Source organism: Dendropsophus ebraccatus, chromosome 12 (assembly GCF_027789765.1).
Source record: "Dendropsophus ebraccatus isolate aDenEbr1 chromosome 12, aDenEbr1.pat, whole genome shotgun sequence".
In the NCBI taxonomy this organism is placed as follows: Eukaryota; Metazoa; Chordata; class Amphibia; order Anura; family Hylidae; genus Dendropsophus; species Dendropsophus ebraccatus.
This window is the reverse complement of record NC_091465.1, coordinates 82,746,905-82,891,083: the sequence shown is the minus strand read 5'-3', so window position 1 is coordinate 82,891,083 and position 144,179 is coordinate 82,746,905. Positions and strand designations below refer to the sequence as shown.

General features: G+C 43.8%; 8 protein-coding genes across 12 annotated transcripts; 6 read left to right on the top strand and 2 right to left on the bottom strand.

Moving 5' to 3' along the window:
- Positions 1-7,569: 7,569 nt before the first annotated feature.
- Positions 7,570-16,767, top strand: CTU1 (cytosolic thiouridylase subunit 1). Of its 5 annotated transcripts, none has more exons than XM_069947120.1 (3): positions 7,584-7,680; positions 13,829-14,336; positions 15,449-16,767. In XM_069947120.1, the coding sequence occupies exons 2-3, from the start codon at positions 13,841-13,843 to the stop codon at positions 15,976-15,978; spliced, it is 1,026 nt and encodes a 341-aa protein (XP_069803221.1). In that variant the 5' UTR covers positions 7,584-7,680; positions 13,829-13,840; the 3' UTR covers positions 15,979-16,767. The 5 variants fall into 5 exon arrangements, with proteins under 5 accessions (XP_069803224.1, XP_069803221.1, XP_069803223.1 ...); XM_069947122.1 differs by lacking the exon at positions 7,584-7,680 and adding an exon at positions 7,756-7,774; XM_069947121.1 differs by lacking the exon at positions 7,584-7,680 and adding an exon at positions 7,856-7,976.
- A 1,887-nt stretch (positions 16,768-18,654) lies between these two features.
- On the top strand, positions 18,655-21,041 carry LOC138769532 (lamina-associated polypeptide 2, isoforms alpha/zeta-like). Its single transcript, XM_069948078.1, has 3 exons — positions 18,655-19,122; positions 19,212-19,655; positions 19,751-21,041. Exons 1-3 carry the CDS (start codon positions 19,048-19,050, stop codon positions 20,447-20,449), a joined length of 1,218 nt encoding a protein of 405 aa, XP_069804179.1. The 5' UTR covers positions 18,655-19,047; the 3' UTR covers positions 20,450-21,041.
- A 10,497-nt stretch (positions 21,042-31,538) lies between these two features.
- Positions 31,539-44,519, top strand: LOC138769176 (alpha-tectorin-like). The gene is made up of 8 exons (XM_069947449.1): positions 31,539-31,609; positions 36,334-36,387; positions 37,388-37,441; positions 39,818-39,948; positions 40,349-40,627; positions 42,630-42,767; positions 43,051-43,210; positions 43,876-44,519. Exons 2-8 carry the CDS (start codon positions 36,351-36,353, stop codon positions 44,046-44,048), a joined length of 972 nt encoding a protein of 323 aa, XP_069803550.1. The 5' UTR covers positions 31,539-31,609; positions 36,334-36,350; the 3' UTR covers positions 44,049-44,519.
- Positions 44,520-55,050: 10,531 nt separating this feature from the next.
- Positions 55,051-69,252, top strand: LOC138768828 (uncharacterized). Its single transcript, XM_069946786.1, has 6 exons — positions 55,051-55,247; positions 56,860-56,987; positions 59,776-59,826; positions 59,980-60,258; positions 61,746-61,902; positions 68,820-69,252. The coding sequence occupies exons 1-6, from the start codon at positions 55,051-55,053 to the stop codon at positions 68,950-68,952; spliced, it is 945 nt and encodes a 314-aa protein (XP_069802887.1). The 3' UTR covers positions 68,953-69,252.
- A 9,206-nt stretch (positions 69,253-78,458) lies between these two features.
- On the top strand, positions 78,459-85,035 carry LOC138768827 (sushi, nidogen and EGF-like domain-containing protein 1). The gene is made up of 7 exons (XM_069946784.1): positions 78,459-78,517; positions 81,865-81,939; positions 82,156-82,194; positions 82,278-82,402; positions 83,155-83,442; positions 84,388-84,522; positions 84,859-85,035. The coding sequence occupies exons 2-7, from the start codon at positions 81,903-81,905 to the stop codon at positions 85,033-85,035; spliced, it is 801 nt and encodes a 266-aa protein (XP_069802885.1). The 5' UTR covers positions 78,459-78,517; positions 81,865-81,902.
- Positions 85,036-86,910: 1,875 nt separating this feature from the next.
- Positions 86,911-90,750, bottom strand: LOC138770110 (trypsin-like). Its single transcript, XM_069949048.1, has 5 exons — positions 90,646-90,750; positions 90,292-90,448; positions 89,512-89,765; positions 87,662-87,798; positions 86,911-87,478 (listed from the first exon to the last, which is right to left on the bottom strand). The coding sequence occupies exons 1-5, from the start codon at positions 90,683-90,685 to the stop codon at positions 87,311-87,313; spliced, it is 756 nt and encodes a 251-aa protein (XP_069805149.1). The 5' UTR covers positions 90,686-90,750; the 3' UTR covers positions 86,911-87,310.
- A 4,709-nt stretch (positions 90,751-95,459) lies between these two features.
- Positions 95,460-101,923, bottom strand: LOC138770109 (trypsin-like). The gene is made up of 5 exons (XM_069949047.1): positions 101,842-101,923; positions 100,713-100,869; positions 100,310-100,563; positions 96,061-96,200; positions 95,460-95,909 (listed from the first exon to the last, which is right to left on the bottom strand). Exons 1-5 carry the CDS (start codon positions 101,903-101,905, stop codon positions 95,733-95,735), a joined length of 792 nt encoding a protein of 263 aa, XP_069805148.1. The 5' UTR covers positions 101,906-101,923; the 3' UTR covers positions 95,460-95,732.
- Positions 101,924-111,855: 9,932 nt separating this feature from the next.
- On the top strand, positions 111,856-116,933 carry LOC138769556 (alpha-tectorin-like). Its single transcript, XM_069948118.1, has 9 exons — positions 111,856-111,876; positions 112,014-112,077; positions 112,171-112,209; positions 113,492-113,524; positions 113,601-113,731; positions 114,471-114,752; positions 114,853-114,990; positions 115,335-115,494; positions 116,384-116,933. Exons 2-9 carry the CDS (start codon positions 112,047-112,049, stop codon positions 116,557-116,559), a joined length of 990 nt encoding a protein of 329 aa, XP_069804219.1. The 5' UTR covers positions 111,856-111,876; positions 112,014-112,046; the 3' UTR covers positions 116,560-116,933.
- The last annotated feature ends 27,246 nt before the right edge of the window (positions 116,934-144,179 follow it).

Sequence of the window (144,179 nt, the reverse complement as noted above, 5' to 3'; positions counted from 1 at the left end):
GACACAAAGGAGCTGCTGGATATAAAATTCTATGTATAGGCACTAATACACCAAAACCTTAAAATATGGAGCAGGATAGAGGACACAAAGGAGCTGCTGGATATAAAATACTATGTATAGGCACCAATACACCAAAACCTTAAAATATGGAGCAGGATAGAGGACACAAAGGAGCTGCTGGATATTAGATTCTATGTATAGGCACTAATACACCAAAACCTTAAAATATAGAGCAGGATAGAGGACACAAAGGAGCTGCTGGATATAAGATACTATGTATAGGCACCAATACACCAAAACCTTAAAATATGGAGCAGGATAGAGGACACAAAGGAGCTGCTGGATATAAGATTCTATGTATAGGCACTAATACACCAAAACCTTAAAATATGGAGCAGGAAAGAGGACACAAAGGAGCTGCTGGATATAACATCCTATGTATAGGTACTAATACACCAAAACCTTAAAATATGGAGCAGGAAAGAGGACACAAAGGAGCTGCTGGATATAACATTCTATGTATAGGCACTAATACACCAAAACCTTAAACTATGGAGCAGGATAGAGGACACAAAGGAGCTGCTGGATATAAAATACTATGTATAGGCACTAATACACCAAAACCTTAAAATATGGAGGATAGAGGACACAAAGGAGCTGCTGGATATAAGATTCTATGTATAGGCACTAATACACCAAAACCTTAAAATATAGAGCAGGATAGAGGACACAAAGGAGCTGCTGGATATAACATTCTATGTATAGGCACTAATACACCAAAACCTTAAAATATGGAGCAGGAAAGAGGACACAAAGGAGCTGCTGGATATAAAATACTATGTATAGGCACTAATACACCAAGACCTTTAAAATATGGAGGATAGAGGACACAAAGGAGCTGCTGCATATAAGATTCTATGTATAGGCACTAATACACCAAAACCTTAAAATATGGAGCAGGATAGAGGACACAAAGGAGCTGCTGGATATAAGATACTATGTATAGGCACTAATACACCAAAACCTTAAAATATGGAGCAGGATAGAGGACACAAAGGAGCTGCTGGATATAAGATACTATGTATAGGCACCAATTACCAAAACCTTAAACTATGGAGCAGGATAGAGGACACAAAGGAGCTGCTGGATATAAGATTCTATGTATAGGCACTAATACACCAAAACTTTAAAATATGGAGTAGGATAGAGGACACAAAGGAGCTGCTGGATATAAGATACTATGTATAGGCACCAATACACCAAAACCTTAAAATATGGAGCAGGATAGAGGACACAAAGGAGCTGCTTGATATCACATCCAGATCACTATGTGTAGGCACTAATACAACAAAACCTCAAAATATGGAGCAAAAAATTGTGCCTTTAGAAGGAAATGCTGCTGCAAACTGATCCAGACCGACCCCCCCCCCCCCCATTTTCTCTCCTCCCCCTGCACTGTGGATGTTTACACAATTTGCTAAATAGCTGATCAGTACAGATCTATGTCAGATACTGGGTTAGATAAATTGTGTCTATAATTATACATTGTACATTCTGTCAGTGATTAATGCAGAGATCCAGGTCACTCTTTATATACACAGTCACACACATTGGGCTCCGCCGCATGGTAGACATTTTTATGCTTCTATAAATCCTATGTAAATAATGTTGAGAAGTGAATCTGCACGTCGTTCTTCCTGTAATATTATTTGGCTAATACCAGGGAACAGGCCTAACCAGTACGTAGCAGGGTAGGGTCTGGTATCTGGCTTCCACTGGATAGGCACTCGCTTTGTTTGTTTTTCCCTTCTCATGTGATGAATAGGGGAGAGGATGATAAAGAAACAATCAGATGGGGTGTACGGAGCTAGCCCTGCACTGGTATGCCAGGAACGCTCCGCTGGAAATATCTTCATATTTTACTGATTCTTCTATTATGATAAATGTACATCTATATTAAAGAGTCTGTTGACCGTTATGGAGCAACACCATCACAACCAGTATAAGGGTCCACCCCCAGCTGTTCCAGATTCTGAATGTCAAATCAAATAACAGAAGATCCATCTATGTAGATACAATCTATCTATGTAAATCTATCCATCTACATAGATGCATTAGAAAGAGAGAGAGAGATAAACAACTGTGTCTCCTTTCCCCTATACTGCTCAGGAGGCTGTCACTGTTCTGTTGTTTCCCCTCTCCTTGGCCAGGTGCTCACTGATTGGTGGGATGTCAGCGGTGTAAGGGGTTACAGAGAGGTGTTACAGTTTGCCTGGCAACAGAAGAGACAGAGATCATGTGACTTTGGTCTCAGAAGGGAGGGGGAGGACAGAGGATTGGAGACAGAGTGAACCAGGAAGTGAGGATTTTCTGCTGCTTCAGGATGTGTTGCTTAACAATGGCCCAATTCATTACAAGATTAGATTATGGGTGGGGATTCAGTAGGGTTAGGGTGCGTTTACACAGACAGATTTATCTGACAGATTTTGGAAGCCAAAGCCAGGAATGGATTTGAAAAGAGGAGAAATCCCAGTCGTTCCTTTATGAACTGTTCTCTGTTTTTAGTCTGTTCCTGGCTTTGGCTTCATAAATCTGTCAGATAAATCTGTCTGTCTGTGTAAACGAACCATTAAATCTTAACAAAGAACACCTGGGCACCTGGGCAATTTTGCTGGACTTCTCCTTTCATAAAACTGGGTATGGACTGATCCATTATGTGAAATTTAACGTGTTTCAAATGTTCAGGGATTTCTGAAATCATACTGTATTAGATATAGATATTCACCCATCCCCCATGTGCCTGCATTGTAGTGATAACCTGTTGCCCTTGGTTACGACCCACTGGGGTGGGTCAGGCATGCTCAGCTCAACTACAACATCCAGGAAGTACTGGCAGTTGGTCTCCACTGAGCCTGCAAGCAAAGGGCATTGTGGGAAAGTGTGCTCACTGTTGCATGGCAACAACAGAGTCACAGTTCTGAGAGAAAACCAGGAAATGATGAGAATTGTAGTTTTGCAGCAGCCGGAGGGTCGAAGGTTCCCCATCCCAGTGTCAGAGGATCTATATAACAATCCATGAAAAGGAACCTATTATAGGATTAGTTACAAAGACCGGACATGTATCTGATCCCAGGATCAACACGAATGATCTGGTTAGGGGAGCGGTTCCAAACTTCTGTATGTTATGGGATTTATGAGATTGTCACCTGACCGATTCCCCTCGTAGTTAGAAGATAAGAAGGAGCTCCATGTGTCACATGATATAATGGCCGCCCCACGTGATGGAGTCATAAGCACTTCTCCTGTATTCATCACTGGAGGACGTCTTTCTTATCTTGGGTTATGACTTTAGGACGGGGTTCAGGGGTTTTGGGCCTATTAAGAGCTTTGCAACGGCAGAGCAGAGGCTGAGGTGTCAGGGATTGTTACACACTACTGGTGTGATGATGTGGGGAGGATACACTGCCCCCTGCTGGTGTGATAATGTGGAGGACACACTGCCCCCTGCTGGTGTGATAATGTGGAGGACACACTGCCTCCTGCTGGTGTGATGATGTGGAGGACACACTGCCCCCTGCTGGTGTGATAATGTGGAGGACACACTGCCTCCTGCTGGTGTGATGATGTGGAGGACACACTGCCTCCTGCTGGTGTGATGATGTGGAGGACACACTGCTGCGATGCCCTGGCCCCTAGGGGCCACCCCGCAGTATAGATGGTGCTAACAGGCAGGAACCGGGGCAGCTGTAGGATATAATGTGGTCACGGTGTAGGCACGAGGGTGATACAGCTGGAAACCGGGCTCCTGACCATGCGGGAATACTGGGCATGCGATTCTTCGTTGTCCTTAGTCAGGGCACCAATGATCACACCAATGCCAAGGTTCAGAAACAACAAGTTGTATATTTATTGTAACGGTGGTAACTAGTAGTAACAGTCTCTCCGGATGCAACCGGGAATAAAGCAATCTTGAATAAAGAAGAGTAATGGGTGATGCTGCAATAGGCTGTGAGAGTAGCGTGCTGAATGATGGGAGTAGTAGTGAAACTGAAGTTGAGATGCTGGGCGGAATGAGACTTGCTGTTGATGATTAGAGAAGATGATGATGAGAGGAATGACTGAAGAATGACTGAAGAATCGACACCCAGATGAGAATCTTGAGACTTGAGACAGGAACACAGCCAGTGGACTGGAGCAGCAGAGCACACAGAGGTCTCTCTCTTAGCAGGGAGAGAGGACAAACACACAACCTATCCCCTATGTGGTAGGGAATAGACACACAACTTGTCTCCTGAAGGTGGAGAACAAGACTACACTGCACAGGAACAGCAGAGCAATACACCCTATCCCCTCTGGGGCAGGAGATAGACTGAGGTAGAACAGGAAGTCACATGGTAACCCCCAGCCAAAAGCTCGATGACCATTGGTGTTACCATGGAAGCAGGGCACAGTCACGTGTCATCCAGCCATTGCATTATCACACCATTAGGCATATACAGATAAATATACATGAGAAGTACCATACTTGAACACTGGGAGGCGACATAATCCTATTAGCCACTGATACCTGAATATACATGCAATAAATGAATGAAATAGCAGACCTGAATACTGCAGGGGTGACACAATACACGCAGTTTGCAGTGGACCATAGCTTTCCAGAACAGAACTGGTTATAATAAAAGTGTGAGCATAAGAAGGGCTGTTCTGGGACACTGCACTGCCTCCTGCTGGTGTGATGATGTGGAGGACACACTGCCTCCTGCTGGTGTGATGATGTGGAGGACACACTGCCTCCTGCTGGTGTGATGATGTGGAGGACACACTGCCTCCTGCTGGTGTGATGATGTGGAGGACACACTGCCTCCTGCTTGTGTAAGGATGCGGGAATGACACACTAACCCCTGCTGGTGTGATGATGTGGAAATGACACACTGCTCCCTGCTGGTGTGATGATGTGGAGGACACACTGCCTCCTGCTTGTGTAAGGATGTGGGAATGACACACTGCCCCCTGCTGGTGTGATAATATGGAGGACACACTTACCCCTGGTTGTGTGAGGATGTGGGAATGACACACTGCCCCCTACTGGTGTGATAATATGGAGGACACACTGCCTCCAGCTTGTGTAAATAGAATTAGAGAAAGAAAGAAATAAGGTGATGGTATATATGTAATTCTCATCTTAGTGAGTTGTGTAAAGATGTGGAGGGGACACACTGCCCCCTGCTGGTGTGATGATGTGGGGAGGACACACTGCCCTCTGCTGGTGTGATAATATGTGGAGGATACACTGCCCTCTGCTGGTGTGATAATATGTGGAGGATACACTGCCCTCTGCTGGTGTGATTAAGTGGGAAGGACACACTGCCCTCTGCTGGTGTGATTAAGTGGGAAGGACACACTGCCCTCTGCTGGTGTGATAATATGGGGAGGATACACTGCCCTCTGCTGGTGTGATAATATGGGGAGGATACACTGCCCTCTGCTGGTGTTTTATTTCAAACTTTTACCATTAGGGCTAATATCGGGGGAGTTCTACCTTCCCATTAAATCTCCCCCGTTTCCTAAACCATAATTGGTAATCTGTGTCCACTAATCCAGATGACCAGGCTGCCCGTCTGTCCCATCTGATCTCTGCACCTCCAGCCCCTGCAATGCTGCCATTGGGAGGCTAAAAAGTATATAGAAGTGTTTGGGAGAGCCAGGCCGTCCGTCTCAGGAACGTCCCAGGCTTAATCCGTGGTGTCTCTTTGCGCCAAACTAAATCCTGAAATATACCCTATATCTTGTAAAAGATGGGTAAGCGTATCCATACAAGAGTTGTGTATACTATAAAGCAGTTGGAGCATTAAAACAATTTTCAGTAGATTACCACGGCCTATAACGGACAGCGGCTAACCACATCAGGAGTCCACCTGAGCTATATAAAATTATAAAATCTCTAACATGTGGGGTAATTATAATCCCTGAGTATTTTAAACTCATTAACTATTTGTGAATTAGTGGAGGCCAGGGACGCGCCGTCTGGGGCGTAAGGGGCGTGACGACAGACTTTGCCCAATTAATGGACAACCCAGAGCCTGTTCCAAATTCTTCTATAATGGTCATAATACTTGGAAAAGAGGTGAGCACATTGCCGAAATCTAAAAGCATGTCAACAGCGAAAGGTGATACACACTCCTCCAAAGGGCCCTCTGCTGGTGTGATGACATGGAGGACACACTGCCTCAGCTGATATGATGATTTGGAGAACACACCGCCTCTGGCTTGTGTAAGGATGTGAGGAAGACACACTGCCCCCTGCTGGTGTGATAATGTGTAAGGTACACTGCCTCCTGCTGGTGTGATGATGTGTAAGGTACACTGCCCCCTGCTGGTGTGATAATGTGTAAGGTACACTGCCCCCTGCTGGTATGATGATGTGGGAAGGGCACACTGCCCTCTGTTGATGTGATGATTTGGAGGATAACCTACCCCCAGCTGGTGTAATAGTGTGGTAAGGACACACTGTGATCTGATGGTTTGATAATGTGGATAACATACTGCCCCCTGCTGGTGTTATGATTTGGAGGATAAACTGCCCCTGCTTGTGCAATGGTGTTGTAAGGACACACTGCCCCCTGCTGATGTGATCATGTGGAGGACACACTGTCCCCTGCTGGTGTGATCATGTGGAGTACACCCTGCCCCCTACTGGTATGATTATGAAGGAATGAAACACTGCCCCCTGCTGGTTTGATCATGTGGAGGACACATTCCCCCTGCTGGTGTGATCATGTGGAGGACACCCTGCCCCCTGCTGGTGTGATCATGTGGAGGACACATTGCCCCCTGCTGGTATGATGATGTGGGAAGGGCACACTGCCCCCTGCTGGTGTGATGATGTAGGAGCCATCACATAGGATAGTAGTCACTTAATACAAAGACAACAACAGCTCAGCAATACATAAAGAATATCAAATGAGATACAGTGGAGCATGGAGGATACAGGATAAGATGCGTTGGGCAATATATATTGTACTAGTCATCACATGTTCAAGTTTCTTAAGGGGGAAGTAAAAACTAAACAAATAAAAATTATAAATGACCCTAAAATTAACAAATAAAAACTACAGATTAGCCCAGATGCCCTAAGAGAGCTCTATAGACGGAACTGTGTAATAGGGGTCAGAATATGGCCAAAAACTAGTAATTAAAAATGGCAGATCATGGAAAAAGTTCGATTAAAAAAAGCAAAAACATATTACTTTGACCTGATCCTATACTCCCCTCTAGTGTCCAAAACCTGAATTACATCCATATATACGGTACAACGTTTGACGAAATAAATAGCTATATCACTAGGGGTAAAACAGTATTTCCCTAACCTGTCCTCACACTAGCGGCCATGTTTCCTGCGTCGGTCACTGAGGTTGATCTCCGAGAAGATGTCCGCCACTGGGGCACGTGTTCACGCGCGTGCGTCATCACGAGGTCACCGAGCGCCGCGTCCGGCCTGTGAAGCGCAGTACAAGAACTACATTTCCCGGCAGCCCTCACACGCGCCGCTGAATAGTGATGGCTGTGCGGTGCTTGCTGGGAATTGTAGTTTATCTGGGGATTAGGGGCTGAACCGGGGAATAAACGTGTCTGGGATGAGCTGTCTGGGTAGAAGCGGCTGGAGAGAAGACCAGGAAGGTGAGGGCGGAGTGTGGAGGGTGCAGGGGGTCATTGCCCCGGGATTCTGTGTAGGGGGGAGCTGTCACTGCTTAAAGGGATACAATGCAGTAATGTAAGGAATATCCACACTGGTATATATATATGTCTGACTGCTTATTAGTGTTTTATGGCTGCACACCCCAGGTGGTCAGGGCTTGGACCCCTATGATGCCAGGATGAGGCACCTGCTCCATAGGATCCCAAGCTAAAGTTTCTCTCACAGTTATGAGAACTACTGAGGTATCTGAGGGGCATTAGTGGGGTCCATCATTCCGGTAAGTGATGCCAGTCCGCGTATTAACTGTGTCTGCTTGTGGAGAGCGCCAGCTGGTGGGCAGACTGTGAAATGCATCCTGGGAACAATATATGTAGATTAGATTTCCTATATGGAGTGAGGAGCCAGCTCTCTAGTGCCACCTACTGGAGGGAGCGCCCAACTAGTGTTACATAATAGACCCTAGTGGAGAACTACAAAGGAAGAGCGCCCCCCACCTGGCTCCTCTGTGTAGTGACTGGTGTGTAACGCTACATCATGATCTGGTTGTATTGAGAGAGAGGGAGAGTCACAGCCAAACAGCCCCTTAAAGTGACTGTACCATCAGGCCCGGGCAGAAGCACTGGAGGCGGGCCGACCCACCCCCAGTGGCAGGAAACCCCCACCCCTCTATGATACGGCTCCATTGATTCTAATGGAGCTGCGGCCCGCCTCCAGTGCTTCAGCCCGGGCCTGATAGTACAGTCACTTTAAAGTAGTTACTAGAGGCCTGCCTGATCGGACGCAATAGGACGTCTGCCAACGGAGAGAACAGCAGTATCCACCATCCACATCACTAACTACATCATGCCTGGCCTATTGCTGTGTGTGGACATTGATGTAGATTTGTAGCCACACATTGTCTTCATAACAACAGAGCACATAGAAATCAGAAAGAGGCAGCAGTCATTAGTGTCGTAGTGATGCAGCCCGTGGCCTTGTCTCAGTGGTGCAGCCCGTGGCCTTGTCTTGTATAGGATGCTGGAGTAAGACCAGAAGTGTAGTGATATGGTAGATGAGTCTATACACTGACTAGCTCCAGTTATACATTGCTTGTATGTGCTGTATTCAGGTGTGTAATGTGAGATGCAGCCTGACAGTGTATGTAAGAGCTGACATGAAAACTAATCAAAGTGAGCTGCAGCTGCATCTCATAGGAACACCCTAAGACTCTACAGAGTGGGTTAGGGCAAAGATCTATGGCACTGATCTATCACTTTTTGTGCTTGAGACCCAGTCCCCCTCCCTCTGCAAAGCCAGAGGCACTGTGGGAAATGTAGATGGCATTAGAAGATCATCAGTGGGAAATAGGAATCAAGTTGGCAGAAAACATCTGCCCACCACTGCAACTTGGTCAGATGGGCTGAGTATCTAACGTGCGTGGGGCCTTTGCACTCTCACATGTCAGGAGACAGAATGATCAGGCATGTTGAATTTTAACATTTCCGATTCCTTGTTTCCAAGGAAAATCAGCTGCTGCCATTGGGGTCTTTTTGCTCTTGGGAACACTTGCACGATTGGCTGGACCTAGTGGACACGGGCATGGAGGGACCCAAAAGGACAGTTGTCTCTATTTACCAACAATATCATGTTTGGGGCAACGCAAAAAGTTCTGTCCAGGTGATTTCTGTAATGCTGCATCCCATAAGGATTTGTGTAGGTCGGTCATGTCCAGCATAGGTTTGCTCTTGGTAGGGTTGTGGGCATCGATAGAACTCATGGGACACCCATTAATTTCAGGGACCTCCATCTGTCAGTTGCCTCTTCAGTATGATTATTGGGGCAGTAGGATCTGGGCCCTTAGCTACTTTCTTAAAGCCACTGTTTTTAGGCTCTTCTTCGGAGTACCTGCATTTAGACGAAGGCACTGAAGACCTTGTTGCTTTTCTTACAGGGTGAACACCTCCTGACGGAGGGCAGAGGGCCAGTGCTGTCAGGAGATCCAATAAAGTGACTTCTTTGCAGCTGTGAAAGTGGTTGGGACAGATATTTTGGAGATCTTACGAACCTCTTCTCAGTGCCAGAGGTCTTGCCAATAGCAGCCACATTTCATTCTCCGAGTGCCACCACCACTGCAGTTTTTGGCTTCCACTATGTCACTGGCGGAGGGATATGCTGACACCACCGCTTGCCTTTCACAAACTAGTAGCAACTCTGTTGCAGAAATCACATTAGAAATCAGTCCTTCCGATGAGGGCCAGTCTCTCTCCACCGTTCCTACTGCCGACAGCGAGCGACTGACTACTGGTTCCTGTGCCTTTGGGTCACCGGCCTGGTGCTTCTTTGGGGTCCCTGGTGGATCCTCCAACATACAACGTGAGCTTGTTGTCACCTGCACGCTCTGTCGAGCCCAAGTCAGGAGGGGGATTAATCCAGGCAAGGTTGGCACCACCTGTCTCTTTACGCACCTTGAGCGTCGCCATGGCATGTCTAGACAAGAGGTCTATGAGAAAGCTGTGGCTTCAGGGTACTGTGCTCTGTCTTCAGATGGTGGTGGAAGCCTTTACTCCCGTGTACCTATGAAACGACCAGGAGTTTTCCTCTCTTCTTCAGACAGTGATGAAGAAAAACCCAAACGTCAAGCGACAACAGCTCCGGCCACATCATCTGGGCCACCGACCACTTCCAGTTACCAGTCAGATAGGCAGAACCAAAGTGTCTCTGGGTCTTCTACATACCGACAGGCTTTACGGGACCGTCTTCTTGGCAGCGTGCACATGTTCTGTGAAGTCTGCCACACCCTAGTGTTGTCCGGAGAACGGAGCCAGAGTGTGCGGGACCTGGCGCTGGAGACTCATTTCTCCACCAATCATCCTCAGATGTTCAAGCTCCTAAAATGTGGAGCTGCCAGAGACGTGCGACTCGGAGGGTTGGGGCCTTTCTCTGCTCTTCCATCTGGTTCTTTACCACCTTCTGTCCAGCGTTGATCCCTCCACCATACAATAGTGTTATATAGTTACTATTCTACCTCCAATCTCCATCATCTGTAGACTTGATGATCACTTGACCCTCACTTGCTGCAAGACTCGATTTTCTCCATTTGCTTCCACAAATGAAAAATGTTGTTCTTTTTCATGCCCTTTTTCTCCTCCTTTTTTGCTTAGATTAGTTCGGAAGGATGAATATCCAGCCCTGGAAAATTAAGGATAAAGTAGTGACTGTTGGGGTGGGGGTTCTTTTGACTCTCATTGAAGAAGAGGAGTTGTCCTTCGAGACTTCAATCCAGGCTGAACTACTTGGCTCCAGTTGTTGCCTTGCCTCATATGTGAAATTGTTTGTGTATAATGATAAAAGTTTCTGCTAATGGAACAAACTTTTATTAGTTGGAGTTGATAGTTGTAGAGTTTGTTTTGCATTGTTATATAGTTGCGTTACGGTATCAAGGTCTCTGCTCGCTGTCACGTAATGGGAACGTTTAGTATTTACTGGACGACCACCTTGGTCATACCCTACTGAGATGGATGCAGTGTATAGGTTGTCGGCCTCTGATAACCACATAACTATAATGTTTCTATCCCCTGACAGCAAACAAATTAAAGGGAACCTGTCACCCCCCATGCCGGGGTGATAGGCTCCCGACCCCCCCGCTACAGCCCCCTATACTCACCTGATCCCGCCGGGTCCCGCTTCTGGATCCGGTCGGGTCACGGAGATCTCAGCCGCTGCAGCCCAAATACAAAGAACAGTATACAAAGAATACAAAGAACAGTATATCAGGAATCTTTATTCGCTGCTTGTAATGCTTCTTCAAGAATTTATTGTATAAGGCGCCACACGCGTTCCGACCTACATGGTCTTTTTCAAAATGTTGTTGAGAAAGACCATGTAGGTCGGAACGCGTGCAGTGTCTTTTATACAATAAATTCTTGAAGAAGCATTACAAGAAGCGAGTGCCGGGATTTTCATTACATTGTTTGTTCATCACCGCAAAACGGTTCAGTTACTGGAGTGCCGGTTATATCACATCCAAGTCAGAAAGCATCGTGCACTGGGTCTATCCTGCATTTATGCAGCTTTTAACAAACTACAGAAAACTTTATAATATATCTTAACTATTGATGAGCGAGCATGCTCGTCCGAGCTTGGTACTCGTTCGAGTATTCGGGTACTCAATGGTGCTAGTTACTCGGATGAGCATCGGGACAATGGCATCTTCCTCTTCCTGCATGTTTGGCGGCTTTTTTTTTCAGCCAATCATCATGCAGGAGAGGCTTTGGGAGCTCGTAGCATCACGTGGGAATCCTACATGTCGATAGCAGCGATTGGCTGGCCAGATCAGATGACCTGGGCATATAAGAATCAGGTCCCACGATGCTCGCTTCAGACGCAGCCTGGATGAGCATAGGGAGAGAGCTGCTGTCTGTCAGGGAGAGTGTTAGGCAGGGAATTAGTGCGCAGATCTTTTACATGGTTTCTATGTGAACCACACCATTGTAGAATGTGTCTGACCACATAACACACACAATGACAGCGGTGCGTGCTGTTTAATTTCTGCCTCGCCTATGCCCTCTGTAGTTGTTATAGGCAACGTGATTTAAAGGGGTGCATGAATGTTTCTTTTGAGTGGTTCAGCTGCTACCTCAGTCTAACTTGGTCACTCTTGTCACTGCCATGCTTCGTTGCACCTAGTTAGGTGCTTTCCTAACATGTGCCAGCACATCTGCCTTGCCCATCTTACTCTGGGTCAGCAAAATTGTATTGAGGGCCACCACCCGGCTGTTGCCCAGAATTTGGCGTAATGTAGTGATTAGGCAGCCCCAGAGGCGTCCATGCATGCTGCCCCTGCTGTTTCCTGTCCATTTCCAGGTTGTTTCCATAATTTTCGGAGGTTTTCAGGCAATTTTCCCTGTGCAGAGCTTTGGTCCCCCATTGGTTTCCCATTGACTTCAATGGGGTTCGTTACTGGAAACGAGCATCGGGAAATATTCATCTCAAGTATCGAGCACCCGAGCATTTTAGTACTTGCTCATGTCTAATCTTAACAGAAAAAAAATATATATGAATATATATAAAAACTATATAAATGAATAAAAAGAAACTTTATAATGTATCTTAACAGTAAAAAAAAATCTTTCTCCACTTATTAGGCTCCTTTGAAATGTATTCACTCAGTTTATATTGTATAGGAGACACCATAGCAGCTAGTCTACACCCACCAGCTAAAACGAAAAATTAAAGGTGAATCCTGCCATATACTTGTTATATATCGGCCAGAAATAGTGCTGTTCACACAGGACCACTTATCGTTTAACGTTTCCTGAAATTGCTGCCTTAGTAGTCATGGCTGTAGGAGTGCATCTCACATGAGCCGCCTTAGCTCTGCTAAATAGACTAAGAAGGCAAAGCAAGATGGCAGGATATTCTCTGGGATGGGTGCCACGTTACCCACTGGCTCCTCTACTATATGCCTGACCTTCTCTCCCCAACATCTGCCAAGGGAAAGTCCGGAGTATAGATGAGCGAAACTACAGTATGTTTGGGAAACCCTGAATGCTCTGCGTTTAACTCTTTGGTGACTGGAGAAGATGGCTATAGGCTGTATTTATGTTTTCCATGCAGCCCTAAGGCGGCTTCCATCTTCTCCAACCTCTAGGAGTCAAATGCTGAGTGTCTGAGATTTCACAGCCTTGAACTTACTGTAGTTTTACCCTCCTGAAATCTAATGTGTATGACCTTCTTTAGTAGGCTGGGTTCACACTGCGTTTTTAGCATACGTTTAACAGATCCTTTTTTTTTTTTAACGGACAAAAAAAAAAATAGTGTCAGCAATCTTTTTGTATCCGTGAAAAAAACGGATCCGTTTTTCTTTTTATAATGGAAGTCAATGGAAAAACGGATCAAAACGGATGCACACAAATGCATCCGTTTTTGCAATCCATTTTTCATCCGTTTTTTTTTTTTTTTTTTTAAACGGATTAAAAAAAAAAAAGATTGCAAAAATGCAGTGTGAACCCAGCTGTAGATGGCCACTCTAGAGTCATGGATGCATCTTGTTCTGATGGCACAGCCATTTCATGGTGGAGCCCTTCATGCTTATGATATCACAGTGTTTAGTAGATATCTGATTTCTTGACCTGCTTCCTTTTCTATTAGAGAACCGCCAGGATGCCTGTGAACTGTAGTAGTTGTGAGGCCAAGCGGGCTGTCCTGCGGAGACCCAAGACCGGTCACTCACTGTGTAAGGAATGCTTCTTCCATGCTTTCGAGGAGGAGATCCACCACACCATAGTATCTGCCAAGCTCTTCCAGCCTGGGGAGAAGGTCGGCATTGGAGCTTCGGGTGGGAAGGACTCCACGGTCCTCGCCCACGTCATGAAGGTCCTGAATGAACGCTATACCTATGGCTTAGAGCTCATCCTGATCTCTGTGGATGAGGGCATCTCGGGATATAGAGACGACTCCTTGGAGACGGTGAAAAGGAACCAACAGCAGTACGAGCTCCCCTTAAAGATTGTGTCCTACCAGGAGCTGTACGGCTGGACCATGGATCAGATTGTCAAGCAAGTGGGACTAAAGAACAACTGTACCTTCTGTGGGGTGTTCAGGAGACAGGCGCTTGACCGGGGGGCCATGATGCTGGGCGTCAACAAGATTTGCACAGGTTAGTAGCCTTGGCCGCCTCAGACTCATTGGTTTTATAGAGAGACCCCTTTATAGCCTTTTTAAAGGGGATGTATTGATGTCCTGGAGGATGCCGCAGCAATTGTCCAGATGGTGGCGGGTTCTTTGTATTTGGTACACAGTAACAAGGGGAACATCATTAGAGCTGTCAATCATCGGAGAGAGGAGTGGCATCTACTATAAGAGCCCGCCTCTTGGACACTTGCTGCAGTCATATCCAGGACATCAAATAGTGTTTTTCTTAGCTTTGTAAACACGCCATTAGTGTGGTGGTGGTGGTAGTTTGTTTTACTTATTGTAACCTTTATAGTAGTAGTAGAAAACAATGAAACCTTGATGTAGCAAAATATGCTCATAGTATAAACATGGCCTCCTAAAACTCTTTCATGGTAGAGTGCCCTAAAACCTAAGAAAAATTATGTATTATGGTTGTACAGGCCTGTTATAATGGAAATAAAGCTCTGGTTGCCCCAGGCAGTATTCACACTTTTTCCTTAAAGGGATACTCGGGCAAAGAAAAAAAATATTTTTAAATCAACTGGTGTCAGACAGTTGAAGAGCTTTATAATTTAATTCTGTATAAAAACCTCCAGTCTTCCAGTACTTATCAGCTGCTGAATGTCATGCAGGAAGTGGAGTATTCTCCCCAGTCTGACACAGTGCTCTCTGCTGCCACCTCTGTCCATGTCAGGAACTGTCCAAAGCAGCAGTAAATCTCCATAGAAAACCTCTCCTGTTCTGGACAGTTCCTGACACATACAGAGGTGGCAGCAGAGAGCACTGTGTTAGACTGGAAAGAATACACCACTTCCTGCAGGACATACAGCAGCTGTAAGTACTGGAAGTGTTAAGATTTTTAAATAGAAGTAAATTACAAATCTGTGTAACTTTCTTAAACCAGCTGATTTAAACACTTTTTTCCCCTCAGAATACCCCTTTAACCTGTCATTGTCATTTCACAAAACCTTTCATATTTTTTAGAGAGCTGTCATAGGTTTTTGCTGGTCTAAGTTCTAGCTCTCTGTGGGGTCCTCTATTATGGTCCTACATGGCAGACGTCTCTCACCTCGCCACCTTGCTCTTTGCTCACAGGTCACAATGCAGATGACATCGCAGAGACCGTCCTGATGAATTTCCTTCGAGGAGACATTGCGCGGTTACGGCGCTGCACGGCAATAACCACCGGCAGCGAGGGCGCCATCCCGCGATGCAAGCCTCTGAAATACGCCTACGAGAAGGAGATCGTGCTTTACGCCTACTTCAAGAAGCTGGACTATTTTTCCACCGAATGCATCTACTCCCCCAACGCCTATCGGGGGCACGCCCGCGCTTTCCTGAAAGATCTGGAGGCGCTGCGGCCGAGCGCCATCATGGACATCATCCACTCAGGGGAGAACCTGTCGGTGAAGGAAGACGTCCGCATGCCCGTGCAGGGTACCTGTACGCGGTGCGGCTACATCTCCAGCCAGGGACTCTGTAAGGCCTGCGTATTGTTAGAGGGTTTGAACCGCGGTCTCCCCAAGCTGGGGATCGGCAAGCACCATAAACTCCACCATAAGCTGCTGGCGCAGGAGCCGCTGAGCGAAGCGGAAACCCGGAAGTTGAAGGTGGTGGACTTCTGATGGACGGATGTCACCCGCCACCCCAGAATCTAAATCCAGGAGGCGTCTTTGTGTTCAGGATTTTAACGTTGCTTTTATTACTTTTATCTGTTCCTGGGGAAGCTGGGTGGCCACCAATATGGCTCCTACCAAGTGTATCCTCCCTCTTTTCTAGAGTACTAAATGTCAGCAGCATAGGGAATAACTCCATGCGGAACTAAACAGATTTGCCATTTAGAACCCTGGGAAAGATTTGGGACTACTGTGAGGTCGGCCATACTGAAATCCAAGAAACTAATAGTTTTTATTCCCCCCCCCATCTTTAGAAATCGCAGACACTAAAAAGGTCATCTTCTAAGCTGTCACCAAAGATGTACAGAGCGTATTTTAGTTAGAATTTTCTAGTTCATGCACAGATACTAATATATAATTTTAATTGGTTTTATTTATGTGACCACACCCCCCCTTTAAGTTCACATGATTGGTTCTATAGGTCTTGTTTAATTGTGGGGAAAGCTGGTCGGGGTGCTTCTTCTCTGCGGTGCTGGGAACCACCTGAGATTTTAGCTCTTATTATCCAGATAAAATCCTTTAATAACTGTGTGACCGGAGAAGCCTGGCTCCTAACCTGAGAATATCAAGTCACCCTTGTGCACTCAGAGTACAAAGTATAATAAGTTAAAGGGGTACTCCGGAGACTAAAAATCTATTTTAAATGCATTGCTTTAAAGGAGAAGTCCGGCAAAAAATGTTATTACGGTATTGTATTGCCCCCCCCCAAAGCTATACAAATCACCTATATACACTTATTACGGGAAATGCTTATAAAGTGCTTTTTTTTTCCCTGCACTTACTACTGCATCAAGGCTTCACTTCCTGGATAACATGGTGATGTCACTTCCTGGATAAAACGATGATGTCACTTCCTGGATAACATGGTGATGTCACGACCCAACTCCCAGAGCTGTGCGGGCTGTGGCTGTTTGAGAGGATGATGGTAGGGGGATACTGAGCATCCCTCTGTCATCATCCTCTCCAGCAGCCACAGCCCGCACAGCTCTGGGAGTTGGGTCGTGACATCACCATGTTATCCAGGAAGTGACATCACCATGTTATCCAGGAAGTGACATCACCATGTTATCCAGGAAGTGAAGCCTTGATGCAGTAGTAAGTGCAGGGAAAAAAGCACTTTGTCTATTTCCAGTAATTAGTGTATATTGGTGATTTGTATAACTTGTGGGGGTCAATACAATACTTAAATAAAAATTTTCGCTGGACTTCTCCTTTAATAAAGTTATACTACTTTGAAGTATGTAATTACTGCAACCACTGCTCAATGTGCTAAGGATGCTGGACACAGGGAATGTGTTGGGCAGGCTCCCTCTATATTCTGCATATAAGAATATACAGCACATAGGGGGAGGGACCCTGCTCCGTATATAGGTGTTCGGCAGCACTAGAACAGAGCTGGCGATTGGGAAATGCAGGGCTTAGATAGCCCTGCAGTTCCTGACATAGAACTGTAGGTGGCAGCAGAGAGGCTGTGATACCTCTAGCTGCTGCCAGTCAACAGCTGTCTGTTGTACATTTAATTTCTTTTTATAATACAAAGCCATATAACTTTTCTAAAGCATTTTATGAGCAAAGAAAAGTTTTAAAGGGGTTATCCATGGCCAGTTTCTTCCAGAACCAGCACCACTCTCGTCTCCAGTGATTGGAGCTTAATTGCTAACTACACCTGAACTGGAGACGACAGTCATGTTTTCTAATGCTGGGTAACCCCTTTAAGTCTCCGGAGTATCCCTTTAACTGAAACCTAGCTGGAGTTTACATTTCTAAAACTATAGAGCCAATGTGAATCATAGCAGATCTGTCATGTGCAAGTGCTTCCCTATGTAAGGAGCAGTGATGTCTTCATGGGCCCTTAGATGTGTCCCCGTACTATGCTGACAGCAGATCTGCTCTACAAGTGTACTGTCCCTTTAAGGTAAGATGTTATTTCTTGTAATGCGATGGAATCAGCTTCATGCAGTAGTCACACAGGGAAGGTCTCTGTGTATAGAGAGAAGTGACCCAGATAGAAATGAGGTGAAATGTTCATTTGTTTTACATTCTGTGAAAGTCATTATTATGCATTACAATAAAATTTATATGTTCTTAACCCTGTTTTCTCTCATCGCCCTATGACGGCACCCCTGGATAGGACCACCTCCTACTCCTATTGGACAGGAAACAGGACCACTGGACCATAAAAGAAGCAAAACGCCCCACCAGCACCAGTTACTGTTTCCTGTCCCATAGGGCAGGATTACTCAGGATTCACTCCTGGACCTAAGAAGACGAGACTGGGGATCCCCGGTGTAGACTCCCACTCACCGGCTTCCCGGGCTGCGTAAGGCATCTTGAGCTGCAGTCCAGTCTGGTGGTCGCCCCGACACCTCCTGAAGAGGATCCCCGCTGCTCCCTTGGCCCCTCTGGACGCCGGCTGCTGCTATGTCTGCTCGTTCCTCCCGGCCGTAGCGTGCGCGCTGGCGGGGGAGGGGCGCGGACTGATGACGCGGCCGGGGGAAGTCCGGAGGCGGGACTATCTGCAGGCCGTGTTCGGCAGCGTCCGGGCTACGGCCTGTCAAGGGGGGATTACGTCCAGCAGTGGGAGGGTGTGCCGCATCAGCGCCGCGGCGGGGGGGCGGAGCCAGCCGATCTCCGGCGTTTTTGGGCGCCAAATTTAAAAAAGCTGCAGAGCACCAGGAAGTGTGCTCTGCACTAAGCAGCTGATATCCCTTCTGCTTCGGTTGCTGCCGCTACCGGCTGCTACACTTCTGAACTTCCAATTGAGAAAGATGGAAGCTCAGGGCGCTGATCCTAAAGGAACCACTCAGACAGAATCCACTTCGGTATGTGGGGTAAGAGGGGTTTCCCCTGGAGATGTTTTTTGTGTAGATCTCTTTGCTAAAAGTGTGTTATATATTTCCATAATGTCAGCAGGAAGAAAGTGCTAGAAAGGAAAAGGAGAAACAGAGGAGTAGAGATTGCCCTATCTGTAAAAAACACCTAAGCTCATCATATAATAAAGCGTTATGTGGTGGATGTATGAACCGTGTTCTTGAAGATCAGGGTCCTTCTTTCATGAGAAACATAAGGGACATGATCAGACATGAGATTAGGGTATGTGCTTTGGATGTTGTTCTCGTTCCTACCAAGAATTATTTTTCCTTTTTTCATAAAATAATTTTCTATATATACCTTGTTTTCAGGCCTCATTACCCTCTAACCCTACAACCTCTGAGACTGTGGCTCCTCCAGCTCCGATAGCTATACCTTCAACAGCTCCTACTGAGTCCTCGCTGGTTGAATTACCTGGTCCTAGTAGACCAGCTCCCCTCCCTCCACCTATTGAGGAGGATCAGGAGCAGAGTTCGGTGCTTGATGAGCCTGGAGAGATAGCCTCTGAGGGTGAAAACGAAGGAGAGGAGTCATCTTCCCCTCTTCTGACTGTTGAATACATAGACTCCTTGGTTAAAGCTGTACGCTGCACAATGGAGATAGAAGAGACCCCTCAACTCAGATCGGTGCAGGACCGGATGTTTGAAGGCCTAGCTCCTAAGAAACGACCCGTGTTTCCAGTGCACCAAAGCATTAAACATCTCATATCAAATGAGTGGTCCAAACCAGATCGAAAATTTTTCATACCTCAAGCCGTAAGTGGGGGTTGTTTTCTTCACTCCTGGTGTTTTTTTCTTACTTAGAAATTGATTGACTATACACATATATGTTCATATTCTTTTCACTACAGTATAAAAGAAAGTATCCTTTCAGTCATGAAGACGCAGAATACTGGGAGAATGCCCCTATGATCGATCCTCCAGTGGCTAAGATCTCTAAGAAAAATGCCCTTCCATTCGAGGACTCGGCTACTATGAAGGACCCGATGGACAAGAGGGCTGAGGTTTACCTTAGAAAAAATTGGGAAGCTTCTACCGCGACCTTTAAACCTCTCATAGCCACTACCTCGGTGGCCAGATCTCTACAGATCTGGATGTCTGAACTGAAAGACAAAGTCTATGAGGGTAACCCTGAACAAGACTTTGCTACTGCTTTTAGTACCATTGAAAATGCAGTGTCTTTCATTTCGGAAGCCTCAGCAGATGCTTTAAAACTTTCAGCCCGTTCTGCAGCATTGTCCAATTCTGCCCGAAGAACTTTATGGCTCAAAGAATGGAAAGGAGACACAACATCTAAGACAAGACTATGTGGAGTACCTTGCGAAGGAAAATTCCTCTTCGGCTCCGCTCTAGACGTGGTCTTGGAAAAAGCATCGGACCGAAAGAAAGGATTTCCCCTCATTCAACAGCAACAGCAGAATAGATCTTTCAGGGGCCGAGGTAGGAAGCCCAGAGGGGGATCCTCTACTTCTAGAAGGGATTGGAGGCCTACGAAGAAGGGGAAGGGGTTCCTCTTTCCTAGTACCGAGACCAAGAAACCCTCACAATGACGCGAGGTCCCTGTGGGGGGGCGATTGTCTTTTCACTTCTCTAGTTGGTGTAGCATTTCTGGTAGCACCTTTGTTTTGGAGACAATAAAATCTGGTTTAAAGATCTCTTTTTCGTCCTCCCCAGGGAATAGATTTGTGTGTACTGACTTATCCTCTGATCCTGAGAAACAGGTTGCCTTAGTCTCAGAAGTCCACTCATTAATAAGTAAAAGAGTTTTGGTTCCGGTCCCTTCAGACCAGATAGCAGCAGGATTCTATTCTACCTTATTTTTGGTGAGGAAACCAAATGGCTCTTTCAGAACTATAATCAACCTAAAACCCCTTAATAGAGTTCTTACTTACGAGAGGTTCAGAATGGAATCAATACCCTCTACTATTCTGAACCTCTCGGAGAACTGTTACATGGCCACACTGGATCTTAGGGATGCTTACTACCATGTCCCAATACATCCAGATCACCAGCAATTCCTAAGAGTGGCTGTTAAGATGGGTAAGGATATTCAGCATTTTCAATATTCTGCCATGCCCTTTGGCATATCTCAGGCCCCTAGGGTATTTACTAAGATTATGGCGGAAGTCATGGCCCATGTCAGAGAGAGAGATATTATTATCATCCCCTACTTGGATGATTTTCTCCTAGTGAATAATTCTCCAACCATTCTAGAAGATAACATCCGCTGTGTAGAATCTATCTTCAGATCTTTGGGGTGGGAAGTAAATGATGAAAAGTCCAATAAAATACCATCGCAGAAATGTAAATTCCTAGGCATCTGCCTGGACTCTATCTCCCAACGATCCTTTCTTCCAGACAATAAGATCTCCCAGATTATGGCCAGAACTAGGGATTTGATTTCCCAACCTCTCACTACCTTCAGATCAGCTATGTCCCTTTTAGGGTTATTCACCTCATCCATCCAGGCTGTACCTTGGGCTCAATACCATTCTAGACGTTTTCAGGCCCAGATATTATCCGAATGGGATGGACTTATGGATTCCCTAGACTCCCCCTTTTCTCTTTCTCCACAGAGTCTGAGATCCCTTTTATGGTGGACGGTGGAGGAACACCTCAACAAGGGTCTCCCATGGAAACTACACGACGTAATTACAGTCACAACAGATGCCAGTCCTCAGGGATGGGGAGCTCACCTAGACTCCCTCTTGCTACAAGGACTATGGACTCCAGAAGAGGCAAAGGACTCTCAGAATATACGAGAATTAAGAGCCATTTTTCTATCTTTAGCTCAGGCCCTTCCCCAGCTACAAGGCAGAAATGTAAGGGTAATGACAGACAATGCCTCAGCAGTTGCCTATATCAACCATCAAGGAGGCTCAAGATCCCCAGAACTGATGAGGATATCTCACCACATATTCCGACTGGCAGAACCTCATTTCTTGTCCCTCACAGCACTCCATCTAAAAGGGATAGACAATTACAAAGCAGACTACCTGAGCCGCAATCAACTTCACCAGGGAGAATGGGAACTGTCACAAGAAGTTTTCCTTCAGATTTGCAGACTTTGGGGTTACCCCAAGACAGACCTTTTTGCAACCCGGGCCAACAGGAAGGTTCGGGAGTTCTTTTCACTATGCCCAGAGGACAAACCTACAGCCTTGGATGCCCTAGCCCAGAAATGGGAAGGGGGTCTCCTTTATGCCTTTCCCCCCATCAGAATGTTACCTCGAGTCATCCAGAAGATCAGGGAAGACAGAGCTCATCTTATTCTGATTGCACCCTTCTGGCCAAGGAGGGTGTGGTTTTCCTGGTTGAGAAGGATGTCAATCTCAGAACCATGGATTCTTCCAGAGAGGGGGGATCTTCTCAGCCAGGGACCAGTCTTCCATCCTACAGCCGGGAGACTCCATCTGACAGCCTGGCATGTGAAAGGCAGCTGCTAATAGATAGGGGCATTTCCACAAGTGTTATTTCTACCCTCCTGGCAAGCCGAAAGAGAGTTACTTCGGCCATATATCTCAGAACATGGAAAGCCTTCGTTAGATTTGTTAACCAGCCCATTAATGTGCTTAGCCCTCCTAATATTCCATTAGTGTTAGACTTCCTACAGGAGGGCCTCAAGAAGGGACTCAGACCCAGCACAATTAAAGTTCAGATCTCTGCTCTAAGTGCCTTGTTTGATTTTAAGCTGGCAGACCACCCCTGGATCAGTAGGTTTACCAGGGCTGCAAGTAGGCTATGTCCAACCATCAAATCTAGACTTCCCCCTTGGGATCTCAACATAGTACTCTCTGGCCTCACCATGTCTCCATTTGAACCTATGGATAGTTGTAGCATAAAGTTTCTTTCCTTAAAATTAGCATTTCTATTAGCCATAACATCTGCCAGGAGAGTAAGCGAAATTCGGGCCTTCTCTATCAACTCACCCTATCTGTCGGTTAGGGACGATAGAGTCATCCTCTCTCCTGACCCTGCATTTCTACCAAAAGTAGTGTCCGACTTTCATAGATCACAAGAAGTGATTCTTCCCTCTTTCTGTGATAATCCTTCCAATGACAGAGAGGCTTCTTTTCATACACTAGATGTTAGACGCATCCTCCTTTACTATCTAGAAACCACAAGGGAGTGGAGACGTAGTGACAATCTTCTTATATCCTTTCAGGGGAAGAATAGAGGGAAGGCTGCCACTTCCCAGACTATCGCCAGATGGGTAAAGCTTACTATAGGTGAATGCTACAAGATCAGTGGGAGGGATATTCCAACGGGGTTTGGGGCTCACTCCTCCAGGGCCGTAGCTACTTCTTGGGCTGAGAGAGCTTCTGTCCCTATAGACCAGATTTGCAGGACTGCCACATGGAGTACTCCCCATACTTTCTTTAAGCACTACAGATTGCAGTTATCTTCTACAGAGGACTTAACCTTCGGTCGTAGAGTTTTGCAGGCAGTAGTCCCTCCCTAGGCGGGTTATTCCTAGTCCAATCTCCAGGGGTGCCGTCATAGGGCGATGAGAGAAAATATAAATTACTAACCGGTAATTGCTTTTCTTTGAGCCCATGACGGCACCCCGCCTAATACCCACCCGGAAAAAAAAAAAAAAAAAAAAAAAAAAAAATAATAAATAAATATATATAATAAATAAATAATGTATAGATGTATATATGTATATACATATTATGAAATAGATAATTTATAGTATATGGAGAGAATATACTAGAGGACAAATACAGATATGTATATTTTGCTGTTTGTTGTCTTCATAAACTTTGCTCCTAGGTACCTTGCTGAGAACTGGTGCTGGTGGGGCGTTTTGCTTCTTTTATGGTCCAGTGGTCCTGTTTCCTGTCCAATAGGAGTAGGAGGTGGTCCTATCCAGGGGTGCCGTCATGGGCTCAAAGAAAAGCAATTACCGGTTAGTAATTTATATTTTTTGGGTAGGAAAGTGGAACGAATATGGCGGCTCGTGATGTTTGTGCGGACCTTAATCAGCTTATCTCTTATCACTCGGGGAGATGAGCAGCCCATGGCGGACAGGCAGGTGTGTGCCCACTCCTCTCCTGATCACTGGCCATATTACCCAGGCTCATACCTGCCCGGCAGATACCCATACGCCGTACAATAAACCTACATACATGGATCCACTTGCTGAGGTCCTCGAGCTGCTGGCTGCTCCTCTCCTGACATCTAAGGGGCCTATTTATCAATCTGCATCCCTTGCGTACCCCATTGATAAGGGGCAGATTTTTGCCTTCTCTTGCCTGATTTGGGGGGGTACCACAAGGTAGGAGGTGTGGCCACCTCCCGCGACTAATTTATCATGGTTTACTTTTGGCGTAAACCACAGCAGAAATTCTCTGGACAGCGGCTGTTATGTGTCTTTCATTGAGGAGCAGCTTCTTTCTAGGCCCCTTGTCATGAAGCCCAGAGGCGGAGGCTGCAGTGATGGCTGATCTGGACGTTTCTCCAATCTACACATGGGAGCACGGCCACAGCGATCATTGGGTTCTTGACCATCTCTCCTACCAAGGTCCTTCTTCCCCAATCACTTAGATAGGTTGGGCGGCAGCTCTAGGAACAGTCCTGGTTGTTCCATTTTCTTCTATGTAAGAGTTATGAAGGACATTGAGCAATTGGGAATTTTATGATGCATTTGTCCCTTTCTCCAGGTCTGTTCCTCTACATAATCCTGTCTCTGAGCTCTACAGGCAGCTCTTTCCTCTCCTCCTCCTCCTCCACATAATCCTGTCTCTGAGCTCTACAGGCAGCTCTTTCCTCCTCCTCCTCCTCCACATAATCCTGTCTCTGAGCTCTACAGGCAGCTCTTTCCTCCTCCTTCACATAATCCTGTCTCTGATCTCTACAGGCAGCTCTTTCCTCCTCCTCCTCCACATAATCCTGTCTCTGAGCTCTACAGGCAGCTCTTTCCTCCTCCTCCACATAATCCTGTCTCTGAACTCTACAGGGGTAGTTACTCTCCTTAAGGAGAGCTTGTCATAAAGGTGTGTGGAGACTTACAGACCATTGCTGCTCCACTGAGAATTCTGGGAAGAAAGGATATGCAAAATAGCTCACACCTCTTGCGCTAACTGGACCTGGATACAGTAAATATAGCTGTTATATTGCTGCCTTCAGCAGACTGGACCTGGATACAGTAATTATATAGCTGTTATATAGCAGCCTTTAGGAGACTGGACCTGGATACAGTAAGTATAGCTGTTATATAGCTGCCTTCAGGGACTGGACCTGGATATAGTAAGTATAGCTGTTATATAGTATCCTTCAGTAGACTGGACCTGGATATAGTAAATATAGCTGGTATATAGCAGCCTTCAGGAGACTGGACCTGGATACACTAAGTATAGCTGTTATATAGCAGCCTTCAGGAGACTGGACCTGGATACAGTAGGTATAGCTGTTATATAGCAGCCTTCAGGAGACTGGACCTGGATACAATAAGTATAGCTGTTATATAGCTGCCTTCAGGAGACGACCTGGATACAGTAAATATAGCTGTTATATAGCTGCCTTCAGGAGACTGGACCTGGATACACTAAGTATAGCTGTTATATAGCAGCCTTCAGCAGACTGGACCTGGATACAGTAAGTATAGCTGTTATATAGCAGCCTTCAGCAGACTGGACCTGGATACAGTAATTATATAGCTGTTATATAGCAGCCTTCAGGAGACTGGACCTGGATACAGTAAGTATAGCTGTTATATAGCTGCCTTCAGGGACTGGACCTGGATATAGTAAGTATAGCTGTTATATAGCCGCCTTCAGGAGACTGGACCTGGATACAGTTAGTATAGCTGTTATATAGCAGCCTTCAGCAGACTGGACCTGGATACAGTAAGTATAGCTGTTATACATAGCTGCCTTCAGGAGACTGGACCTGGATACAGTAAGTATAGCTGTTATACATAGCTTCCTTCAGGAGACTGATCCTGGATACAGTAAGTATAGCTGTTATATAGCATCCTTCAGTAGACTGGACCTGGATATAGTAAATATAGCTGGTATATAGCTGCCTTCAGGAGACTGGACCTGGATACAGTAAGTATAGCTGTTATATAGCAGCCTTCAGGAGACTGGACCTAGATACAGTAAGTATAGCTGTTATATAGCAGCCTTCAGGAGACTGGACCTGTATACAGTAAGTATAGCTGTTATATAGCCACCTTCAGGAGACTGGACCTGGATACAGTAAGTATAGCTGTTATATAGCTGCCTTCAGGAGACTGGACCTGGATACAATAAGTATAGCTGTTATATAGCTGCCTTCGGGAGACTGGACCTGGATACAATAAGTATAGCTGTTATATAGCGGCCTTCAGGAGACTGGACCTGGATACAGTAAGTATATAGCTGTTATATACCTGCCTTCTGGAGACTGGACCTGGATACAGTAAGTATAGCTGTTATATAGCTGCCTTCAGGAGACTGGGCCTGGATACAGTAAGTATAGCTGTTATATAGCAGCCTTCAGGAGACTGGAACTGGATAGAGTAAGTACAGCTGTTATACATAGCAGCCTTCAGGAGACTGGACCTAGATATAGTAAGTATAGCTGTTATATAGCTGCCTTCAGGTTTTTGCCTTCTCTTGCCTGATTTGGGGGGGTACCACAAGGTAGGAGGTGTGGCCACCTCCCGCGACTAATTTATCATGGTTTACTTTTGGCGTAAACCACAGCAGAAATTCTCTGGACAGCGGCTGTTATGTGTCTTTCATTGAGGAGCAGCTTCTTTCTAGGCCCCTTGTCATGAAGCCCAGAGGCGGAGGCTGCAGTGATGGCTGATCTGAACGTTTCTCCAATCTACACATGGGAGCACGGCCACAGCGATCATTGGGTTCTTGACCATCTCTCCTACCAAGGTCCTTCTTCCCCAATCACTTAGATAGGTTGGGCGGCAGCTCTAGGAACAGTCCTGGTTGTTCCATTTTCTTCTATGTAAGAGTTATGAAGGACATTGAGCAATTGGGAATTTTATGATGCATTTGTCCCTTTCTCCAGGTCTGTTCCTCTACATAATCCTGTCTCTGAGCTCTACAGGCAGCTCTTTCCTCCTCCTCCTCCTCCTCCTCCACATAATCCTGTCTCTGAGCTCTACAGGCAGCTCTTTCCTCCTCCTCCTCCTCCACATAATCCTGTCTCTGAGCTCTACAGGCAGCTCTTTCCTCCTCCTCCTCCTCCACATAATCCTGTCTCTGAGCTCTACAGGCAGCTCTTTCCTCCTCCTTCACATAATCCTGTCTCTGATCTCTACAGGCAGCTCTTTCCTCCTCCACATAATCCTGTCTCTGAGCTCTACAGGCAGCTCTTTCCTCCTCCTCCACATAATCCTGTCTCTGAACTCTACAGGGGTAGTTACTCTCCTTAAGGAGAGCTTGTCATAAAGGTGTGTGGAGACTTACAGACCATTGCTGCTCCACTGAGAATTCTGGGAAGAAAGGATATGCAAAATAGCTCACACCTCTTGCGCTAACTGGACCTGGATACAGTAAATATAGCTGTTATATTGCTGCCTTCAGCAGACTGGACCTGGATACAGTAATTATATAGCTGTTATATAGCAGCCTTTAGGAGACTGGACCTGGATACAGTAAGTATAGCTGTTATATAGCTGCCTTCAGGGACTGGACCTGGATATAGTAAGTATAGCTGTTATATAGTATCCTTCAGTAGACTGGACCTGGATATAGTAAATATAGCTGGTATATAGCAGCCTTCAGGAGACTGGACCTGGATACAGTAAGTATAGCTGTTATATAGCAGCCTTCAGGAGACTGGACCTGGATACAGTAGGTATAGCTGTTATATAGCAGCCTTCAGGAGACTGGACCTGGATACAATAAGTATAGCTGTTATATAGCTGCCTTCAGGAGACGACCTGGATACAGTAAATATAGCTGTTATATAGCTGCCTTCAGGAGACTGGACCTGGATACACTAAGTATAGCTGTTATATAGCAGCCTTCAGCAGACTGGACCTGGATACAGTAAGTATAGCTGTTATATAGCAGCCTTCAGCAGACTGGACCTGGATACAGTAATTATATAGCTGTTATATAGCAGCCTTCAGGAGACTGGACCTGGATACAGTAAGTATAGCTGTTATATAGCTGCCTTCAGGGACTGGACCTGGATATAGTAAGTATAGCTGTTATATAGCCGCCTTCAGGAGACTGGACCTGGATACAGTTAGTATAGCTGTTATATAGCAGCCTTCAGCAGACTGGACCTGGATACAGTAAGTATAGCTGTTATACATAGCTGCCTTCAGGAGACTGGACCTGGATACAGTAAGTATAGCTGTTATACATAGCTTCCTTCAGGAGACTGATCCTGGATACAGTAAGTATAGCTGTTATATAGCATCCTTCAGTAGACTGGACCTGGATATAGTAAATATAGCTGGTATATAGCTGCCTTCAGGAGACTGGACCTGGATACAGTAAGTATAGCTGTTATATAGCAGCCTTCAGGAGAGTGGACCTAGATACAGTAAGTATAGCTGTTATATAGCAGCCTTCAGGAGACTGGACCTGTATACAGTAAGTATAGCTGTTATATAGCCACCTTCAGGAGACTGGACCTGGATACAGTAAGTATAGCTGTTATATAGCTGCCTTCAGGAGACTGGACCTGGATACAATAAGTATAGCTGTTATATAGCTGCCTTCGGGAGACTGGACCTGGATACAATAAGTATAGCTGTTATATAGCGGCCTTCAGGAGACTGGACCTGGATACAGTAAGTATGGCTGTTATATACCTGCCTTCTGGAGACTGGACCTGGATACAGTAAGTATAGCTGTTATATAGCTGCCTTCAGGAGACTGGGCCTGGATACAGTAAGTATAGCTGTTATATAGCAGCCTTCAGGAGACTGGAACTGGATAGAGTAAGTACAGCTGTTATACATAGCAGCCTTCAGGAGACTGGACCTAGATATAGTAAGTATAGCTGTTATATAGCTGCCTTCAGGAGACTGGACCTAGATACAGTAAGTATAGTTGTTATATAGCTGCCTTCAGGAGACTGGATCTGTATACAGTAAGTATAGCTGTTATACATAGCCACCTTCAGGAGACTGGACCAGGATACAGTAAGTATAGCTGTTATATAGCTGCCTTCAGGAGACTGGACCAGGATACAGTAAGTATAGCTGTTATATAGCTGCCTTCAGGAGACACAAAAAACACATGACCATCAAGTTCAACCAGGGGATGGATGTTCTAGACAGTATGAGTAAACCTGCCCCAACCGGATTGGTCTCAGCAGTGATCTGATTGGACAACACCCCAAACTTTACACCAGTTTTTTTTTTTAATTATTATTTATAAAGCCTCTCTAAACTTTCACAACCCAATGTCAAATAAGTTCCCCGTCCCATATAAGGCGTCGGGTGACTTTGCAGTAATGGCCGGGTGACTCGTTGAGGCTTATGGTGGTGTTATTTTGTTGTTCCTTAGTTGTAATCCCTGTATTAGTCAGCTGTGCATGGTGGACGACTGGTCAAACACATCCGTTAGCCATTGTCGCTGGTGGGTGAAAGCATGAAGTCTGCTAGGATGGAAGCGACCAATGACAAGGCTTTGAGAGTCACACCACCACACCCATAATGGCTTTAACCTTTGTAAATCCCTTCTGCACACAGTGTACGGATTAGTAGCCGCCATGACCCGCGACGCAGATGAGTGATCGCTGTTCCTTGTTACATTTATGTGTCCTCCCATGTATAGCCCGAGGCACGGGGACATCTGACTCCACATAATGGCTACTTCATAGGGAAGGTTTCTACTACAGCTCAGATAGTAATTCTTAACGTCTTCTTCAGGGGACTTGGAATTTACCTAAGATCTCAAGACATTCTAGTATTTAAAGGGGTATAATAAACCTATAAATGTCCGAGGTGGAGGTCCTAGTTCTAGGCATTTCTTTGGTTACATAATTCAATACTAATTGTTTATGTGGGTTCTGTAGGCTTCATCATGTGATCAGCATTACCAGGCTTCATCATGTGATCAGCATTACCAGGCTTCATCATGTGATCAGCATTACCAGGCTTCATCATGTGATCAGCATTACCAGGCTTCGTCATGGGATCAGCATTACCGGGCTTCATCATGTGATCAGCATTACCGGGCTTCATCATGTGATCAGCATTACCAGGCTTCATCATGTGATCAGCATTACCAGGCTTCATCATGTGATCAGCATTAGCGGGCTTCATCATGTGATCAGCATTAGCGGGCTTCATCATGTGATCAGCATTACCAGGCTTCATTTCAGGATTTTTTCTTGTTATAAACAACCTGATTAAGCCTGGTAATGCTGATCACATGATGAAGCCTGGTAATGCTGATCACATGATGAAGCCTGGTAATGCTGATCCCATGACGAAGCCTGGTAATGCTGATCCCATGACGAAGCCTGGTAATGCTGATCACATGACGAAGCCTGGTAATGCTGATCACATGATGAAGCCTGGTAATGCTGATCACATGATGAAGCCTGGTAATGCTGATCACATGATGAAGCCTGGTAATGCTTATCCCAAGATGAAGCCTGGTAATGCCGATGACATGATGAAGCCTGGTAATGCTGATCACATGATGACACCCGTTATTGCCGATCACATGATGACGCCCGTTATTGCCGATCACATGATGGAGCCTGGTAATGCCGATCACATGATGAAGCCTGGTAATGCTGGTCACATGATGAGCCCCAGTAACGCCGATCACTAGACAAAACTACATAATACATACATAATCATAATCAGTCGGACTCTAATTATTGATAACCAAAGAATCAATAAAATACTTTTTAGGGAAGAAAAGCTTCTAAAATACACAGATTTTACATGTCTCACCTCTGAGGCACGTACATACAGGTCAATGGTAGTGGAATAAATACTGTAGCACTGCTCACTGGCGGTATTATTTAGGCGCTCTATAACATTGTTATTTGGTTAGTGTAAAGCAGTCTATGCTATATATTTATATATATAGTAGTGATTTAATTTGGGGTCTACACAGGGCTGTTACTGACCTTGATATAGTCTTGTGCTGGATACTATGTGGCAGTATTATTTAAGCATGCTATAGCGCTGGAATCTGTCAAATTAACACTACATCCTTATAATAGGAACACTGTATAGTGGTGTTATCTCTGTCTTTCTCATCTATCACATATATATATATATATATATATATATATATATATATATATATATATATATGTCACTTCTATTTAGGGGTCAGACTTCTAGGAATATTTCTTTATACTTTTTTAAAGGAAAACAAAATGTACTTTTGGGTGAAGTTTTTAGAAATTCCAATTTCTACTTCAAAACTTTCTTGTTTGCACAGATGCAGTGTAAGGTGTTCTAGAAGCAGCTGCTGAGGAGACAGTGTGCTGACCTGTAAGCTACTCCCCCAGCTCCGCAGTTATAAGGTGTGTGCCATCTCTAGGCGCTGCCCTTCACTGTACAGCACAGAGGCACAGGAGGAGGTAAGAGCAGCTACGTGTAGGGGGCAGCACTGTTAGGGTATCAGTAATGCAGATACATATGTTATCATACAGGTTACACCGGGGAATATTTCAGATCATCCTAATATTTACAGATGAAGCAGAGCTGAGTTTGTCTATTTGCACATTTTCTGTTAACCTACAACATCTGTTGTATCTGACCCAGGGTTGTAAGTATGCTCATAGTGGGCCATTGGCTCTTCTACTTTGGTCTATACTGTTGTGAGTATTTGGTACTGTGACTACTACTCTATAAGGATAGATAGGGACCAAAGATGCACCCTTGAAGAGTAGCATTATGATTTCAGCTCTGCTACATCTGCAACTTTACAAACACATTGGGGAAGATTCATCAAACTGGTGTAAAGTAGACTTGTCTTAGTCGCCCCTAGCAACCAATCAGATTCCACTTTTCATTCCTCAAAGATTCTTTGAAAAATGAAAGGTGGAATCTGATTGGTTGCTAGGGGCGACAAAGACAAGTCTACTTTACACCAGTTTGATAAATCTCCCCCATTAACACGCTGGTGTGTGCTGAGATATTTGATGCTTGCAACTAATCTGAGCTCTCATGGTGCACTGCCCTATGGAAACCAGCAGAGTCTTGCTGCAGCTTTGGATGTGACTGGAGAAGCAGATATAATGTCACTCATGAAGTGGAGGGTTTCCCCAGACATGGCCGGCAGATGGCAGCTGTACAATGTGCTGGATGTTAGGTTTCTATGTTATATGTGAGATGTAATAATATTATTATTATTCTTGTTTACAAACAGAAGAGACATTGTTACATTGTTTATTCCTAATGTTTATTGTTTTTTTTTCCTATTGTTTATTATGCCTCATCATCCTTGACCCTTTGGCTTCTGTTTCTATCACTTATGGAGATTTTTAGATCATCTTTGCACCGAGATGTTGCAGAGCATTTATGGTGGATATAGATAGACTGTTTTATGGATTCCCGGCCGTCTTTTATCTATGAAGGAAATTATTACATAGAAACGTGAAACATAGAAGATAGTCAGCAGAGAAGCCCTTCTGCTCCAACTAGTCCGCCCTTATATTATGTCCTTTCTTATTATCTTAGGATAGATATATGTATATCCCAGGCAGGTTTACGTTCTGTTCTTGTGGATTTACCAACCACATCTGCTGGAAGTTTGTTCCAAGCATCTACTACTTTTTTAGTAAAGTAATATTTTCTTGTGCCTGACCTTTCCCGCAGCTAACCTCTCACCATGTCTCTTGTGCTTATGTGTTTTTTTGTTTTTGTTTTTAATTCTAAATACTTTCCTCTTGAACCTCCCCCCTTTGTCTTCTTTCCTCCAGACTATACGGATTCAAATCCTTATATCTTTCCTGATATGTTTTATGCCTGACACCCTCCACCATTTTGTAGCCGTTCTATGTTATCAGTATCTTTCTGTAGGTGATTTCTCCAGAACTGGACACAGTATTCCAGATGTGATGTCACTAGAGCTATATACAGCGGGATCACAATCTACCTCTTCCTGCTGGTTATATCTCTAGCTATACAGCCCAGCATATCATTATATATATATATACATTCCAGCATATCATTATATATATACAGCCCAGCATACCATTATATATACAGCCCAGCATACCATTATATATATACAGCCCAGCATACCATTATATATACAGCCCAGCATACCATTATATATATACAGCCCAGCATACCATTATATATATATATATATATATACAGCCCAGCATACCATTATATATATACAGCCCAGCATACCATTATATATATACAGCCCAGCATACCATTATGTATATACAGCCCAGCATACCATTATATATATATACAGCCCAGCATACCATTATATATATATATATACAGCCCAGCATACCATTATATATATAAAGCCCAGCATACCATTATATATATATACAGCCCAGCATACCATTATATATATACAGCCCAGCATACCATTATATATACAGCCCAGCATACCATTATATATACAGCCCAGCATACCATTATATATATACAGCCCAGCATACCATTATATATATACAGCCCAGCATACCATTATATATACACAGCCCAGCATACCAATATATATATATATATATATATATATATATATATATATATATATATATACAGCCTAGCATACTATTATATACACAGCCCAGCATACCATTATATATACACAGCCCAGCATACTATTATATATATATATATATATATATATATACAGCCCAGCATACCATGATATATATATATATATATATATATATATATATGTATATATATATAGCCCAGCATATCATTATATATATATATACAGCCCAGCATACCATTATATATATACAGACTAATATATATACAGTGGTACCTTGGTTTAAGAGTAACTTGGTTTAAGAGCGTTTTGGTTTAGGAGCTCACAGTTTTTCAAAATTGTGACTTGGTTTTAGAGCATTGTTTTGGTTTAAGAGCTCCCTGTACTAGGTGGGAGCGTGAGTTGGGGAGGGACATGGTCTATATAGTGGGGTCTACAGCCCTGTACTCTGACCCAGGAAGTCTCCCTTGCCTTCCAAATTATAGCAGATCCACTTCAGGCTGGGGCTTACATCAGTGGACAGAACTGTGGAGGTAATCTCTTCATAGATGTAACCTCTCTCTCCCCGGACAGAGTGCTGCATGTATGTGCCCACATCTGTACTGCTCGGTCCTTCATGCTCCCTGCAGTCTCTGTCAGTAACCTATAAAATCACATATTCAGCTGTTTATAAATGTTTGTTTCATTTGTCTTACATGTTATTCAAAATATAAAATCATTATTTTTGGGGAGTGGAACCAATTGTCTGCATATCAGTGATTTCTTATGGGAAAATTTGCTTTGGTTTAAGAGTGGATTTGGATTACAAGCAAAGTCCCAGAACGAATTATGCTCGTAATCCAAGGCACCACTGTATATATATATATATATATATATATATATATATATATATATATACCAACAAAACACAACAATCACTGAGCTCAGGGAGAACAGTGAAAAATTCCAATGGAGTACTCATTTACGAGTCTCCATTGATTGTCCCATACAAAATTTAAATATGCAAAAAAGGGGTCCGTGGAGCCTCAGTTACAAGTCTCAAAACACGGGAATAGCCAGATATCCCTCTCTCCAGAGAAGGAAGCCCATTGTCGTTATGCTCGCCACAGAGTTAGACTTTGACTCACAGGGGCCACCCTGGTTTTTCCCTATTTAGGTCCTAAAGCTCGCAACAGAGTGAGGACCTGAGGGACTACGTATCAGGGTTTGGTGCTCTCCCCACTAGGAGGCACCCCTTGGCAATTGGCTTCCTTCTCTGGAGAGAGGGATATCTGGCTATTCCCGTGTTTTGAGACTCGTAACTGAGGCTCCACGGACCCCTTTTTTGCATATTTAAATTTTGTATGGGACAATCAATGGAGACTCATAAATGAGTACTCCATTGGAATTTTTCACTGTTCTCCCTGAGCTCAGTGATTGTTGTGTTTTGTTGGTCTATTTATCATTGCCCCAGTAGCCAGAATCCTGCTCCACACTGACGAGGGGCAAATACCCCGAAACTGCAGTCTGTGGATGGATGCCTAGCCTTGGTAACCCTTGTCTTATGTCGTTATACTCGCCACAGAGTTAGACTTTGACTCACAGGGGCCACCCTGGTGTTTCCCTATTTAGGTCCTAAAGCTCGCAACAGAGTGAGGACCTGAGGGACTACGTATCAGGGTTGTTTGGTGCTCTCCCCACTAGGAGGCACCCCTTGGCAATGGGCTTCCTTCTCTGGAGGGAGGGATATCTGGCTATTCCCGTGTTTTGAGACTCGTAACTGAGGCTCCACGGACCCCTTTTTTGCATATATATATATATATATATATATATACACAAACACACGTATATATATATATATATATATGCCCCCTAAGATGTTTTTAATGGGTGTTTTGTAATGTCATTTGGATAATATGTCAATAAAGTATGAATATTGAAATGCATCTTACATATCATTATATATATATATATATATATATATATATATATATATATATATATATACAGCCTAGCTTACGATTAGCTTTCCCCACTGCCTGGTTGCACTGGTGACTCATTTTAAGGCTGTCAGATATCAGATATCACTACCCCTACATCCTTCTCCTCTGAAGTCTTTGCCAACACAGAACTGCCGATATGATACTTTGATTCCCCCCCCCCCAAATGCATTATTTTACATTTGAAAACATTGAACTGCAGTTTTCATTGTTTGGATCACTAAGGCCCCGTTCACACTACGGAAACGACGCTAAGACTCAGTGCGGAAACAACCTGCTCAGACTCTGCGCGAATCCTGCCTTCAATGAGTTTGAATGGGAGGGCTCGCGAGCCTCTCCGCTTAGTGAATTGACATGCGGAGAGTAGACTGTATCACACATGAGCGGCTTAGATACAGCAGCTCATTAGACATTATCAAGTAAGATAGGCCTATGAACAACTCAGAGAAAGACAGCATCATACATTATAGGAATAGATACAGCAGCTCAGCAGACAGTATCCCACATAATAAGCTTAGATACAGCAGGTATACAGACACAGAGAAACTCAGCAGACACTAAAACATAGGAGACACAGCACAGTAGACAGTATCACCTAGGCTTGGATACACTAGCTCAGCAGGCAGTATCACCCTTCATTGGCTTAGATAAATGTTCTTCATGTGGAATCAATGTAATATTATGTGTCTGGGATGGTCTTACTGTATATTATAGGATTATAATACAACGCTCCAGTGTTCTAGAACCAATTTCTGCACCATAATAATTATACCTGTTCTGATCATTGTGCAACAACCCCCATCATCCTCTTATGTTTCATAGGGGAAACAGATACTAACATGGAGACCTGGAAATGTGTAATGGTCCTGCTCCTGGGTAAGTGAATGGACAGTAACAGTATCTCATGTATCTGGTATATAATATCACTGGATCTAACTTAAAATCACATATGATGTCATCTCTGGAGGTTATATGAGTCACATATGATGTCATCTCTGGAGGTTATATCAGTCACATATGATGTAATGTCCCTATAGGTTATATCAGTACTGGAGGATATATCAGTACAGTCACATAGGATGTAATGTCTCTGGAGGATATATCAGTACAGTCACATAGGATGTAATGTCTCTGGAGGATATATCAGTACAGTCACATATAGTAGGGCTTCTCAGCACTGAAGATGTAATATAAAGTAGCTTTTGGCACAGTCATGTCAGTGCCGAGACCCCCACCAATTGGTAGATATAGCTGGGAGAAGTCTGTGGCTGTGGGCTTCACTCTATGCTCGATCTGATTTGTTGCATTGTAAGGCCTAATGCACACGTTCTGTAATTTACGGATCCGAGTTAGTGCACATTGATGTCTGTTGAGCTATTCATACTATCAGTAGCAGAAATGGATGAAAATCAATCCTGAAAAAAAAAAGGACATGTCCTAGTACGGACCCGGTGCGGACCCTGATTTTTCTACGGATCCTCCTGTTTATGGATTGTTACATGTTGGTATCCGTATTTCCGTAAAAAAATACGGATGAAGTGCATTAAAAAGCATTGGAGTAGTAAAAAATGGATTTACGGAAATACGCATGCAATACGGATGTCCAATCCGTAAATTTTAGTGGGTTGTTTCAGGACCAGAAAAAATTGCTGAACGTGTGCATAAGGCCTCTATATAGAGCCCATCTCCTGTCACAGGTCTGAATAAGCTGTGAGTCATGGAGTGAAGCGCAGAGCCGTGTGCTTCCTCCAGCCTCATGTAGCGATCATACAGAGTCCCAGAACTGAAATCCTAACCGATGAAAACTGTGCAACACGTCAAACGTTTATATTTTTATTAACAGTAACCCCATGAATTCCCTGCTCTTGTTTTGCAGCTCTGCCATCTGTTCTGTCATCAAGCATTGGAAACCTGGCATATAAACACCCAGGTACTGTAAGTAGCTGCAACCTATAGACAATCATCAGGGGAGGGGGGATATCCGGTTTGTTTACGTAAAAATAATGACGCCTGTGACTGTTATGAATAAAAATAGAGCAAGAACAGCGCCCTCTAGTGCCATACTTATGAAATCCACTACAGACATCAACTAAACCTTGGTGACATGGACGCTGCGGTTCACCTGATATCCAGGCTGGAGATCCAGTAATAGAAGCTGGAGGGAAACCCTGAGAAGAGATGTGGGATAGAAGAGATGTGGGATAGAAGAGGTGTGGGATAGAAGAGATGTGGGATGGGAAGAGATGTGGGATAGAAGAGATGTGGGATGGGAAGAGATGTGGGATGGGAAGAGATGTGGGATGGGAAGAGATGTGGGATAGAAGAGATGTGGGATAGAAGAGATGTGGGATAGAAGAGATGTGGGATGGGAAGAGATGTGGGATGGAAAGAGATGTGGGGTGGGAAGAGATGTGGGATGGGGAGAGATGTGGGATGGGAAGAGATGTGGGGTGGGAAGAGATGTGGGATAGAAGAGATGTGGGATGGGGAGAGATGTGGGATAGAAGAGATGTGGGATGGGAAGAGATGTGGGATAGAAGAGATGTGGGATAAAAGAGATGTGGGATGGGAAGAGATATGGGATGGGAAGAGATGTGGGATGGGAAGAGATGTGGGATGGGAAGAGATATAGGATGGGAAGCGATGTGGGATGGGAAGAGATGTAGGATAGAAGAGATGTGGGATGGGAAGAGATGTGGGATGGGAAGAGATGTGGGATGGGAAGAGATGTAGGATAGAAGAGATGTGGGATGGGAAGCGATGGGGGATGGGAAGAGATGTGGGATGGGGAGAGATGTGGGATAGAAGAGATGTGGGATAGAAGAGATGTGGGATAGAAGAGATGTGGGATGGGAAGAGATGTAGGATAGAAGAGATGTGGGATGGGAAGAGATGTGGGATAGAAGAGATGTGGGATGGGAAGAGATGTGGGATAGAAGAGATGTGGGATGGGAAGAGATGTGGGATGGAAGAGATGTGGGATGGGGAGAGATGTGGGATAGAAGAGATGTGGGGTGGGAAGAGATGTGGGATAGAAGAGATGTGGGATAGAAGAGATGTGGGATAGAAGAGATGTGGGATGGGAAGAGATGTGGGGTGGGAAGAGATGTGGGATAGAAGAGATGTGGGATAGAAGAGATGTGGGATAGAAGAGATGTGGGATGGGGAGAGATGTGGGATAGAAGAGATGTGGGATGGGAAGAGATGTGGGATGGGAAGAGATGTGGGATAGAAGAGATGTGGGATGGGAAGAGATGTGGGATAGAAGAGATGTGGGATGGGAAGAGATGTGGGGTGGGAAGAGATGTGGGATAGAAGAGATGTGGGATAGAAGAGATGTGGGATAGAAGAGATGTGGGATAGAAGAGATGTGGGATAGAAGAGATGTGGGATAGAAGAGATGTGGGATAGAAGAGATGTGGGATAGAAGAGATGTGGGATGGGAAGAGATGTGGGATAGAAGAGAAGTGGGGTGGGAAGAGATGTGGGATGGGAAGAGATGTGGGATAGAAGAGATGTGGGATGGGAAGAGATGTGGGATGGGAAGAGATGTGGGATAGAAGAGATGTGGGATGGGAAGAGATGTGGGATAGAAGAGATGTGGGATGGGAAGAGATGTGGGGTGGGAAGAGATGTGGGATAGAAGAGATGTGGGATAGAAGAGATGTGGGATGGGAGGAGATGTGGGGTGGGAAGAGATGTGGGATAGAAGAGATTTGGGGTGGGAAGAGATGTGGGATGGGGAGAGATGTGGGATAGAAGAGATGTGGGGTGGGAACAGATGTGGGGTGGGAATAGATGTGGGATAGAAGAGATGTGGGATAGAAGAGATGTGGGATAGAAGAGATGTGGGATAGAAGAGATGTGGGGTGGGAAGAGATGTGGGATAGAAGAGATTTGGGGTGGGAAGAGATGTGGGATAGAAGAGATGTGGGATGGGAAGAGATGTGGGATAGAAGAGATGTGGGATAGAAGAGATGTGGGATAGAAGAGATGTGGGGTGGGAAGAGATGTGGGATGGGGAGAGATGTGGGATAGAAGAGATTTGGGGTGGGAAGAGATGTGGGATAGAAGAGATGTGTGATGGGAAGAGATGTGGGATGGGAAGCGATGTGGGATAGAAGAGAAGTGGGATGGGAGGAGATGTGGGATGGGAAGTAATGTGGGATACAAGAGATGTGGGATGGGAGGAGATGTGGGATGATAAGCTATGTGGGGTGGGAAGCGATGGAAGCTCCTTGACTGAGATACAAGACTTTGGTGTTGGGGTTGATCTGGAGTTGTCACCTCTCTGTCTTTCTTGCAGGATCACTCATGTATAAATATGGACCAGCTTACAATGACCTGCTCACAGAGACTGAAGATGATGGCGGGACGGACAGCATCGCCCTGACACACTCATTCACATACTTTGGTGAAATTCACAGGAACCTTTATGTAAGTCTGTGACACAAGCATGTCATTCCTAAGGTGTATGTTGGCTGGTACTGGGGTGAGGCACTATCTTGGGTGGGGATACTTGTGTACTATATCTTGCACTGTTGTGGAGCACTCTCTGGATGGCAGTATTCTGGGTATACTCTTTGACTGGCACTGTTAAGGGGCACTTTAAATGGCAGTATTCAGGGTATCCTCTCTGTCTGACACTGTGATGGGGCACTCTTGATGGCAGTATTCAGGGTATACTGTTTGGCTGGCACTGTTATGGGGCACTCTCTGGATGGTAGTATTCAGGGAATACTCTGGTTGGCACTGTTATGGGGCACTCTCCAGATGACACTATTTATGGGCTCATTGTTATCTCGTTGCTAACTTCCCTTTCCTCCATCTTCTTCAGGTGAACAACAATGGGGCGATCTCATTTAAATCCCCAGTGACGGCTTACACTCCCGACGCGTTTCCCATCGCTGAATACTGCATGATCTGTCCCTTATGGGCAGATTGCGACAATGAAATAGGTGGGCACATATATTATCGGCAGACCACAGAGAAGGACTTTCTGGATCAACTTTCCCAGGACATAAACGAATCGTTTGAAGGTTTAAGCTTTAATGCACAATGGGCCTTTGTGGCCACTTGGGACAACGTCGCTTTTCACGGATCTGAAAGTGATAAGGTGAATATGCTCTGCCCCTTGGGGGGGGACATTCTTCTCCTCATAGGTAGAACGCTTGTTTAGGCTTCCGAAGCTTCCAGAGAAAATAGTAAATAACTAAAATGTGAAGGTGAAAAGATTAATGTTTGCCAGGGCTGGACATGGGACTAGAAAGTGGCCCTGGCCCACAGGCCCCATCAGCCCGGCCCACAGGTCCCCTCAGCTGCAGCCCACAGATCCCCTCAGCCCGGCCCACATGCCCCATCAGCCCTGGCCCACAGGTCCCCTCAGCTGCAGCCCACAGATCCCCTCAGCCCGGCCCACATGCCCCATCAGCCCTGGCCCACAGGTCCCCTCAGCTGCAGCCCACAGATCCCCTCAGCCCGGCCCACATGCCCCATCAGCCCCAGCCTGCAGATCCCATCAGCCCCAGCCTGCAGATCCCATCAGCCCTGGCCCACAGGTCCCCTCAGCTGCAGCCCACAGATCCCCTCAGCCCGGCCCACATGCCCCATCAGCCCCAGCCTGCAGATCCCATCAGCCCCAGCCTGCAGATCCCATCAGCCCCAGGCCCACAGATCCCCTCAGCCGCATCCCACAGTTCCCATCAGCCCCAGGCCCACAGATCCCCTCAGCCGCATCCCACAGTTCCCATCAGCCCCAGGCCCACAGATCCTCTCAGCCCAGCCCACAGGTCCCATCATCCCCGGCCCACAGATCCCCTCAGCCCAGCCCACAGATCCCGTCAGTCCTGGCCCGCAGATCCCATCAGCCCCGGCCCACAGATCCCCTCAGCCGCATCCCACAGTTCCCATCATCCCTGGCCCACAGATCTCCTCAGCCCAGCCCACAGGTCCCCTCAGCTGCAGTCCACAGGTTCCATCAGCCCCGGCCCACAGATCCCCTCAGCCCGGCCCACAGATCCCCTCAGCCCGGCCCACAGATCCCCTCAGCCCGGCCCACAGATCCCTTCAGCCCGGCCCACAGATCCCCTCAGCCCTGGCACACAGATCCCCTCAGCCCTGGCCCACAGACCCCCTCAGCCCTGGCCCACGGATCCCCTCAGCCGCATCCTACAGGTCCCATCATCCCCGGCCCACAGATCCCCTCAGCCCAGCCCACAGATTCCGTCAGTCCTGGCCCGCAAATCCCATCATCCTTGGCCCACAGATTCTCTCAGCCGCAGCCCACAGGCCACATCAGCCCCGGCCCACAGATTCCCACAGATCTCCTCAGCCGCAGTCCACAGGTCCCATCATCCCCAGCCCCACAGATCCCCTTAACTCAGCCCATGGGCCCCATCACCCCAAGCCCAAAAATCCAATCAGCCCCGGCCCACAGATACCCACAGGCCCTATCAGCCCCGGCCAAGAGATCCCATCAGTTCCAGCCCACATGTCCCATCAGTCCCAGCCCACAGGCCTCATTAGCAAAGGCCCCTAAATACAAAGAAATAGCAGCACACAGTGAGCACTGCCGCAAGCCCTTCTGTACCTGATAACCCTCCTCCCCACCCCTCTAAAATATGCAAACCCTCTGCTACTTTTTTCATCAAAGTTGTCTGATGGCGTCCATAATTGTTACTTAAAGGAAAAGAGCGAGCTAAAGAGACATTCTACATAGCTGTGTAAGCAGTGAGCCTTACTAGACCTTTATTGTAGCTGTCCGAGGCTGCAATCACCTTAAAAAAAAAAAAAAGGTTTTTATTACCAATCTGAAGTGTCATAGAGGCCTGGACACTAAACTGCACAGAAGTTCCCTAGCCACGCCTATATCACAGTTCAGAGCAGTAATAAAAAAAAAAAAAATCAGACAATAAATTTTTCTTATCTCTTTCTATTTCCTGGTTGTAATTTTTTTTTATTTAATATAGTATAATATAACATGGAAAATTAGAAGAAATATTATCAAAAATTCTTAAAAAATATGTTCAACACAAATGCTTCATTTAAAAAACACTTTGTTTTCTGATGACACAATCCCTTTAAGGGACTAACTAATCTTCTCTAATCCTCTTTGTCAGACAAACACCTTTCAGTGCGTCCTTGTCGCTGACCACCATCGATCTATCGTTATATTTAACTACCATGATATCCAGTGGACAACCGGCACAGCGAGCGGAGGAGACCCTTTGACCGGTCTTGGAGGATACGCTGCCCAGGTATGTCTATTGAATTTGCTTCTGTAAAGGTCGGGGACAGATAAGAAACTTTGTTCTCCCGTCAAACATCAAGTCCTTCCCTCATAGGTAGAGTTTAAGGGTTAGATGATGTCTCTTAAGGAGACATCACATTAGGTGAACCTGAAGTTTATTTGGTTGGGTGGAAAAATTGGGGTCATAAAGACCATTACTTGCTACAATATGGAGTTATGCTGAAACCATGACTTGTTTCTATATGATGTATGAGTAACTATAGATTGGGGTAATTTTTTTATTCACGTAGGCCGGGTTCAACACAGGCAAGGTCTACTTCAACATGCCCAACTCCAGAACCGATCACGTTATGACCCTTAAGTCTATCAGCAATGTCGGCAAACCTGGACGCTGGATGTTCGAAGTGGATGATGTAAGATTGAAGGCTCCCGGTGGCTGTTTTCACCTCGGTATGTATTGTGTTTATTGACGTCCTTCAAGTATGGGAGTCCAGAATCCCTTATTCCTCCTCACTGGCACAACTTCATTAAGGAGGAGATTGTATACAATGGCGGTCCAGCGTATACTGTGTCTCCATAAGACTATGGCAGTGACCGACTGATAGGGTATTCCACCAGTGTTTGATCTGTGAAGGTTCAGACTAATGGATTCCAATGGATTTTCCTCACTTGAGCACCACTCTTGACTCAGAATTGTATTGGTGCCACCATAACACATCCCTGCTCAATTGTAAAAGTAGACACAGTGGGGGAGATTTATCAGACATGGTGTAAAGTGAAACTGGCTCAGTTGCCCCTAGCAACCAATCAGATTCCACCTTTCATTTACCAAAGAGTTTGTGAGGAATGAAAGGTGGGATCTGATTGGTTGCTAGGGGCACCCGAGCCAGTTTTACTTTACACCATGTTTGATAAATTTCCCCTCAGTATCTATTGGGTATGAGCAACTTGGGTATGAGACAGACTGGTTGCTATGGACTTATATAGGCCAAACATCTTCCTTAGTAACCAGTCTGATCTAACATGTACCAATATCTCCATTGGAACTAACCTCGACATAAATATGGAGTTTATAGGGATCGTGTTTTATCTTCATGCTTATCTTCCATCTTCAGATACTTTCCTACAACATGGACAAACCATATGGACAGATGAAAAATGTGGCGAAAAATGTTCCTGTAAGTACCAGGGGAAAATGCAGTGTGAAGACAAGGGCTGCGACGAAGATTTTATCTGTCTGCCCTCAGGACGACACTACATGTGCCAGATCGACGAGGAAGACTGCTAGGCCTCCACGTCAAGAGCCTCGGCTCCGCTTCCCTCGCTTGCACTCCTCTCTGTCTATCAGCTCTATTATTTAGATGGAACAAAACTATCCCTCTATGTTCCACCATTGTGTCAGGCAAAAAGTCCAAAAAGTCTCCAGACTCCATCACTTCTGATGTTACATGATGGGAAACCGGTCATGTTCCTGATCAGAAGACATCCAAGGTGTCCTACTCTGGTCCTCCAAACCCATCAAGGTGTCCTACTCTGGTCCTCCAAACCCATCAACCATGATCATTTTTGGGTGTATTAGCCCTTTAAGTATCTAGATGTAGCTCAATGAACCACTCCAAGAATGAACAAACCAACATGGAAGACAATACATCAACCGAATGCCACATTTAGGGATACAGGGCTTATACGGTATATACATCTTCTTGTGCCGTGTACCTATTACATGCAAATAAAGGGGAATGTCATCCGGTTCCGATCACCAATATAGTTCTTGTATTTGTATGGTCACTCTATGCTATGATCTGAAGCCCATCACGATACATCACTAGTTCCTGTAGTCCTAAAGAGGTAACCAATTAGGCGATTCCTAAAATCATACATTGTAACCATTTTCATGGGATTTTATTTAAGTACGACACCTAGACTTAAAGTGGATCTGTTAATCTTCTACATGAAGGCAGCACAAGATAGAGGAGGATACAGTGAGTTCGGGGATATATAGTTTTCTATGATTTCATTTGAGTATTTTTATGTATAGAGTAATTCATAGAGAGAGCCTGTGAGTCTGGCTTCCTCCCAACCTCTGTCAATCATGTTGTGTGGGCGGGGCAGCAGGACTCACAGGCTTTCTGTATGAACTGCTTTCTACTTGAAAACGCCCAATAAAACCATAGAAAACTATATATCCCCGAGCTCATTGTTTTTCGTTCTATCCTACACTTGGTTTAGATAGAAAACTGAAAGATCCACTTTAAATTTAATTGAACCAAGAAAAATGGCCTTCTGACATGTCAGTCGGGCCTTAAGAAGGGGATGCCACCTCCTGGACACTTCCCTTTTCTGAAGAGGTCATCCCAAGTGACTCCTCTCTAGATACTATAAAAACAGCCCTAATTACTATAAAAAACAGCTCCACACCAGTCCTCAGGTTACAATATTGCCCTATTCCCTTCAATGGAGCTGGGCTGCAATACCACACACAACCTGAGGACAAGAGTGGTGCTGTTTCCAGAAGAAAGTAATTCTGTAATTGCAATACTGGATAACCCCTTTAACTGGATAACCCATTTTTCCATTGAACAAATGCAATGCTGGATAATCTGGTATCTGATGATGCCGGATTTAAGAACTTTTCTTGCATCATTGTGAACCTTCTTTCATTCTTTGGGCCTTCTATAAATAATAATTGGGGACCTCTGGACATTATATATTCCAGTGATCTGAATGCTAATAAAATCATTTCTCAGGCAAAGGCCATTGGCTAATGGTATTTATCATGTTACTTTATTATAGTGATTAAATTCTTCTGTGTGTTCCAAATCTGAGCAATGACTGTGTGAGTCCTCAGGGTCAGTCTGCTGCAGTAAAGCCATGATGATACGATATCTAACAAGGTACATGTGAACTCATGACTAGATGAGAGGATCATTATGTGGGACAGGAAGAAGTGCAGCTCGACAGTTTACACCAGGGGTCCCCAAACTTTTTACACAGGGGGCCAGTTCACTGTCCCTTAGAGCGGTGGAGGGCCGGACTATATGCTGCTATATCTGATCCGCGGGTAGCTGTTGCTGCTGGAGCATGACACAGGAGCATGCTGGGAGTTGTAGTTCTACCACAGCCACACAGGAGTATGCTTGGAGCTGTAGTTCTACCACAGCCAAACAGGATCATGCTGTGAGTTGTAGTTCTACCTCAGCCACACATGAGCACTAACACACACACTTACTCACTAACACACAGATACATACATTTACATATACTCACCCACACAGCAGTAGCTGTGGAGGATTACACTGTCTCTGAGGAGATGGTGGAGTGGAGAATCATACTGCTCATCTGTCTGTGGTCCGGGGGGCATTAGGATGATGTCAGCAATGCTCTCTCCATCTGGAGGGGGTCGGGGTCGGTGGGGACTCGTCAGCATTTGTTGGCTGGGAGATGCTGTAGGGGGCGGATGATGGTGCCAGGCTGCAGTGACCTGTCCGGGGGAAAGGAGGCTTCTCCTTGCTGTCTCTCAGTCTAAGGCTGCTGTGCAGAGGCAGGGGCCAGATAAATGGCCTCAGGGGGCCGCATGTGGCCCGCAGGTCATAGTTTGGGGACCCCTGGTTTATACTAAGGATCGAGGTTCAAGGGATAGTTCAGCAAAAAAAATAAAAAATATTTCAAATAAATTGGTGCCAGAAAGTGCCAAAGTTTGTAATATACTTCTACTAAAAAAAAAAATCTCCAGTCTTCCATTACCTATCATCTGCTGTATGTCCTGCAGGAAGTGGTGTATTCTTTCCAGTCTGACACAGTGCTCTCTGCTGCCACCTCTGTCCATGTCAGGAACTGTCCAGAGAAGGAGAGGTTTTCTGGTTCAATGTTTTTATTAGGTTTTTTAAGAACAAATTACAAAAGAGAAGACTTTAGTGCTAACAGTATAGTTAACGTTTAGAAACAACAGGAATAACATTCGGTATATTATATAGATATAAAATTGTGGTAACATACATTCAGCATGGTAGAATGACATTGGGTGTAGCACCTCCTGAGCAAATTGGTGTAAAGTATACTGGTTTGTCAGTAAAGATAATATACAAGGTAAAGAGAGAAAAATAATATATTATAATATAATGTAAATGTCCTCAAAGCCCATATGTGAGCTGCTCATTGTGTGTGTGTACAGTATGATGATTCCATCCATAAACCCCATTTGCGTAGAAAAGTTTGTGTGGAGCCAGCGCCATATGCTATAACCTTTTCAAAATGGAAAGATGAGTTTACTGCTGTTATATACTCATTTTCCGGAGGGAGGTTACAAGTTTTCCAGTATCTGGCTAACACTATTTTTGCGTGTATGAATAGAAAACAAGCTAATGGTCTGATTGTGGGAGGAATAGAGTGGGTATCCAAGAAAAGAAGGATCATGTGGGGCCCCAGGGGCAGCTGTACCTGTAGGACTCTATTAATGATTGTGATACATGAGTCCCAATACGGTTTCACTACAGGGCAATGCCAAAGTAGATGGAAGAGCGCGCCGCGGTCGCCACAATTCCTCCAGCATTTGTCTGATGTTCCTGGGTAGATATGTGCCAGTTTTGTGGGTGTGTAGTACCATTGCAATATGGTTTTTATAGCAGATTCTATATGGGGGCTACATGTGAAGGTTTTATGTATAACAGAGAAGGCTGCTTGCCAATCTTTGTCACTAAATTGCCGGCCCAGCGCCCGCTCCCAAGTACACAAGGGCGGCATTTTTGTAAAGGACGTCAGGTTATTTAGTCGCTCATATATAGCACGCAGGCCTTTTTTGTTAGAAAATAAGAATAAAAATACTGTTTTCTCCGCCCTTATTCCTGAAGGTCTCAGCTTTTGCAAAAAATGTCTTACTTGTAAAAATTTGTAGAAGTCTTCTTTTGGTATATTAAATTCATCCTGCAGACTTTGATAAGGGCGGAGAAGATCAGCCTCATAGAATTGTGCTGTGGTGGTTAGACCCTTGGCTTTCCATTCGGAAAGTGAAAGATGTGGTAAAACTCTTGATCTCTTATTTGCCCAAACAAAGGAATTAATAATTTTTTGGGCCTTAGTAAAAAAGCGGGCAGGTAGAGCTATTGGGACAGTACGAAACACATATAGGAATCGGGACAATAGAAACATTTTACAGGAGGCCACCCTACCAATCCAGGAAATCTCGTATTTAGGGTGCGTTCACACCTACAGGATCTGCAGCAGATCCGCAGCAAATTTGATGGTGCAGATTTAATGTTGTGTTCAGTTAGCTCCATAGAAAGTATAAAGATTAAAGGAGACAGTGGGCACCCCTGCCTGCTTCCATTAGTTATTATGAGATCTTGTGACAAAGCTCCATTTACAAACACTTTTGCCGAAGGATTAGAGTATAATGCTGCTATGGCAGATATTATGTTGCCAGCAAATCCCATCCTTTCGAGTACCGAGAAGGCAAACGACCAGCGAAGCCGGTCAAATGCCTTCTCGGCATCAAGCGCCAATACCAAGACGGGGGCACCCCTCTGCTTCACTATGTGCAAGATGTTCAGCAGCCTACGTGTATTGTCAGATGCCTGACGGCCTGGGACAAAACCCGACTGATCGAAGGAGAGGTTTTCTATGGGTATTTGCTACTGCTCTGGACAGTTCCTGACATGGACAGAGGTGGCAGCAGAGAGCACTGTGTCAGACTGGAGAGAATACACAACTTCCTGCAGGACATACAACAGCTGATAAGTACTGGAAGTACTGGCACTGGCATTTTCTGGCACCAGTTGATTTGAAAAATTTTGGTTAATGAACTACCCTTTTAACTAAAATAACAGAAATAGATGCAAAACAAGAGACAAAATATTAGTCCTCAAAATCCCTGAAAAAGTTCATTATGTGTTTTGTTAGCTGCACATCCAAGCGGGGTACTTCAGCGCCCAGACACCTCTCCTTAGTGTCCCCCGGGATCAATGGCTGTTGTGCAGACCCCCAAGGACAGAAGGTACACAGTCCAAAGTGGGGGGCATACAGGGTCCACACAGTCACAGAGCTACCTGGACCATACAAGAGGCTTTGTTAGAGGGACTACTACTCCAAGCTGCACTGAAATACCACTCCCATCCTCCTTATGGACACCAGGCATATACTAGCGGTCATAGGTTACAGACATTGTATAGATAAAGAAGCCGCCTGCCATGTACAATGTCCCGGGCACACCTTACACACCTATAAACAGAGAACAAGATGCGACCTCACAGGGAAGAGCTGCGGTCAGACCCACAAACGTGTTCTTCTAAGTCGCCAATTATTAACTCCTTGTTGTGAATCTGTGCAAGACGACTCAGTCGGGAAAAAAGCATTTTATCAAGAATAAGGAGACGCTGTATGATCCATAACTCCGGATCCGGAAAGACGTCACAGGGTGAAAAAAGTTTACGTTCATTGCACGCAGAGTCACCTGACCGGAAGAGGTAAGTCCAAGCTACTGAGTCATTGCCTTCCTACGCTCAGGTACAAAAACGGGGCCCCCAGCTATCGGACCCTTACCTAGACTGTCCCACTGCTATAGAAGGGTCCCCAGACACCTTTAATAACTCACGGCCATCAGTTATCTCTCCCGTCCTCCCCATACACAGGAACGTTCAGCACGGCCCAGTGCTCATGTGTTCTCTATGGGGAGGGGTAAGCTGCAGCGAGAGGGCTCTGACTGTTGTCGATAGACGGTCGGGGAGCCCCATACACCTTATAACAATGGCTGAACCTGGCCGACTAAAGTATAAGGTGTATGGGTGCAGTAACCTGGGGGTGCTAGGTGTTGTTAGCAGTGGGCGAGGTGTTAGGGTGCGGGCTAGGCACTTGTCATGGTGGCCGAGAGTGGTGATGCCCTCCCCCACAGGTATACTAGCACTAGGCTTTGTAATGGTAGAACCAGGTGTGTGGCAGCACTTGAGTCCTGCACTGACAGCAACACTTTACTTAGGAAAATCTTCAGTGCAATACAGCTTATACAATACAGCTAATGCTTTGGATTATAAGGGGCAATCGACCCTAAAACAAAATAGTCCTTTCTTTTAGTGGACAGCACAGAGTGGGTAGGTCGGGTGCTTGAGGTATCTGTAATTGGTGTTACCTGTGTAGGAAAAGGCTAAGGGTCTGTCTAAGGCTATGTTCACACTACGTATATTTCAGTCAGTATTGCAACCAAAACCAGGAGTGGATTAAAAACACAGAAAGGATCTGTTCACACAATGTTGAAATTGAGTGGATGGCCGCCATTTAACAGTAAATAACGGCCATTATTTCAATATAACAGCCGTTGTTCTAAAATAACAGCAAATATTTGCCATTAAATGGCGGCCATCCACTCAATTTCAACATTGTGTGAACAGATCCTTTCTGTGTTTTTAATCCACTCCTGGTTTTGGTTGCAATACTGACTGAAATATACTGACTGAAATATACATATACTGACTGAAATATACGTAGTGTGAACGCAGCCTAATAGTGCAGAACTCTGCCGGGGCATTGTGTACTGGAAGTTAGTGACTTGCTTCAAGACTCTCGTACTCATGGTTTAGAACAGAGATATACCGCCCTCTGCCAGAAGAGCCCATGGAGGTCTGGTAGTACGGGATTGAACAATCGGGCAAAACTAACCTCTCAAAATTCCCTGAGAAGGTTGAGCAGGAATCAGTGGAGTACGTCGGCTTGCTTGCACTTTGCTCCGCTGCAGACAAGTCCTTTGGATGGATTGTCCTGACTAGGTGTCGGATGTTACCCCTGGCGTAGACAAGCTATCCCAGGTGACAGATACCCCACCTGTGGGATAAGCTCTGCATACTCTCTTTCTCAGACAACTCCAACTCAGCTAATCTTCTCCCTCCAAACTCCAAGACTGGGAAAAGACCTCCCACCAGGAAACAGTAAGCTAAAGGGGGTCCCCGGTGTAACAGGCCAGAGTATACCCCCAGTTCAGACTATACCTGGGGTTAAAATGGCCTAGGCTAGATTATACCCCAAGGTATATTCTGGCCTTGGCCAATTCATACCCCCTCCGGCTATGTTTTACCCCTATGATATCAGCAGCATTGAGTGATTGACACAAGAATTACCAAATTTTTCCACATTTTATTGGGGGTTCGGCTTTGTCTTCTGAGTGAAGTGAGAAGCTGCTGATGGAAATCTTAAAGGTCTAATCACACCAGGGACATTTCTCATTGTGTTTGCACTATTTTATTTTTTATTTTTGGCTAATAAGGAGATTTTTTCATAAAAGTCTGCACAAGATTGATTAAGGGTTTTGCACTATTTTCCATCAGTCTCCGCTTCCTGCGCCTTTTTTTTAATCTTTGCACTGGGAGGAGGCGGGGTTTTCTATTAACTACTTTTTTCATTAGATTTATCATGTGCAAATTTATAGTTTTTGCGCAAAATCCTTCCCTAGCGAAGCTTTTTAGCCAAGCTGTTTAGGCTGTTTACACCATTTTTTTTTCATCCATTTTTTTGCAAAAAAAGGATGAAAAATGGTTGAAGAAAAATGGAAAAAAAAATGCCTTCCATAATAAAAAATGGATCAAAAACAGAACAAAATGCCTCTGTTTTTTTTAGTGTACACAAAAATGTGGTTGACTGCGTTTTTGTGTACGCTAAAAAATGATGCGTTTTGATCCGTTTTTTAATCCATTTTTGGTTTTGCAAAAAAGGATGAAAAAATGGACTGCAAAAAACACATTGTGGACCCAGCCTTGAGCATAAATTGTGCGAGATGTATCACTTGCGTCTAATGATCAATTTTTTACGCAACAAACGTAAAATTTTGCGCAGCCCATAAAAAGCTCCTCCTGCTCAAAAAATAGTGCAGATGATGCAGTGATGGGACAGCGCCATCTACTGTCAGTGCAATGTAAGATGATGGGACAGCGCCATCTACTGTCAGTGCAATGTAAGATGATGGGACAGCGCCATCTACTGTCAGTGCAATGTAAGATGATGGGACAGCGCCATCTACTGTCAGTGCAATGTAAGATGATGGGACAGCGCCATCTACTGTCAGTTCAATGTAAGCTCTGTACTGTATTTCCCAACAAGAAGAAGAAACTGTATCTGAGTATGTTATGAAAAAGATCTGCGCACTTTTCAACAAATTAGAGATAAAGTGAGAAAACCAGTGAAGTGATAACATTATGACCTGGAATTTCACACAACCCAGTATAGAATATATTCCCTGGGGTATACTCTGGCCTGGGCCAGAACTGACAAAACCAGTGAAGTGATAAAGTGAAAAGTGCTTGAAGGAATAGGTGTCAGTGTCTGATAGGTGGTGTAGTGGAAAGCACCCAAGCTACTGATTGGTGAACAGAAAACAGACCAGTGGACCAAGTTAACCCTTTGCAATCTTTCAGCTGTGTAGGAGAATAGGGGAGAGTGGGACACCAAGTGGTGAAAGTGCAAAACAGAGATCTCAGCGTACTCTGCAATTTCCAACACTCGATAGGAATGAAGTGAGCTGCAGGTCATGTGCCGACCCGGGGCTCTATTCATTACAAAGCCATGAACAGAGCCGGCCGGGGTCCGATACGTAGATCACCGGGGGGTTCAGCGGTTGGACCCTCCGCAATCTCCTACTTTTCCCCTAACCTGTGGATAGGGAAAAGTTAATTATTCCCAGGAATACCCCTTTAAGGCTGCATTCACACGTCCCGTCTTCCAGAGACTGCAGTAGCCGGTTTCAGTCAGAGCCCACCACTAACTATCTACTGTCTGTTTCAGTTTCTAGTGTTCCTGCTTGCCGAGTCCAGTCAGAGGTTGGAGAAGCTGCATCTTGCCGAAGTGCCCCCTGCAAGTCGCTGAGCCCTGCTTGCAGTTAATGCCAAAGTCGGCTCCTACCAGCTGACACGTTGGTGCCAAGAGAACTCCTAGTATTGCCTATTGAGTGTCGCATAACAGCAAGGTCAGGTCTTTACCGTGAGTACTGGTTTCTCTCTACTAAGTAATCCCAGCAAGGTTGTAGATTACTGCTTCGACTGTTTTCCTGTCCTTCTGAAACCAAAAAGTATACCAAAAGTCTCAGTCTACCTGCCAAATGCAGAAGTATTATCTCTTAAAGGGGATTTACCTGACAGAGCCAATCCCATGCTAAACTTGCCTTGTGAAACAGGATTGTGTACTGACTGTAATTTTGTCTATTGCACCTTTAAAAAACTCAAGTAAAGTTAAAGTGGTTCAGTTTTTTTCTGACTCCTTGCGCTTGATGTCACCTGCCAGCACCTGGTAGAAAGGGGTTAACTGTTCTCTATTCTCACTCTCGGAGTGTGTGTTGGAGCCCTGGGAGGGGTAGAGCAGCATTCGGGGGGTCCATGACAAGTGCTGCAGTAGTACTTCACCAGCTCCTGCTTACAACATCTTGCAGACCCCTTGATCCTCGCAAGGAATTTATATAGGGGGGTAGTGAGCTTTGGCCCCAAAAGATGTTTCACAGATGTGTTAGAATTGAATGATAAAATTTTAAAGTGCCGGTCACAGCAGTTGCGGTCAGAGCTTAGCTGTGATTGACAGCCCGATCCTGCTAGAGATTCTGTGGGTTCCATTTCTGAGCCCAAAGAATCGCCCGGACTATACTGTACATCACAGGGCGCTAAGTCGCTGCTCCGTGTGAGGTACAAGTACCTCACAGTGCCTTAAAGTGACACTGTCACCCCCTTTCTGTATGAGGGCGTCTCTACACTGCTGTAAAGCCTAAATTCTGCAGTTTTCATACCTTAAGTTATAACAGATTTCTTGGTGCTTGGTCCGGTGAAAAATGCTCTTTATTGCTGGTGGATTGTGCCACCTGGGCGGGGCTTCACGGCCGCAGAGCCACCTAGCCCCACCCACTTTGCCAACATTGGCCCCGCCTCTCTGTGACGTCATTGCCCCATAGGTCATGTCCCCTCGGTGGCCATTGGTATGGGCCGACCAAGAGGGGGTGGGGCCCAGACCTCTAGACTGGCCCATTCCAATGGCCATTGAGGGGGCGGGGCCTAGGCGGTGATGACGTCACAGGGGCCGCACTTCTAATAACATGAAAAAGTGTTTATTTGCTCAAGGAAAAAATAGCAGCTGCTATTTTTTCCTTGAGCAAATAAACACTTTTTCACGTTATTGGAAGTGCCTCTACATTTTTGGATTCTAGATAGATGAGATGATAGATAGATAGATGATAGATAGGAGATAAATAGATAGATAGATAGATAGATAGGAGATAGATAGGAGATAGATAGATAGATAGATAGGAGATAGATAGATAGATAGATAGATAGGAGATAGATAGATAGATAGATAGGAGATAGATAGATAGATAGATAGATAGATAGATAGATAGATAGATAGGAGATAGATAGATAGATAGATAGATAGATAGGAGATAGATAGATAGATAGATAGGAGATAGATAGATAGATAGATAGATAGATAGATAGATAGATAGATAGATAGGAGATAGATAGATAGGAGATAGAGAGATAGATAGATAGATAGATAGGAGATAGATAGATAGATAGATAGGAGATAGATAGATAGATAGATAGATAGGAGATAGATAGATAGGAGATAGATAGATAGATAGATAGGAGATAGATAGATAGATAGATAGATAGATAGATAGATAGATAGATATAGTTAAGAACTTGCAGCACATCCAAAATAGTGAAAAAACTTCTTGTGTTTTATTGGTGCATAGGCAAAAAATCAGCAACGATAGATAGATAGATAGATAGATAGATGGTCAGGTGTCCAATCACATGACCTGTGACATCATCAAAGGTCCTTCACACTCAAAGGTCCTCTTTCCTACTCGGCTGTAGGGAATATTTGTGAAGGAAGACAGGTGCCCGGGGACCCCAGTATGTATCGGCGGGCCCCTAACTGTCACATGTGGCCTCTAGGGGCCCAGTCCCCTTTGTTACTACACTTTTTTTTTTTTTTTTTTTTTTTTACTACCAAAAAAATGTAGTAACAGACGGGAGTGGGCCCCTAGAGGAGCTGTGGGCCCCGGCATTTGCCCTAGTTAGCCGAGTGCTGACGCCGGCCCTGTATACACTGTATACCCGGACAGCGATTACATAGCTCTTGCATATATGTCAGTGCAGTGTAGGACCAGCTTTACCCTGCCGTGCTATGTACAGCAATGTTACTACTATTAGAACTGCAAGTCCCAGCGCACCCGATGGTCATACTGGACTGACATGTCTAATAGTAGTGACATTGCTGTACATAGCAGGGCAGGGGGGAGCAGGAACCAGTATTGCAGCTTAGACTAGGGAGGTATGACGAGAGATGTGCCGAGGCAGGGAGGCGTGCACAAAAGAAGGGATAGGGTGCCCGGGAGCTCAGAGGAACGCCTCGGACTGTCAAGTGGTTGGCCCTATATCACGACCCAAGATGACGCCCGGGGCCGTAAGATCGTCGCGAGAAACCCGGGAGTAATCCACTTCTGGTGGCCAGTGGGACCAGGGAAAGTGGGGTAAGGAGCTGGAATTGGGAATCAATGAATATTATGAAGTTATATAACTTTGCATGTGGGGAGGGAATGGGGGAAAGATTTTTGGCCGGACTTCTCGTTTAAGTACAATGGGGACAAAAAGAGATTACAAAAATGAAAATCAAAGGGTTAAGCTATGTTTCCTATGTTTGCCTAACTGTGTTTACACTCTGCACGCCACTTTCTCCCTCACCCACACTTTCTGGCACACCACCCTATCTGAGGTAAGAGGTTTCCTGTCAGGAGTCAGTCTTCTAGTCTGTGTATAGGAGACAGAACACAGAACAGTACCAGCTGCCGGCCTGGCATAGGCCGGAGCCTTGACAAGGACTATACCCTCCTTCTGTATGCTGAGACAGACAGCCAGTATGTAGTGGTGAACCCAAGAATAAGGGTAACCGGGGACCAGGACAACCCTTGTCTACGCCATGGATTCTTCAAGTCAGGACAGTCACCTCCAAGGAGAGAAAGAGGGATGGATCGCCAGTAAAGCAAAAGTGCCCTAAGCTGAAGTACTTTACTGACACTACACTCAACTATGTGGAGAAACCTTCACTGGTCAGCTCCACCGAGAGACAAAGACCTAGCACTCATACTACCACACAAGTGATTTGGGGTAGGCAGAAGGCTGTCACATATTCGAGACATATCGAAACGTGAGTATGAGGATTCTTTCACCAAGTATACTATATACAGAACCTATCCCGGCAGAGTACTACTACTATCCGACCTCTATACTACCCTTGCAAACAAGCTCATCTTTCTACTAACTTCTACTTTAAGTGTTTGTCTAAAGGGTATTGTTGTATTTCGCACTAGCCACAACAGGACCGTTCTTGCTATTGTGCTTTATTGTTTACAGTGTAGAGTATCCGGCATATTTGCACATGGTTATGTTCTATATCCAGTATAGTATCCTAGTATCTTATTCATTGCGCTAAGCTTGAATCATGTTATTGTCATAGCATTCATAAAGATGTAATATTTCTTCATAATTGTGAGTGTGCAGCTTTCTATATAGCTTGCTTGCTTTTTTCATGTTTTTCTATTCAGATTGCTATAGTTGGCTGCACCTCTATTTATTATTATTTGTTATGCCCACCAACATTTCTCTTTAACTAGATAGATAGATAGATAGATAGGAGATAGATAGATAGATAGATAGATAGATAGATAGATATGAGATAGATAGATAGATAGATAGATAGATAGATAATAGATAGATAGATAGATAGATAGATAGATAGATAGATAGATAATAGATAGATAGATAGATAGATAGATAGATAGATAGATAGATAGATAGATAGGAGATAGATAAGAGATAGATAGATAGATAGATAGGAGATAGATAAGAGATAGATAGATAGATAGATAGATAGATAGATAGATAGATAGGAGATAGATAGATAATAGATAAGAGATAGATAGGAGATTGATATTTTGGTTTACATTTTTGCCCCTTTATTGGGGCCTTGTTTTGTATCCACCCTCAGTGTTTCATGAATTAGTTTGGTGCTACTGTCCTAGAGGATATAATTTGCCACCTACTAAAACTAGTCACGAGGGATAAACCTGTTCTGTGATTGTATAGGTGCCTCACAGACAAAGGCAAAAACCTCATCCACTCCAGGAACAAGACTCAGCATCCGGTCAAGAAGCCAATCTCATCCCCAAAGATGACACCAGCCCAAATCCTGAAGAGAAAGGGTGCCGAGTCATGTGAGTGACAACTTTCTTATTTCTGTCTTATGGAGGTCAGACTCTCAGATTCACACATTGGCATAATCTGATGAAGCTGAATAATCAGTGATAACACATATGACTAAAGGCAATGCCTCACGGGGAGCAGCCATGTCTATATACCTCCTACAAGCTGGTGGATGTCATAGGAAGGACCCCCTCTTTGGACTCCCCTCTGTAAGAGGTACAATTGTGGTGCACCCCTGGGGCGCTCGACCGGTCACTTTCTAGATGGTACTGTGTGACGCCACTAATGTGGTGGTTGGTGGGAATATAGCTCAGCCAGTGGTTGTACTGTCGTAACGCAGGTGGCGGTTGGGCACACATGTATGGAAGCACACCTGCTTTTATTTTACGGTGGGTGGCTATACCCTTTCCCCTGTGGTCGGTGACCTGCCAGGCTGTGAGGGGGTCCCTTGGGTACTTATTAAGGTGGTGCGGAGTGGAGCTGTGACCCACCCGGACCATCGGTACCGCCACCCACAGAAAAGGGAGATGACCCAAGGATGGTGTAATTACTGTGTAGGTGCCGGAACAATATTGACTGTCCCGTTACCATAAATAAAATACTTGATACAGCAGCTGATAATAGACTTCTGACTTGACTAGACACAATCTGTGCTAAGAGCTTTTTGAGCTGAAGAGCTGAACTGACTTGGTTGTGTACTGAGAAGTAGAGTGAGTTTAGAGCAGTAGAGAGGAGTCTGTGCTGAGAGTTCAGAGTAGTAGAGAGAAGTTTGTGCTGAGAGTCCCAACCCAGGGTAGAAGTGCGCCCTTACGGAACTTTAGAAGAAGAAAAAGTAGAATACTGAAGACTTGAAAATAGAAGACCACTTGTGTCTATGTTTCAACCTTGGTTGTCTCTGTACCACCTGTTGCCCTACAGTGTCGGGTGACCCGTCCTCCTAGGGTGACACAAACCCCAGACCTTGTTACCTGAGTTGAACAAGGTGGCCAAATTACCTGGTTACACCTGCGCTGCGAGATAGAGTACGTAGGCTTGTAGCAACTTTCAGTTCCTCTTGTTTCAGGATACTGTCCTGCACCTTTAGAGATGTTTACGGCGTGGGTTGGGATGATCTCTGACTTTTCCTCTCCTGTACAATTTAGCACTGCATAGTAAGGGTAAGTGTCGCTTTGGAGAAGAAAAGGGTCTCAGTGCTTCCCATACGTCTGTCCACTACCATACTCACGACTAGACTACACTGGACTGGTGGGGGACCTGGCAGAGCCAGGGCTTAGCTGAACTACAGCAGGCACCGTCTTGTTGTATGTCCTCTTCCACCAAGACTCAGATAAGATTCACTAAGTGTGGGTGTGTACTTCCTCTCCCCATGTGACTACTTCCTACAGGGTGTATAATACCTCCAGTGAGTGGTGGAGAAGAAAGTGCAGAGAAAGAAAGGAGAATAGAGATAGGTGAAGAAAAGAAAAAAGCTCTCATTGGTGCGCAGTTTACCAACATACAATAACCCCTTGTTCACTACAGCTGTGCAATATACAAGCACAGATACATATAGTAGCGACATCTAGTAGCAAAAGTTAGAAACAGCTTCATTACCTCTTTTACTTGGAGTACAGGCTTTTGCGAGGTTTGTATAGACCAGTAACACCCGTGGTGGGACACCACACTATGGAGGAGGTGCTCCGGCTCTGGTGGACTTATCCAGCTTGTATCACATGGCTCCCCACTCCTCATTATCTTCTGTTGCTAATGGTCCACATACATTTTATACCTTTGTTTGCTGTACCTGCCGCTCACAGTGTAAGGTCTATGGGGCTCTCCCAACTGTCAACCAGCATTGGAGATACGAGTTGTGTGTGATGGAAAATCACCACACAGTCCCGTTGTTCTGGAAGAGATAAGCCACAGTGAGAGCTATCTGGAACGTGGCTTAACCCGCCACTCTCAATAGAGAATGCAGGAACACTATGTTTAGAGAAAACAGGTCTTTCTGTGGTTTGAATCCCTTGATGGAAATGAAATATAGGTTTTTATTTTTTATTTTATTCTCATTATTGTATCATTTTTAGGCCAGGTTCACACTACATATGACACCGGCCATGTCACAGAACGGCCGGTGTCAGTGAAGTTTATCCCAACTGGTACTACATTAGTGGCCGGGATAAACTTCAATTCTGTTGAATTGGGATGCAGACGCATGCGGAGCCGCACTGTCTATTGTATGACCTGTCAGGCTTGTGCGGCCGCTATTCAATGAATAGCGGCCGCACAACACTGACATGCCAGTTTTCGCTGTGGCCATTAGGGATCCCAGACGGAGTATATATTATGTGTATACACTCCGGCCGGGATCCCATTCATTTTCCATTGCAAGTATTTTTTTTTATTAATCACGGCTGTTGTTGCAAATTGTTGCAACAACGGCTGAGATTAATTCAAAAAATACTTTGTGTGAACATATCCTTAAAGTGCAAAAATTAGTTTAGTTTTTTTAATACAACGATGAGAAAAAAACCCCAATTCTTTATTTTTCGCATTATTGTATTAAAAAAAAAAAAAAAAAGAAAGAAAAATTTTAAAACTAATTTGGGCCTGCTTGAGACCTATATTTTATTTCATTTTTTTTTTTTTTTTTGTCCAATCTTTTTTTATTGAAAGAGCAGTCATACAAAGAGTGATTCAATACACAAATATATTTCATTTCCATCAGGGGATTCGAACCAAAGAAAGAACTGCTGGTGGTCTCTAGAGTTGTATATTAGATGTATTAGAGAAAACATGTAACACTGTATCTCATTACAGGCCTCATCCTTGTCCTCTGCCTTATTCTTCCATCTCATCTGATTAATGGCGGTAAGTGAATGATGGCTATCTATCTATCTATCTATCTATCTATCTATCTATCTATCTATCTATCCTTATAGAATCTGATTCTTTCTATTATCCTTATATATCTGCTTCTTGCTATTATCCTTATATATCTGTTTTTTGCTATTATTCTTATAGTATCTGTTGCAGCTGGAGGGTCTGGAGGGTCCGGCTACTTTGTGTACAGCTTCAGCACCCAGGACACCTACTATAACAAGAGGCTGGATGTTTGGAAAGAAAGAAAACATTTCTGTGATCTCTCAGCCAAGAAGTCGCCCCAGAATGTCACCTGCCCTGACCGTGAATCTGTGGCCGCGCTCATCAACGGAACGCTCCTGTATCTGTTCACAAATGAGAACAGTTCTATCTTATTTTTGGAAAGTGGAAACGGGACATCAGACTTCTCCCATTATGCAGGTACCAGGAGACTGCAGCCTCCCAATACATGTATACAGCTGTATTATGGATACGAGCCCCAGGCCGGCAGCTCTGCCTGTATACTTGGTTCCATCTCGTGCTCCGGCGTATCACTGATATTCAGTGAGACTGGATGTTCTTACAGTGTCACTGTCGTATTTTTTTTTTTTGCAGATATCAATAGTCTAGGCGATTTTAAGAAACTTTGTAATTGGGTTTATTAGGCAAATATGCCATTATCTGCATTCAAAAAGACTTTCCCCAGGTCCTCCCCCCCCCTCTCTCATTCACTGCTCATTATCAGGAAATTGTGTCTTGTTGCATCAGACATGCCCCTGTCTGTTCTATGGAAAGGGGAGGGGGGAGATTAGTCGGCAGCAGAGAGCAGAGAACAAAGGATTACACAGCGGGACCCGTGTGAAAGCCGGTATTCAGAGGTCAGAGAGTTTATGGCTGACTTTAGAGCAGATAGCCCGGTGATGTAGCTGTAAATTAACTCTTTGTTGTCCTGTTTTGGTGCCTCATCTCCCTCCACCCCTCCCCTCTCCATAAAGAACCATGAAGACAGGTGGGAGAGCTTCAAACTGCTTTTTTTCATTATAAAAATGCATTTTTCGGCTAATAAACCCAATTACAAAGTTTCTTAAAATCGCCTGTACTATTGATTTCTGGAAAAAGATTTAATGACAGTGACACTTTAAAGAAATTATAAACGTATAAACGTATAGAAAATAAATATGGATAGGATAAAGTTAGTCACAAGACTCTGGCTCTTAAAAACTACAATTATCAACTAATATCCATGGGGGAAGGGGTAACTACAATAATGGAGAATTGGCAACCATGTCATACTAAAGTCTGAAGAGGGAGCCATTCCCATCCATGAGGGGGCTGCATAGTCACTACCAGGATGTAACTCAGGATCAGTACAGGATCAGTAACAGTACACAGTGATCCCACCAGCAGAATAGCGAGTGCAGCTCTGGGGTATAATACAGGATGTAACTCAGGATCAGTAATGTATGTACACAGTGACCCCACCAGCAGAATAGTGAGTACAGCTCTGGGGTATAATACAGGATGTAACTCAGGATCAGTAATGTATGTACACAGTGACCCCACCAGCAGAATAGTGAGTACAGCTCTGGGGTATAATACAGGATGTAACTCAGGATCAGTAATGTAATGTATGTACACAGTGACCCCACCAGCAGAATAGTGAGTGCAGCTCTGAAGTATAATACAAGATGTAACTAAGGATCAGCAGTGTAATGTATGTACACAGTGACCCCACCAGCAGAAAAGTGAGTGCAGCTCTGGAGTATAATACAGGATGTAACTCAGGATCAGTAATGTATGTACACAGTGACCCCACCAGCAGAATAGTGAGTGCAGCTCTGGGGTATAATACAGGATCAGTGAAGGATCAGTAATGTAATGGATGTACACAGTGACCTCTCATCAGCTGTCACTTCGCGTCTTCCTAGGTTCCTTCCCTGATCTGTCGTCTGCAATGAAAAGGTTTCTACCAGAAAGTAATCCCTCAGCCTCTACAGAAGAAGCCAGCGGTCATACTGAATGGCGGTGGCTATGGATATTGGCTTTACCAGCCATGGTCGGCATCATATGTTACTTTGTAAAAAGGTGAGACGCCAGGAGCTTTATAACCTCATGCAGATATTATTCTATACATCCAGATCACTGATATTTCATAAGACCACAACAAGACTGATGATTTAATACATATTGGCAGGGCCGTATTTACCACTAGGTACTTGTGGTCCGGTGCCTAGGGCAGCACCTTGCAGAGGGGGCAGCACCAGGGAGCGGGGGGGGGGGGGAATCGACTTTTTTTGCTTTTATTTTTTTTTAGTCTCTCACTTGTCAGTCAGGCTTGCCAGTAAATCTGGTGACTTTTTGAGGGGGGTAGGGGGGTGAGAATTGGTGAGAATTCCTTCAGACAATGTGCAGACGGCTCTAATCATTGATTCAATGTGGAAATTTATGTTTTAAACAGTTAAAAACCATAAAAATGTGTCTGTGAGGATTGAAAAGTGGAATCTGATTGGTTGCTATTGGCGACTGAGCCAGTTTCACTTTACACCATGTTTGACAAATCTCCCCCATTGTCCCTGACACAACCTGCTACATGGATGGCTGGGGAGACCACTCAGTGCTGCTAGGAGACTATGGGGCTGACTGGGGAAACTAGAGGGAAGAGGGGAATGCCCATAGGAACCTGTAACATGGCGGCACTCATCTCACCTGCTCTCTGTGACGGCTATGAGCGGCCCTTCTGCACTAGCTTTCATAGATATTTGATATACACTGGGGCAAAACAGCAAAATCCAAACCACAGCTGCTGCAGAACCTCATACTACACCTCAGCTGCTGCAGAACCTCATGCTACACCTCAGCTGCTGCAGAACCTCATACTACACCTCAGCTGCTGCAGAACCTCATACTACACACCTCAGCTGCTGCAGAACCTCATACTACACCCCTCAGCTGCCGCAGAACCTGTTCATACACCTCAGCTGCTGCAGAACATCATAACACACCTCACCTGCTGCAGAACCTCATAATATACCTCAGCTGCTGCAAAACCTCATAATACACCTCAGCTGCTGCAGAACCTCATACTACACACCTCAGCTGCCGCAGAACCTCTTCATACATCTCAGCTGCTGAAGAACATCATAACACACCTCAGCTGCTGCAGAACCTCATAATATACCTCAGCTGCTGCAAAACCTCATTATACACCTCAGCTGCTGCAGAACCTCATAATATACACCTCAGCTGTTGCAGAACTTCATATTACACCTCAGCTGCTGCAGAACCTCATAATACCCCTCAGCTGCTGCAGAACCTCATAATACACCTAAGTTGCTGCAGAACCTCATCCTACACCTCAGCTGCTGCAGAACCTCATCATATACCTCAGCTGCTGCAGAACCTCATCATACACCTCAGCTGCTGCAGAACCTCATCATACACCTCAGTTGCTGCAGAACATCATAATACACCTCAGCTGCTGCAGAACCTCATAATACCCCTCAGCTGCTGCAGAACCTCATCATACACCTCAGCTGCTGCAGAACCTCATCATACCCCTCAGCTGCTGCAGAACCTCATAATACCCCATAGCTGCTGCAGAACCTCATCATACCCCTCAGCTGCTGCAGAACCTCATAATACCCCTCAGCTGCTGCAGAACCTCATCATACCCCTCAGCTGCTGCAGAACCTCATAATACCCCTCAGCTGCTGCAGAACCTCATCATATGCCTCAGCTGCTGCAGAACATCATAATACCCCTCAGCTGCTGCAGAACCTCATCATATGCCTCAGCTGCTGCAGAACATCATAATACCCCTCAGCTGCTGCAGAACCTCATCATATGCCCCAGCTGCTGCAGAACATCATCATACACTGCTGATATTTCTCTTATAGTTTAATATGAACTATGGAAAGTAAACTTTTTTTTTTTTAATACATTGCTTTAATAAAGTTCTGCTACTTTTTAGCATAAATTCAGTAAATGCAGTTTCCCACACGACCACTGGTGGCAGCAGAGAGGCATTACTGCTGAAACTCAGTGTAACATTATGTATAAATAAAAACGGCTACCTTATAATTTAAAAACGTTATATACCAAAGTAATATTGCTTTATTAACCCCTTAAGGACCGGGCCAATTGTCACTTTTGCGTTTTCGTTTTTCCTCCTCGCCTTCTAAGACCCATAACTCTTTTTCCACCTACTGGGCCATGTGAGTGCTTGTATTTTTAGGAACAGGTGTACTTTGTAATGGCGCCTTTCAATCTGCCATAAAATGAATGACAGAACCCCAAAATATAATGTATGGGATGAACTTGGGTCAAAAAATGCGATTCCGCAAGTTTTGGCGGGCTTCCATGTGTACGTAATGCACTTTACAGTAAAACTGGCATTTTTCCTTTATTCTATCGGTCAGTCTGAACACGGCGATATGTATGGTTACTAGGTTTTCTAACGTTTTACTATTTTATTAGCAGTAAAACATTGTTTTTGCAAATAGGCATATTTAAAATGGCCCCATTGTAACTCCCATAGCGCACTTATTTTTACACCTACCGGGTCGTATGGGGCAAAATTTTTTGCATCATGATCTCTAGTTTTTATTAGTAACATTTTTTTCTAGATCAAACGTATTGATTGCTTTTTATTAATTTTTTTTATACATAAAAGGTCATTTAAAAAAAGCAATCTTAGCGGTTTTTTTTACCGCTTTTTGTTTACGCCATTTACCGTGCGGGAATAATATTGTTTTATTTTAATAGATTGGACGATTACGCACGCTACGGTATATTATATGTTAATTAACTTTATTACTTTTTATGTGTTTTATGTATGCAATGGGAAGGGGGGTGATTTTCACTTTTATTTGGGAAGAGGGGCGTTGGGGCACTTTGTAAAGCTTTTATTGATTAATTTTTTTACACTTTTATAGTTCCCTTAGGGAACTATCACTTACACACATTCGATCGGTAACACTGATCCCTGCTAAGTGACCGGAGATGCTCAGTGTGATCGCGGCGTTTAAGGGGTGAATGGCGGGTGCACGTGAGATCGCGGTAGCCCACCATTGCGGATGAGGGCCTGGCTGCAGATAGCAGCCGGTCCTCACGCGTTATGGGGCGGGCTTAGCTTGTGAGCCCGATCCATAGCACAGGACCGCGCCAGGGCGTACATTTACGCCCTCCTGCCTTAAAGCCCAGGCAGCGGGGGCGTAAATTTACGCCCGAGGTCCTTAAGGGGTTAACCCCTTAATGACTGTGGGCGTATATGTACGCGACAGCTGCATCAGATTACCTGATGCAGCCCTTCCCTGGTGTCTAGTGGCGAAGATGGCCCCCCCCGGGAGTGATCCCCGTGTCTTCACCCGGCCGTAATAGCGCTGATCCCGGCTCGACATTCGGTTGCTTCCGAATATATCTATACAGCAAAGATCTCAATGAGAGATCAGAATGCTTATACTAGAAATCCCCCAGGGGGAATAACCCTAACCCCAGGGGGGGAATAACCCTAACCCCAGGGGGGGAATAACCCTAACCCCAGGGGGGGAATAACCCTAACCCCAGGGGGGGAATAACCCTAACCCCAGGGGGGGAATAACCCTAACCCCAGAAGGACTAACCCTAACCACAGGGGGGGACTAACCCTAACCCTAACCCTAGGGGGGAATAACCCTAACCCCAGAGCGGGGACTAACCCTAACCTCAGGGGGACTAACCCTAACCCCAGGGGGATTAACCCTAACCCCAGGGGTAATAACCCTAACCCCAGGGGGGGGAATAACCCTAACCCCAGGGGGGAATAACCCTAACCCCAGGGGGGGAATAACCCTAACCCCAGGGGGGGAATAACCCTAACCCCAGGGGGGAATAACCCTAACCCCAGGGGGGGAATAACCCTAACCCCAGGGGGACTAACCCTAACCCCAGGGGGGGAATAACCCTAACCCCAGGGGGGAATAACCCTAACCCCAGGGGGGGAATAACCCTAACCCCTGGGGGGGGGAATAACCCTAACCCCAGAGGGGGGAATAACCCTAACCCCAGGGGGACTAACCCTAACCCCAGGGGGACTAACCCTAACCCCAGGGGGATTAACCCTAACCCCAGGGGGAATACCCCAAACCCCAGGAGGAATAACCCTAACCCCAGGGGGGCTTCTAGCATAAGTGTAAAAAAAAAAGGGACGGCAGGAGCTGGTCGGCCGGCCTCCCGAAGATGACGTCTTTGAGAGAAGATTACAGACGGGGTCGGTTGACACGAATCAGGTATGTACAGTGCACTACACTTCCGGGTACACGGGCGGGGGTGGGGGAACACGGGAAGGGGGCCATTCACATACATAACATACATTACAACGTTGTATAACTTAGTAATGCGTGTTATTTTGTGAATAATTTCTGAGCGCCGCACTACCCCTTTAATAAAAAGCCCCCTCCCCTAATAAAAGTTTGAATCACCCCCCTTTTCCCATGTTATAAATAAAAATAAATAAATAAACATGTTTAGTATCGCCGCGTGCGTAATCTCCCAAATTATTAATTTATTTAATTCCTGATCTCAAACGGTAAACGGCGTAAGTGCAATCAAGGTACCGATAGAAAGTAAACATCATGGCGCAAAAAATGACACCTGGCACAACCCCATAGACCAAAGGATAAAAGCGCTATAAGCCTGGGAATGGAGCGATTTTAAGGAACGTATATTTGTTAACAATGGTTTGAATTTTTTACAAGCCATCAGATACAATAAAAGTTATACATGTTATATATCGTTGTAATCGTAACGACTTGAGGAACATATATAACATATATAACCCCAGGGCGAATGTCGTAAAAACACATACCCCCCAAATAACAAAATGCGTTTGTTTTTTTTTTCAATTTCCCCACACATTTATTTTTTTTCTGCTTTTGCAGTGTACTTTATGAAAAAATTCAGCCTGTCATTGCAAAGTAAAATTAATGGCGCAAAAAACAAGGACTCATATGGGTTTCTAGGTGAAAAATTGCAAGTGCTATGGCCTTTTAACCCCTTCGGGACCAGGCTAATTTTCGTTTTTGCGTTTTCGTTTTTTCCTCCTTGTGCTTAAAAGGCCATAGCACTTGCATTTTTACACCTACAGACCCACATGAGCCCTTATTTTTTGCGTCACTAATTGTACTTTGCAATGACAGGCTGAACTTTTGCATAAAATATGCTGCGAAACCAGAAAAAAATTATATGCGCAGTGAAATTGAAAAAAAAAAACACAATTCTTTTTCTTTGGGGGGATTGTGTTTTTATGCCCTGTGTCCTATGGAAAAACTGACTTGTTATATATGTTCCTCAAGTCGTTACGATTAAAACGATATCTAACATGTATAACTTTTCTTTTATCTGATGTCCTGTAAAAAATTAAAACCATTGTTAACAAATATATGTCCCTTAAAGGGGTTGTCCGGCGATAAAAAATTATTCACAGAATAACACACATTACAAAGTTATACAACTTTGTAATGTATGTTATGTCTGTGAATGGCCCCCTTCCCCGTGTCCCACCACCTCCAGCCGCTCAGCCGCGATTGGCTGAGCACAGTTATGCTCAGCCAATCGCGGCTGAGCTTCGGATGACACTGCAGAGGGCGGCCGGCACTCGGGAAGATCCGCTGGCCTCCCGAAGAAGACGTCACTGCTGAGGATCGGAGACCGTGGTCGGCACGTGACAGGTAATGTATAGCGCACCACACTTCCGGGTCTAGCGTGGGTGGGGGGAAACACGGGGAAGGGGGCCATTCACAGACATAACATACATTACAAAGTTGTATAACTTTGTAATGTGTGTTATTCTGTGAATAATTTTTTATCGCCGGACAACCCCTTTAAAATCGCTCGATTCCAACAATTATAGCGCTTTTATCCTTTGGTCTATGGGGCTGTATGAGGTGTCATTTTTTTGCGCCATGATGTGATCTTTCTATCGGTACCTTGATTGCGCATATACGACTTTTTGATCGCTTTTTATTACATTTTTTCTGGATTTTATGCGACCAAAAATGCGCAATTTTGCACTTTGGGATTTTTTTGCGCTGACGCCATTTACCGTGCGAGATCAGGAATGTGATTAATTAATAGTTCGGGCGATTACGTACGCAGCGATACCAAACATGTTTATTTATTTATTTACTTTTATTTATAACCTGGGAACAGGGGGGTGATTCAGACTTTTATTAGGGGAGGGGGCTTTTTATTGACAACAACACTTTATTTTTTTACACATATATTAGAAGCCCCCCCTGGGGTTAGGGTTATTCCCCCTGGGGTTAGGGTTAATCCCCCCCTGGGGTTAGGGTTAATCCCCCCCTGGGGTTAGGGTTATTCCCCCCCTGGGGTTAGGGTTATTCCCCCCCTGGGGTTAGGGTTATTCCCCCCCTGGGGTTGGGGTTATTCCCCCCTGGGGTTAGGGTTATTCCCCCCTGGGGTTAGGGTTATTCCCCCTGGGGGACTTCTAGTATATACACTTTCATTGAGATCTTTGCTGTATAGTTTTATAGCAAAGACCAATGAGATAGGCACTCGCTTGTTTTCGGCTGCTGCAGCCGAATGCAAACGAGTGCCGAGACGGGGATGGCGCCATCTTGGAGCGGTCCCCGGACGGCTCCAGCTGCCTCTGATTATCTAATTAGCGGGCACGGCGATGGGACCGTGCCCGCTAATAGCCGCGATCCCGGGCTACATGAGGCACCCGGGATCGTGGCGATTCAGAGCGGGGTCGCCGCGCGGACCCGCTCTGAACTCCCGCACCCGCACGAGGACGTACACTTACGTCCTCGTGCGGGAAAGGGTTAAGCACAAGGAGGAAAAAACGAAAACGCAAAAAACGAAATTGGCTCCGTCCTTAAGGGGTTAAAGCAATGTTTTAGAAAAAATGAGAAAAAAACATTACTGCTTTAAGAATTCTGCCTTTTACTGTAAGGAATCCCTCCCCATATTGATAGAACCATCTTCCCTCCTTGTACTGACAGGATACGCTCAAAGATAAAGAAGAGGAATCCTCCTGAGGACACAGAACATCCAGAATCCCATGCTCTGAATGATAATCAGGAATCAGAAAACTTCATTGACGAACAGCCAAGCGAGCAAACCTCTGCAGTATAGGTGAGAGGATGTACGCTGTGCAGGTTATTCATTCTGTTAGGAGAAGATTTCCACCCAAAATGTTGCATTGTCCATCCATTGGTAAATCCGACATTACTTTAAGGGGAACTCCACAGAAATAACATTATTTTCAAATCAACTGGTGTCAGAAAGTTATAGAGATTTGTAATTTACTTCTATTTAAAAAACTTCAGCCTTGCAGTACTTATCAGCTGCTGTATGTCCTGCAGGAAGTGGTGTATTCTCTCCAGTCTGACACAGTGCTCTCTGCTGCCACCTCTGTCCATGTCAGGAACTGTCCAGAGCAGGAGAGGTTTCTATGGGGATTTGCTGCTGCTCTGGACAGTTCCTGACATGGACAGAGGTGGCAGCAGATAGCCCTTTTATATAGAAGTATTCTATTTCCGACACCAGTCGGTTTAGAAACTATTTTTACCCTCTGGAGTGCCCCTTTAAAGCAGCAGTGCAAGTTTTGTTGTGGCCAATGTGAGAACAGGAAGAACGGCCATATTGCTTTATAGTGACCATAATGCCAGAAGGGCTGTATGAGGTGAGATTGCTTTTACATGGCGGAAGTGAATGTGACTGAAACCGGAGCATGGGTCCTAATCAGCAACTCCGACACCAAGCCCTCCTCTACCTCTACTCATGACTGGCTGCCAGTATGAGAGGTGGTCTTGGCATTTCTGGGGCCCCAAGCAAAGTTATGTCTGGGGCCCCCCCTCGACATGCGTTCCAAAACAATAGACCGCTGTGTGTTGCCCCCAGTAGTATTTACCCCTTGTGCGCTACCACCAGTAATATATACCCCTTGTTTGCTTCCCCCAGTAGTATATAGACCCCTGTGTGTTCCCCAGTTATATATAGCCCCCTTTGTGCTCCCCCAGAAGTATATAAACCTCCTGTGTGCTGCCCCAGTTGTATATAGACCCCCTGTGTGCTGCCCCCAGTCGTATATACCCCGTGTGCTCCCCCACTAGTATATAGACCCCCTGTGTCTCCCTCAGGGGTATTTAGCCTCCCTGTGTGCTTCCGCACTTGGATATAGACCTCCTGTGTGGCTCCCCCACTTGGATATAGAACCCTGTGTGCTCCTCCAGTAGTATATAAACCCCCTGTGTGGTTCCCCAATAGTATATAGACCCCCTGTGTGCCCCACCAGTATTATATAGACCCTTTGTGTGCTGCCCCAGTAGTATACAGACCCCTGTGTGCTCCCCGAGTTATATATAGACCACCTGTGTGCCTCACAAGTAGTATATAGACCCCCTGTATGTTCCCCCAGTAGTATATAGCCCCCTGTGTGCTCTCCCACTTGGATATAGACCTCCTGTGTGCTCTCCAAGTTGTATATAGACCCCATTCTGCTGCCCCAAGTAGTATATAGACCCCTTGTGTGCTGCCCCCAGTAGTATATAGACCCCTCTGTGAAGCCCCAGTAGTCTATAGCCCCCCTGTGATATAGCCCCCCTGTGTGCTCCCCCATTTATATAGACCCCCACTGTGCGCTCCCCCAGTTAAACAGACCCCTGTGTGCTCCCCCTGTGCGCTAATTACGAGTGCTTATAGTTACAGTTCAGATGGCAGCAGCGAGCCGGGCAGCGACCCTGTCCAGCGGTCTTGAGCATAAGAGCGGGGCGTGGGGGCCCCCCTGGATGTTGGGGGCCCCAAGCGATCGCTTGGTGTGCTTGGTGCCAAAGACCGCCACTGCCAGTATGAGAGGTGGTCTGGAGACCATAGACTTACACCAATCTCTGTATTCATCTCCATGGATCTCAGTGTACAGACAACCAATATGGCTGCACTTCCTGTTGATGCCACAACTAAACTGACAGCACCCCTTTAAGTAAAGCAGACATTGGGGGTGGGGCTATCAAGGTGTCATCCTATCTGGACTGCATCTGTTTGCCCGTTTTAAAGGGGTATTCCTATCTCTTCCCCTCACATTATTGATAGCTCTAGTTACTGAAAGAAAAAGATTTTCGCCAGAGTACCCCTTTAAATCTCCGTTTCCATGCATGCTCCACACCGGATCGGGCCGATCTGTGGCTGTCGCAAAAATGTACACCTGTTCCAGAACAGGCATAGATTCCTGCCATGATTTCGGCCTGCAGTCGGCGTAATCATGATAAATCAGGCACAAACCCCCTCTATTTCTCTATACATCTACACTATATGGCTATGTTCATACGAGGTCACGGAACGGCCGGTCTAAGAAAAGATCATCCCGGCCGGTACTACAGTATCAGCCGGATGATCTTTAGCGCCGCTGAGTTCTGATGTGGTGTAAAGTGAAACTGGCTCAGTCGCCCCTAGCAACCAATCAGATTCCACCTTTCATTCCTCACAGAAAATGAAAGGTGGAATCTGATTGGTTGCTAGGGGCAACTGAGCCACTTCCACTTTACACCATTGATAAATCTCCCCCTATGTGTATACACTCTGGACGGGATTCCCACAGCCTGCGGCACTACGTAAGTACTGCAGGAATCACGGCCCCTGTAACAACGGCTGTGATTTCTGTGGAACTTACGTAGTGTGAACATAGCCTATATCAGTATCCATCCAACCACTGCTGTTAGGAGAAGGAAACAGGTTAGCTAAATGAGTATAGAAGCTGAGATAGGAGTATCCCTTTAAGTAATTCCCCATCATGTGTCCTGCGCTTCAGTGATTCCAGTGCATCTGAGGTTGTCGTGCAGAAGCCTCAGGTCAATCTCCTCCATAATATACAACTGTTAGCAGGTATAGATCATGGTAGATCAGGCAGTTGAGGAGGCCTTGCCCCATCCGCATCCTGAGGCGAACCAGTGCAGATCAGCAAAACGTTGCAGACTTTTGTGCAAACCAGGCAGGTTGCACAGCAATCAGCGACATAGGCCAAGTTCACATTACGTTTTTCCACCCATTTCTATTTCAGTATTTATAATGTAACTCAATGAGAGATGGATTCTGTATATGGCATACAGCAACATTTGTTTTTCCTTTTAAAGGGGTTGTTCACAAAGAAAAAAATTCTTTCAGGTTTACTTGTATTAAAAAAAAAAAAAAAAATCTCCAGTCTTCCAGTACTTATGAGCTGCTGCATGTCCTGCAGGAGGTGGTGTATTCTTTCCAGTCTGACACAGTGCTCCATGCTGCCACCTCTGTCCATCTCAGAAACTGTCCAGAGCAGCAGCAAATCCCCATAGAAAACCTCTCCAGCTCTCCAGACTGGAAAGAATACATCACTTCCTGCAGGACATACAGCAGCTGATAAGTACTGGAAGACTTGAAATTTTTTTTTCTTTTGTAGAAGTAAATATACAGTTAATTTGAAAGAAATTTGTTTGGTGACCTACCCCTTTAAAGCTGTAAAACGCCTATAAAAACGCCAGCGGCCAGTTGATACCTGGAGGTCAATGGAAGTTTATGATCGGCCTTACACACATGATGTTTTTGGGTGGCGTTTTTCCTTCCTTCTGCTGTTTTTGAGGCTCTGTGGCAGTTTTTCCAAAATGCAGCATGCTGAGGATATGACGTTTTTTCGGCAAACTGTGGCGTTTTTTTCTACTATAGACTTCAATGGGAAAGTTCTGGTTGTCTCAAAAACGCCATTGCTGTGCATATGGCGTTTTTTTCTGGCGTTTTGTGGTTCAGGTGGAGTGAAAAAAAAAATGTTCAGCACACAAAAACACCTAAACCGCAAAAAAGATCATTCACACAAAAAGTAAAAAACACCAAAATAAACGCAAATGCATAGATACGCCTCACAATAAGGATGTGAGGGCGGCCTGGCGTATACATCATACAGACAGTAAAAACACAGTGTGAACCCGGCCCTACTGCTGATCTGCGCTAGACGCAACTCTAGTCATTTCCCCCATAATCCCCTTCTCCTGATTTTCTAACGCATTTTGGGTGGAAATCGTCCTCAGACCTGACGAATCGATTCAGCCAATGATTCCCAATGGGAGGAAATCCGATGAATCAGCAAAAGTCAGACCTGCAGCAAACATTTCCTCATCTCCAGCCTGCATGTTCTCATCGGCCGGCTGATCGCTGGCTTGTTTGCCGATAGTCGGCCGGTGTATGTATACAGGTGATTCTGTGCACTGAAGCCTAAGGAGTCAGCTGAGGGACAGCAGAGTCAGCAAGTGCCATAAGCTTCAGTGCCTGTACATCTCACATGAGCAGTGTATGCTCAAACCGTAGAAATAACCTCCTGCCAGATAACAAATCCTCCTCATCCAATCACAAACACATTGGATAAACCAACCTGAGCTGACATGGAGAAAGCAATCACTGAGAGAGGGGAGGGTAGTGGTACAGGTGTGTATGAGAGGGGAGGGTAGCAGCAGCGGTGTGTATGAGAGAGGAGGGTACTGGTAGCAGTTTGTATGAGAGGGGAGGGTAGTGGGAGCAGTGTGTATGAGAGGGGAGGGTAGTGGGAGCGGTGTGTATGAGAGGGGAGGGTAGTGGGAGCGGCGTATGAGAGGGGAAGGTAGTGGGAGCAGTGTGCATGAGAGGGGAGGGTAGTGGGAGCAGTTTGTATGAGAGGGGAGGGTAGTGGGAGTGGTGTGTATGAGAGGGGAGGGTACTGGTAGCAGTTTGTATGAGAGGGGAGGGTAGTGGGAGTGGTGTGTATGAGAGGGGAGGGTAGTGGGAGTGGTGTGTATGAGAGGGGAGGGTAGTGGGAGCGGTGTATATGAGAGGGGAGGATAGTGGGAGCAGTGTATATAAGAGGGGAGGGTAGTGGGAGCGGTGTATATGAGAGGGGAGGGTAGTGGGAGCAGTGTATATGAGAAGGGAGGATAGTGGGAGCAGTGTGTATGAGAGGGGAGGGTAGTGGTGCGTATGAGAGGGGAGGATAGTGGGAGCGGTGTGCATGAGAGGGGAGGGTAGTGGGAGTGGTGTGTATGAGAGGGGAGGATAGTGGGAGCGGTGTATATGAGAGGGGAGGGTAGTGGGAGTGGTGTGTATGACAGGGGAGGATAGTGGGAGCGGTGTGTATGAGAGGGGAGGGTAGTGGGAGTGGTGTGTATGAGAGGGGAGGGTAGTGGGAGCAGTGTATGAGAGGGGAGGGTAGTGGGAGCGGTGTATATGAGAGGGGAGGGTAGTGGGAGCGGTTTGAATGAGAGGGGAGGATAGTGGGAGTGGTGTGTATGAGAGGGGAGGATAGTGGGAGCAGTGTATGAGAGAGGAGGAAAGTGGGAGTAGTGTATGAGAGGGGAGGGTAGTGGTAGCGGTGTATATGAGAGAGGAGGATAGTGGCAGCGGTGTGTATAAAAGGGAGGGTAGCAGCAGATGTGTGTATGAGAGGGGAGGGTAGTGTGAGCAGTGTGTATGAGAGGGGAGGGGAGTAGGAGCGGTGTATATGAGAGGGGAGGGTAGCGGCAGAGGTGTGTATGAGAGGGGAGGGTAGCGGGGGCGGTGTGTATGAGAGGGGAGGGTAGTGGGAGCGGTGTGTATGAGAGGGGAGGGTAGTGGTGCGTATGAGAGTGGAGGGTAGTGGGAGTGGTATGTATGAGAGGGGAGGGTAGTGGTGCGTATGAGAGGGGAGGGTAGTGGGAGCGGTGTGTATAAGAGGGAGGGTAGCGGGGGCGGTGTATGTGAGAGGGGAGGGGAGCGGCAGAGGTGTGTATGAGAGGGGAGGGTAGTTGGAGCGGTGTGTATGAGAGGGGAGGGTAGTGGGAGCGGTGTGTATGAGAGGGGAGGGTAGTAGAAGCGGTGTGTATGAGAGGGGAGGGTAGTGGGAGCGGTGTGTATGAGAGGGGAGGGTAGTGGGAGCGGTGTGTATGAGAGGGGAGGGTAGTGGGAGCGGTGTGTATGAGAGGGGAGGGTAGTAGGAGCGGTGTGTATGAGAGGTGAGGGTAGTAGGAGCGGTGTGTATGAGAGGGGAGGGTAGTGGGAGCGGTGTGTATGAGAGGGGAGGGTAGTGGGAGCAGGTGCCCACGTTTGGTGAACAGTCCGGGGCCTATAGAACGGGGTTAAAGGGGTACTCTGGGTAAATGTAAAAAATCATGGAGGACAGGGGGTTGTGAGAAAATAAACATCAAGGGATACTTACCCAGCTCAGTTCCCCCTACAGATGCAGTGCTACTGCTCACGGATCCAGGCCTGTCTCCTGGATCTTCTGGTACTGTGACCTCACTACCCAGCTCAGCCAGTGACGACACAGGAACCCTGGAGAAACAGGAGACCAGAGGCTGGGGGGGGGGGGGGGCATATCTGGCATATCTGTCATTAGCAAAAACATTTGATATGTCAGAGAGACTGATCATGAGAACAAGCCGGGAGACGTCCGCGCTTTACATGGCCATCTAGGTCTCACTTTAACCCACCATTGCCTGTCGGTTCCTTGACAGCAAAGATCAGATAAATTAATTCAGAATTTTTAGAAAAGTGTGGAACTTTTTCATCATATATTGGAAAATCTTTTCTTCCTACTTAATATAGTTATTGTAAAACATCTGTCTAATGCAATGGAATCACTTGCTCTCTCCATGTCACAAAATCACCAGCAGGTGTCACCAGAACTCACATGGGGGTGGGGGGGATTTATTAATCTGTGTGGGCAGGCGGCAAAAAGTCAAACACTTTTTTCCGTAAACACCCATTTTCCGCAAAAATTTGCATGCAGCTCTACATAGATTCTGCATACTTGCTGAACATTGAGCATTAAACAGGGAGAATGGTAGAAAACAGATGGGTGGTGGTGGTGGGGTGGTGGGTTTAAAGACGACTTGTCTGAGAGCCATGTTCCCCTTGACAATTACGCAGTGGGACACTGCATATACATATATTATCATTGTTATTATTGTATTTTGTCAGCACTGTTTCATTAATATGTGGCTAGAAGCCTTAGCTCAGAGCTTCAAATAAAATCGCTCTGTAAGATATGTGGAGTATTATGCTATTATTTAAATACTATAAAGTTTCATAAAGCATAAAGGGGTATTCCACTCAAACATAACATGGTGAGAACAATTCCTTCCATACTTGTTATTATCTATTTAGTCTCCTTTCCACAGTTCTCAGCTGCTGCTTTCTGCTGGAGACACAAAAATCTGTGTCTGAGCTTTTCTCTTTGTCTCCTCCTCCCCCCTCCCTTCTGTAAACAAGTTGCTGGCAGGCTTTATCTGCAACATTGTAGCTTCTTTGTAATGCTGAGGTCAACTTGCTAATGAACTCACTGTGATTATCCCTCCCGGGATTACAAAGCAGCTACGAAGTTGCAGATAAAGCCAGTCAAAGACTTGTTTACATCAGCTGTCTCAGAAAGGAAGGGGGAGGAGTGGGAGACAGAGAGAAAAGCTTACACAGAGATTTTTGTGTTTTCAGCAGAAAGCAGCAGATTAGAACTGGGGGAAGGAGACTGAACAAATAATAAGTATGGAATGAATTTTTAGTCTCTGCTCTGCACAGACTGGTCAAGTGAAGATGAATGCTGATTGGCCAGCAGTCATACACGCCCCCTGTACACGCCCCTGTGGGTAAACTAACTGATCCAAGGGCCCGCCCACCAGCTCAGAGTGAGATGCAGAAGCATGAGCAGCACAATGGGGCACTAAATGGATCACGGGAGTCGGGAAATTAAAATTTAAACCTTCATTATACCTACAAGCATTATTATGACTATGTTTTGGTTTTATTATTTATTTGCCATGTCAGGCACACTTTTAAAAAAGTCTCCTAGGGGTCAGTCAGCAGTGGAATTCTAGAACAGTCCGCGGTCTGGGCAGGTGGAGGTTGGGGATGAAGGGTCATGTAATGGGTCATGGCAGGCAGCACAGGTTCTATAGTCAAAGGCATTTTAAGCACAAGTATACGGCAGGATACAGGACGACAGGCAGAGACAAAGCCAAGAAACAAGCAGGGGTCAAATGCAGAAATAGAACAGACGGGACACCTAGCATGTAAGGAACGTTATTATTATGGTCTGATGAACCGCGGCACCACACGTGAAACAGCTGTGACCTCCATGCATTCTTACCGTCTTTTGTTGTACTGATCCTGCTGATGTCACTTACTGTGGTGAATAAACGGACTAAAGCTTCAGCCATCTGGTGAGTGCCACTATTCTTTTTTTCCTACATGGATTATGGTAGTTATATTCTGTATATAGCAGCAGTATTATAGTAGTTATATTCCTGTATATAGGAGCAGTATTATAGTAGTTATATTCTTGTATATAGGAGCAGTATTATAGTAGTTATATTCCTGTATATAGGAACAGTATTATAGTAGTTATATTCTTGTATATAGGGGGCAGTATTATAGTAGTTATATTCCTGTATATAGTAGCAGTATTATAGTAGTTATATTCTTGTATATAGGGGGCAGTATTATAGTAGTTATATTCCTGTATATAGGAGCAGTATTATAGTAGTTATATTCCAGTATATAGGAGCAGTATTATAGTAGTTATATTCCTGTATATAGGAGCAGTATTATAGCAGTTATATTCCTGTATATAGGAGCAGTATTATAGTAGTTATATTCTTGTATATAGGGGGCAGTATTATAGTAGTTATATTCTTGTATATAGGAGCAGTATTATAGTAGTTATATTCCTGTATATAGCAGCAGTATTATAGTAGTTATATCCCTGTATATAGGGAGCAGTGTTATAGTAGTTATATTCCTATATATAGGAGCAGTATTATAGTAGTTATATTCTTGTATATAGGAGCAGTATTATAGTAGTTATATTCTTGTATATAGGAGCAGTATTATAGTAGTTATATCCCTGTATATAGGAGCAGTATTATAGTAGTTATATTCTTGTATATAGGGGGCAGTATTATAGTAGTTATATTCTTGTATATAGGGGCAGTATTATAGTAGTTATATTCCTGTATATAGGAGGCAGTATTATAGTAGTTATATTCCTGTATATAGGAGCAGTATTATAGTAGTTATATTCTTGTATATAGGGGGCAGTATTATAGTAGTTATATTCTTGTATATAGGAGCAGTATTATAGTAGTTATATTCCTGTATATAGGAGCAGTATTATAGTAGTTATATTCCTGTATATAGGAGCAGTATTATAGTAGTTATATTCTTGTATATAGTAGTAGTATTATAGTAGTTATATTCCTGTATATAGGGGCAGTATTATAGTAGTTATATTCTTGTATATAGTAGTAGTATTATAGTAGTTATATTCCTGTATATAGGGAGCAGTATTATAGTAGTTATATTCTTGTATATAGTAGTAGTATTATAGTAGTTATATTCCTGTATATAGGGGGCAGCATTATACCCTTCTAATTAGTTATTTTAGTTATTGTCTTTCTCCTGTGAGGATCGGGGGACATGTCTTACAGATATGACAGTACATGACAGCTATCAAAACAAATTTGACATTTTGCAGCATCAGACTTATATATTAAACATATATTAAAGAAGAAAGATGATGTCATTGCTAGAGACTGATAGCACCATCACAGGATGCACCATTGAGAAAGGCAGAACGGAATGAAGACCGGCCAGACAAGTCCTTCCCCACTCAGACAGTACAAAAGCCGACAGGAGGAGTGATGAGACCATTGTACAAGGCAGAGGACATAGAGCACCGGTAAGATATATCTACATATAGAATATCTATAGATCCAACTCACTTATTAATGAATATGGCAATATGGTATCTAATGGGAAACGGGTAATCATCTATCTATCTATCTATCTATCTATCTCCTATCTATCTATCTATCTATCTATCTATCTATCTATCTATCTATCTATCTCCTATCTATCTATCTCCTATCTATCTATCTATCTATCTCCTATCTATCTCCTATCTATCTATCTATCTATCTATCTATCTATCTATCTATCTCCTATCTATCTCCTATCTATCTATCTATTATCTATCTATCTATCTATCTATCTATCTATTATCTATCTATCTATCTATTATCTATCTATCTATCTCCTATCTATTATCTATCTATCTATCTATCTATCTATCTATTATCTATCTATCTATCTATCTATCTATCTATCTATCTCCTATCTATCTATCTCCTATCTATCTATCTATCTATCTATCTATCTATCTATCTATTATCTATCTATCTATCTATCTATCTATCTATCTATCTATCTATCTATTATCTATCTATCTATCTCCTATCTATCTATCTATCTATCTATCTATCTCCTATCTATTATCTATCTATCTATCTATCTATCTCCTATCTATCTCCTATCTATCTATCTATCTATCTATCTATCTATCTATCTATCTATCTATTTATCTCCTATCTATCTATCTATCTATCTATCTATCTATCTATCTCCTATCTATTATCTATCTATCTATCTATCTATCTATCTATCTATCTATCTATCTATCTATCTCTCTATCTATCTCTATCTATCTCCTATCTATCTATCTATCTATCTATCTATCTATCTATCTATCTATCTCCTATCTATCTATCTATCTATCTATCTATCTATCTATCTATCTCCTATCTATCTATCTATCTCCTATCTTTCTCCTATCTATCTATCTATCTATCTCCTATCTATCTCCTATCTATCTATCTATTATCTATCTATCTATCTATCTATCTATCTATTATCTATCTATCTATCTATTATCTATCTATCTATCTCCTATCTATCTATCTATCTATCTATCTATCTATTATCTATCTATCTATCTATCTATCTATCTATCTCCTATCTATCTATCTCCTATCTATCTATCTATCTATCTATCTATCTATCTATCTATCTATTTATTATCTATCTATCTATCTATCTATCTATCTATCTATTATCTATCTATCTATCTATCTATCTATCTATCTATCTATCTATCTATTATCTATCTATCTATCTATCTCCTATCTATTATCTATCTATCTATCTATCTATCTATCTATCTATCTATCTATCTATCTATCTATCTATCTCCTATCTATTATCTATCTATCTCCTATCTATCTATCTATCTCCTATCTATCTATCTATCTATCTATCTATCTATCTATCTCCTATCTATCTATTATCTATCTATCTATCTATCTATCTATCTATCTATCTATCTCCTATCTATCTATTATCTATCTATCTATCTATCTATCTATCTATCTATCTATCTCCTATCTATCTATCTATCTATCTATCTATCTATCTATCTCCTATCTATCTCCTATCTATCTATCTATCTATCTATCTATCTATCTATCTATCTATCTATCTATCTCCTATCTATCCTATCTATCTATCTATCTATCTATCTATCTATCTATCTATCTATCTATCTATCTATCTATCTCCTATCTATTATCTATCTATCTATCTATCTATCTATCTATCTATCTATCTATCTATCTATCTATCTATCTATCTATCTATCTCTCTATCTATCTCTATCTATCTCCTATCTATCTATCTATCTATCTCCTATCTATCTATATATCTCCTATCTATCTCTCTATCTATCTATTATCTATCTCATCAGGATGCAACAAATCCACTTTTTCCTATTTTTCTGTATCTTTTCCATATCTTGACAGCTCTTTGTTGTGAATCTATATACTGTATATGTTTCTCTTGTCACATAATGCATCTCCTCGTCTGTGTGTCATTTCTATATATTATTTCTATACCTTCTTATGTCTACGTCTAGTATCTCTCCATCCTCCTCACATCCTCCTCTCTCTTCATCTAGTCATGTCCGGACTTCAAGACACAATGTAAAGTCTGGATCCTTTATGTCCGTTCATTGTGTTACCTTCTATTCATAACAGCATATAATGTCTCTGCCGTTCCGGCATGCGTTTCTGAATACAATGTTAATATGGGTGACTGCCACTTTAGCTATTTTGGTGACTATAAGCTGTAAAAGGAAACCCAGGCAGCACATAGAGTCTATCTTTGGGGATAAAAAGTTTTGACTTGTTCTAGGAAGTTTTGTTTAAAGTGCACCTGTCAACATTGGCCGCTTCTGGATCAACGTTGAGATGCTCTGTAAGGCTGGGTTCACACTATGTAAGACACCGGCTGTTCTGTGACCCGCCCAAGTCACAGAACGGCCGGTGTCAGTGCAGATCATTATGGCTGGCACCGCAGTACCGGCCAGATGATCTTCATTTTTGTTAAATTGGAATGCAGGCGCATCCGTGTGCGCCCGCATTCCAATTCACCATTGAACACAATGGAGAGTATGTTACACATAGTATACATTGTAGTATAGTATATTATACATCAGGTACGGAAAACGTTTGGGGCGCACCACTCATGAACTATTCGCTCGTAGATAACGGCACTCAGTTATAGTCATCAAAAACTCAACAAAAAGTAAGGTTAAACAGCACGAACCAGTGATACCATTGTCAGCACGGATCTCAGCGTCAGTGACAGAAACGTCATTGTGAAGATTTACTTACCTAATGTAGCAGTCACCGTGGTTAATTGTAACGCTCTGCAAACTGACATACAAATAGAGCACTCAGCCGACTGCACAGAACAGCTACTTTGATATAGTATATAAACATCATCACCACTGTGAACACATAGTGACTAATACCACCATATCATTAATAAGTATTTCCAGTATCCCCCCATACACTGACCCACATAGAGGTAGATACCAGTGGTACACAGGCTCTGCACACCATACAAGTGATTAGTGTGCAGTTACATCCAGTGACACTCAGGGGGCATCTTCACTGATTGGAGTTGCTCACTTATGCTTTTCTTCTCCATCTGGACAGAGACATTATGAAGACTTCTGGTGATACTGCATCCCCACAATATCTGCCAAACATTTTAGAATCAACACTCCAGCCTCACCTCTATACAAAGGCCCCTGCTGCCCCCATATAGAAAAATAACCCCACTCCCCTAACACACCATTCACCACATCTTTTGTAAATAGTATGATCCTTTTTCTTCTTGTTGTCACAGATGAGTGCAGACCTCAGGGGCAACGTTCTCCACATAAAATGGACTCCTGTGCCGCCTTCACTGTCATCGCTCTAGGTAAGTCATATTACTATGTGGATCTCCAGTGGTGGCTACAAGCAGACATCTAACTGGTCACCAATACCACACTAGTGCATTGTGCCTACACTTCATCATATATGTCAGTATTGTCTCTATCGCCCCCTCTGTTCATACATGGGACTAAACTCGTTATACAACCGATAGATGTCACACTGAGATTGGAGTCAGTGACTTTTTGCTTTTCTCTTCCAGCTGCATCTATTCTGCTGCTAGAAACATCTTCAGCCTCAGGTAACTATCAATATCCAATATCCAATAACCTTCAATCACTGCTCGTGTATTACTGCTTATTAACTACATCTGACCCCCCACAGCTATGTACCTCTATGGAACCGTGAACAACGACACAGTCATGGCCAAAGCAGATGATAGCGCCTCCCCAGTAATAACACTTCCTTCTAGTATTACACTTTTTGGAAATGTGACCTCATCAATATATGTGAGTAATAAATGATCTGAAAATGACGGACTAAGAGGTAACATATAGAAAGAAAAGGGAAGAGAGGTATGAAAGATAGATAGATAGATAGATAGATAGATAGATAGATAGATAGATAAGAGAGAAGTATGATAGATAGATAATAAATGGATAGATAGAAAGATAGATAGATAGATAGGAGATAGATAAATAGGAGATAGATAGATAGGAGATAGATAGGAGATAGATAGATAGATAGATAGATAGATAGATAGATAGATAGATAGGTAGATAGGAGATAGATAGATAGATAGATAGGAGATAGATAGATAGATAGATAGATAGACAGATAGATAGGAGATAGATAGGAGATAGATAGATAGGAGATAGATAGGAGATAGATAGATAGGAGATAGATAGATAGATAGATAGATAGATAGATAGATAGATAGGAGATAGATAGATAGAGAGATAGATAGATAGATAATAGATAAATAGATAGATAGATAGACAGACAGACAGACAGATAGATAGATAGATAGATAGATAGATAGATAGACAGATAGATAGGAGATAGATAGGAGATAGATAGATAGGAGATAGATAGGAGATAGATAGATAGGAGATAGATAGATAGATAGATAGATAGATAGGAGATAGACAGATAGAGAGATAGATAGATAGATAGATAATAGATAAATAGATAGATAGATAGGAGATAGAGAGATAGATAGATAATTGTCTTCTGATTTCCCTATCTGTTTCTATTACAGGTAAGTACTAATGGCTTACTGTCCTTCAAGACCCCAATCACAACATTCACACCAAAGGACCTGCCGGTGGTGGACGGTAACCCTTTCTTAGCCCCATTTTGGGCGGATATAAACACCAATATAGCGGGTAATATTTATTACCGTCAGAGCACGGACTCCACCCTGCTCAGCCAGGCGACAACTGATATCCGCTCTTACTTCAGCCTCCCGAGCTTCTCCGCTACATGGCTGTTTATAGCAACCTGGGACGGTGTGGCTTATTACGGATCTAGCGCTACATCCAGCACGGTAATTCTATTCTGTTATGTGAAGCCAGAGCTATCTACCTATGTGCCGTGAGGTCACACAATGTGATATCATCCATTTAGTAATAATCTCCCAATGGATTACCGTGTTCCACAGCCCTTTTTTTGGGTCAGTGTTACTCAGTTCATAGAGACTCCCTTCAATGTCTATATATATATATATATATATATATATATATATATATATATATACAGGGGCGGATTAACTTTACCATAGGCCCCGGCTGTTCACCAATCCTGGCCCCCCCCACCCCACTGTAACTATGGCAGCACTAGCCTGGCTCTTCATAGTACAGTATAATGTCATGATGTCCTGATTTGTGCAAAATTGCCATAAAAAAACTGTGATTTTTTGCAAATCATGGCGGAAGTGTAGCCAGGAGACAGTACACCACTGAAAGTGTAAGTCTTTTTGGGTGGTCATGGGCCCCCCAGGAGCTCAGGGCCCCGGGCTGCCGCCCGGAATGCCCCTATTATAATCCTCTACTGTATGTATATATATATATATATATATATATATATATATATATATATATATTATAGCTCCATAATATGACAGCTCCAGGGCAGAGACCCGAGGTCTACCGTGTCCTATGGCATGGGGAAATCATGGAGCGGCCCATGATGGACATTAGCTGTATATTACAGTACATGGTCATGTCCATCATTGATTCTGTTCTGTCCTCCTTATATGTGAGGGGCCATAAGTTGACAGGCAGACTCCCATCATAGGCTACAGATAAGGAAGCTGAGATGGGCCAAACAGGGTTTTGCATGCAAACTGCATTGTATGCAAGCAGCCACTAGATGGCGCTCTTAAGTTTTGAGTACCAGGTACAGTAACATTTATACAGTGTACATGCATTTTGGATAACACAGACTGCAGAAGACATGACAGATCCATCCTGATTGTATTGTGTATTTCCAGGTGAACACCTTCCAGGCCGTCCTGTGCTCTGACGGCAGTCTGACTTTTATCATGTTTAACTATGGGCTCCTTCTGTGGACTACAGGGACATCCAGCGGGGGGGACAATAAAGGATCTGGAGGGACCGCGGCTCTGGTACGTCCCATACATTCTGCCTCCATGGCTCTGTTCACACTACTGTAATGGCTTCTCTTGCTAACAGAGCCATGGTAAGAGGGATATAAGGTATCCCATGAGATCTGCCTGGTTGTTATTGAGCTTTTGGTGTCTTTACATAGAATATACTAGAACTGCAAATCACCAGAGCGTAACTGAGAGTAGCTGAAGTTATAACTGACAGTCTGGTTGCTATGGTTGAATGTGCTTAGCAACCAGTTTGTCTCAGGTTTGTCAGATCTTTTTGACATGATGTTGTTAGGTCCATTATTCTGCCTATTCACAGATATTCTCGTTGTTCTTCTGTACTCACAGGCCGGGGTAAATAGCGGACACAAATATGGTTATTACAAGCTCCCAGGTTCCCTATCATCATCCATAATCAGTTTGGACTCCACCAGTAACGTTAACGTCCCGGGACGTTGGGTGATCAGGGTGGACACGCTGCTTCCTAGAGACGCCACCGGGATTATAGGTAACGTAGACACATAGAATATCAGAAACCCTCTGTGTGTTGGAAGATATCACAAGGACTCCCATATTCTTTTGGCTGGTGTTTTATATCAATGACGTATTAGCTGAAACTATACATACACAAGTTATTACATGATGTACATATCTATAACAAATCTCTCCCCTATACGCCCTATTCTGCTCTTTATGACTTTCTGTACTTTGTGACACTGCAATAACCTTTCATTTGGTTATAGAATCTGAACAGTATAAAAATGCGTATAAAAGCGTATACGCTGGACATCGCTGGACATCAAACATATCATGAGAATAATAATAATAATTAAAACATAAAAAAGTTATTAAACATAAATATTAATCCTTGCAAAATAATAATAATAATAATAATAATAATAAGATGTGTGCAGGTGTGATATGATGAGTATAAAGTAATATCATTTGAATATTTACAAAAACCAGTCTAATAATGATGGGTTTGTATCCCTGTGTTGCATGGTGTCAGTATATTGCAGGATTGCTATGGATGATGGATCCGGCTCTCTGCACACTGTAAGTATAATGTTATACCATCTGCTATATACAATGTATGTGTATGTGCTCGGAGCCGGGCAGAGCTCCACCAACATTTTTCAACAGACACAGGAAGGACCTTGTCGCGGTTCTGTTGCTCACAATCCGGGGTTATTACTGCTGCCCAAAAGAAAGACTCACTTGCATTAATTCACATCAATTTTCAGATATTGGTGATACAAGGCGCCCCCTGGTGGCTCCAGTCTGAAAAGGCCGTCATCTATACAAGGCCATGAGGACCGAGTCATTCAAAGGGCAGCAGTTTTCTCCAATGATTGTGCTAACGCTTCCTCCTATCTATTTTTAGATACTTTACTATTGATAAGGATGGTTTTTAAAGGAAAATTGCTTAAACCATGTATTTTTAAAAATATTTGGTGCTTTGTTCTAATTTTTTTTATCTATCTATCTATCTATCTATCTATCTATCTCCTATCTATCTTCTATCGATCTGTTATCTATCTATCTATCTATCTATCTATCTATCTCCTATCTATCTATCTATCTATCTATCTATCTATCTCCTATCTATCTATCTATCTATCTATCTATCTATCTATCTACAGTATCTATCTATCGTATCTATCTATCTATCTATCTATCTATCTATCTATCTATCTATCTATCTACAGTATCTATCTATCTATCTATCTATCTATCTCCTATCTATCTCCTATCTATCTATCTATCTATCTATCTATCTATCTATCTCCTATCTATCTATCTCCTATCTATCTATCTATCTATCTATCTATCTATCTATCTATCTCCTATCTATCTATCTATCTATCTATCTATCTATCTATCTATCTATCTATCTCCTATCTATCTATCTATCTATCTATCTATCTATCTCCTATCTATCTATCTATCTATCTATCTATCTATCTATCTATCTATCTACAGTATCTATCTATCTATCTATCTATCTCCTATCTATCTATCTATCTATCTATCTATCTATCTATCTATCTCCTATCTATCTATCTATCTATCTATCTATCTATCTATCTATCTATCTATCTCCTATCTATCTATCTATCTATCTATCTCCTATGTTAGGCATGATGGCTTCCTCGCAAATATAATACACAAAAATTACAGAAAAATGTATCAGATCTTCCCCCAATTTCTTTCCAAGAACAAAATTATGAAAACCTAGAAGAAGCTAAACAGCCAAAATAAAAAGATTATAAGGGAAAATATATATCAGCATGTCCATCCATGGTGGCTTATCATGGCGACCCTAAACCAAAAGTCATGTGACCAGCGTGGTATCCAATTCTATAATGCAAAAAATAAATAATAAACCAACAACTGAAATGCATCTAATAGAACCTCTATTTTATTAATTTCATTTGTATATGGAAATGATCGGCTTTTCAGTTCACATATTTTTTAGACTTTACGTTCTGTGCAGGTTAGATTAGTGTATATGTATATAGCTGTCACATTTCTCCTTCAGATCCCCAGCATCAGTCACCTGATAAAATTATGGCTTCCTTCTGCTGCCCCTAGAGGGAGCTCATGAGCTCATAGAAGAATCAGTCATAATTGACTTCAATGAATAAGCAGTATGCAGAAGGCTCACAGGCTCCCCCTAGTGGTGGCTTTAGCAGCCTATACAGAGTATATGGAACTCTGTATGAGAAAATCAGTGACAGCTAGAACAAAGACATACTGGATCACTGTCCATCCCATAGACTTCCATGCAGTAGGCAGCTCATTGCTGGAGACAGTCACCATTGGCAATTGTGTTTCGGATCCAGTTCAGGTAGTTGCAGATTCTGGTGTATACACCTGGGCGATTGGCCACACCACATGGAATGTTACCCCAAGAAGTGATTCCAGACAGCTGGGAATTACACACCAGGGGCCCCCCAGAGTCTCCCTGTAAGAGAAGTAAATGAGTCACAGGTAATTTATCCATATGATATGTGGTGTCTATTGCCTCCATTCCCCTCCTGCCATCATGTCATATCGCATGCTGCCCTCATCTGATAATATTATGACATCACTGCCTCACCCTCTGTTCCTGAAACACTCTGTGCTGCTGATGCATGTTTTGCTGTACCTGACAGGTGTCCTTGCCTCCGGCCAGCACTCCAGCACACAGCATGTTCTCTGTTATCTCACCAGGATAAGCGCCCCTGCAGGTGTCATCAGGGATGAGCTCGACGCTCACACAGCGCAGCGCAGATGGATAGGTTTCTGAACATGTAAGAGAAGTGTTATGTATATCATGACTGCAGGTTCAGACTACCCAGGACTTGTTTGCCTGGTGACAAGTAGGTCAGCATATGTATGCCTAACATGGTAGGAGAGAAATATATACAATGCCTTCATGCCTTTAAGATACATAAGAGCAATACCCTTTAAATCATTTCTACACCTTTAACAAAACTTTGAATAAATCAATAGTGCAATGGAGTGTAAGGACCCTTGTAATATATCTTATCAGAAAAAAATGCCTCTTTCTCCACTTATCAGGATTCTTTTCTGCAACCCCCCCCCCCCCTCATCCCATTGCTCTAATCTATCTGAAAAACTAAACAGATCTGTTGCAAGATAGGTCAGCTCACAGAGGGATCAGGTTACAGCTATCCTTAAAACTCTATGGAGACAGGAGGGTAAGGGCCCTATTCCACTGGACGATTATCGTTCAGATTATCGTTAAATAGTTAGATTATCTAAACGATAATCGTTCGGTTAAAATGCAGTTAACGATTAACGACTGAACGAGAAATCGTTGATCACTTTATAAGACCTGGACCTATTTTTATCATTGTTCTTTCGCAAAACATTCGCAAATTGTTCACATTGAATAAGACATTGTTCGGTCGTTCGCAATAGATACGAACGCAATAGCGAATAAATAGCGAAGAAAAAACGATCGCAATTACGATCATAAGTAACGATTATCGTTCCATGGAAATGAGTGAACGTTTTCAGGTCTTTCGCAATAGCGGTCATTTGAGATCGTTAATTGTTAACGATTATGCAAACGATAATCGTCCGGTGGAATAGGGCCCTAAGGTAGGGAGTGGCTGACGACAGAGAGATACACAGAAAAGCTGCTGAAAGATCTGATAAGTGTTATATCTCATTCCAGTGCCGGGTTTTTAGCTGACACTGCTCAGTACTGCTATATAACGTCCTCTATGATGTTGCTGCTTTTTAGGGATTAGGTTACAGCTATCCATAAACCTCTATGGAGACAGGAGGGTAAGGGAGGGAGTGGCTGAAGATAGAGAGATACACAGAAAAGCTGCTGAAAGCTCTGATAAGTGTTATATATCATCCTAGTGCTGGGTTTATAGCTGACACTTCTCAGTACTGCTCTATAATGTCCTCCATAATGTTCCTGCTTTTTAGTGATCAGGTTACAGCTATCCATAAAACTCTATGGAGACAGGAGTGTAAGGGAGGGAGTGGCTGAAGATAGAGAGATACACAGAAGAGCTGCTGAAAGATCTGATAAGTGTTATATCTCCTCCTAGTGATGGGTTTATAGCTGACACAACTCAGCACTGCTCTATAATGTCCTCCATGATGTTGCTGCTTTTTAGGATGAGCTATACAGAATATAGGGAAGCTGAATCCCCCTTCTATATGTTCGCAGTGTATAAAGACATCATAGCAGCCAGTCTTCACCCATTAGCTCAAAGACAACTAGAAAATACAGATACAAAAGGGGAAAACTGTTGAAAAATACCATATATACTGTTATATAATGGCCAAAAAGGGCACAACTCCTCATGTATTCCCATAGAACAGGTTACCTGAAAGTGCGGGTACACATCAGAGACCTGGAGGAGGCATAGGATAAGTAGCGGTACTCACAGGGGAGGTTACTACTGAGCATTAGAAAAGAAAGCTATAAGCATGAACGGACATTATTAGCCATTATATGGAGCTTGTTACCGTCAGGGCTGGTGGTGGACCCCCATCCTGAGGCAGAGCACTTGGTTCCATCAGGGGGCAGGGGGCAGCCGAGGGGGATGATCTGAACGTTCTCATTGAGGGTGACAGGAGACGGCAGCTTCAGTAGCATGATGTCATTGTCATAGGTGACCGGGTCAAAGCCGGGGTGAGGACACATCCTATCAGCATAGGAGAACTGCTCCGTCCCCTCATACTCCGCTATATTGTGGTCTCCAAGGCGAATCTGCAGACTCCTGAGGAAGGAAACGTCAGACTTATAGAAGGTCCATTTAAAGGGGAATTCCATTCATCAAACACCCCTGCCACCCACTATATAATATACATATTACATATTATATTATAGTGTCATAAATAATACTGCCATACAGTGCAGACATAGGGGGAGATTTATCAAACATGGTGTAAAGTGAAACTGGCTCAGTTGCCCCTAGCAACCAATCAGATTCCACCTTTCATTTTACAGAGGAATGAAAGGTGGAATCTGATTGGTTGCTAGGGGCAACTGAGCCAGTTTTTACTTTACACCATGTTTGATAAATCCCCCCATAGTCTTTATAAGATGCCTACATATTACCGCTATATATTACCCCGGAGAAAACCACTGCTAGAGCCATAGGGTATAACCGGCTACCACCTAGGGGGTGGGAGACCCATGAATGTCTATGTATTTTCTCACACCTACTTACTGGGGGTGGGAGACCCATGAATGTCTATGTATTTTCCAGTGCTACAACCCCTTACTGACTGGAGGACACTTACGGTAGCTGGCAATGTGCGGCGGTCAGGACCCAGGTTTCGTCTATCAGGATTCCTCCACAAGCGTGCTGGTCAAAATAATGGAGGCTGACTTGCCATGGCTGAGAGTTTGGTTTACACTCAAACCCCCCAATAATCCGGTTATAGGAGCGGCCATCCACTAGGGGGAGACAAAGATCGGTGTTACACTATGGGGGGTGTTTTGGACTACCTTCCTAAAGTTTACCCCTTTCTTGAGTGTTCTGCCCATAAAAGTCAGTGTTGTCTATAGTGTTGCAGCCAGTGCCGGACCCCCCACGTGAAGCCATGATGTTCCTTGGTGTTCCATCTAAGCCCCGGCCTTATCCTTCCACTTACCGAGGGTCCCCAGGAGAGCGGCCACCAGCAGTAGGGACATGGTCCGAGCTAAGTGCTCAGAAACTTTCCGTCTTCTGCTTCTTTTTCCTTCCACCTGAGATTAGGGCGTCAATGATTAACTCTATGACCCTCAGCTTTATAGAGAAGGTGTCGGGGATGGAGACCTGTTTACCTGCTACCAGTACTGTATATACTGTATATACCTCACATATAGATGGAGACATGTCACTGCTGCGTCTGACATTCAGGATCCGCTTACGTCATAACTGAGGAATCTTTGTTCTTTCTTAACCCCAGTCTTGATACCTCTCACGAACCCACGACTCTATATATTTCTGATGTGTTGACCTGCTAACCGGTAATCTCCAACCACCACCAGCACCATCTCCTACCAAGTCTGGACTGTTTAACCAGCAAAACACAGCAGTCACTCAACTCAAGGAGATCAGTGAAAAAAATTCTAAAGAAGTACTCAATTAAGAGTCTCGACTGATGCTTCCAAAATTTTACATATGCCAAGAAGGAGTCTGTGGAGCCTCGGTTGCGAGTCTCAAAACATGGACTGCAAAGTAGCAGCCAATTAAGGGCACACTGGCCCTTTAAATTTCTTGGAGCTGAGGCATTCCCACAAAGAGAAGACAGAGCAGGAGTGGAGACTGGTGAGGAGACTCATGGAGGGGCTGGGCTGCGGACCCGCACCATAACCTTAAGGGCACGGTGTCCGCCGCAGAGGTAGGGAGAGAGAAACACATCTGTGACATGGACCCCACATTTACATAATTTAAAGCAGTATATATTTGGTAACCCCTGGTGGTGATGTGTGAGGATCGGCTGGTCACCTGCTCGGTGGTAGTGTGTGACGCCACTCCGGTGGTGGTTGGCCGAGACCTTATGATGTTATCTCGTGACGCCAGTGCTAGTGGGGCCCACAGGTGTGGTGGCACACCTGCTTTTATTTTGGAAGGCCGGTTGTACCCTTTTTCCCTGTGGTCAGTGTCCTGCCGGGTTGCTACGGGGTCCCTGGGGTTAATACACGTGGTCAATACACGTGAATGGCCAAATTCATGTAGTGACCCTCCCGGGTTATCTGATCTACCACCCACAGAAAGGGGAAGTGTCCCAAGGCTGTAGTGTATACTGTATTCGGTGTGGGATGAATAATCACGGAGGCTCTTTATCATAAATAAGCTTGGTTTTACTTGAGTAGTATTTGTGTGCAGCAAGACATACAGCTGTGCATTGACAAGAGGAGTTACACAGTTCCCTTGATAAAGCACTAGATAAGACACTTGATAATACAATAACCAGACCTGCGACAGGAAAAGAGTGAGGAGTACAGTCGTGCTGACTGAGTAGCGTGTTGAAGAATATAAAGAAACAGATTGGCAGAGAGGAGGATGTTGTGAGAGTCTTAACCCAAGTAGTACTGTGCTCTGTCGGGATGTTGGAGGATGAGGTAGAAGAATACATGGAAGAAGAAGAAGAGTCCATGTATTGACTTGTTTGTCTTCACACCACCTTATGCCCACTATATTTGGGGGACCCGTCCTAGAGGGTGACACAAGGCCCAGACCTTGTTACCTGGTATGAGCGGAATGCTGAGGGTTCCCTGCTGACAACCGTGCTGCAAGATAGAGTTCCTAGGCTTATTGCAACTTTGCTCTATCCGTATCAGTTCCTAGCTTACTACTGTCTGTGGATACTGTCGTGCTCTGTGACTCTCCTAGTCCACAGTGTGGGTTGAGGTTGTCTCTGGCTTGTCCTCTCCTGTAAGGGCTTTAACACTGCATAGTGTTGTGTAGCGTTACTGAGAAGAAAACTGTTAGCTGTGTCCTGTCTGACGTCCTACCCACATGGGGTTCTGACTAAGACTGAACCTTGAGGGTAGAGGGACCTGGCAGAGGGCCAGGGCCCAGAGAGGACCACTGTAGAGAGCTATCTTGTGTCCTTCCTCTACAATGTCCATCACGAAAAATCCATGCACGAAAGACCCATGTGACTTCCTTCCTCAGCGTATGTAAAGTGCGCTGTGAGTGGGTGAAGAGTGCAAATAAAAGAAGTAAAGAGAGAGGTGAAAGGAGAGAAGAAGAATAGATTCCTATAGGTTTGCAGATCCATGTGACACACAAATAAACAATAACCCTTTACACACTTCAGCTGTGCAGCATCTGAATACACACATCTAATACAGCGACATCTAGTGGTAGGTAGGACACCTCATATACAGGTTTTTTTTTTTGCCCATACCCGGCACAATCACCATCACTAGTCATACAGTGCCATCTCTTTTATTCCAGCTCAGCTGCATCTATCCATTCCTTTACTCTAAGTGATTCACGTGATCACTAGTCTGACCCAAGGAAAATCACAATGTTAAAAGAGCTACACCAGTCATTTTTTTTTCTTTCAAACCAAATGGTTTCACAAAGTAATACTGATTTGTAATTCACTTATATTTAAAAATCTAGAGTCTTCCGGTACTTATCAGCTGCTGTATGTCCTGCAGGAAGTGGTGTATTCTTTCCAGTGTGACACAGTGCACTCTGTTGCCACCTTTGTCCATGTCAGGAATTGTCCAGAGCAGTAGCAGCAAATCCCGATAGAAAACCTCTCCTGTTATGGACAGAGGTGGCAGCAGAGAGCATTGTGTCAGACTGTGTCACATTGTGTTTTTGGTTTGTTCAACACAGCTTCCCAATGTAGTCCGATCATAGTTGACCTTAGAGCCGTGAGTGACAGAGAAGGTGGCCGTGCGCCATGACAGATCTGCTCGCCACCTGCTGGGTTCTCAACTAATCCTATCAGCACCACTGTAATGTTTTCCGTGACCCTGAGTTACAAGACATAAAACATCCAACTCCTCCATTATGTGCACTGAGATAACACAGGAGATCGGCTATATCCGTCTATTTAAGAAAAGATAAGGGAGGAGATTTACCAATCCATCGGCATCCATTTCCTGGATTACAAAAGTTGCAAGTTTTGGTGCAAGTGAGATTTTTGGCATTGTGAGTTTTTCTAAAGGTTTTGGTTTATTGCTAATAACCGTTGAGGTATTGGATGACTGTCCTCAGGTCGCTTTCCGTTGTGTTGAGTTTCATGTGTGGTGTCCCACCACAGGTGTTTTTTTTTAATCTCTTCTGTACACATTTACAAAAGCTTCCTCTTTCAGGTTAAAAGTGGTGATAAAGTAGTCTGAAGTTTTGCCACTAGGTGTCAGTATTTTGTATGTCTATGTGTTGCACAGATGAAGCCAGTAATGGGTTAATGTTTTATGTGTACACTGTGTTAGTATTGACCAATAGGAGGTTCTCTCTACTTCTAACCAATCTTTTCTCTCCTTTCTTATGCACACACTCATCCCCACCACTTACAGGTAGGTATACGGAGGCCCCTGTAGGAGGAGACACTGGTGGAAGAAGTGCACAGTCAGTCTTATCCAGATTCTCATAGGGGAAAGACGCAAAAACAGCTGTTCCTGCAGTAGTAAATCCAGGGCCTGGCTGATGCCAGGATCCCTGTCAGAGACAACCAGAGCAGTCTAGTCTAGACACTCAAGTGTAAAGATACAGCTAGAGAAAATCAGTAGTTTGTCTACTACCACTACGTTCAGTATGCAAAGCTAAGCACTGTACAGGGAGAGGAATCAAGGAAACGCCCTAACCCATGCCGAGAACACCTCTACAAAGAGCAGGGCAGTATCTTGAGTTCAAGAGGAACTAGCGTCGATAGGACAATGTTACCGTAAAGAAGGTCTACGTATCCTATCTCGCAATGTGGGTAGCTGGGACAGCCCCAGACACTTGGCTAACCCCAGATAACCACGGCTGGGGCTTGTAGTACCCTGACAGGACGGGTAGCTCGACACTGTAGGGCACAAAGTGGTCAGACCAAAGTCTAAACACAACTGCAAAGTCCTTCCAACGTTTCAGAAAAGTATTGGTAAACTTAAAAAAACATTTCTTAAAAAGTCACAAGCAGTATAGAAAGGTGGACTATTTTATTTTAATGGTGATGAGCCCCTAAAATAGGAACTGATAGATAAGTAAATTTTACAGAGAAGGAATAGATAGAAAGATAGCTAGATAGATAGATAGGAGATAGAGAGATAGATAGGAGATAGATAGATGATAGCTAGATAGATAGGAGATAGATAGATAGATAGATAGATAGATAGATAGATAGCTAGATAGATAGATAGGAGATAGAGAGATAGATAGGAGATAGATAGATAGATAGATAGATAGGAGATAGATAGATAGGAGATAGATAGATAGATAAATAGATAGATAGGAGATAGATAGATAGATAGATAGATAGATAATAGATAGATAGACAGAGAGATAGATAGGAGATAGATAGGTGATAGATAATAGATAGATAGATAGATTGATAGGAGATAGATAGATAATAGATAGATAGATAGGAGATAGATAGATAGATAGATAGATAGATAATAGATAGATAGATAATAGATAGATAGATAGGAGATAGATAGATAATAGATAGACAGATAGATAGATAGATAGATAGATAGATAGGCGATAGAGAGATAGATAGATAGATAATAGATAGACAGATAGATAGATAGATAGATAGATAGGAGATGGATAGATAGATAGATAGATAGATAGGCGATAGAGAGATAGATAGATAGATAGATAGATAGGAGATAGATAGATAGATAGATAGGAGATAGATAGGAGATAGATAGATAGATAGATAGATAATAGATAGATAGGAGATAAATAGATAGATAGGCGATAGATAGATAGATAGATAGGAGATAGATAGATAGGAGATAGATAGATAATAGATAGATAGATAGATAGATAGATAGATAGGAGATAGATAAATAGATAGATAGATAGATAGAGAGATAGATAGAGAGATAGATAGATAGATAATAGATAGATAGATAGATAGATAGATAGATAGATAGATAGATAGGCGATAGAGAGATAGATAGGTGATAGATAATAGCACATATTCTCAAGAATAAAACATCTCAGATCTTGGTATATAAGATACGTTCAGTGTTATATAGTGAAGCCTCCTGGTGCAGGTACATGGAGGGGATGATCCGGCTAGCTGTCCCTACATACACCGGGATCTTCATTTTCTATCACATTGTTGATCCAGGTGATGTAGTTGATCACTTTGGTGTAGACTCCCGGCTTATTCTCTTGTCCGCAGATTATTCCGCCCCATGATATGATCCCATGTACTTGGGACCCATAAACCAGAGGACCCCCGGAGTCTCCCTGTGTGAGAGGAGAGAGGACAGTTATAGGGGGTGGTCTGGTGATGGGAGGGTGGGGGAGGGGTGTAGGGGTAATGTGTTACAGGGGGGAGAAGGAGGTGCTTACTAATAAAGATGATGGGGGGAGGGGGGCACTTTTATTTTAGTTTTACCTGGCAGGAATCTTTCCCGGCTTCCAGGACCCCGGCACAGAACATGTTTTCTGTTATGTTTTCACCTTGATAGAATTGCTGACACTGAGCATCAGGAAAAGAGGTGACGTTGAGGCACATCAGTACACCGGGGTACATCTCTGAGGAACAAAGTGGGGGGATTTATTTACAATTGTGCTCAAAAGTTTACATACCCTGGCAGAATTTCAGTTTTTTTTTCAGAGAATATGACTGATAACACAAGAACCCTTTTCCCACTCGTGGTCGGGTGAAGCCATTTATTGTCAAACTACAGTGTTTTCTCTATTTAAATCTTAATGACAACCAAAAACATCTAAATAACCTTGATCAAAAGTTTACATACTCCCAGTTCTTAATATTGTGTTTTGTCCACTCTAACATCAATGGCAGCTTGTCGTCTTTTGTGGTAGTTGTGGGTGAGGCTCTGTATGTTCTCAGATGGTAAAGCCGCCCATTCTTCTTGGCAAAAAGCCTCCAGTTCCTGTAAATTCCTGGGCTGTCCTGCATGAGATTTCCCCAGAGTGGCTCCATGATATTGAGGTCTGGAGATTGAGATGGCCGTCCAGAACCTTCACTTTGTTCTGATATCCAAGGAATTAATATTGCAAGTCAGCAGTGTTCGAACTGTGATTAATAAATGGAGAAACCAAACCCCAGTCAGATAGACCAACAAAAACTTCATCCACAACTGCCAGGAAAATTGGAATGCAATGAAAAAGTCACAAATGACATCAGCTGAAATCCAGGACTATGTGGATACCAGCGGTGCGGCTGTTTCAAGATGCACAATAAGGAGGCACTTGAAGAAAAATGGGCTGCATGATTGAGTTGCCAGAAGAAAGTACGCAGAGACAAGCCTGAAAACTTCTGGAACAAAGTAATTTGGAGTGATGAGAACAAAATCAAACTTTTAGCCACAACCATAAACATTACATTTGAAGAGGTGTCAACAAGGACTATGATAAAAGAAAACACCATTCCTACTGTAAAGCACAGAGGTGGATCGCTGATGTTTTGGGGATGTGTGAGCTACAAAGGCTCAGAAACTTGGCCAAAGTTGAAGGAAAGTTAAATGCAGTCGGTTGTCAGCACACATTAGCCTGGAAGCTGCCCACGGGACGTACATGGACATTCCAGCATGACAACGATCCAAAACACAAGGCCAAGTTGACCTGTCATTGGCAACAGCAGAACAAAGTGAAGGTTCTGGAGTGGCCATCCCAGTCTCCTAACTTCAATATCATTGAGCCAATCTGGGGAAATCTCAAGCATGCTTTTTGCCAAGAAGAATCGACAGCTTTACCATCTGAGAAAATAAAGAGCCTTATCCGCAACTACCACAAAAGACTTTAAGCTGTCATTGATGTTAGAGGGGGCAACACACGGTATTAAGAACTGTAGTAAGAAATGTAAACTTTTGATAAGGGTCATTTGGATGTTTTTGGTTTTCATTATGATTTAAAAAGAGAAAACACAGTTGATTGACAGTAAATGGCTTCACCCGACCACTAACCATGGGGGAAATGAGTTTTTGTGTTATCATTCATACAGTATTCTCTGCAAAATTTCTGCCGGGCTATGTAAACTTTTGTGGACAACTGTATCTTACACCGGTATTATAGTAGCTATGGAAACTTGTTAGTAGGAAGAAACGGGCACTCACCAGTACAATATCACTGGCGGAACTACCGCCGTAGCAGCCAAAGCGGCTGCTACGGGGCCCCGCCGCATCAGGGGGCCCGTGACGCGGGTCCCGTGCTCCTCCTGACCCGGTGACTCCTTTCCCCAACCATAGGGAAAAGGAGTCACTGGGCCAGGAGGAGCACGGGACCGACCGACAGCGCTCCTGTCAGTCCCCCGTCTGATGCGCGGCTGCCGGGGGTGTCGCGTCCTATCACCGGCAGCGCGCGTATCATAGAGCTCTCTGTGTGCCGGAAGTCGCGGCCGCAGCACAAGCCCACAGAGAGCTCTATGCTACGCGCGCTGTCGGGGATAGGACGCGACACCCCCGGCAGCCGCGCATCAGACGGGGGACTGACAGGAAAAAGGCTCGACGGGGGAGCACGTTGTAAGGTGAGTTTGTTTATTTTTTTTATATCTGCTTTCCGGGGGGGGGGGGGGGAGGAGAGAGAAGGGGGCATCTATAAGGGGGATGGGGAGAAGAGGGCATCTATAAGGGGGATGGGGAGAAGAGGGCATCTATAAGGTAGGGGGGGAGAGGAGGGCATCAATAAGGAAGGGGGAGAGAGGGAGACATCTATAAGGAAGGGGGGAGAGGGGGACATCTATAAGGAAAGGGGGAGAGGGGGACATCTATAAGGGAGGGAGAAGGGGGCATCTATAAGGGAGGGGGGAGAGGGGGACATCTATAAGGAAGGGGGGGAGAGGGACATCTATAAGGGGGGGACAACATAGGGGGAGAGGGGGCCATCTATAAGGGGACAACATAGGGGAGAGGGATATTATAAAGGGACAACATTGGGGGAGAGGGGAACATCTATAAAGGGACAATATAGGGGGAGAGGGGGCCATCTATAAGAGGATAACATAGGAGGGGCCATCTATAGGGGGGGCAACATAGGGGACCATCTATTAGGGGACAACATGGGGGGCATCTATAAGGGGGACAGTATGGGGGGGCTTCTATAAGGGGGGCAACATAAGGGGGCTATTTATAAGGAGGGGCGACAGAGAGGAGGGCCATATAATAAAATGGGATCACATAGAGTCAGCCTTCCCACTAAATGAGGGTGTAAAGGGGCCAATGCAGATGTGCAGTATAGAGAGATGAGGATGGTGCCAGTGTGAGGAGACTAATATGTTTTTCTGGCAGATTCTGTGGATTTGTGGCTCGGAGAAAGAGATGGAGAAGAAAATGAAAAGGGAAGAACTCCGATCAGAGAAGACGTCCCCTGTAAGTCACCTGATATAACTGTACTGTAATTTATATGGTGTACAGGACCTGTGTAGAGCTGAGTGTGTTGATGGCGTAGTGGTCGATCGAGAGGGGGCGGGCGGGGGGGGGGCCCCAATCAAAAGTTTGCTATGGGGCCCAGCCATTTCTAGTTACGCCCCTGTACAATATATATATAAATATAAACTTCACATGTGCAGGGAGGGTGAGGTATGGAGCAGGCACATCCTCACTGGCTGACAATAAATGTTTCGCACTCAACAGCGCTTTATCTGGTCACCTGACCTGCTCCACACATCCCCCTCCCTGCACATGTGAAGTTTATGCATTGCACAGGTGAGTGCCCGTTTCTTCCTAATACCAAGTTTGCATTGCTTTTCTGTTTAACGGAGCACCTCAGCCTAGCGTTCTACCGGAGCCGATCTCATTGTCAACCTCTACAGCATTCAGGTGTTTGGGATTACTAGTAGTGCTGTTCCCTCTGCCTTCCCCTTAGAATTATAGTAGTTACATTCTTGTATATAGGAGCAGTATTATAGTAGTTATATTCTTGTATATAGGAGCAGTATTATAGTAGTTATATTCTTGTATGTAGGAGCAGTATTATAGTAGTTATATTCTTGTATATAGGAGCAGTATTATAGTAGTTATACCCTGTATATAGGAGCAGTATTATAGTAGTTATATTCTAGTATATAGGAGCAGTATTATAGTAGTTATATTCTTGTATATAGGAGCAGTATTATAGTAGTTATACCCTGTATATGAGCGGTATTATAGTAGTTATATCCCTGTATATAGGAGCAGTATTATAGTAGTTATATTCCTGTATATAGGAGCAGTATTATAGTAGTTATATTCTTGTATGTAGGAGCAGTATTATAGTAGTTATATTCTTGTATATAGGAGCAGTATTATAGTAGTTATACCCTGTATATAGGAGCAGTATTATAGTAGTTATATTCTAGTATATAGGAGCAGTATTATAGTAGTTATATTCTTGTATATAGGAGCAGTATTATAGTAGTTATACCCTGTATATGAGCGGTATTATAGTAGTTATATCCCTGTATATAGGAGCAGTATTATAGTAGTTATATTCCTGTATATAGGAGCAGTATTATAGTAGTTATATTCTTGTATATAGGAGCAGTATTATAGTAGTTATATTCTTGTATGTAGGAGCAGTATTATAGTAGTTATATTCTTGTATGTAGGAGCAGTATTATAGTAGTTATATTCCTGTATATAGGAGCAGTATTATAGTAGTTATATTCTTGTACAAATATATTGTATGAGGCAATGTAGTTTTACCCTCGGGGCTAGTGGTTGTCCCCCACCCTGAGATGAGACAGGTAGTGAAATCCTCAAGTGGACCTGAGGGCAGAGATATGGTGGTGACATAGTCATTGATGATCGCTGGTGATGCCAGTTTCAGGAGCATTATGTCATTGTCGTATGTCCTCATGCAGTAATTCTCATGAGGACATATTTTCACAGCGTACGTAAACTGCTCTGTTCCCTCTTCCTCGGTCAGATTGTGTTCTCCAAGTCTAACCTGGATGTTCCTGTTGAGAAAATAAAAAATATAACTTGATGATCAGGTTGTGGAACGCTATAGATAATATAGATTGATTGCTAGGGGCACTAACACCTCAGTTCACCCTCCTGACATGGACTCTGTTTAGGAGAACCTGTGGATAGAGTGGACACTTACGATACATTGCAGTGAGCGGCCGTCAGTACCCAGTATTCATTGATGAGAATCCCCCCGCAGATGAATTTATCAAAATAGTAGAGCGCCACCTGCCATGGCTGGGAGTGAGGGACACATTCTTCTCCACCTAGAATCCGCTCTACTGAGTAGGCTTTAACTAGTGAAAATACAACATAATATGGATAAGCCTAAGAGGCAAATGAAAGAAAGACCTTGCTTGTACATTGTCTACTGTATATGGTCTTGGTTCTGCACCAAACCATCTATTTCACCCTAGGATATCAGAGAGCTAAGACCCAAGATTTTCAATCAGTGCATATTCCTGTGACTATATAGCTTCAACAAAGAATCACACCAATATTCACAAGATAAAACTCCTCGTATTTTTATGAATTCATTACAAATTGGTAAAACACAACTGAGTCGTTTCAACCAATATAACTGTTGACAATCCAAAAGAGAATCACAAGGACAAAAGCTGGAGAAAAGGCCATGTTGGCCCGTTCTAGTTATATGTGTTCATAATAAAAAAATCTTCAATTATTATATGAATTAGTAACCAGGTCACATCAAGGGATGCAAGACTTTCACATGGAGCATGAGATGAACTACTATCTGGACTATGACAATGAAAATTTCTCCTATATATAGAGGCAGTCACTATATAATATGGCCATTAGTAACTATAAACATGTTCATGTATTTCACCCTAGGATTATAAGGGAGCTTATATCAGCTTATAGATTCTGTAAAGTAAATCCATGTTACTTATCGTTTTCCATATCTCATATATTTAGTGTGTCGCTATTTTACGTTGTGATGTCAGAGGATAGAATTATGCATGGTAACTCTCAGAGCCCTGCCCAACCTAGTCCTGTTCACACATGCATTATTGAAAACTATAATCTATGATATAAGCACAGTACTACAAATCTCCTTTCTGTTTTAGACTAGTAAATTCAAGCCAGGGTAATCCCTCAAACCACAACAAGCAATCGAATGGATTCTTTTTTGGCTGCAATGGTTCCTTACATAATAGGCCCCATTGGTCATCTCCCCCATTGGGCTTATATCAGACGTAATATGGTAATCCTATATATCATCATATCCCATCCTTCCGCCATCTCACCTGTCGGCCCCAGCACAGCTGCCACAAGTAGTAAGAACATCTCTGACGACTGACGATATTTCATTAGTTCTTTCCTATTTAACCAGAGATTCCGATTATCCGGTTAATTATTAACATCTGATACTCGTGTCTCCGGCTCTAAACATTAGTTGTGTATAAGATCCTGGACAGAAATCTCCATTATCCCCATCAGTAATGGGCGTCCTGTCTGGGTGAGGGCCAGAGAATAACTTCTGGGGGCTCTATGTAAGAATCTGGCTGCCGCTTCCTTCCTAGAGACTCAGCAAGCAGTGACAACCCATTTTCTGACCCAGAAGTGCACCAAGCGGTTGTCGCTTCTCTCCCTCCACTCCTATTGGCTGCTCATACAAAGCATGTTACTCAACAGGGGGAGCAGTTGTCAAAGTTTTCATAGGACTGAAGAGGTAACTTTTCTTCTTGAGGAGAGCACTGAATAGAGCTGGGAAAAGTATGCAAATTTCTCCAGAAGAGAATCGACTCTCCGGTGCCTCCTATTGGCGGTAACATCATAATCTTCTTCCCAGCAGGGACCTAGTGAGGAGCAACAGAAATCTATAGTTTTCTATGAGGGTGACAATGTTTGAATTAGTTTTCACATTCTCCATTGCTCAGAGTCAATAAGCTGCCGGTAAGCGTCAAACATTTCTATGCAAAGAATTAGGACTGACGTTATATGTTATATGTCATCAAAGCCAATGCCCTAATCAGGGGCGTAGCTAATGTCTCCTGGGCCCTGGTGCGAGAGGCCAACTTGGGGCCCCCCCCCTCCTTTCACGACCAAGTGATGCTATTGTTGTGTGTGTTTGTGTATATATATATATATATATATACACACACAGTGGTGCCTTGGATTATGAGCATAATTCGTTCCAGGACCGTGCTTGTAATCCAAATCCACTCTTAAACCAAAGCAAATTTTCCTATAAGAAATCATGTAAATGCAGACAATTGGTTCCGCACCCCAAATATATTTATTATTCTGTACTGTACAGTAATGGAGAGGATGGGAAACACAAGGGCTGACAGAGACTGCAGGGAGCATGAAGGAATGAGCAGTACAGATGTGGGCACATACATGCAGCACTCTCTGTCCGGGGAGAGAGGGGTTACAGCTATGGAGAGATTACCCCCCCCCCCCCACAGTCCTGTCCCCTGATGTAAGCCCCAGCCTGAAGGGGATCTGCTATGATTTGGAAGGTGTTTAGAGTACAGTGCTGTAGACCCCGCTATGCAGGCCATGCCCCTTCTCCACTCGCGCTCCCACCCAATACAGGAAGTTCTTAAACCAAAGCAATGCTCTTAAACCAAGTCACAATTTTGAAAAACTGTGAGCTCTTAAACCAAAACGCTCTTAAACGAAGTTACTCTTAAACCAAGGTACCACTGTATATATATATATATATATATATATGTATATATATATATATATATATACACACACACACACACACACCAAGACAGATATTACCTATTACCGCCATACTGTTACCGACCAAATCCTGTATACTGAGACCAATATTACCAGTAATACCAGTATATAGGAAGGAAACATTACCGCCACACCACAACCACTACCATCACCACCATATTGTTACTGACCAAATCCAGTACACTAAATCACCTCATCCAGTCATATAGAGGTGGCCCCAGCTCTACACAGGTTCTATACACCATATACATTACAGTGCAGATATATCAGGTGACTCACAGGGGACGTCTTCTCTGATCGGAGTTCTTTCCTTTTCATCATCTTCTCCATCCGTCCTGGGCCGTTATGAGAACTTCTCCGAGCCACGAATCCACAGAATCTGCCAGACAGACATATTAGGCTCCACACTCTGACACCATCTCCATCTCTCTACACACTGCACATCTGTACTGTCCCCTTTACACCCTCATTTAGTGGGTAGCCCTGACTCTATGTGACCTCCTAATAATATATGCCCCCCTCTGTGTATTCCCTCTCCCCCTATGTTGCCCCCCTCCCTTATAGATGGCCCCCTCTACCCCCTCCCTTATAGATGGCCCCCTCTACCCCCTCCCTTATAGATGGCCCCCTATACCCCCTCCCTTATAGATGGCCCCCTCTCTCCTCACCCTCCCTTATGGATGGTCCCCTCTCCCCCCACCCTCCCTTATAGATGGCCCCCTCTCCCCCCACCCTCCCTTATAGATGGTCCCCTTCCCCCCCCCTCCCTTATAGATGGTCCCCTTCCCCCCCCCCTCCCTTATAGATGGTCCCCTTCCCCCCCCCCTCCCTTATAGATGGTCCCCTTCCCCCCCTCCCTTATAGATGGTCCCCTTCCCCCCCTCCCTTATAGATGGTCCCCTTCCCCCCCCCTCCCTTATAGATGGTCCCCTTCCCCCCTCCCTTATAGATGGTCCCCTTCCCCCCCTCCCTTATAGATGGTCCCCTTTCCCCCCCTTTATAGATGGTCCCCTTCCTCCCTCCCTTATAGATGGTCCCCTTTCCCCCCCTTTATAGATGGTCCCCTTCCTCCCTCCCTTATAGATGGTCCCCTTCCCCCCCACCCTCATAGATGCCCCCCTCTTTCCCCCCACCCTCATAGATGGCCCCTCTTTCCCCCCACCCTCATAGATGGCCCCTCTTTCCCCCCACCCTCATAGATGGCCCCTCTTTCCCCCCACCCTCATAGATGGCCCCTCCTTCCCCCCACCCTCATAGATGGCCCCCTCCTTCCCCCCACCCTCATAGATGGCCCCCTCCTTCCCCCCACCCTCATAGATGGCCCCCCTCTTTCCCCCCACCCTCATAAATGGCCCCCTCTTCCCCCCACCCTCATAGATGCCCCCCTCCTTCTCCCCCACCCTCATAGATGCCCCCCTCTTCCCCCCCACCCTCATAGATGGCCCCCTCTTTCCCCCCACCCTCATAGATGGCCCCCTCTTTCCCCCCACCCTCATAGATGGCCCCCTCCTTTCCCCCCACCCTCATAGATGGCCCCCTCCTTTCCCCCCACCCTCATAGATGGCCCCCTCCTTTCCCCCCACCCTCATAGATGGCCCCCTCCTTTCCCCCCACCCTTATAGATGCCCCCCTCCTTTCCCCCCACCCTCATAGATGCCCCCCTCCTTTCCCCCCACCCTTATAGATGCCCCCCTCCTTTCCCCCCACCCGTACAGGCTGATAAAAAAAACAAAACTTAACTCACCTGACATCGCGCTCCCACGTTGATTCTCACTCCTCCTGGTCTGTCCCCGACTGCTGCGCGGCTGCCGGGGGTGTCGCGTCTTATCCCCGGCAGCGCGCGCATCCCAGAACTCCCTGCGCGCCGGAAACCGGAAGTCAGGGCCCAAGGCGCGCAGGGAGTTCTGGGATGCGCGCGCTGCCGGGGGTAAGACGCGACACCCCCGGCAGCCGCGCAGCAGCCGGGGGAAGACGGAGCCCGACTCTTGTGACCGCAAGCAAAACAATGCTTGCGGTCACAAGAGTGATTGATCGGGGGGCCCCGCGGGCCCCCCTTGTGGCGGGCCCGGTCGCGGCGGCGACCCCCGCGACCACGGTGGCTACGCCACTGGCCCTAATATCTAATAGGACTATAGCGCTCCACCTCCTGCAGACACAGCTCACCAGCTCACACCTGGGCTTTTCCCAGGCACTTACTGACAGACGTCTCTCCACATCCAAGGTCACAGGATACAGATTTGGCACAAGAAGGTGCATCACCTGCTGTAACATGCAGGAATATAAACCAGCAGCAGTAAGATTATTACATAACGTTGGACACTAAGAATCTTGGTGACAGAAGATTACTTATCCTGTATCAAAAGTCTTAACGGGGTGACACAAAGATTAAAGGGAAACTCCAGAAACTGGTGTCGGAAAGTTATACAAATTTGTAAATATCTAATATCTATTTACAAATCACCAGTCTTCCAGTACTTATCATCTGCTGTATGTCATGCAGGAAGTGGTGTATTCTTTCCAGTCTGACACAGCACTATCTGCTGCCACCTCTGTCCATGTCAGGAACTGTCCAGAGCAGCAGCAAATCCCCATAGAAAACCTGCTCTCCTGCCCCGTAATGTAATAACAATGAGATGTCTCTGCTGCTCTTGTCCTAGTCTACACAAGAAAGCAGATACATGAGGTGCAGAAAACATTATGGTATATATATACCATGTATATCGAAATATATACACTTGTGATGTCATAGAGGCTTACTTGACTGACCCCCTTGTGATGTCATAGAGACTTACCTGACTGACCCCTTGTGATGTCATAGTGGCTTACCTGACTGGCCCCCTTGTGATGTCATAGTGGCTTACCTGACTGGCCCCCTTGTGATGTCATAGAGGCTTACCTGACTGACCCCCTTGTGATGTCATAGTGGCTTACCTGACTGGCCTTCTTGTGATGTCATAGAGGCTTACCTGACTGACCCCCTTGTGATGTCATAGTGGCTTACCTGACTGACCCCCTTGTGATGTCATAGATGCTTACCTGACTGACCCCCTTGTGATGTCATAGTGGCTTACCTGACTGCCCCCCTTGTGATGTCATAGAGGCTTACCTGACTGACCCCCTTGTGATGTCATAGTGGCTTACCTGACTGACCCCCTTGTGATGTCATAGTGGCTTACCTGACTGACCCCCTTGTGATGTCATAGAGGCTTACCTGACTGACCCCCTTGTGATGTCATAGAGGCTTACCTGACTGACCCCCTTGTGATGTCATAAAGGCTTACCTGACTGACCCCCCTTGTGATGTCATAAAGGCTTACCTGACTGACCCCCTTGTGATGTCATAGAGGCTTACCTGACTGACCCCCTTGTGATGTCATAGAGGCTTACCTGACTGACCCCCTTGTGATGTCATAGAGGCTTACCTGACTGACCCCCCTTGTGATGTCATAGTGGCTTACCTGACTGACCCCCTTGTGATGTCATAGAGGCTTACCTGACTGACCCCCTTGTGATGTCATAGAGGCTTACCTGACTGACCCCCTTGTGATGTCATAAAGGCTTACCTGACTGACCCCCTTGTGATGTCATAAAGGCTTACCTGACTGACCCCCACCTGTTGCCTTGATCTGGAGGCTCGATGGCTTCTGTCTGGCACAGTGTCAGTAAACATTACTGTATATTTCTTCTGTTGATTCAGTAGGATCGCTGCCGATCAGGGATTTAGCGTTAACAGCTCTGTTGACTTTGAGGGAAGTGATTGTTACAGGAACGTGTGAGAGTCACAGATACTCAGCCGCAACGGCCAAATTCCTTCCTCTAATATTGATTTAGACAATGGTGTGAAAAGGTATCAGCAGTAAAACATTACTGCCCATCGTCTGATAACAATACCCACATCTGAATACTGTTACAATGGAAGATACATTGAATAACAGAAACACTAAAAGTGCTATGGATGATTTGAATTTTCACCCTAGGATATCAGGGAGCTGAGGATGGATGTATTTAGTATAGAAATGTACTGAGCTAGATATATTACCATTTCCAGTAACAAACAACAAAATAATGTTTTGGAACCTAAGGGCCCTATTATTTGGAGCGATTATCTGCACTTCTCTACTCAAACTCAATACTGCTTTGTCTTGGATCTGCCAGAAAAGGGACAATTAAACTCAATGTTAGAGCTTCATACAGTCCAGTGCTTGGGACAATCCCTACCTGTTAGAAATGTCCCTTTACAATAAGCTGATCACTAAGTGGCCCCCAGCGATCAGCTGACAGTAAGAGTTTAGATTTCCTGCAGCGCCACCACAGGCAAAATCAGGCATTACACAATTCCCATTGAAATCTGTGGGTTGTCTCTAATATTGGACAGGACACGTCTTCAAAAGTGAAAGGTCACCTTTGTAGCCACTGTCCACTCTGACCAAGAGGTGACGACCCTGAACATGGGACCCCTTCTTTTCTCAGAATTTATTCTAAACTGGACAACCCCTTTAAGGAGCCACTTCCTCAATGAGTGAGACAATCTCATCTTCAGACTCATATAAAGCATATAAACTTATTTGTTGACATAAGGAAATCCGTCTGACTTACTAAACCCTGAGTAGACTGCGCGTAGTGAGCTCTTATGTATCTTGGAAACCCATCCCGTAACCTGTTACAATTCTCACCAAGTGAAGAGGAAAAACAAACGGAGCAGCATTATAGTGTAAACCCAATATTTAGCAATATCTACGGCCCCGAGCCAAAAACAATGACCCGGGAACAGGAACAGAAGGAAGAAAAAAAACTCTCAAGACTTTGGGAAACATTTCAAAGTCTCTTCTTAAAGGGAAAGTGCACCTTTCTTCTGATCTGTCATAGAGATATATTATAGGGCATAAGTGATGGGACCCCACTGATTACATAATGGATCCTTTGGACAATGATTTATGGTAATGGATACCCTAGAGCATGGGTCTCCAAACTGCGGCCCTCCAGCTGTTGACAAACTAAAATCCAAAGCTTTAGCTGTCCAGGCATGATGGGAGTTGTAGTTTGGCAACAGCTGAAGGGGCCGCAGTTTGGAGACCCATGCCCTAGAGGGTAGAGATTGTTCCCCCCCCCCCCAACCATTGTGACTATTCATTGATTTCATCCGCTGCCCATTGATATTACTAGATGAGGCTATGTTCACACAGCATAAATTCTGTGGGAATCATGGCCGTTTTTACACTCCATAGTGTGCCGTGGGGAGTTCTCATGCGGGCGTGCACGGATGCGGCCGCATCAGAACTCTGCGGCGCTAAAGATCATCCGGCCCGGTACTGCAGTAACGGCTGAGATGATCTTTTCAGAGACCGACTGGGTCACGGAACGGCCGGTCTCTTACAGTGTGTGAACATAGCCTTAAAGTGGTTGTCCCATCAAGCAAAGATGGTAAAATCACATTTGTTCCCCATATATATATATATATATATATATATACATGTAATTACAGGAGTACGAATGTACTGTTTTTACTTACAGCACTGTACCGTTTTTCAACCCCATGGATCCGATCACTTCCTGGTTGAATGCCCTTTTACATGGGCCAATATTGGGTGAATGGGGGAATTGAGGGCCAGCGATCAGCCAATGAATATGAAAATGCTATTTTGTTGGCTGATTGGATGTTTTGTGCAGCCAATAAAATCACCATTATCCGCCACACAATTGTTTGTTCTTCTGGACACTCTATCAGTCAAACCATCTAAAGTATCATGTCCATAGGGAAACATAACCTAACCCACTACTCCTGCCTATGTGGACAAACAGCAGCCCCCAACGGGGTAACATTCCCTAATCTCACTAGGTTCTGGTCCTGTCAGGGTGAAGCAACCTCGACAGTCCCCGTCTACACCAGTCATCACAGAAGCCACAGATCGGGAAGCAAAGAACAGTCAAGTCCACTGGGCGACTCTTCATCAGGCAAGTGTCCTCTAATCTCGTCGGTTACCCTCCCATCGGGGTTTGATTGACATCTCTTGTTCCTTCTATCAATCATCGGACACATTGGTGCACAAGGATTTGGTCAGAGAGATTTCCATAACGCTGAAGAATGGTTGTCAGGTTCTCTTTAAGAGGTTGTCACTGTTGGCACAGCTGAGATGCTCATGTCGTGCTACGATGACACATTGACAGATTAGTGACATTTTCTCTCGGATTTGCTATGAAAACACGGCGATGTTTGTTAACGTTTGGTATAATCCAATCTAAATAATGATTATAGGATCTGAGGGGACAATTAGAGAACTGGGTCATGTGGGCTGTGATATGGAGAGATCTCCGCCCTATAGGTCGTGTGACTACAGGGGATTAGAGGGAGTACGGGATGGCAACCAAGGGTGGAAGTCATGTAGATGTAAAGGCTTCAAGGAGGTCTTCTAAGATTATTCTAGATTATAAGTGTCTGATCTCACATTAGAACCGCGGAACATAATGGCCCCCATCATGGCTGCCCCCTCTTTCTCCTCCTCTTAGTCCATTGAACCTCCGTTGTACACCGATGATGCAATCTTGATTCGTGTTAAGCAGAGTTGCCGAACTGTTTGGATTCGGCAACGTTCTCTAAACCTGAGTGCTTGGCATTTGACTCCAGGTATCTGGAGAAGTTAGATTCCTATGGCTTTACCCATGTTTTCCTGGCAGCTCTAGGGCGGCATCTAACATCTCCAGATGCCAGGAGTCAAATGCCCAGTGTTTGAGTTCGGAGAACATTGCAGAACCTGAACTCCTCTCACTCCTCGATACTTTCTCAGCCTTCGACCTCCCTGTTGTGTCTCCACTCCCTTACACAAGGGTATAGGCTTCTTTTTGGTTGCAAAATCAAAACCCAAGAAACAGAAACATTAAAGGGTTTATCCACACTTAGATAAACATAGTGAGGGTATGTTTTTTCATGCACAACCTGAGGATAAGTGTGGTGCTGTTTTTGAAAGAAAGTAATCCTGGATAGCTCCGCTCCACGCTCTGTCAATCAAAGAGTTGGGCTCCTTAGACTTACATTAGGAGCTCGACTCATCACGTGACACAGAGCCGGGAGAGGACTGTGCTGAGTGCAGACATATCCAGGCTCGTTCTTACGATCGGTACAAGACTGAACACTCAAGTTTTTGGAAATGACAGTGAGACTTTAAATCAGATTTGATGGATGACTGCCTGTATCTAATCCTGACCACTTTCCTGGCATCGACCTATGACTCTATCCTAGGGATCCTGACCTGCAGTAAGTTCATAATTTGTTATAGGGATCCCTAAAGTTCCCTAACCCATCAGATTACAGCTCAGAGAGTCCACAGTGACTATAGAGGGCAGACTCTCTATATCTACAATCCGTGAAGCTGGGGCCAAGTAGGCAAGGAGTCCATCGCTACCTCAGAAGCAACTTCCTATTGTTGATTATAATGTATATAACGGATTTATTGGATTAGACAGTTTGGCAGATGTGTGGATTTCTTCTTTAGGCTGGGTTCACACTACGTATATTTCAGTCAGTATTGTGGTCCTCATATTGCAACCAAAACCAGGAGTGGATTAAAAACACAGAAAGGATCTGTACACACAATGGTGAAATTGAGTGGATGGCCGCCATTTAATGGCAAATATTTGCTGTTATTTTAGAACAACGGCTGTTATATTGAAACAATGGCCGTTATTTACCGTTATATGGCGGACATCCACTCAATTTCACCATTGTGTGAACAGATCCTTTCTGTGTTTTTAATCCACTCCTGGTTTTGGTTGCAATATGAGGACCACAATACTGACTGAAATATACGTAGTGTGAACCCAGCCTTAAAGTGTTACAAATGGTTACAGTTTTGTCGCAGAGAAAAGATATGTTGCAAATGCTGCCCCTAAACTGATGGGACTGGAATAGTCATTCTGGGCCATAGTGTTGTCGCACATGGGCCCCTGGTGTCTGTTTTGAGCCCTGAGTAAACCAGATTAGCTGTACACCAGGTCATTGTGAGGCTCTTAAAGCCCGGAGTGCACATCAATCTTTTCTATTAGTAACTTTTACGATGGCTGGAACTGGCCCAGAGAATCTTCTGGTGGGCCCAGACTCATTTGACCCAAAGGTCAACCCCATTTTGAGGAGTCAATCACTAGTCACTGGGGTCTATTTCTTACAGGATAAACCAGATGTTTTTGGAAGTTATCAGATTGCAAACTGTCTGGTACCTGCCTCTAGTCTTCATCAAGGGCGACAAATAAAAAGTCTCTTTTTAACTTTTAGTGTCTTTGACTATTTTGGTGTATTGATTCTAATTTATTAAAAAATCTTTTTGCTCAGGAAAATTGTAGAACTTGCAGAGTCAGAATTGTAGTAAATGGTGAATCATTGTTTGATAAGGGCAGAGCGGTGAGAGCGGAGGAAAGTGGCCGTATTACATTACTATATAAATACATCAATATTATTGTAAGGGCTCGGTACACATCTTCACACATGCAAGGCTTAAGATTTGGTTAAACATTATGTCCGCACCCCCCGGCTCATCATGTATAAAACCCTGTGGTGTCTGAGCGTCCTCAGGCTGGGACCATTAGACTACATAGAGGTAAGGGCATGTTCCCGAGGCTCCTCCAGCTCCCATAGATCTCACCACCAGTCAGGTGCACGGTCTCATCGGTCAGGTGGTCCCAGTGATCCCATAATACCTACAATATATTCTCACAGATTGTTTCTCCCTTTAAGTATTTTAGATAGCGCTGAAGGAACACCACAGCCATGTTCCCAGTGACTGCATTGCTGCTGCTCGGTAAGTGCTAGAAAAAGAGAATTTTAAAGCTCAAAAACAACATAAATATAAGAAAATATAATCAAACTATTTTTCTGTTCTGTTTTTGGACAGTTTTGATTTCAGCGGTTGAGTGCAGATCAGTAGAATCACGTAAGAAACATTTACCAAACTTTTTGATTGTATGCGATCTGGGGATTATTATATTATGTTATGGCAAGTCACCAACTATCCAATCATGGAATTGGGGAGGTTCTGTCTGTAAAATTTCATTTTTTGAGAAAGTTTTATTTGAAGCGAGAGGAGTTAGCATCCCGATAAGTCTTTATAACACTTAGTACCATTTTTTGATCTATGGACTGGTCTCCTCCCTTTCTTGGATGTTGTGCTCTGCCGATGGGTAAAAGTTGCCCCTGCTGTGCCCTTACACTGTTATAACGCCCCTGCTGTGCCCTTACACTGTTGTAACGCCCCTGCTGTGCCGTTACACTGTTGTAACGCCCCTGCTGTGCCCTTACACTGTTATAATGCCCCTGCTGTGCCCTTACACTGTTATAACGCCCCTGCTGTGCCCTTACACTGTTATAACGCCCCTGCTGTGCCCTTACACTGTTATAACGCCCCTGCTGTGCCCTTACACTGTTATAACGCCCCTGCTGTGCCCTTACACTGTTGTAACGCCCCTGCTGTGCCCTTACACTGTCGTAACGCCCCTGCTGTGCCCTTACACTGTTGTAACGCCCCTGCTGTGCCCTTACACTGTTATAACGCCCCTGCTGTGCCCTTACACTGTTATAACACCCTTGCTTACAATGCCTTCTTCAGTATGGCGGGTCCATCTGATGCTGAGGGAGTCTGAGAGGTCACCGCACACAGATGGTCTGCCTGTCTCGCCTAAATACCCAACACTGCTGTAACGTGTATGATCAGCAGACTTAAAGAAGAAGTATGGCGTGGGGGAAAAAAAATTATTTCAGGCAGGAGGTGGGGAGACCATAATAAAGAAAGGTATGCTTACCGCACCTCGTGCCCAGTCTGCGCCACATCACCGGCCGCCTGTTTCCTGCCGGATGTAACTTTTCTCTTGGCTGTGAGGTACCTCACGACCGGGCTAAAATGTCACTTAAGGGTGGGATTTAGCCCGCTCAGCCAATCATTGACTACAGCAGTGTCCCATAACATCAGTGTCACTAAATGGCTGATGGGGGTATCCGTTACCTGAGTCGTGACGTAGCAGAAGGGGAGATACGAAGACTGTCGGCGGGGTCCAGGAGCAGGATTCGGCACTGTGTGGGCACCAGACCGGTAAATCTACCTTCTTTATTATGTTTCCCCACCACCACCTGCTCAAATTGACTTTTTGCCCCACGCCGGACTTCTTCTTTAGCATCTACCCAACTATTACTAACTAATCCAATCCTTTCTTCTCATCTAGAGCAAGTCCAACAATACTCTGCTGAGGATGAGGGTAAGTAAAAAGAGAAAACAAAACCACCGTAGTCTTCTCACTCCCTGTAGACTTACTTGGTTTTTCTATGATCTAGAGGGTGTTCTATACCCATACGGCCCCGCTGAGGGTGACACATTGAACCCCACTGAAGATGATGGAACATCCGGTGAAGTCCAGCTCTCCGTAGAATTTAAATTTTTTGGCAAAAGTTACAGATCTCTTCATGTACGTACGTTTCCCATTACTTTTAGGAAATTTTTGGTTATTGATTTTATTTTGTATTATGACATTTTATGATCATTTATCGTATGCTGACCAATGGAAGGATCGTGTCCTTAGAGAACATGGGGTGAATAGGAGCGTCCATGGTATAAAACTATCATGCTTCAGCACTGATTCTCCTTGTGGAGAGCCAACTAGGGAGTCTATAGAGCAATGATCCCTGGGAAAAAAATATGCAAAATAGATCTCCTCCAGAAAGTAAAAATCCCTCTTGTGCCATCTAAAGGCGGCTACCTGGTAAGACAACATAAGATTCGAATATTAAAGGGAATTTGTCACCTACATTTTCTTTTGCTAATTAGAGTCAGATACAAAAAGTTTTTCTTTTATTCTAATCTGTTTCTATTTTCTGACTTTTTATTTATTTCACTTTTTGTACATTGTTATGTGGACGGCCATATTGCCTGGACTGTTTTGAACAGCATTTAGTGACATGCTTTACAACAGCCTCCTCCTTATCACCACAGACACAACAGGAAGTCTCAGCTTAGTGTTTGTCCCAGTGGTGAGAATGAAAACTGCAAGATATCAGGATTATTTTATAATCTAGATTTTAAAAATGTCACCCAAAATTCTTAATAAATATGTTTAACATAAAAATATTATTCATACAATAAGTCATTTTCTGATGACACTGTCCCTTTAAGGAAAGGTAAACTATATAGATTTTTATATCCTGCAGGTGAATAACAATGGAGTGATCTCATTTAATATGCCCGTATCCCAGTACACCCCGGATGCTTTCCCCATGACCAATGGGGAATCGTTTGTTACTCCGTACTGGGGAGATGTGGACAATGACCTGGGTGGTAACATATGGCACCGGGAGAGCACAGACCCCGATCTCCTGCACAGGATAACCGAGGACATGGAGAAGCATCTGCCAAATCTGCACTTTAAGGCCACCTGGGCGTTCGTTGCCACCTGGGACAAAGTGGCTTATTATGGGTCTGCGTCCAAAAAGGTCAGATTTATATTCAGATATCAATGCATTAAAACATATCGATATGAGATAGATAGATATTAACTGTTTATTGCTCTTTTATGCTGTTTTGCTGCATTAGGTGAACACGTTCCAGGCCGTCCTCACCACTGACGGTTACAATTACATCGCTATCCTAAATTACGGTGACATCCAGTGGACGACTGGGACCGCCAGTGAAGGAGACCCCGAGACTGGACTGGGTGGGACCCCTGCTCAGGTATGGTAACAGAGAATGTTCACTATTTTTGGTAACTATTGCTGTTGTGTGTTACTGCCACCTGCTGGTGATTGGGGATATATCAGTCGTCAGCTACATCATATTTTTAGACAAATTAGACAAATCTAAGCTGCTGATAGTTCCGCTTTAAGATTAAAAATATGAGCTGCTTCTTTTAAGAGAACACCCCCGCCCTTGTCCCCAGGCTGTGGTGCTGTTTCTGGAGGAAAGCTGCTATATTTTCTGATACCTGATAATTCCTTTAAGCCAAGTCTTCTACAAATGTATCAATACAATGTACCATCCACTGAGAGTAATACAGACTGGTTATTAACCCATCACAGGCTGGATTTAACAGCGGAGACGAGACTCATTACTTCAATATACCTGGATCCAGAACGAATGAGGTGCTGCACATTCAGTCCACGTCCAATGTCAACTATCCAGGACGATGGGTGCTCCAGGTCGATGAGTTCAAGGTTCCTGGAGGCTGCACTTTTCAAGGTATTTTTCCTCTGTCTCTCTTTATACAATATCTATCTATCTATCTATCTATCTATCTATCTATCTATCTATCTCCTATCTATCTATCTATCTATCTATCTATCTATCTATCTATCTCCTATCTATCTATCTATCTATCTCCTATCTATCTATCTATCTCCTATCTATCTATCTATCTATCTATCTCCTAATCTATCTATCTCCTATCTATCTATCTATCTATCTATCTATCTATCTATCTATCTCCTATCTATCTATCTATCTATCTATCTATCTATCTATCTATCTATCTATCTATCTCCTATCTATCTATCTATCTATCTATCTATCTATCTATCATCTATCTATCTACAGTATCTATCTATCTCCTATCTATTTATCTACTATCTATCATAAAAACAAGCACTTAAAGGAGCTCTTTAGAGAAAAAAGTTTTTACGTCACCTGGTGTCAGAAAACTATACAGATACTAATTACAGATTAATTACAGATATTTAAAAATCTCCAGTCTTCCAGTACTTATCAGCTGTTGTATGTCCTGCAGGAAGTGGTGTATTCTTTCCAGTCTGACACAGTACTCTCTGCTGCCACCTCTGTCCATGTCAGGAACTGTCCAGAGCAGGAGAGGTTTTCTATGGGGATTTGCTGCTGCTCTGGACAGTTCCTGACATGGACAGAGGTGGCAGCAGAGAATTCTGTGTTAGACTGGAAAGGATACACCTATTCCTGCAGGACATACAGCAACTGATACATACTGGAAGATTTGAGGTTTTCGTAAATAGAAGTAACTTTCTGATGAACATTGATTTAAAAATTTTTTTTTGTCTCCAGAGAACCCCTTTAAGATATTGTGCTCTCTCTTACCATCTTTACTTCTTCTTTGTCACAGCAAAGTTTGCTAAAGAAGGAGAAGAGTTCTGGAAGGAGGAGGCCTGCAAGACTAAGTGCACATGTAAGGATGGCAAGGTGTGCTGCAAGGAGGAGTCCTGCCCTGCGTCCACCATCTGCAAACCCTCCGGATCTTTCTTCGCCTGTAAGATCAAGGAGCAGGAGATCTGTTACTAAGAAGCCTGGCGTCTCCGTCCTGACATCATTTGCCATATAGTCTGATGTAAATCAATACAAGTACAATAAAGCTGGTCACGCCATCATAGCTCCAACACGTCATGGCTTCCAGCAACCTGCCAGGGGCCCACCACATCTATAGGACTATGGGGCCCCATAGAGGTGAGGGAGTCGTGACCCTAGGTGTATTGACCCTCTTCCATATATCTTCCCCATTAGTCACTGTCTAATCCTCTAATAAACTACTTAGCTGATCGGTTGCTATGGGATACAGCACATCATTGCTTTATATATCTGTCACACGTGCCACCATAGCAACACACCCACTATGTAGTAATTAGATGTAGAGCATCGTGTGATCAATAAAATCTTCTGACCTGGCCTCATGTGCTCTGAATGCTCCTTTACTCCGTCCGCTCTAGTAATTATTGGTGTGTTTTGCTTGATATGATAGATCAGGTTGCCTAGCAACCTCATCACTTTCTGTCTCGGTGACTACCATTTGAATACTTGTTGCTATGCGGAGTCAAGTGGTCACAGAAAGTTCTACGATAGATTGCCCTGTCTTTGCGGCACAGGTAGCCTAGAGCGCACCACCCTGATGCTTGGGGTAAGGCTGAGGGGCATGGTGCCCGCTCTCACTGACATTCTCCTCTGATGGGGGCGATTCCAGCTTCTCTGCTGCCTAAGGTAAAAACATAAGTTAGCTTAGATACACAGAATGACTTTGATACACTAGTATCATCACGCATAGGAGGCGGGACTTTGATTTAAACAATAGGTCACTTTCAGCCATCTTTATTGATAGTAAAGTATCTAATCACAAGAGGCAAAAACTTGGAGGAAGCGTTAGCACAATCATTGGGGATACTGCTGCCATATCCATCACTCAGGGTCCGCATGTAGGAAAAGACTGGAAAAGGACCAGGGCAGGGACAAAGGGTAGGCCAGGATAGGCGATAGCCTAGGGCGCCATCTCCTGGTGAATTACAATGTAAAAATCCCCCCACCTGACCTCATCCATGGCAGCATCCCTTCCCATCCTTACAGCTGCTGAAGGCTCCAGCCCCGCGGTGGCAGGCACCTGCTCTCCTCCTCTCTTCCCTTTGACCAATGTCACATGACCACAGGACCTCCGGAGCCAATCAGGAGAGGGGAGAAGTGCAACTGTAGTGACAGACAGAGACAGATGAGGAGTATCCTCCGCTCCCAGACAATCTTCTCTTCCACAGCTACTGCTTTGTGGGTGAGTATATGTATATGTATGTATGTATGTGTGTGTGTGTGTGTGTGTGTGTGTGGCTGAGGTACTCCCAGCATGACTTGTGTAGACCTACAGCTTCCAGCATGCTCATGTGTGGCTAAAGTACTCCTAGCATGACCTGTGTGGCAGAGGTAGAACTACAGCTCCCAGCATGACCTGTGTGGTTGAGGTAGAACTACAGCTCCCAGCATGTTCCTGTGTGGCTGAGGTAGAACTACAGCTCCCAGCATGACCTGTGTGGCTGAGGTAGAACTACAGCTCCCAGCATGACCTGTGTGGTTGAGGTAGAACTACAGCTCCCAGCATGTTCCTGTGTGGCTGAGGTAGAACTACAGCTCCCAGTATGACCTGTGTGGTTGAGGTAGAACTACAGCTCCCAGCATGTTCCTGTGTGGCTGAGGTAGAAGTACAACTCCACCATCCTAAGCCATCCCTCCTCCCCTGGACCTAATGGGCAGAGACAGTGTTATCCTCCAGCAGCAACGGCTTACCACAAGTTCAGACTTCTTTCTATGATGTTTAAAGTTTTGTTAAAGTGACAGTGACCGTGTAAATAAAAGCTGCAGAGGACGTGGTGTCTGGACACAACGTTCTCTCCGTTTTCCTTTCCCTCAGTTTATATTAATCTTTTCGGCAGCAGTAATAACCCCGGATTGTGAGCAACAGAACCGCGACAAGGTCCTTCCTGTGTCTGTTGAAAAATGTTGGTGGAGCTCTGCCCGGCTCCGAGCACATACACATACATTGTATATAGCAGATGGTATAACATTATACTTACAGTGTGCAGAGAGCCGGATCCATCATCCATAGCAATCCTGCAATATACTGACACCATGCAACACAGGGATACAAACCCAACAGTACATCACATACATCACCGACCCCTCCAGAGCTCATTATTATACAGGATACATGGGGGACATTTTCTGCATATATTACAATTACATTTATATATTGTAAGGATTATTATTTATTATGTATATATTGTACAGATTATTTTTTATATATTGTAAGGATTATTATTTATTATATATATATATATATATATATATATATATATATATATATATATATATATATATATTGTAAGGATTATTATTTATTATTATTTATATATAGTAAGGATTATTTTTATTATTATTATTATTATTATTTATATATTGTAAGGATTATTATTTAATATGTATACATTGTACAGATTATTATTATTTATAAATTGTAAGGATTATTATTTATTATTATTTATGTATATTGTAAGGATTATTTATTATTATTATTTATATATAGTAAGGAGTATTATTATTTTTTATTATTATTTATATATTGTAAGGATTATTTATTATTGTAATTTATATATTGTAAGGATTATATATATATATATATATATATATATAGTAAGGATTATTATTTATTATTTTAATTTTCTAAGGATTCATATTTACGCTTCATAAAAGAATAAACACCACATTTAATTTTTTTTTTTCATTTTTTCAAATCTATTAATATCATGTTTGCCCTCATAACATGTATGTCCAGTGATACCAGGAACTTACAGGTATCTATACATTTTATATAGTGTTTATATGCGTTATTATATGCTGAGATCCTATGGTTTATGCAGCAAGTTAGGCTGGGTTCACACTACGTTTTTGCAATCCGTTTTTGCCAAAAAAATATGATGCATTTCTGTGCATCTGTTTCAATGCCTTTTTCCATTGACTTCCATTATAAAAAAAAAAGGATCAAAACACATAATTTTTTTTTTAACGTACATGAAAATAAGGTCAGCTACGTTTTTGTGTACGTTTAAAAAAAGGATGTGTTTTGATCTGTTTTTTTTTTTTTTTTGTATAATGGAAGTCAATGGAAATCATTTTGTAAAAACACATTAAAAAAATTGATTGCAAAAACGTAGTGAGAACCTAGCCTTGGTCATTGACCTAGCCAGTCTGTCTGTGATTGGACGGTGATGTCACAGGGTGTGAGGTTAGTGAGGTCATGGTGTATGCAGCCAGTCTGTCTGTGATTGGATGGTGATGTCACAGGGTGTGAGGTTAGTGAGGTCATGGTGTATGCAGCCAGTCTGTCTGTGATTGGATGGTGATGTCACAGGGTGTGAGGTCAGTGAGGTCATGGTGTATGCAGCCAGTCTGTCTGTGATTGGACGGTGATGTCACAGGGTGTGAGGTCACACAGTGTATGTAGAAGGTCACTCTGATTGGATGGTGATGTCACAGGGTCCATATACTGTATCAGACAGACACAACTTATAATAACAACACGTAATCACATGATAAGAACACATAGATGCAATATACAACACGTAACAACTACGAGTACAGTATGTATAGTATGAGCTAATATGTGATTGATATAAGACACCAGCCAAAAGAATATCGGAGTCCTTGTAATACAACAAGATTGTTTTTTAAACATTTTACAATTTTTGGATATTCTGTGTCTACGTTACCTATAATCCCGGTGGCGTCTCGAGGAAGCAACGTGTCCACCCTGATCACCCAACGTCCCGGGACGTTAACGTTACTGGTGGAGGCTAAATTACTTATGGATGATGATAGAGAACCTGGGAGCTTGTAATAACCAAATTTGTTTCCACTATTTACCCCGGCCTGTGAGTACAGAAGAACAATCTAAGGTTATTATGTGAACATCTCAGAATTACAGGAGTAACATGCTGCAGAAGCAGATAGCATTGCTCACCTGTCTGTCCTAGTTCTTCACCTACCATGATTTGTTTTTGGATCTTAGTTTGTCGTTGTACTTCCTAGTTGAGCACAAATCCCAGAATGCTTTCCCACAGCCCCCCCCCACCCTGCCTACTCCCCTCCCCCAGCACTCCCATCAGCTCTTTGCCCAATTTTATTGCAGAACATCTCATTTCACAAGACTATTACACATCACTGAGCTTGCAGCACCTGTTGTATCACTCCCTGTCTGCTTTTTCTGTAGCATCATTCATCACAAGGCAGCATGCTGTAATAACACCTCACTCTCCCAATGAAGATACCATACCGATCAAGAGAACGAGCCGGGAGAAGAACGCACTGCAACACATCCTCTGAGTTAGAAAAGAGTTGGGCTCCATAGAGCTCCATTATACGTCTGACTCATGGATGCAGAAGGTATAGTACGTACCAGAGAGGTGTCCGTTTTCCACAGAATGCTCCCATAGTTAAACATGATAAAAGTCAGACTGCCGCTGGAGCACAAGACGGCCTGGAAGGTGTTCACCTGCAACTACACAATAAAATTAGTATGAATCACTGACGGACATGACCATTCACTATGTTATAAACCTAGTCATGGTCATCTCATGCCATAGGATAAGGTAGATCATGGGAGGGTCTCCACCCTGGGGCTGTCACATTATGGAGCTGTTCACACATCAGAATTACCGTGCTGGATGTAGCGCTAGATCCGTATGGAGCCACACCGTCCCAGGTTGCTATAAACGCCAACTTGGCAGAGAAGCTCGGGAGGCTGAAGTAAGAGCGGATATCAGTTGTCGCCTGGCTGAGCAGGGTGGAGTCCGTGCTCTGACGGTAATAAATATTACCCGCTACATTGGTGTTTATATCCGCCCAAAATGGGGCTAAGAAAGGGTTACCGTCCACCACCGGCAGGTTTTGTGCTGCATATGTTGTGATCCCGGTCTTGAAGGACAGTAAGCCATTAGTACTTACCTGTAACAGAAGAGATAGGGAAATCAGAAGACAATTATCTATCTATCTATCTACAGTATCTATCTATCTATCTATCTATCTATCTATCTATCTACAGTATCTATCTATCTATCTATCTATCTATCTATCTATCTATCTATCTATCTATCTATCTATCTATCTACAATATCTATTTATCTATCTATCTATCCATCTATCTATCTCCTATCTATCTATCTATCTATCTATCTATCTATCTATCATCTATCTATCTCCCTATCTATCTATCTCCTATCTATCTATCTATTATCTATCTATCTCTCTCTCTCTATCTATCTATCTATCTATCTATCTATCTATCTATCTATCTATCTATCTATATCTATCTCCTTATCTATCTATTTATCATCTATCTATCTATCTACAGTATCTATCTATCTATCTATCTATCTATCTATCTATCTATCTATCTCCTATCTATCTATCTCCTATCTATCTATCTATCTATCTCCTATCTATCTATCTATCTATCTATCTATCTATCTCCTATCTATCTATCTATCTATCTATCTATCTATCTATCTATCTATCTATCTCCTATCTATCTATCTATCTATCTATCTATCTATCTATCTATCTATTGTACCTTTTTCTCCTGCATCATTTTCTGATCATTTATTACTCACATATACTGATGACACCGCGTTCCCAAAAAGTGTAATACTAGAAGAAAGTGTTATTACTGGGGAGGCGCTATCATCTGCTTTGGCCATGAGCGTATCGTACGTGGTTCCATATGGGTACAGAAGACCTGTGGGGGTCAGAAAACCTAGGTAATAAGCACTAATACATGAGCAGTGATTACACTTTATGGCTATGTTCACACACTGCAGAAACAACGGCCGTACCTACAGCTGAATAATCATGATTATTAATTACGGTTGGAAGAATTAAACAACGGCCGTTCACGGTTGTTTGTACAACATGTGGACATAGCCTGTGGATTGGATATTGATAGTTACCTGAGGCTGAAGATGTTTCTGGCAGCAGAATAAATGCAGCTGGAAGAGAAAAGCAAAAAGTCAGTGGCTCCAATCTCAGTGTGACATCTATCAGTCATCTAGCAGGTTTAGTCCCATGTATGACCAGAGGGGGCGATAGAGACAATACTGACATATATGATGCACTGGTATTGGCAGGGCTGGCCTTAGAGGCCAGCATCAGCCCATAAGTCCATAAATGAAAAGGGGGCGCCACTGACCCCCCCCCCCCAACACCAGAAAGAAAGACCTGTGCTGACGCAACCTGTGCCAGAAGTGACGGCCGCCTGCATTCAGTCAGTTGTGTGTGTGTTTTAAAGGCAGGTGTCCGAAGGGATCCTCAGGGGGGCACACACGCACCTGACTGAGCGCAGGACTTCTGGCACAGGTAGCCTCTCTGAGACACTGCATTTGCTGGAGCAAATTAGTATAGAGGTGGCTCTACCATAGGGGGCTGCATGGGGGAGGGGGGGGGTTTAACTGTCGGGGATTGTACAGAAGGGGGTATTACTATAGCGGGCTGCACAGAGGGGGCAACTATTGTAAAGGACTGCACGGTGGGGCTTTTCTATAGGTGACGGCGCAAACGTACTATTAAAGGGATTGCATGGGGGCATTACTATAGGGGACTGCACAGAGGGGGAATCTACTATAGGGAACTGCACAAAGAGGCTCTCTACTATGGGGACTGCACAGAGGGGGCTTCTACTATAAGGAACTGCACAGAGGGGGAATCTACTATAGGGAACTGCACAAAGAGGCTCTCTACTATGGGGACTGCACAGAGGGGGCTTCTACTATAAGGAACTGCACAGAGGGGGCCTTCTAATATAGGGAACTGCACAGAGGGGGCATCTACTATAGGGAACTGCACAGAGGGGGCATCTACTATAGGGGACTGCATAAAGAGGCTCTCTACTATTGGCACTGCACAGAAGGGGCGTCTACTTTACGGGACAGTACAGGGGAGCTCTTCTGCAGGGAACTGCACATACTATATGGGGACTGCATAGGGAGGTGTTACTAATTATGGAGGACTGCACAGTTGGGGGGGGCACCTACAATATGGAGGCTGCACAGAGGGACCACCTAATAGGGACTTATGGGGACTGCACAAAAAGGGCGACTTGGAGTGTGTCCTTAAAGGGATTTATGTGGTATAAAAATGGTGCAGTCCCTACATAGTATAGTATATACTATATAGTGTAGTAAGTGCACTCCGTGTATTCTGAGATTTTATTAGTGCTGTACCAGTTGGATGTCTGCTTGTAGCCACCACCGGAGATACACATGGGGGAGATTTATCAAACATGGTGTAAAGTGAAACTGGCCCAGTTGCCCCTAGCAACCAATCAGATTCCACCTTTCATTCCTCACAGACTCTTTGGAAAATGAAAGGTGGAATCTGATTGGTTGCTAGGGGCGACTGAGCCAGTTTCACTTTACACCACCATGTTTGATAAATCTCCCCCATAGTAACAGGACTTACCTAGAGCGGCGATGACAGTGAGGGCGGCACAGGAGTCCATTGGTTACAGTGTATATGGAGAACGTTGTCCCTGAGCTCTGCGCTCATCTATGAAAAGAAGAAAAAAGCATCATCCGGTATAAAGGGTCCCACAAAATGATATATATTTTTGTCTATCTTTCTGCATAGAATGGCGATAATATTACTATATACACTATATACACACAGTAAAATAATACCAGAATACGGCTGTAATTTTCAGTATAACGCTGTAAAACACAGGTCGTTCTGTAGTACGCTGCAGTACCGGCCGGATGATCTTCACTGCCGCTAAATTCGGATGCGGGCACATCCATGTGCGCCCGCGTCCGAATTCGCCGCTCCTCACAATGTGTGCATTGTGTGAACTGACAGGTTTTCTGCGGCTGCTATTCAGTAAATGTGTATACACTCCGGGCAGGATTCCTTAGAAGGCAGCACTACAAAAGTTCCGTAGTAATCACGGCCGTTGTTACTAAATAGATAGATAGATGGGGGATATAGCTTCTCTTACCTGTGCTCTATGTCCTCTGCCTGGTACAATGGTCTCATCACTCCTCCTGTCCCAGCATTTGTACTGTCAGGGGTGGGGGGGAGACATTCCTGGCCGGTCTTCATTCCGTTCCGCCTTTCTCGCCAGTGCATCCTTTGGTGGACTTCATGCATCTTATTTATTTTTTATACTAATCTCAAGCTAGAAATGTGTTTTTATAGTTGTCATGTAAGTACTGGAGACCATCTGTAAGAGACAACCCTCACAGGAGAAAGCCGATAGTATTACCAAAGAAGCAACTACGTAGACCATGGACTACTAAGTCTCCTCCTCTGTTATAGCTTAGTGTGTACTATGTGCAGGAATGAGAAAGCATGGACCATTGTGTAAGCTGAGCCATTCTGCTGCTAAAGATGATCCACACTGTATCTAAAAGGTAAATCACGGCTTCCCCTTCATCTCTTATAACTTATAAAGCTCAGGGCAGTTGTCTCTTCTGTAAATAACATTGTATCTACTGCTGTATATCCACACTGCTGCAGTGTAATCTCCCCCTTAGTGTAATAGCAGCATAATGTAACCCCTTCATTGCTGTTACTTCTTCTCTCCTCCCACATGTCATCTAGTAATGTACTGTGTAAACCATCACCCAGCACTGCACCAGCTCTGGTCCCAACCCCTAAAATGGAAAAAAATAGATATATCTGTATACCAGAGAGGGGGGTCTCAGGATCTCAACAGTGACATCACTAACATAAAAAAATAAAAATAAAAAAATAAATAAATTGCAAGTTAAAATAAAGTTAAAATAACAGCTACACTTTAAAGAAAGAAAGAAAATCTTTTTTCTTTCATATCAACTGGTTGCAGAAAGTTATATAAATTTGTAATTTACTTATATTAAAAAAATCTCCAGTCTCCCAGTACTTATCAGCTGCTGCATATCCTGCAGAAAGTGGTGTATTCTCTCCAGTCTGACACAGTGCTCTCTGCTGCCACCTCTGTCCATGTCAGGATCTGTCCAGAGCAGTAGCAAATCCCCATAGAAATCCTCTCCTGCTCTGGACAGTTCCTAACAGCACTGTGTCAGACGGAAAGGATACACCACTTCCTGCAGGACATGCAGCAGCTGATAAGTACCGGAAGACTCTAGATTTTTTAAATAGAAGTAAATCACAAATCTACTATCTGAAACCAGTTGATTCAAAAGAAAAATATTTTTGTTGGAGTACCCCTTTAAGGACCCAACTTAATATACTGTATATTATGTACATAAGGTAACTAGAACAGATAACAGTACTGCATAATAATACAATATATAACACAGTAAACTACACTTACCATGTGATGACTCCTATCATTCTCTTCATATGAAAAGAAGACGTTTGGAGTTTAATGAGAATTACAAGTGATATTATCTTACATTATTATTCTCACATGATTCATTAACAATATACAGTATATATATATATATATATATATATATATATATATATATATATATATACACACAGACAACAGAACATTATATACGATACATTGCTGTGATGTCATAGTATGAAATGGATACATTGTAATTGACAGTAGAACGCCAGGGTTTTGTTAATATAAGTATTATTTGTTATTTATATATTAGAATCTTTATTATTCTGATTTATTATTAGTTGTTTGGTATTCTCATTTATTATTTATATATTAGTTTTTTTATTATTGATTTATTATTTGTTATTTATATATTAGATTTTTTATTATTCTGATTTATTTGTTATTTATATATTAGATTTTTTATTATTCTGATTTATTTGTTATTTATATATTAGTTGTTTATTATTCTGATTTATTATTTGTTATTTATATATTATATTCTTTATTATTCTGATTTGTTATTTATATATTAGTTGTTTATTATTCTGATTTATTATTTATTATTTATATATTAGTTGTTTATTATTCTGATTTATTATTTGTTATTTATATATTAGTTGTTTATTATTCTGATTTATTATTTGTTACTTGGTAAAACCCAGAATTGCTGTACTATTCATTGTGTTATACGGAAATGTTTAATGATTTTCTCTATTTCCTCGGCCATTACTAAGAAAACGCTGAACATCTTATCTGGTGGGAAATCTGCTTTCTTGTTACACATTGTTATAGCTGTTGTCCCTCAGTTGTGCGCTCACAAAGGATAGTTATGATTAGCGGAGAAGGTTATTGTGGGCTGTCATGCGGGCGATCATACCGCCATGCTGTACATGAGAATGCTTAGTTAGTCTTTGTGTTCTGTTTATACACAATTACATCACGTGTCATATCAGCACGGCCCCTGTCACCCTGAGGCCATGTTCACATGGCGTTAGAGACCGGCCGTTCCGTGACCCGGCCGGTCTCTGAAAAGATCATCCGGATGATCATTCCGGCCGCAGAGTTCTGATGCGGGCGCATCCCTGCACGCCCGCATGAGAACTCCCCATAGTTCTATCTATAGTTCTTTGTGGCGCGGCGAGGGATCCCGGCCAGAGCGTATACTATGTGTATACGCTCCGGCCGGGATTCTATAAAAGAATATGCGGCGTGTTCGCCATCGGCAACAATGGTCGTACTTTTACACTGAGTAGTCCCCTGTCACTTACCGATCGGGACCCCCGCAGTGTGACTGCGGGGGTCCCAATCGCTGGAGGTCTCTTACCTTCCTCCATGCGGTCTGATCGGCAATCTGCTGATTGAGTCTGCCACAGGCAGGCTCAATGAGCAGAGCGCCTATAACACTGATCCATGCTATGCCTATAGCATGGCATTGTACAGTGTAGGCAATGTAATGATTGTATGTAAAAGACTTAAAATGTGTAATTAAAAAAAAAAAGTAAAAATGTTTTTATAAATACCCCAAAGCCCCTCCCCCCAAAAAGTTCAAATTAACCCCCTTTCCCATTATATAAATAAAACATATAACAATAAATAAATAAACATATAATATACCTTAGCTTGCGTAATTGTCTGAGTAAAATATAACAAGCGGCATTGTGAACGGCGTAAACGAAAAGATGGAAAAAAGCACCAGGATTACCGATTTTTTCGTTACATTTTATATAAAAAAATTTTATTAAAAAGTGATCAAAACGTCCGATCTACACAAATATGGTATTAACAAAAACTAGAGATCATGGCGGTAAAAATGACACCCCATACAGCCCCGTAGGTGAAAAACTAAAAACGTTATAGGCGTCACAATAGGCCCATTTTATTTATAATTAATTGCAAAAAAAAAGTTTTTCTTAAAACAAAATATATAACATTAGAGAATCTGTGTAAACCTGCATATGGTTGTGTTCAGACTGATCTATAGAATAATGGTATCATGTCGCTTTTACCATATAGTGCATTACGTAGACACAGGAACCCCCCAAAAGTTACCACATGGCCCTGTAGATAGAAAACTGAAAGTGCTAGAGCTCATAGAAGGGGAGGAGGGAAAAACGAAAACACAAAAATGAAAATTTGCGCGGTCCACTGGGTCATATTGGGCTTGGTCCTCTAAGGGTTAGTATATATATATATATATATATATATATATATATATATATATACATACACACACACACACACACACACACACACACAAAACAGAACATTATATACGATTCATTGCTGTGATGTTATAGTATGAGATGAATACAATGTAACTAACAGTAGAACGCCAGGGTTTTGTGTATATTAATATTATTTTTCTTTATATACATTTATATATTAGAATGTTTATTATTCTGATTTGTTATTATATATTCGGTAACACACAGAATTTTTTCTAAAATATTTAGCATTTTCCATGGTAATGTTTAATGAGTGTATCTATTTCCTCCGCCATTACAAAGAAAACGCTGCACATCTTATGTGTTTTCTTTTCACACATTTTTGCAGCTGTTGTCCCTCAGTTGTGCGCTCACAATGCATAGTTATGATTAGCGGAGGAGGTTATTGTGAGCTGTCATGCGGGCGATCATACCGCCATGCTGTACATCACAATGTTGTCCTTGTATTCTGTTTATACATCACACATCATATCAGCGCGGCCCCTAATAACTCATAGCTAGGGACGTTGTTATACAGACGCCTATACATGATACTTACCTCCTAATACACAGAGACGGATACATTGTACACCAGCCAAAAGGAATCAGGGTGGAAGCCGCCATATATCCATATAATAGAGTGTAAGCAACAGATCCAGAGCAGAACATTAACAAAACTGATAGAACTCAGCACTCACCTACCTGTATAGCTGAGGGGGATGATGGTAAGTATGGTGAAAAGAAGCAATGTGAGAGCTGTGTACAGTATGAGAAGGAGGATGGCCATGGGTGAGTGATGTATGAGGGGGTGGAGTGCTGGTAATATATGGTGGTAATGTATGAGGTGGAGTGCTGGTAATATATGGTGGTGATGTATGAGGAGGTGGAGTTTTAGTAATATATGGTGGTGATGTATGAGGAGGTGGAGTTTTAGTAATATATGGTGGTGATGTATGAGGGGGTGGAGTGCTGGTAATATATGGTGGTGAAGTATGAGAGGGCGGAGTGCTGGTAATATATGGTGGTGATGTATTAGGTGGAGTGCTGGTAATATATGGTGGGGATGTATGAGGGGGTGGAGTGCTGGTAATATATGGTGAGGATGTATGAGGTGGAGTGCTGGTAATATATGGTGGTGATGTATGAGGTGGAGTGCTGGTAATATATGGTGGTGATGTATGAGGGGGTGGAGTGCTGGTAATATATGGTGGTGATGTATGAGGTGGAGTGCTGGTAATATATGGTGGTGATGTATGAGGTGGAGTGCTGGTAATATATGGTGGTGATGTATAAGGTGGAGTGCTGGTAATATACTGTGGTGATGTATGAGGTGGAGTGCTGGTAATATATGGTGGGGATGTATGAGGTGGAGTGCTGGTAATATATGGTGGGGATGTATGAGGTGGAGTGCTGGTAATATATGGTGGTGATGTATGAGGGAGGTGGAGTGCTGGTAATATATGGTGGTGATGTATGAGGTGGTGGAGTGCTGGTAATATATGGTGGGGATGTATGAGGTGGAGTGCTGGTAATATATGGTGGTGAAGTATGAGGGGGTGGAGTGCTGGTAATATATGGTGGTGATGTATGAGGGGGTGTAGTGCTGGTAATATATGGTGGTGATGTATGAGGGGGTGGAGTGCTGGTAATATATGGTGGGGATATATGAGGTGGTGGAGTGCTGGTAATATATGGTGGGGATGTAGGAGGTGGAGTGCTGGTAATATATGGTGGTGATGTATGAGGAGGTGTAGTTTTAGTAATATATGGTGGTGATGTATGAGGAGGTGTAGTTTTAGTAATATATGGTGGTGATGTATGAGGAGGTGGAGTATTAGTAATATATGATGGTGATGTATGAGGAGGTGGAGTGCTGGTAATATATGGTGGTGATGTATGAAGAGGTGGAGTGCTGGTAATATATGAAGGGGATGTATGAGGTGGAGTGCTGGTAATATATGGTGGTGATGTATGAGGTGGAGAGCTGGTTATATATGGTGGTGACGTATGAGGGGGTGGAGTACTGGTAATATATGGTGTTGATGTATGAGGGGGTGGAGTGCTGGTAATATATGGTGGTGATGTATGAGGGGGTGGAGTGCTGGTAATATATGGTGGTGATGTATGAGGAGGTGGAGTGCTGGTAATATATGGTGTTGATGTATGAGGGGGTGGAGTGCTGGTAATATATGGAGGGGATGTATGAGGTGGAGTGCTGATAATATATGGAGGGGATGTATGAGGTGGAGTGCTGGTAATATATGGTGGTGATATATGAGGGGGGTGGAGTATTAGTAATATATGGTGGTGATGTATGAGGAGGTGGAGTGCTGGTAATATATTGTGATAATGTATAAGGGGATGGAGTATTTCACACAATCCCCCTTTGCACTCACCTCCATTGTCTATGGCACCTCCAAAATTTACACAGAATAGCCAGCGTCCATTTATGTCCATATTAGAGGTGGAGGTTACATTGATGATTTTGGGCGTTCCGGATGTCGGTATCATGAAGTTTATTTTGCCATCTTTATTGTTTAAACCAACCTGAGAAGCGTATAAGAACCTGATATCATTGTCAGTGTGAAAGATGTGCCACCCACTTGTGAGCCTAAGGGCCCTATTCCACGGAGCCGATTATCACTCCCTGGAATAGAGACAACGATCAACCGATGATTGTTGTCATCGGCTGATCGTTGATATAGGTTAGGACCTATATTTGTCGGGTACCGACCGCGCACCGCTACGAGGAATAGCGGTGTGCAGCCGGCGACTGATGATATACATTACCTATGCAGGGTGCAGGGCTCCTCTTCTTCTGCTTCCCCCGGGTCCCGCATGCTCCTCCAGCATCAGGGCGGCCTGTCTCAGCTCAGGCCGCTCAGCCAATCACTCAGGCCGCTCAGCCAATCAGTGGCCTGTCAGCTGAGACAGGCCGTCCCCGCCGCTGGAGGAGAGTGCGGGACCCGGAAGAAGCAGAAGAAGAGGAGCCCTGCACCATGCATAGGTTATGTATGTCCCTGCAGCCCTTGTTTAACGATAATCGGGCCGTGGAATAGGACCAGTAAACGAGCGCCGATCTAGCAGATCGGCGCTCGTTTATCGGGCCCCATCGGCCTGTGGAATACCACCCTTAGGCTATTGGCATAATCAGCCTCCACCTGACCTCATGGGTCCTGATCCGGGGCACTGATAGTATTCATGAGGGCTCTTAGCAAAGAACTTTACCCCCCATACACATACTCACCTCGTGCAGTCCCCTGGCGTTGCTTCTTTCTCCCAGTCCAAAAGTGCAAGAGTGACCTCACTTGAGCTGGGACAGAGAGCGACTTCTTATGGCTGGAGGTGCAATGCTGCCTCCGACCACAAGAGGGACTGGCAGCGCAGAAAGCTAGTGACTCTATGGGCCCCATAGCAGTGGCGTGGTCAGCCTTCATGGTAACTATGGCACTGGTCCTGGTTACTTGGCTTCAGAAACCCTAGATAATGTGGTCCCTTAGATGACTCCCCTTGGTTCACTATGGTCTCTAACACCAAAAGTGAAGTTGTCCATGGACCTTTAGAGGAATTATATTCAATGTTCATGTATATAACTGTGGATCTCACCACTGCTGGGGTTCCCCCGAGTCCAGTCTTCTCATCTCCTCCTCCGGTTGTGCCTGTCGTCCACTGGATGGTCTTATAGTTGTAAAATATGTAGGTTTCTTGCCAGTCTGTGATGATGACAACTTGGAATGTGTTCACCTGAAGGGAAAACATGGACAAGATTACTTTGGACATCTTGAGACTTACTAGTAAAGACTACATATTGGTGGCTGATTTTTGTTGGACTGACAGGATTCCCCTCTTTGGACAATCTTAGTTGTTTTCCCAATAAGCTGATCACAAAGCTCCCCTCGGCAGTAAGTGTTCAATCTCCCTACAGCGCCACCACAGGGGAAATTAAGCATTACACGGCAAATGGAAAGGTGGATAAAAAAGAATGAACCCTTTCCAGTGACTAAGACTGACTGGAAGTGTTCTATTAGTAAAAGTAGCACCCTGGAGCGGGCACTACTTTCACTAATAAGTTAAAGGGGTAGTTCACAAATAAAAAACAAAAAGGTTTTCTTTCAGATCAATTGGTGCCAAAAAGAATCAGAGATTTGTAATTTACTTTTATCAAAAAAATCTCCAGTCTTCCACTACTTATCAGCTACTGTACGTCCTGCAGCAATTGGTGTATTCTTTCCATTCTGCAGAGTAGGAGAGGTTTCCTATGGGGATTTGCTGCTGCTCTGGACAGTTCCTGACATGGACAGAGGGGGCAGCAGAGAGCACTGTGTCAGAGTGGAAAGAAAAAACTTCCTGCAGGACATACAGTAGCTGATAAGTACTAGGAGACTAGAGATTTTTAAACAGAAGTAAATTACAAATCTCTGTCACTTTCTGGCACCAGTCAATTTGAATGATTTTTTTTTGCTAAACTATCCCTTTAACCTCTTAGAGGTATCTAACCTGCTGATATGTCCCTATAGCGCACAGGGCGCTGAGGATGAAGGTAGGTCTCTTACCTAGATCTTCGCTGCCATTTTTGGTATAGAAGTTAATTTAATATGCTAATGAAGCTTTTGGCATCCTAGGGGCGGTGCCTCCTCCCTAGTATGTTGAAACGCTTCATTAGCATAAAGTTAACCCTTTACCAGATACCGCTCTTAGTATAGGAAAGCATATGGCCAAAAAATGAGGATGCCCATGACGACCATAAGCCCTGACATTTTAGACTTTGTTTCAGGAGACATGAATGAACGTCAGGCCCATCTTGTATAAAGGAACAATAGACGCCTTTACCTTATCCGAAACCGATCCAAAATAAGACACTCGGTCCCATGTGGCTATGAAGACCCAGCGGGCGCTGAAGGTTTCATTTTGGGTGTGACCTTTTAGATCAGCTGATGCTCGGCTCAGAATATCGGGGTCCATGGTCTCCCGGTAATATATGTCCCCCATCACCGCATTATTCACGTCAGCCCAAAAGGGAGCCAACAAAGGGTATCCAAGATTCAGAGGGAAAGTCTGGGGAAGAAACTCTGTCATCGGTGATTGAAAGGATATGAGGCCATTGTTTATCACCTGATGGGGAAAGAATGAGAAGAGCGTGATTTAGCTAAGAAAACACATGCTATCTATCTATCTATCTATCTATCTATCTATCTATCTATCTATCTATCTCCTATCTATCTATCTATCTATCTATCTATCTATCTCCTATCTATCTATCTCCTATCTATTTATCTATCTATCTATCTATCTATCTATCTCCTATCTATCTATCTATCTCCTATCTATCTATCTATCTATCTATCTATCTATCTATCTATCTATCATCTATCTATCTATCTCCTATCTATCTATCTATCTATCTATCTCCTATCTATCTATCTCCTATCTATTTATCTATCTATCTATCTATCTATCTATCTATCTATCTATCTCCTATCTATCTATCTATCTCCTATCTATCTATCTATCTATCTATCTATCTATCTATCTATCTATCTATCATCTATCTATCTATCTCCTATCTATCTATCTATCTATCTATCTATCTATCTCCTATCTATCTATCTATCTATCTATCTATCTATCTATCTCCTATCTATCTCCTATCTATCTATCTATCTACCGTATCTATCTATCTATCTATCTCCTATCTATCTATCTATCTATCTCCTATCTATCTCCTATCTATCTATCTATCTATCTATCTATCTATCTATCTATCTATCTCCTATCTATCTATCTATCTATCTATCTATCTATCTCCTATCTATCTATCTATCTATCTATCTATCTATCTATCTATCTATCTATCTCCTATCTATCTTCTATCTATCTATCTATCTATCTATCTATCTATCTATCTATCTATCTATTTCCTATCTATCTATCTATCTATCTATCTATCTATCTATCTCCTACCTATCTGTCTCCTATCTATCTATCTATCTATCTATCTATCTATCTATCTATCTATCTATCTCCTATCTATCTATCTATCTATCTATCTATCTATCTATCTATCTATTTCCTATCTATCTATCTCCTATCTATCTCCTATCTATCTATCTGTCTATCATCTATCTATCATCTATCTATCTATCTATCTATCTATCTATCTATCTATCTCCTATCTATCTCCTATCTATCTATCTCCTACCTATCTGTCTCCTATCTATCTATCTATCTATCTATCTATCTATCTATCTATCTATCTATCTCCTATCTATCTATCTATCTATCTATCTCCTATCTATCTATCTATCTATCTATCTATCTATCTATCTATCTTTCTATCTATCTATCTCCTATCTATCTATCTATCTATCTATCTATCTATCTATCTCCTATCTATCTATCTATCTTTCTATCTATCTATCTATCTATCTATCTATCTATCTATCTATCTATATATCTATCTCCTATCTATCTATCTATCTATCTATCTATCTATCATTATAAAGTATTTCAAGTGAGATTTCCTCCTTATGTACAATACTTACAAAAAGAGAATAATAGCACTGAAAAAACACAGGCAGTCTTTTAGGGATTCGCACTGGCGGTGATCTCCCTTCATCAGTTTTGGGATTTGCAGCATCAAGCCCAGGCCCATACGGATAGAGAATATCTGAGAGACGACCAGAAGAACATGTGGTTACAGATAATTTTATGAGAACTGAAAACTCACAGTAAGAAAACAAAGAAAAGCACAATGAATAGACACATCACATGCAAAATGGATGTAAAAAGCATCAGTATGCAATCACTGGACACTACTATGACATTACAGATGACTGCAGGGTAGGCCATAGAAATCAGCTCCTTCTATCTTCTTTCTATGTACAACTAAGTTAATGGGTAGAGATGAGCGAACCTGGAGCATGCTCGAGTCGATCCAAACCCGATCGTTCGGCATTTGATTAGCGGTGGCTGCTGAAGTTGGATAAAGCCCTAAGGCTATGTGGAAAACATGGATATAGTCATTGGCTGTATCCATGTTTTCCAGACAACCTTAGAGCTTTATCCAAGTTCAGCAGCCGCCGCTAATCAAATGCCGAACGTTCGGGTTCGGATCGACTCGAACCCGAACCCGGTTCGCTCATCTCTATTAATGGGGCATTTGGGCAGAACAACAAAAAAAATCTAATATATATATATATATATATATATATATATATATATTTATTTACTTACATTATATTACATTAACAGCAGTAAGGGGCGACAGAGCCCCTCTGCTGCCACCAATGGCTGTGTTGGAAACTGTAGGACTGCTGCATACAGATACTGAGCCTCCCCTGATGTCTATAACTCAATTTATCATTAGAATAGACATAACACTGGGGGGAGCTGTCTGTGTCACTAGTCCTGTATCCTCCCCTGATAGCTATATAATACATGTTACCATTAGAATAAACATTACACTGGGGGAAGTTTTCTGTATCACTAGTGCTGCAGCCTTCACTGATGTCTACATAATACATGTTACCAGAATGTCGAATATACATTATACTGGGGAAGCTGTCTGTGTCACTAGTGATGCAGTCTCCTGTGATGTCTTTATAATACATGTTACCAGAATGTAGAATATACATTATACTGGGGAAGCTGTCTGTGTCACTAGTGATGCAGCCTCCCCTGATGGCTATGTAATACATGTTACCATTAGAATAAACATTACACTGGGGGAAGTTTTCTGTATCACTAGTGCTGCAGCCTTCACTGATGTCTACATAATACATGTTACCAGAATGTCGAATATACATTATACTGGGGAAGCTGTCTGTGTCACTAGTGATGCAGCCTCCTGTTATGTCTTTATAATACATGTTACTATTAGAATAGACATTACACTGGGGGAGCTATCTGTGACACTAGTGCTGCAGCCACCCCTGATGTCTATATAATACATGTTACCATTAGAATAGACATTACACTGGGGGGAAACTGTCTGTGTCACTAGTGCTGCAGCCTCCCCTGATGTCTATATAATACATGTTACCATTAGAATAGACATTACACTGAGGGAGCTGTCTGTGTCACTAATGCTGTAGCCTCCCCTGATGTCTATATAATACATGTTACCATTAGAATAGACATTACATTGAGGGAGCTGTCTGTGTCACTAGTGCTGCAGCCTCCCCTGATGTCTATATAATACATGTTACCATTAGAATAGACATTACACTGGGGGGAAACTGTCTGTGTCACTAGTGCTGCAGCCTCCCCTGATGTCTATATAATACATGTTACTATTAGAATAGACATTACACTGGGGAAGCTGTCTGTATCACTAGTGCTGCAGCCTCCCCTGATGTCTATATATTACATGTTACCATTAGAATAGACATTACACTGAGGAGCTGTCTGTGTCACTAGTGCTGCAGCCTCCCCTGATCTCTATATAATACATGTTACTATTAGAATAGACATTACACTGGGGAAGCTGTCTGTATCACTAGTGCTGCAGCCTCCCCTGATGTCTATATAATACATGTTACCATTAGAATAGACATTACACTGAGGAGCTATCTGTGTCACTAGTGCTGCAGCCTCCCCTGATGTCTATATAATATGTTACCATTAGAATAGACATTACATAGGGGGAAGCGGTCTGTGTCACTAGTGCTGCAGCCTCCCCTGATGTCTATATAATACATGTTACCATTAGAATAGACATTACACTGGGGGGAGCTGTCTGTGTCACTAGTGCTGCAGCCTCCCCTGATGTCTATATAATATGTTACCATTAGAATAGACATTACATTGGGGGAAGCTGTCTGTGTCACTAGTGCTGCAGCCTCCCCTGATGTCAGAGGGGGCTGCCTGTGTGAGGAGCGCTGCAGTCGCAGCAAACAGTTGCAGAGCGAGGAGGTGATTGACAGTTATTACAACCCGGTCTGCTACACTCTGCACTTCTGACACAGGCAGTTTCTGAGTATTGCTAGCAATATGTAACCATGCAGGAACCAGAGCTTAAGCAGTCCTGCAGTTCCTGACACAGCCATTTTGTCCCTGACTGCAGTCATTTAATGTAAAAAAAAAAAATAATAAAAATAATAATATATATATATTTTCCCGTTGGCTTTAAGGCATCATTGAGCGGTATATACCATTCTTCTAGGGCTGGTTGGGATGAGGTGGGGCCGCCTGCCGGACCCTCTATAACATTACCTGGGGTTGTAGTCGTTGAACAAGTCCCAAACTTGCCGTAACTTCCCACTGGAGGAAGAAATAGGAAATAAGTAAATAAATGAGGAAAGACGAGAGCGTTGTTACATTCACACCATCACGGGGTCATCATCCGTATATAGTGACTGACTATGGGCCCCTGGGACTCAGTACAGTGGCCATTACCCTAGAATGGGGTGTTGATACCCCTGGTAGGGGTATATAAGGCTGGAGTGTCCAGATACAACCTGTACTTGTATATGTCAAAATACAATTAGTTACATTTCCATCTTCAGATTCTTGAGGGGATACAAGGCTCCGTATGGGAAGGAACTGGACTACTTGGGGGCAACCAACACATGCTGCTTGATCCGACTGAGGATGTGACTTACCATTAAAGGGGCGAAAATCTTTTTCTTTCAAATCAACTGGTTTTAGAAACTTATATATATTTATAAGTTACTTCCTTTTGAAAATCTTAATCCTTCCCATACTTATCAGCTGCTGTATGTCCTGCAGGAAGTGGTGTATTCTCTCCAGCCTGACACAGTGCTCTCTGCTGCCACCTGTGTCCATGTCAGGAACTGTCCAGAGCAGCAGCAACTCCCCATAGAAAACCTCTCCTGCTCTGGACAGTTCCTGACATGGACAGAGGTGGCAGCAGAGAGCACTGTGTCTCACTGGAAAGAATACACCACTTTCAGCAGGACATACAGCAGCTGATAAGTATAGGAATACTGGAGATTTTTAAATAGAAGTTAATAACAAATCTATATAACTTTACAAAACCAGTGGATTTGAAAGAAAAAGATTTTTGCCAGAGTGCCCCTTTAAGTCAGTCAAACAACATAGTCCCATGGTTAAAAAAGTTCTTGATCACATAGTTACAAATATACAACTTCTCAGGGACCATTTTATTAGTCTTCCATCCTAAATTTACTACTGACCACCAGGATAGCTGAAACTAAATTTTCTACCACCCTACACCACCAGGGACCTTAAAAATAAGGGAGGACTAGGCTTCTTCTATGCCAAGCATTAGGCTCCTCCAAAAATCACGGCCTCACACATAGACAGCTTCTCCCTTTGGTGGAGATTCTCACTGGACACACAATCCCTGATCATGTTTCAGGCTCTTTAGAGGACGGACATTGATTGTAAGGGAAGCTATTGCCAGTAGGTGGCGCTGTTGAGCAAGTTCTTTCCTTCCTGTGTGTTGGGGTCCAGGGAGGACAAATACCACCCTGATCCCTGTGACCAGTGCTGCAGCGCCTGCCCATACAAATAACAACTAGCACCTCTGAGTACCACACTGTGACCAGGTGAGACACCAGGGAAACGCTCCATACACAGTCCTGGGGGCTTACAGAGACCCTCAGGACTGGATGCCGAGACCCAGGAGGTGTCACCTAAATATTAGCCTGTGCCAGGACAGGAGTATGCTCATACATTATAACTATAAAACACATGTAGAAAACAGTAATCCCTTATAATTTATAACAGGAAAAAAAAAGTGTGTGAACAACTAAAACAAATCCGATGTCTGCATAAAAACGTCTGTGAATAATTGTCAAGAACATAAATTTGAAGTCCGAGCAAAAAAACAAACAAACAAAAAAACAAAAACATCCATTATTCAATACACTGGGTCCATTGGGCGTCATTCCATTGAATTCAATTATAACTTGGTTAAAAAAAAAAAAAAAGACGCTTTTTCTCTCTTTTTTAAAGTTTTATGAACAGAGGCCTGGTTCACACTACGTTTTTGTAATCCGTCTTTTTTATCCGTATTTTTGCAAAAAATGGATGAAAAAAACTGATGCATTTGTGTTCATCCGTTTTGATCTGTTTTTCCATTGACTTCCATTGTAAAGGATCAAAATAAGTGCACACAAATGCATCCGTTTTTTTCATTTGTTTTTCATCCGTTTTTTTGCAAAAAACGGATGAACAAAACGGTTGCAAAAACGCAGTGTGAACCCAGCAGAACATAAATTTGACGTCCGAACCAAAAAAAAAAACAAAAAACGTCCATTATTCAATACACTGTGTGCATTGGGCGTCATTCCATTGAATTCAATTATAACTTGGTAAAAAGAAGTTAAAAAAAAACAAAAAAAAAACGCCTTTTCTCTCTCTTTTTTTTTTTTTAACTTAATGTGAACATAGCCTATATATTACATAAAAAAAAAGCTAATAAACTACACATATTGGTCCTCCATAATAAGGCTGAAGAAGTAATCGGTTACATAACCATATAAAAGAAAAACAACAACCAAAATCATGCCGAAAAACACTTTTTCCATATCCAGGCTATGTTCACACTACGTAAAAGCACGGCCGTTGTTGCCATCGGCAACAACAGCCGTACTTTGTACGGTGTGGAACACTGCCTATTCTTCTATGGGATCCCGGCCGTATACACTCCGGCCGGGATCCCATGCGGCGCCGCAAAGAACTGACATGTCAGTCACACAGAGACACAAAGAACTGTCAGTTCACACAATGAAGTGAGCGCCTCCGGCCGCTTGCTTCATTGTGTGCTGTTCATGGATGCACACACGGATGCGCCCGCTTTAGAACACTGCGGCCGGAAAGACTGCAGTAGCGGCCGGGATGATCTTTGCAGAGACCGGTCTCATACGCCGTGTGAACATAGCCTTAAACAGTATAAAAAGTACATAAGTGACACATAAAAAAAAATCTGCTCAGACACAGGGAGGCAAGAATGCAAAAAACCAAGCGATCCATTAGGGTAGCCTCCTCTGCGCCCCCTCCTCTGTGCCGATATATGGCTGATGGGGTCGCAGTTCTATCATCACACGCTACTGACGGATTGTACAGAACTCACCAGACAGAAGAAACACCAGCACAAGTCTTGTTGGACGTGAAGACATCCAGACGGCCATGGGATCCATGTTTCCTGGTGAATACAGACAATGTCATTGGGATTCCTCTCCAGATGGGGGCAGCGTATAACCTGCAGATGAGTCTCTTAAAGGGCCCCAATAGCCTCCTATAGAGGTGAGCCGTACCTGTGTATCAGGGTCCGGGGTCCTACGTCCTACATCCCTGACCATAAAGCCTCCAGGACAGCGGCGTGTCCGCACCTTTATACCTTCCTGCCCCACCCTGGGATCATTTCATGGTCGCACTAAATCCTCTGATGCTGAGGGATTACAGATTACAGGGTGTGTGTTGCTTTAAGGTAATGAAAACCTTGACAAATGGATGTTACGCTAGTGAGACAGTCCGTCACCATCACAGTGACAACTAAAGCGTAACATCTAGCTGATACTCAAAGTATTAGGAGATTACTAAAAGTAGAAATTCTAGAATATTCTATATAAGGCTAAACCTGTATCATAAACCATTAAACCAATTATATCACTAATTACCTAGCCTGAGGCGAGAGGAGGCGAGATGTGGGGTAACCATGGCTACATGGGACTCTCCCCTTTTATGCTGTTATAGTATGGGCCCTTCCCATATTTTTTATGGGCTTTGTGCACCATCTGCTGGTGAGTAGGTGTAACTGCAGGCAGTTCAGTATGGAGACAGGATATGGAACACAACACACACATACCCCAATAAGAAATTATCCGATATGGTTTGGGGGACGTTCTCGTGGCGTTCTCTAGATCTCTCATCCAATCTGGGTATAAATTCATCCCTGCAGATCACTTACATCCATCCATACATCTCCTGGGGCAAATGTAGACAACGCAGCATGTCACACAGCTAGAAATGTGCATGAACAAGACTTATAGTGACATCTCCCAGGACCTTATAGAATCACTCGGGGCGCATCTAGGCTGCACATGGCCGCTACTCCACGTTTTAGCTGATTAATTATATTAATGGGGCTTAAAGGGGTAGTTCACAAAAAAAGTGGTGTCAGAAAGTTATATGGATTTGTAATTTACTTCTATTCAGCTGCTGTATGCTCTGCAGGAAGTGGTGTATTCTCTCCAGTCTGACACAGTGCTCTCTGCTGCCACCTTTGTCCATGTCAGGAACTCTCCAGAGTAGCAGCAACTCCCCATAGTAAACCTTTCCTGGTCTCCAGACTGGAAAGCATACACCACTTCCTGCAGGACATGCAGCAGCTGATTAGTACTGGAAGAGTGGAGATTTTAAATAGAAATAATTTACAAATCTTTATAACCTTCTGAAACCAGTTGATCTAAAAGAAAAAAATTTAACAGAGAACCCGTTAAAACTACTGGCCAGTCACATTACAGAAGGTATAGAAGAAATTTATCGAGCTGTCTTAGGCTCCGTTCACACAGAGTAAAACTGGCGCAATTTCTCTATGGGGGGCTTGCGCGCCTCCTCTCTCCGCGCTGAAGAATGGACATGTTCATTCTTTAGAGCGGAGAGAGGAGGCGCGAGCCTCCCATAGACTGCCAATATGACACGGAGGCTGGCGGGAACTCCACCACAGAATGACGCCAGTTTTGTAACTACAATGTAACCACAGCCGTTGAATGCACACTACGTATCAGATAACGGCCGTTGTTTATACGGCCCCGTGAAAAATGAACATGTAAATTATTTTCGGCTAGTAATACTGCAACAACGGCCGTGGATTTCAATGCGGCCGCGAATGTAAAACTTATATCTGCCAAATTAAACTTGATTTGGACGTAAAAAAAATTCTGAGTGGTTTCTCGGGCTGGACGCAGTATTTAAAGTAAATGACCTGTTTCATCCTGCTTATAAACATGCTAGGAATCAAAAGTTTCACGACTAACCCGTACGATCGTAATTCTACGGCCCTAGTTTTGGTCGCAAAAGTCCGGCTGGTGAAAACAACGGCCGTTATTTTACGTAGTGTGAACATAGCCTTACTCCGTGTGAACGGAGCCTAAACAGCACCATTTCCGCCTTAGGCCCGTTCCCACTGAGCAAAGGTAGCGGAATTCCGCGACGGAATTGTCCGCCGCGGAATGCCGTTAGCCTCCCACTCATAATGGGAGTCTATGGGAGGCGCGCGCTCCCGCTCTGTACGCGCTGAAGAATGAACTGAGTTTTAAAACCCCACCCAATCAGGAGACAAGAGAGGGGGAAAATGTCCATGTTTTTGTAGCGCTGGAGAACCCCTTTAATCTCCCCTCTGTGGTGTGCGAGGGATGAATACACAGACTCCGGGATGACTGGAGAACAATAACTTTTACTTGTAAGACTCTTATTTAAAGGCACAGTACAATACTGTTAGTAACTTTGTGTTTCTTAGCTTGAGCTTTAGGTTGCCAGAAAGTTCCCTTTAAGAGGTTCAGAATATCCTGCAGTAGCAGATGAACTGGGATTAGAATACGTTTGTAAAGTCGCTGTAAGTTACGGTTAGAGGACCGGTATATGAGGCTCGGGGGACTATCTGGAGGGGACCTGTCCAATACACACGGCACTCACTATGGCTATGACTGATCTGACAATGCTGGCTAGGTACACAGAGTGGTAAGTCCAGTAATACGGGACCCTGGTTTGCACAACTGGGCAGAGGTAACCCTTTATCTTATGCTGAGGAACCCGAGCAGGAAACGGGACGAAAATTAGACGACGGACACTTAACATGCCAAAATATATAATTGAGCCCGTTTTGTGCATAGGGGGCATTACCCAGCCCCTCAGTGTACTGTGTCACCCCCTCATCGGCTCAGACGTCCCCTCCTACTTATGCATATGGGTGCAACATCTGGGCTGAGTAAGAGGTGTAGTACATGCCGATAGGCGGGCAGGAAGGTGGCAGTGAGGGGCCGGGCAATGCCGCTCAATTGCACCAACAGGGCTCAACTGAGAAAGAAAAGGAGAGCAGCGCTGAAATGGGCATCTCTCCCCCTAAAGGTGCCTTTACACGTACCGTATCGCTGCGTTTTTAACACTTTGTTTTTATCGCTGCGTTTTTAGCGCTGCATTTTTGATGCGATGTTTACATGCGAGTTTTGATTTTCACATGAAAATCATGTGAATATCAGAACGCGCATGTAAAAAAACGCAGCAAAAACGCAGCGATAAAAACGCAGCAAAAAAAATGCAGCGTTAAAAACGCAGCGATGCGGTACGTGTGAAGGCACCCTAAAGGTACCTGTCAGCAGGTTCATATGTACAAACCTGCTGATAGTTTCCCTTTAATAAATGGTGGGTGCATCATGTGCAGCGTCTGTTGTCTGATTTGATTCAGAGCAGAAGAGCGCCCCCCAGAGCCTGATGAGCTGGGGACCTTTTATTTCTCTGACCCTGTATTTAAAATGAGTTCTCCACCCTTACTGCAGGGCTCTATGGACATGTCTATGACCTATAATCTGGAATATCTTTTTATCCAGCACCGGTATGTTTCCCCTGATGCCAGATTAAAGGAATTTTGCTATATACACATGTTTATACCTACAGCCCTGTTGCAGATCTATGGTACCCCTATAGTCAGCCTGGCACATGTACGTCACCCTCGGTGCTGCTAATGTGATCAGCTAAGTGTCCAACATGGCAGGATCAGCCAGATTATGGGGATTTTACTGCATTCGTAATAATTTAAATAGATTATGGATGTTAATATTCCTGGCAATTGATTTTAGTTTGCTCCATAGTGTTGTACACAATGATGTAGGCGACTTATAGCCAGAAACACATGGTCCAGTCCATCGCATGGTTATACACAGACAGATAGGATGTTGTTGTATGTTTTGTGGAGTGCAGACACAGTCATACGATCCTGGGGACCTCCTCCATCTGACACCCTGTATAAGCGTGTAATGGAGAATAAGGGACCGTAACGAGGAGGAACACTCGTTTCTTCAATCCTCCATGGTTCACACCTTGATGACGTCTCCTTTGCCCTCTAGTATCAGTCACGC

Bases quoted from the DNA above. Each gene is read 5' to 3' on its own strand.
- LOC138769176 (XM_069947449.1), top strand. From the start codon at position 36,351: ATGGAGACCTGGAAATGTGTAATGGTCCTGCTCCTGG. The intron at 37,442-39,817 runs GTACTGTAAGTA...TCTTTCTTGCAG, and splicing joins CCTGGCATATAAACACCCAG to GATCACTCATGTATAAATAT. The intron at 42,768-43,050 runs GTATGTCTATTG...TTATTCACGTAG, and splicing joins TTGGAGGATACGCTGCCCAG to GCCGGGTTCAACACAGGCAA.
- LOC138768828 (XM_069946786.1), top strand. From the start codon at position 55,051: ATGACGAGAGATGTGCCGAGGCAGGGAGGCGTGCACAAAAGAAGGGAT. The intron at 55,248-56,859 runs GTAAGGAGCTGG...GTGATTGTATAG, and splicing joins GTGGGACCAGGGAAAGTGGG to GTGCCTCACAGACAAAGGCA. The intron at 56,988-59,775 runs GTGAGTGACAAC...ATCTCATTACAG, and splicing joins GAGAAAGGGTGCCGAGTCAT to GCCTCATCCTTGTCCTCTGC.
- LOC138770109 (XM_069949047.1), bottom strand. From the start codon at position 101,905: ATGAAATATCGTCAGTCGTCAGAGATGTTCTTACTACTTGTGGCAGCT. The intron at 100,564-100,712 runs GTAAGTGTCCAC...TTTTCTCAACAG, and splicing joins GCCGCTCACTGCAATGTATC to GAACATCCAGGTTAGACTTG. The intron at 95,910-96,060 runs GTAAAACTAAAA...CCTCTCACACAG, and splicing joins CCGGGAAAGATTCCTGCCAG to GGAGACTCCGGGGGTCCTCT.
- LOC138768827 (XM_069946784.1), top strand. From the start codon at position 81,903: ATGGACTCCTGTGCCGCCTTCACTGTCATCGCTCTAG. The intron at 81,940-82,155 runs GTAAGTCATATT...TTTCTCTTCCAG, and splicing joins CTTCACTGTCATCGCTCTAG to CTGCATCTATTCTGCTGCTA. The intron at 84,523-84,858 runs GTACGTCCCATA...CTGTACTCACAG, and splicing joins CTGGAGGGACCGCGGCTCTG to GCCGGGGTAAATAGCGGACA.
- LOC138769556 (XM_069948118.1), top strand. From the start codon at position 112,047: ATGTTCCCAGTGACTGCATTGCTGCTGCTCG. The intron at 113,525-113,600 runs GTAAGTAAAAAG...TCTATGATCTAG, and splicing joins ATACTCTGCTGAGGATGAGG to AGGGTGTTCTATACCCATAC. The intron at 113,732-114,470 runs GTACGTACGTTT...TATATCCTGCAG, and splicing joins AAAGTTACAGATCTCTTCAT to GTGAATAACAATGGAGTGAT.
- LOC138769532 (XM_069948078.1), top strand. From the start codon at position 19,048: ATGAACCGTGTTCTTGAAGATCAGGGTCCTTCTTTCATGAGAAACATA. The intron at 19,123-19,211 runs GTATGTGCTTTG...CCTTGTTTTCAG, and splicing joins TGATCAGACATGAGATTAGG to GCCTCATTACCCTCTAACCC. The intron at 19,656-19,750 runs GTAAGTGGGGGT...TTTTCACTACAG, and splicing joins AATTTTTCATACCTCAAGCC to TATAAAAGAAAGTATCCTTT.
- CTU1 (XM_069947120.1), top strand. From the start codon at position 13,841: ATGCCTGTGAACTGTAGTAGTTGTGAGGCCAAGCGGGCTGTCCTGCGG. The intron at 14,337-15,448 runs GTTAGTAGCCTT...CTTTGCTCACAG, and splicing joins CGTCAACAAGATTTGCACAG to GTCACAATGCAGATGACATC.
- LOC138770110 (XM_069949048.1), bottom strand. From the start codon at position 90,685: ATGTCCCTACTGCTGGTGGCCGCTCTCCTGGGGACCCTCG. The intron at 90,449-90,645 runs GTAAGTGGAAGG...GTCTCCCCCTAG, and splicing joins CGCTCTCCTGGGGACCCTCG to TGGATGGCCGCTCCTATAAC. The intron at 89,766-90,291 runs GTAAGTGTCCTC...TTCCTTCCTCAG, and splicing joins GCCGCACATTGCCAGCTACC to GAGTCTGCAGATTCGCCTTG.